Raw genomic sequence first — 139,093 nt, forward strand, 5'->3', positions numbered from 1 at the left:
GTATGTCTAAAGAAAACTGCACATTCTGATTTTTTTTGTTAAATAAATCTTTTAAGTTGCTTAGTTTGAGACACTTAGTTTGATTAGAAGGTGCTCAAGGACACTCAGAGCAGAGGTAAAGTAGCACACCGGAGGCTTTAGGTAAATGAAATAATAGTGTGTGCATATCAGGCAAATTCAGCCTCCTCTGGCTCAGTGACTGCATCGGGGCTCAGAGACTCAGGGACACACCACTAGTTTTGTAGAAGATTTATTAAGGCTTTAAATACATAAAGGGTAAATATTTGATAACAGCATACTGATGTCACTAAGTAGACATTGCTCTACATGAGGATACATGTAGCCTGTCTGTTAGAAACGATGTTTAGCATGACAAAGATGTGCGTTGTTTTTACTAACAGTAAACAAAACAAACAGCTGTTAGGACATACATTTATTTTACTTTCAAATAATGATTTTTATTCCTTGCAACATCCAATTCAGATTAATGTCATTTGTCAGACCTTAGCATAATACAAGAGATGAACACAGATCTTGACAAAACTCATTCGACAGTTTACTGTGATTACATATCTGAGCAGGTAAATACATACAACAGCTGAGGGCAACACTTGAACTCATTTCTGTAGTGTCATGAGTATGAATTATCACAGTCCACTGAGTCCACATTTATAAAAACATGGAGTGGTAACACAGAGCTAATTAAGCATTGAAGACATTTTCCTCAATGGAATAAAATAAATAGATATAAACTACAAATAAAAGGGAGTTTTATAACAGTTGACAGTTTTGACTGAGCTAGAAACTGGTTTCTTCTCTGATTTCACGCCTCTTTGAAACAGAGTGAGAGAACAATTTGATATTGCATGTATAAAAAAAGCATCAATCAGGGTTTTGAAATATACAATACAGCAAAGCACTGTGTCTTTGAGGAGGGAAGGACTGAGAAGAAGGAGGTAAGTTGTATGGCTTTTTTGTGAGGAGAAAAAAAGAGGAGGCCAGCTTTGCCATGGTCCTAAATGTCCGAGCCCATCTCAGCACACTGTTTGTCTGATATGTGTGTAGCTAGAGACTCAATGATGTCCAACAGCAGCAGCTGGCTGAGAGACCGCAGGTTGGGGAGCTTGGATACCTTTGGGAAGGGAGGAGAGCAAAAAAAAAAGAAAAACAATGAGCCTTAAATTAAGAGGACAGTGAGTCAGAGTCAAATGAGGAATAAGCAGCAGTTTATCGCTCATGCATGAAAACTGAGGATAAACAAAAAGAAGCTGAACTAAAATACTGACAGAGGGTGAGAATTGATATCTTAGCTGTTCCTTTGAATAACAAACAATAATCAGAGCGGCACTTTGACCCTCATCTCTACATGATGAAGTGCTTGTACAGCCGGCCTGGTTGTAAACACTCCTCTTTACTAAGAAGATGGAGGATGATCCTCCTGGAGGCCAAAAGGTGTCAGTGTCCCGCAAAGAAGATGGTTCTATAAGGTTAGCTCAGCTGCAGTGAGTGGGCAGCAGAACCCCAGAGCTCCGGATACAAGCCCACCCACCTTGATAAACTGGTGGACAATAATGTGTAGGCAGTGCTTCTTCATGTCCAGAGCCTGAGTCTTATCAGCTGCCTCCAGGATCTGAAGAAGGGAAACATTGACAATAAGAAGTGAGTGTTGAGATGATTCACTGAAACTTCAAGTACAGGACAGCATAATCAAATTAGGTCACCGCTCCCCCCTGAGCAAAAATATAAATACCTGCAAGACATTCTCCACAGTGACATTCATCTCCAGATTCTGCTTACAGTAAGCTTGCAGCCTGTTGTTTGAAAAGCCGTAGTAGTATGGTGCAGCAAACAGATAGCTGTGTGTCATAGGTCAAGGAAGCGAAAAGTTTTCTCTGAGAAAGTCCTTTAAAAACTTGGAGATCTTCATCCTAATGAAAGGTAGGACTCATAAGTGTTTCACCAACAACATGTCAAGTTTTGACTTGCACAGGAGATATAAGACACAGCAGAGCATTTACTCATTTTATAGAAACAACAGGAAACTTGGCAAACTAAATGAAAGCTACATTTTGTTCTTTGCACAGTATCTTATATGCATAGTATCCACAAAAACGTGGTCCTGTTTTATTATGCAGGAGTATTTCTAAATTATCAGTTATTTCAAACATTTATTAGACCTCCAGCATCTATCAATGCAGAACTGCAGTTGGCAAGTAGTCACCGATATTAAAGTGCAGCTTATGGCGTATACTCAAATATAACTTGTCACTATTCACACATACAGTAGAAACTTTCTCATCCCACCACGAACCTTAGCACAGCTCATCTGCTACTTGTATTTACAGGCCCCATGCTTAAAAACGGAGGCTGCATCGCATGCTATTATCTGCCTTCATGGAAGGATCTGATTTCTTTTTATTTTCTTCCATGAATGGATCCATTTTAAGATGTTTTGGATGTTCTCTGCTTGTGAAAGACTATCTGTTAAATGAATAAAAAGCAGTCTGACTTTGAGAAGGATACAGAGAATCCTCTGGAGGCATGTTGACATCACCGTAGTAGATGTAACGCAGCATGGACTCAAAGGCCTGCTTACTTGGAACCATCTCACCGATGGAGATATTAACCTGACCATCCTCGGGCATGAAGGAGCGAAACATTGCCTCGAAGTAACTGGGGGGAAAAAAAGGAGATATCACAAAGAGCAACGCATATTCATTTGAAATAATCCATGGCGTCTTGAAGCACCTTTATTTTACTGCTTTCTTTAAATGTCAGCACCTTTTTTTTTTGACTGGACATGGAATGTTTTTTTTTTTATCGTCAGAGGTTGACTTGTAAATCGAGGAGAACATACTTCTGCTATACTCAAATATAAAAAAGATCAGAAAATTCACACTAAAAACAATATACCACTTATAAACCATTGATGACATAACTCACATAAGTAGGAGCTAATGACAAAGTTAAACATTTTGGAAAGTGCTTCAAGTTTTGTAATCAAAGCCAAAAGATGGCACAATTATGTGGAACCAGCCCATTCAATTTATATGAACGAAAATCCTAATTATAAAAGGAAATTTGAGCTTACTACAAAAACTTAAATATGTACTTAAGAGCTAAGTTAAAGGGGTTGATCTGGCTAAAGCACATGACTACACCTCTGTTGTCTGTACCTAGATCGTGCTGCCAATATGGCTTTGTGAGCAGGTCGTGGGTGTCCGTCTAACAGCAGGATAATGTCACAGAACTCTAGGCCGCCCCCCTCCAGGTAAGCCTTCATGTCCTGGACCAGTGAGGTCCCGATGTCCACAGGCTGGTCTGAGTACAGCCTGGGAGGAGGCTGCTGCTTCCGTCGCACAATCTCCACTATAAGTGGAGTGGAAAGGTGCTCAAACTCTTTGGTCATTATCACCTGGTTGAAGTGGGACTCCTTCACCACAAAGTTAAGGCAATGTTCCTGCAGAGAAAAGCAATTTGTTGCATGAATGTTGGAATAAACTGTTTTTACGCATCTACATTTTAAAAAGTAAGAAATCATTTGCATTGTATTTTTACAGACCTCAAAGTATAAATGTGTTCTGATAACTTCAACCACTGGGGGGCAGTAAAAGTTAGAAATTGGACCAGTTAGTCAGTCATCGAGATTTACCTTTAGCTGGTCCAGTTGCAGCTTGTTTGCATTTTCACAAACACTGAGGACGTTCTGCAGGTCCACAGATGCCTCGATGTACTGCACACACAGCTGCTCCAAGCGGGACAGCTTAAAACTAAGTGCCAGCTTGTAAACATCCATGATAAGAAGAACATCCTGCACATGACCTACAGAGACATCAATAAAAGAATGCATGATCAACATATTTAGTCCCTCAGTGGTGACAACTTAAACAAAAATAATCTTTGCCACTTCTGCTTTAATCTAATATATTAAAGAATCTTATCACCACAAAATGAGTCAAAGGAGGCCCATAGACTTCAATTTCCCTAAGGCTCTGACACCCAACTTGGTTTTAGAAGACTGAAACAGAAAAGTACCTCTGCGTGGATACTGGATATGGTCTGTGTAGAGGAACTGCATTAGGACTTCAAAAGGCTGGGCCTCTGCTTCCCTGATGGCTACCTCTAGCATCAGCTGAGTGCCTGATGGCCTATGGCCTGCTGGGATATCCCTCTGGCCTCCAGCCGCTCCATCATCACTTTCCTCACCGCTCTCTTGTTTCGTCTTCTGCACACAGAGACAGAGGATTGTGTAACACCAACATGTTACACTTTACTTTGCATTCCAACTGAGGCTCCTACACAGCAGTCACCTCGCACTGTTACACCGTGTTCCAAATTGTTATGCAAGTTGCATTTTTGTAAATATTTAAAAAACTATGTCAATAGTCGTTTTCAAATTTGTCAAGAAGTCAGATAGTGAATATATTTCTTCAACTGTGTGGTTAAAATTATAATTTTCAAAGTACGTTGGTTGTATTTTTTAATAAATGCAGAATCTGCAGAAATGAGCGTGACAAATTATTATGCAAGTTGGTGATAAGAGCATATAACTTAAAAAATTAAAAACTAGGCAACATTTTAAACGTTCTATTGATTGAAAATAATAATATTTACTACAACTGTATTCAAACTTCAACAAAAACAACAGTTTCTTTACATTTGTATACAAAATAGAACTGTTAATGTCTTTAAAACATTTCAAATCTAAAGTGTTTCTCAAATGTCAAATAAAACCTCCTTTTCTTTCAGTGAGGGTCAGAGGTCACTGGTAAACTGATTTAGTATCTGATGACTTCTCTGCTGACTCTATGTGCTGCACCTTGTATGGCTTTCCAAAGATGCTCTTTTGAGCTGTATTTCTTGCCATTACTGTAAATTATCTTCTTTATTATTGACCACAAGTTCTCAGTAGGGTTGAGACCGGGGGAGCAGGCAGGCCAGTTCATGAGGTGAATCTGAAAACGACTATTAACATAGTTTTTAAAATATTCACAAAAAATGCAACTTGCATAATAATTTGGAATGCTATGTATATCCATCATATAGGTATTTGTACTGTATGTATAGTATACAAACTGAGGATATTAGTAAATACAGGCAATAAGGGCAACATTCCCAGTGTTCACATATTCTAAGTGTCAATCTGAGTGTCAATACTGTGTGGCACTTTGCAGTAAATGGAGTGTCCTTGCACGCCTCTTACCTGCCGCTGCCTATCCCAAGCCTGCAGGATTTTCTTACGCAGCCACTGACATCTTGCAGTCACTATGGCGATATGCCCCATGACTTTCTCCTCCCTCTGTAAACAAAACAACATAGATTGAAAAGGGATCTAAGCTGATTGAAGTGTAAGTCACCTTGGAGTTTTTATCAACATCTTTAAAGGCTTAGCCTCCCAGTATCACATACGGAGCTTATGTACTCACTTCTCCCAGAATAAACTCCACATCACAGAACTGACGGTTCTCAAATAGTTTGCCATAGTCCTCATGGAGAGTACACTTTGGGTAGCATGAAAACTGCAAAAAGAAAATGATAATTTTAAGAGGCACATAATAACAAACAAAGCGTGACCGCTTAAGTACTATGAGTCTATAATCCTATTTATGCAGAGAAGGTTTAGAGCAGTGCCCAGATGATGCAAACAGCAGATTGATTGGACGTTTACCTGAAACCTGTACATCTCCCCACTGCGCACATTGTTGTCTACAGTCCCTCCAAAGATGTACATGGCATCCTGAATAACAGCAGCAGCATGGAAGAGTCTCCCACTTGGCATCTGACATAGGACGGTCATCTTTTAGAATCAAGGACGTTCAAATTCTTGTAAGAAATTATGTAAATCAGCCAGGCGATGACATACATTTGGGATCTGTGACGTTAAAGACCACTTGCATTGTCCACTGACACAGTTTTTGTGAATACGTGATGTTTCTACCTCGCTATCCATGCTGGGGTGGATCACCTCCCAGGTCTGAGAGTCCACATCGTAGCAATGCAGCTCGTTAGGCAGAGTGTTGTCTGCAGCACCTCCAACTACATACAGGTGGCGGTCAAATGCAACCATTGTGTGGCCGTAGCGTCTCTGAGGAGGTGGGGGTGAGCCCCGCAGGAGGTGTTCCGTTGGGATGCGTGTCCACCTGAGAAAATAGAGTTATGAATCATTAAATCAAATTTTACTGAACACGGGCAATTAAAAGATGACACAGGGGTGACCTGATTCCTAGACAAAAACAGAGAATGTTCTCACATGTGGCCCTTGAACTCAAACTGGAAGAGGTTGTTGGTGATCTTGGCTCCACTCTGACCAGAAAACACGAACATCTTGTCCCTGCATACAGCTACAGGAAAGTTACAGCAAGATGGAGGAATCTCGCCACTCTGGTCGATCTGTTTGAAACAAAGGCAGAGATGGAGATGTAAACTCTTAGAGTACGGTGTAAGTGTGATTTCAGTACTACATGTTATTATAATTATTGTACATGGAAATAAGTTATTATACTTGCCTCCTCCCAACACGCATGTTCTCTGTCCTGCAGACTGATGGTCCACATGTCATTCAGCCTACGCATGGAGTACAGATCTGTCAGTAATTATTTGCAGGTAGATAGATAGATAGATAGATAGATAGATAGATAGATAGATAGATAGATAGATAGATAGATAGATAGATAGATAGATAGATAGATACCTGGCATTGCCATCATAACCAGCAAATATCCACAGTTTATCACTGTAGACTGTGGCCCCATGTGCAGACCTGGCCACTGGCAAGCTGAAACAGAGAGAATGACAGCAGGGCAACATTTTATTATATTACTGCCTTTTTATATATATATATATATATATATATATATATATATATATATATTCTAAACAGAAATTCCACAAACTTTGGAAAAAGATACAAATTGGTCTAAATTTATTTTTTTTAAGGCATGTGTCCCAAGGCATTAAAAACAACTTTTTTTTATCTATTGCAAAAGTCTACCCAGGATTTTGCTATGAAGAATCCTCAGCATAAGCAATATTACTTAACTTCCTGTAAGCAGTGAAACTTTCCTAAATCAGTGCTTGTGGGAATAATTCATTTTTTATCAATTCAAAAACATGATGCAAAATAAAAACCATTAAATTCAAATTTTCAATTATTTCAATCATTGGCTTTACACAGGAGGTATGAAAATCCATTGATTCAAGCATCTTAAATACACACATTACCTCCCTTCCACTTTCCATTCAGTCCACTGTCCCGTTGCAAACTTGTACTCAAACAGATCATTTTTATTTTTCAGGTTAGAGTTTGAGTAGATGTCTCCAGTGTAGCCACCTATGGAAAAGTCAAGACAAACATTGCAGACTCAATCTGGCCAAAGTACGTGGCACGAATGACATTTGATTATGAAAATTAAATGTTTAAAACACTTACCAAAAACAAACATGCTGCTGCCGTACACAACAGCTGAATGATGATATCTGGGAGCAGGTGGAGTTCCGGTGGTGAAGGCCCTGGAGTGAATATGACACTCAAAGTCAATCATACTGTTCGATCAATATTTCTCTCCTTTCTGTTTCATCATTTATGGTGCACTGCTGCAGTCTTACCGACACCACGAGCAGTCCTTCACATCAAATCGTAGCAGGTCGTTCAACATGTTCTTCCTAAAAGGAAACTTCAAAATTAACTGAATGTGATGTAATGGTTTAAAATGAATACAGGAAATTGACCCAATCAATACTACTCCTTAAACTACCAAGATGGACCAGTGCAAGTTTTGTGTTTATATCAAACAATGTCCCTACATTTCATGCTGTCCTGAGAAATTTGATGTATAAATTTATGTGTCGCTTAGCTCAGTGGTGTCCAAACTTTTTTCAAAGAGGGCCACATTTGATGTTGTCAGAACACCACAGGGCCAGTGACTCCTACTGAGACTTAGGAATCATAAAAGTTATATATGAAATCTCTATTTAATAACAATTATTTTACTTTTTTTTCCTTAATAAATCAGTAACTAGGTAGTCCTCAGTTCTCCACAAGCCATGTAAACATTAGAAAACTATCTTCTTCTGGAGGAAAATATTTTTTAATAGGGTCGGGCAATGTGGGAAAAATATTGTTTCTTTATTTTCCCGTGGCAGGATCATGATCTGGATTTCATCACACTTCTTTTTCATGATGTTTTTTTAGACTTTTCTGACCAGCAGACAACAGTTTTAGAACAAAATAATTACTTTCCTGCATTCCTAACATTTTTTATGCACCAAATGTTTGCCTTTTCTGCACAATTTCAGAATTTTGATCTCGTCTTGTGTTCTCTTTTGTGTGTTCTGAACTTTCAGTGTTCATCAAGAACATTTTCACATCATGATAAAAACATTCATTTGAAAACCTGTCAACTTTAAGAGTTCTTGTGTTTCTTCTTTATTGTCATCCTGCAGAATTCCCATTGCTTTGGCTTATATACAAGTAGTCCATATGAAGCTTTTTGAGACGTTTCTGGATTGACTTTAGTTTTGTTTGTGCGCTTGAAAGAAACTGAAAATGTACAGATGATTCAGAAGGTGATTAGTTTCTGTGCTATAAGTAACACGTTTTAAAGATGGAAGCTTGGGTCCATAAATAAATGGACCTTTGGCTGCGATTGCCCCCCCTGGCTGTACTTTGGACATGCCTGGCTTAGCTGATTCAGAAAATGAACTTTTAAGGGAGCTCACTCAGCCATTAAGTGACACAAGGTATTTTTCTTGCTTATGGAAACATTGGAACAAATGCCTTTTTATGCTTTAATCAAAATGAATGTGTAAACTGTTGTCATATGATATTTTTGTGTATTGCTGGACATGTATTTTACTTATTCTTAGTCTTTTATATTACTCTTATGCTGATATGGACCTGTGGGTCTGAAATTAAATCTATCTATCTATCTATCTATCTATCTATCTATCTATCTATCTATCTATCTATCTATCTACTCACCCATTGTCTCCACCAAACACGTAAATGGCATCCCTGTACGCCACAACAGTATGCTTGCTGCGCCTAAACACATCAAATGAAGTTCAGTATGAATAAAAGGCAGTGATTGTACTCAGATAAATCTGCATGTTGTATAATTTATTCATGTTACCTTGCACCAACAAACTCGTCACACGGAGGGAGTCTTCTCCATCGATGAACTGTCTCAAAGGGGCCAAAGTTAAGCGTCAGATATTCCACGCTGTCGGAGCAACTGTGGTCGAAATCAACACTAGGGGCTACTTTGGTTGATTTACAGGACATTGTTGCAAACTCATCCAGCTGAATCACTCATGAGGACCACTCTCAATCTGAAGCAACATCCACACTTCACGCCATCGTACATGCAAGTCCTCTGACGCAGGAGCTGTTTCTGATCCCCTGCTAATTCAAGTGTCTTTTCCTGGTATCTGAATAAAACTAAAATCCTCTTTGATTCCTTTAGAGGATTATGTTCTTCCGATAACAGTTAGCTAAAAACACTAGCTTCATAGCTCGCACTGACCAGCTAGCTATTTAGCTTCGGACCACGAAACAAACAACAGTACAAATAAACAGAAGTTATAGTTAACGAGTAGTAAGGTTACACCACAGTGTATGCTTCATCCGGTAAACACCACTACAACCATTATAATAAAAACTGTTTGGCAGCAAGCTATTAGCCTCAAACTAAACTAGCAAAACAAGAAAACAAGAGCGCTGTCATTAGAAACATCAGGCCAACCACGCCCCCGACTCAGAGGACCAGAACTACTTCCTGATTCTTCTTCTTCTTTGTGGTTAATTGCGGATCGCAAACAGCTTTTAGGTGCATACCGCCACCTACTGTATAGGAGTGTGTATCACCATATAAACTCCTCATTAAATTCTTCCTATCAGTCTTGTGTCCGATAGGAAAATACAGAGCGCCCTCCTGACTGCTCTTATACCTTCTACCTCTCCCTCTGTATCTAGCAGTCCTGTGAGACTCCACTCGTGTCCTGCTGCTCTAACCCAGGGGTCCCCAAACTTTTCAGCACGCGACCCCCAAAAAATAGGTGCCAAAGACCCGCGACCCCCATTGTCCCTCAAAGTGATTTAATGTGGCTTCATTTAGCTGGTCTGCAGAAAATTAGCCTACCTACATGAGCATGTGGCTGTGTTTCCTGTGCTGTTATGAATTAACCTACTGCTACTGATGCTTTTGATAATCAGCTGTTCAATAACGCTGAACTTAGGAGTCATCTGGCAACAAAGAAAGTCAGAAAACTCACAGCATTTTTTTTTTTTTCGAGGTTTTATTTCAAGCTTAGCTACTATTTTTGTCGATATTTTTTTACTACAATGGGTAAAATGTACTATTTTTAGATAACTTAAAAAATATATCATTCTGGAAGACATCTCACGACCCCCCATTTGTGTGTCGTGACCCCCCAGGGGATCCCGGCCCACACTTTGGGCACCCCTGCTTCAACCCTCTCCTAGAACTGCTCTCGCTCAGCTGCACACCTGCTACAGTTCAAAATCACATGCTCAACATTCTCACTCACTTCACACCTCTCACACCAATCATTACACATTTTTCCTAATGTATACAAAAATATGCTAAATATGCTAAATAAATATGCAATAATCCTTCCTTATAATACAATATGTCCCTACTCTTAATTTCATCCTCCACTAAGGCTGGCCTCTGCATCTATTCTCTACTCTACAATAGGCCTATACAAAATCTTCCGTTTTTTGCAGATCGTTCTGCCACACATTTCATCTCCCCTTTCCACATGTCCCCAAATAATGTCTTCAAACAATCAAGCTGTGACCAAATGTCCTAACACTGTGTCCATTGATAAAGGAAAGAAAAGCCCTACTGTGTAACGGCCATGATCTAAGAATACTTTGTCAGGCAATACTTCTGGATCAAAATGTAACATAACCGATGTTGGACATCTCTCTCTGTGCTTACTCAAAACATGGCATAAGGAAAGATCATAGGAGATGATACTAGTGATTAAATATTATTCAAACAAAATGTGTCTCTACCAGGATTTGTTTTTTATATAGGCTACTAATCAAAATCAAAATGTTAGGTCCATTGCTATATAGCTGTATATGAACTAGCTTGAAGTATTTTATATAAACACAAATGTAGTTAATTACATTCATTCAAAAAGTGGGAACGATGTATTTAATCCAAGCTCATGTCAGCGAAATGACTGAAAAACTGGAACTATATTTTCCTAAAATGTCTTCCTTCAGTTTAACTGTCACCTCTCTATTTTTTTGGACACAAGCCTGAAAACCACTGACTGGACTGTATACAGCACATTCACAGCTGGCATTTTGACACAGTGTAATGGCCAGAAACACACAGATGTAACTAAATACATTAAAAATAATCCTTGACAACACTGGAACAGGAGGTTTATTGTGGTAAATGGACTTGTACTTATACAGTGCTTTTCTAGTCTTTCTGACCACTCAAAGCACTTTTGCACTACTTGGCACATTCATCCATTCACTCACTGATGGCAGAGGTTGCTATATAGTTAGGGACCATCAGTATTAGCTAATCTCATCCATTCACATTCACACACTGCTGAACAACACGGGGAGCAATTTGGGGTTCAGTGTCTTGCTCAAGGACACTTCGACATGTTACTGCTGGAGGTGGGATCGAACCGCCAACCTTCCCATTGATGGGCGACCGACTCTTTCCACTGAGCCACAGCCACCCCCCATATTATGATACGTTTGTCAAATTTTCCAAGATGCTGAGATGTTATGTTGTCTTACCTCTTGTTACACAAATACTTAATTGAATGAAACACACAGTCACACATAGAGAGGAAGCTTTTGATTTTATGAATCAGACAAAACATTTAAGAACATAAAATATTCCACATAATTGTAACAGGGTTGAAAATACAATATTATTATTGTTTTTTTTATTATTACACAAATTGTACCTCTGTGTGTTGTAGAGCCTCTTTGTGATTTTTAAGTATCTTTTATGTGCAGCCTCTTCTTCCGGTCAGTTTCTTCTTCCTTGGTTTCTTGACCTTTATATGTGATTTGCCCCCTTCTCTCTCCCCTTTTGTATGTTATCCCTGGGGGAGAGGCAGGTGTTCGTGGCTTACCTTTTCTTTTTCCATCTATTAAACAAGTATGATTACTGTGTTTTATATATATTATGTGTATGTAATGTTTATACTTGATACAACCCCTTTTGTATGTTATCCCTAGGGGAGAGGAGCGGAGGAGGGCTGTATACAACATAAAAGCTAAGGTTCTTTTCTATCTGTTAAACAGAATAAATGCAGAGAAAGCGAGATCCTGGTGTCGGTCATCTGTCGGTTAACAAAAAAAACACAACGCAGACTCCCACCAGTTACATAATCTTTGCTTTATTTTGAGGTGCATGAGATAATCACATGCCAGGAAAAATGGGGGAGGTGTGATAAGGACAAAACCACTATGTTACAGACCGAAAAAACACTTAAATACATCAAGAAATACAGAATCAAAAAGTATTAAATGCAAAGAAATACAGAGTAAATAAATATACAGTAGTTGGACGAAAGAAATAACTAAGTTTGCTTTATCAGGAAAACCCCTGATGTAACATTAAATATACTGGTAACTATCTGTGTTTCTGCAGGCTAAGACTACAGATCTGTGCAAACAGACATTGCGTTGTTTAACACTATAGTTCATTGTCTCAGTGTTTTTTTTTTACTTCAACTGTCTGACTTTTTAAGGCTCGCTATCTTACCACTTCATCAATGTGCTGCCAAAAACACCTGGCACAAGCGAATGATATTAGGATTAACATTGTGGTTTTAAGGGTAAGAGGGGAAATGGCTACAGCTGCATAATGTCCAAGAGTAGTGAAAGTGTTACATCATATAACATTTAATGAACAGTATGCCATTTATTGTATAAAAGGAGAAAAAGAAAAAGAAAATAGATTAATGAGAAATGATTCTTTCAAAATTGATTGCATAGTGCTGAACTTAAATTTGTATCCACTGACTTCTTTGCATAGAAGTCATCAGATATATTTTATGACAGACTCCTTGACGTGTCACTGCAGATACTGAGAGCTACGGTACATTTGATTACGATGTAGTAGTTTTGGACCATTGAATAAACAGTCATTATTGCTATTAGTTGTACTTACAACTCCTCTGCCATGACAAGTGAAAATGTCTGTCATTGGAAAAGTAGGTATTCTAAACTTTTTTCTAAATTATTGCGGATTTTGTACTCCAGAAAACATTGAGATGGGATCTAGAAATATTCAATACCTTCAAATCTGTGTTTAAATTTTTCAACTTTCAAAGAAAAACATCACAGAGTTTCCATTCTTTCATGTCTTCAAACAACTTTAAAATTTTGGCAAAGGTGGCAACACGTTTGTCTTTATTCCCTAGAATTAGTCTTAAACTCCATTATTCACTTAAGAAAGTATTTCAGAGTAAGAATTTAAAATTAATATTTTGAAAATAGTTTTATAAAAACAATGCTGGGCCTTGTCTGTATGGTTGCCTCAAGTGGACATGCATTCACCAATTATATTAACTCAATTTTTCTGTGATAATGAGCCTTTTAAAGTTCTTTTTCTTGAGATCTCAACTTCTTTATTGCCTTAATCTAGTATTAAAAACAAGTTAATTTAGCTTGTGTTCTTGTTATCTCAGGATGACAAAGCTGGTCTTCCAATGGTAAAGGAGCAGTTTTACTCGTTATCAAGAGACAATAAGGGTTGAACTAAACAAAATGCTATAGTGATAAGCTAGACCACAGATACTATACTGCTGGTGCCTGCACTATAAACTTGAGTTTGTTCTCTGCTATTGCAACTCTAGAGATACGACTTATGATCCTTGATCTTTAAGGTTATATCAAGAGAAAACAACTGAAATTGACTCATGATCACAGTAAAACAGAGTAAATAGCATGTATGGTGGTATGTCAGCTTAGGTCTTCCATGCAACTGCCTGTTGTAAACATGTCCAGTATTTGTAGATTGTGAGGTCTGGGTTTTTTTTTTCTCAAGCACCCTTCAGAACGGTATAAGATTGAAATGTGACTTAAACCATAAACCTTTCACTTCATCAGCCACACAGTCAGATTCTTCTTCTTCAAATACAGTTTTTCAAAGTCTAATTGGCCCCTCATGCTCACAGGTCTAGTCACCAGTTAATGATGTCTCGTACGTGGCCCCACAGTTTGGTGATCCACAGGTTGACCCCGAGCTCTGTTAAATACTGAAGCTCTGGTGTTAACATCTTGCGGCACAGCTTCCGATGTGCCTTGTCCACATTCTTCTTCAGGTTGTATCCCATGATGGACTTCTCTCCAATGGGCTGCCACGGTTGCATGGCTGTCTCCTGGATGCTGCCAGCTTCCACAGCCTGACCCCCCTCAATGCAGACAGATGCCATCTCTGTGTTCCTTCTCCTGAGCTCTGCAACATCCTCAGCCATCCTTTGGCGTCCATATGCATCTACTTTCTCCCAAAATGTCTGGTTGAAATGCTGGTAGAGCTTCCAGTCGATGGCGTTCCACTGCAGAGCCCTGGCCCTCAGCTCAGGGGTGAGTTTGGACACAGTTGAGCCTTTACGGGCGTTGAGCTTGAAGAAGAGCAGGTCATCCATCTCCCAGCAGAGGGCATCCTTAAGCAGGATCAGAGATTCCTCAAAGTGTTCCACCAACATGACCAGCTGAAAACGCCCAGTGATTAACTTGATTCCCTTTTCTACATGTGGGTCATCCAGCTCCAAAGTGTTGTCCTGTCCAAAATCGAAGAACAGCAGATTCTTGAGGTAGAAAGAGTTGAAGCCCTCTTTATCGAAGTAATGATTTGGGTCTCTTAAAAACTCAGTCAGTTTGTCATCACCTGGTATCTTCCAGGTAAATGGCACCAGCCGGCCAAAGTAGTGAAAGGACGACTCAAAGAGCTCAGCAGGGTCTCTGAGGATGGTGATGTAGGAAGTGTCCAGAGGTAGCAGCTTGGCCACTTCACTTGCATTAAATCGCATGTGATTACAAATAACATTGAAGCACATTCCAGGTCTGTAGTCTTTAACCTGAGAGCGCTGGAACACAGACGGATAGAAGAAGTCATTTCTGCTGTTGGGGAAGGCAAATTTCAGTCGGTGCTTCTCTCCAAAGCGGAAAAGAATGTTGAGGAAGGTGCTGCTGGCTGTTTTGTGGGTCTTCATGAACATGATGTCCACTTTGGGTGTGCATCTCTGACCAGAGGTTTGTTGGGACATGTTGGTGGTTGATTTGGGGTGGAGCTGGGATGGACGGTGGGCACAGGAATAAGGCACTGGAACACTATAAAGACAAAAACAAAGAAATAATGAAGAAAAGCTAAAAATGTGGCATTCCTTTTTTTTCATTTTTCAACTCTTAACAAAATAAATTCACTGTGCACATGTAAACTAGTGTGATGTGTCTTACTCAGGCAGGTTGAGGTGCATCTGCGGGGTGGAAAAGCAGTAAAGCAGGATCATGCAGCTGGTCAGGAGGGTACCCAGGACCAGGCCTTTGCACATGGACCTCCACTGCCTCCCTTTCTTACCAGCCATGGTCTTGCAGGATCAAGGATTACCTTCAAAACACATCATCACCAAGTGAGCATTTTCCACCCTAATTGTGCGTTTAAGCAAAAAACAAGAAGACAAAACATGCTCTAGGTGATTCTGTTTATACCACTTGATTGATGATACTTTGATAATTTTTCTACACTGTTACTTGATAAAATTGCAGTATAAAGTGATTCTATAGAAAATAATCTCTGTTCTGTTTCTGTTAGAATTAATACGCTGACATGAACACCTAAACACTATATTACTTTGTGTGTAGTGCTGCATGAGCCAAATTATTCTTGAAAAACAACTTACTGGCAGCTCTAAAATTCATGGCAGAGAACATTACATCTATCTTGTAGACCATAATTTAGGATGCTCATTTCTTTTGGCTGTCCACTTCATGAACCTCATAAACACAGGCTGTAGTTAAAATTGCATGGTGAGCTACACAATGACTCACTCGAGACTTCAAATGACCTCCTGTGTGTTTCTCAGATGCCCCAAGAAATAAATAATGCATCCCTGTGGAAAGTGATCTTGTGTTCCCCCCTGCAGACGAGCCACCTGCTGACTCAGCTACACAGGTAATAAAGTGACACTCACCACCTGGAATTTAAAGCAGTGTAACCCCAATATGGCAAAAGAGATAGAGACAGATATATAGGACAATGTTTTTCAGCTTTATTGTGTTTATTTTAGATCAATTAGTTTTAAATTGGTTATGTTTTTTCTTGTTTTGTAAAAAACGACCAAATAATCAATTTATTTTACTTTTTCTTACTTAGGACATGTTGTGTTTTTGAAGAGCTCCAAGTGGACAACAGGTGCTTTACATAAAAAAGAGCCAAACAAAAGTATGCACAAATGGGAGAAGTAGGCCTGATGTTAAAGCCCTGCTTTCAAAGGTATCTAAAAAATAAACCTCTTGTTCTGTTGTAAATAGCCAGTTGGCCAGTGTACTATAACACTGCTGGTGCTTGAGCTAGTTTTAAATACACAAGATAAATCAGTGGTCATGAGAACAAAAGACAACATGAGGAAATAAAATAGTCCTGATACAAAACAAAAATTTCCATTTATTTTTCAGCTTTTTCTCTGGTGTTTGCTGTCGTCAATATAATTTTTTTTTAACCCCTAAGGTCTTAAAGAAGTTGGTAGATTAAGAAAATAAATCAGAATATTTTACTGATAAAATGTTTATCCTTGGATCTGCTAACTGACAGTTGATTGTATTGTGATCAGTCAAAAGCAAGAGATGTTAACATCAGATTTAAGCTTTTACCATGCAATCGTATTTTAGCGTGTGTGTGTGTGTGTGTGTGTGTGTATGTAGTCTCCCATGCCATTGGTACCTCGAAGTAGCACTCAATGAAAGTTAAGTTTCTGAAGTGCTTAGTAACTTTCCACCTGGGTGCAGTGGTGGATAAAGTACATGACTTCATCACTTTAATCCAAGTGTAGATACTCCAGGTTAAATATTACTTCAGTACAAGTGAAAACTGGTCAGTCAAAATATTACTTGAGTTAAAAGTAGTTGCTTTTAAAATACTTCTGTATTCAAAGTCTTTTAAGAAAAAAAAGAAGTATTTTCACAGTGCAAAACATTATTTCAAATCTATACAAAGTATACCATTGAATAAAAACGGTAACTAAGTTATTATAGGCAACTCTGCAGTAGCCATCATTACGACCTCTACATGAACTGCCTAATCTGCATCTGCTCTACGTTTAACCATGGAGACGCGCATTGTACAGGTACGACTTTACCACTTCCTGAGAAACTTCCTGAAACAGTATCCTACATGAGAATAAAGCTGTTGGTTTTAGATATAAAGGCTCCTGTGAATGTTTCAGGCTGTCTACAAAGCAGGTTTACTTTGAACTACATGCCTTTGTATTATAGATTTGCATTTTTCCTAAGACAACATAATAGAAAACCTTTGCGGGGAGATCTGAAACACGATGGAGATAGATAACCATCACTGTAGGCCCAATGTGAGCTTTTATTCTGTTTTAATCTCTGGATTTGTCAAATATCAACCATATGACTTGTTGGGATAATGATTTTGATGAACATTATATCTGCGAGACTTTTATAGGCACAAAAAGGAGCCGGATAGAATAAATTACACCTGGTTGTTGCCCATATGGTACAGGGTTCAACTCTTTATTTTTTTGGGGGGGGGTCCATATTCAATTATGCTTTACCACTTTACTGCAATATCTTTAGTATCTTCCCCCTTGTTGTCCAGTGTGTCATTTATTATTGATATTTGGATTTAGTCCAGCTTCAGGTAATGGCATGAGAGAGGTATTTTAAGCATGTAGGCTTGAGTTACTCTATGTGTGCCTGACACATATGAACTGCAGTACAGTACATTCTAGTACATGACTCTTATCATTGCAGCATTGCTCAAACGTTCCTCTCCAAACACAGCTAAGAGGGCTGTTTTTGCTCTTTGTCCGAACCCATGAAGGGGCTATTATGGAGGCATGAGAGGGGGCTTTCTCTCTACTATCAGAAGCCGCTCTGTTGGGAGACATTTGAGGACGCAGCTAGTTCAGGTGGATCAGTTCAGCCTGCAAACACAAATGGACAAATAAAAGGGAGGGATTTTTTGGGCTGTTTTTATCATTTGTTGCTTATGTTTCCAGCAAAAAGTGCCAAACACCCTAAATGTGATATATATTAGAGTTTGTCCAACTTCATCCATTAATCTCTATTGTTGTCTCACATGTATAATTTGAAAAGAAAATGTTACAGTCAGATGTAAGCCAACTGTGGCTGCACATCACACCAAAGACAGGATGGCTCACAGCTCTGGTATGGTAGAAATAGAGTATGATATTAATGTATTAGGAAACTAACTCTCAAGAGTAAACACAAGTACATTTAGGATTATGTTCATCTGAATTAATTGTATTTCATGTAAATGAGGATTTTAAGCATGTTTTAAAGTGTAGTTTTCTGCTATGGTAGACAAATATTTCAGAGCAACAGTTCAAATGATGTCATTCAGGAGAAAGGTTGGTTCTATCTGCAGAACGAAGAATGTGTTCTTACCCTCATGCACAAATCCAAACTAGTGGGAGCAATTCTTGTCCAGCAGCATCTGTCTCTTTTGCATCCAGCTCTTGATGACTAAAACAAGTCGATCTCCCTCCTGCACCTTTAATGTCTGATCTTATCATGAACATTCTGTCATAGACCGTCTCACTCTCCCCTTGTCACATGTCCGGTGCCACTGAGCTCAGTCATCTGGTTGCTGCTGCTCTTCTCCTCTTTCCCTCTGCACGCACACCTGGTGCCTCGCGCTACCTGTCTACTCCCCTCTCTGTTCCAAAACTGATCGCGCTGTAGAAGCACTGCTGGGAGGCTTATCCAGCCACCTGTGACATCAGGAACTCTCTCAGGGGACGTGCATTTGTCATAGAGTGCTTAGAGGAGGGGAGAGGGACTGTATAGTCACTACTCTGTCTCCATACAGAGGGCTATTGAGTGTGGACACTGGAGTCAGAGCTGCAAGCTGACCGGAGGGGTGGAAAACAGCATAAAAAGAACAAATACAGAAAGCCTGAGCACAAAGGCTCGAATTGTACCACTTGATCAAGACTGCTGTGTCTGTATTGTTTGGAATGCTTAATACTTTAGGAGGAATGTGCACATAGGACATCTGCTATATTGAACATGGACTAGACAGTTATGTAAACACAATGAGCTACTTAGACAGCCCAGACTCAGAGCAATAAGACTGTATTATGTATACAAGTTTATTCTATAACTTTTTTTTTTTCAACTATTTTTTAGTGATTTTCTCATTGAAAGTGCTCAATATTTAAACTGACTCCACTTGATTTCAAGTAAATATGGTGTTTTTCGTTTGTAAAACTTGCATCCTCCATACAATACAAGCTCATGTGCAGCACATCATACATTTCAATTGAGAACCAAATGAACATTCAACAAAGTGTGAGTCAATTTGGCTCTGCAATCCAGGATGCAGCAATATGTAGTGCTAACAGCTCACACATTACAGTACGTGTGATTTCACTCTCCTCACTGCGGCCCCAACTCTTGGATCTGTGCTGCTCATCCCACACGTAATGCCACTGCACGACACTGCTGCTTTTGTTGAGCAGGGCGTGCCTTTGCCCTCAGGCACCCAGAGTGCCAGGCTTAGACACGGACTGGGCGGGCATGCGTGGAATGCAGATCAGGATGAGGGGGGGTGCAGCGAGTGCCACAAACTGAATGAGGAGATTTAGAGAGAAAGCGGCATGACTAGCCTGGCCTTCAGCCCACCACCATCGCTGTAGGGCCTAAAGAGGGCAGAAGGTCTTCTGCTTGTTCGTCATCATCACCCACTTCCCATGTGTGGTCAAATCAACAAAGACAATCCATGAACAGCAAGGTCACAGGGTCACACCCACTGCACAGCTGTTGACTGTAGGGTCATGTGGGACATTTAGTACTGTATTTACATGTATTGTAAACATTTTTTTTCTGATGCACACATTGCTTTCAGACAACACAAAGGCTTTCATTTCTCTATTGGTAGACTAGTCACTGGATGACTTCTGGAAGAAACGATCTTCAATCTTTAACTTTTTATTTTAAAATACAGATCATTTCAAGTACACATTTGAACATGAAATGGAAGACATATTTTAATGTAGATAGATTCAAAGAGAAAACATCAAATAACACAGTCACTTTTACAGGAATAATTACAGTTGGCATAAAGCACATCCTGCATTTAAGCTTGACATTATGCAGAGGTCAATGCACCCATGTCACGATGCATGTAGCTCACTCACAGAACTCTCTAATGCACTAACAGGCTTTGTGACATGTCAACCTGTGATGCGCATTAAATACATGGTCAGTCTGATGAATACACAATCAGATGAGTCATTTCCTGGTCTTCTTCTTCTTTGATTTTTCCGCATCATCATGGGCCTTCCTCTTGGCAGTAAGCTTGTTAGCCTGTAAGAATGAATGCATTCATTTATTCTAGAGATTTGTGAACTCATGGTTCATGGATGGATGTGGCTGTGCTGCACTAACAGGTTTTATACATGTCAACTGGTTGCCAGCTTTAAAAAACTGTTGAACATTCTCAGCCCAAGATAAGATTCCAGACAGTGAAAACATAGGAGCCAATGTGAAGAATGTTATCTGTACACATGACTGCACAAACAGACTTATCTACATGTGAATCCATAATCAATCAATAACTAAATGGAACCAACCTCTCGGACTTTTCTCTTCTTTCCGAACATGATCTTGTCGTAAAGGTACTTCTCCTTTTTCTTCATCATCATGATAGCCAGACGCTTCTCCTCCGCTTTCTCTTCCTCCTCCAGGCGTGCAGGGTTTTCTACCTTTACTTTGCCGGGTGTTACTTTAACCTGGAGGGTGTAAAAAAGAGGGACAGTAAGTAATGATTTCACTTCTTTGTGAAAACATAAAACAGAAGTGGCTCGTTAGTCTCTTACCTTGCCCTGGGATCTTTGTTCTTCCATCTTTTTGAGATTCTTCTCATCTTCTTCTTCGTCTTCTTCATCATTGTCTTCATCTCCCTCATCTTCATCCTCCTCATCTTCCTCTTCTTCCTCGTCCTCTTCTTCTTCCTGTTCATTGGCTGTGTTGGAGGTAAAACAAATAATTATACTCAAAGCCTCTAAAATGTCCACTTCCTCCCAGGTTTTATATTTGACTCTTGATGAATTAAATTAGAATTCTTGGTAATAATCAATGCAGAACATATTCTTTGGCTGCAAGTCTTCATCAATGAATCTAAAAGTACTACAAACATAACATGATGATGCACCTTATTTAATACTAATGCAGCCAAATGTTTCTAGGGGTCACTCAATGAACTGAAAAGCAACTACATGTGTGAAATCAAACTATGGTGACTGATTGCAGACTTGCATGCGTACATAAATACATCCTATCTATATGAAAAGGTTCAATCATATAAATTGCTTAAAAGACATTGAAAAGGGAATGTTTGGTTTTGTACCAGGTTTTTCTCCTCGCTGTAAGGCCATGATCTTGAGTTTTTCGGGGGGCACGTAGTCTCCGTCTTTCTCCTCTACGAAAGGAGAGAGGTGAGGGGGCAGGGTCACTCCCAGGAAATAGTCCTCCACAGGCAGGACCATTTTGGCATTGACACAGTCATACACCCACTGTGGCTGGATGTAGTACCTAAAACAAATAGTTTAAAGGACAACTATGAAGAACAATCTCTTTATGAATGTTATAACATAATGAGCATAGAATGTTTTTATCAAAGAAGAGGATTCTTTCCGTTCTGTGTTTGAGAAACAGAAAATCTGATGGTAAAGATGTGTTTCTTTGAAAGTAAAGAGTTACATTAAGAAAAAGGGCAGGGTCTGTCAATCAGGATGAAGACCAGGGTAGCTTTGAGACCAGAAACGGTTTTAAAAGGAGGCATTGTAGGGGACATGTTAATGCACAAAGAGAGAGGAGAACAAGTACATGGTTCTGTATTTAGGACTGAACACTATGAACGAGTGTATTAGATAGAAAGTGATTGCTCCACTTGTTTTAAAAGAAAAAACTTTTATGTTGAAATCCTTTCTTTACCTGTTGATGTACTGTTTCTCCATGTTAGGTCTGTCAACAATATGATGTGTGATGGTCTCGTCTGTCACATCATATGTGCTACCAATGCAAAGAGACTTGTCCCAGGATGCCTCACCACCAAAACACCTGGAAGATAGCAGAAGATAAAAGCTTTAGAGCAATGCTTGATTTTAATGTTTCAAAGGCTTGTTTCTTTTTAGACATTATAGAGCTGTTCTGTGAACTTCACTGAGGCAGATTACACTCACCGGATGACAAAAGCCAGCGACTCTCTGGGTGTTTCTCTGTTGAGGAAGAACTTTAGTCCCACAAAAAGCTTTTTCTCAGTCTCCTGCTGTTGCTGTTCCTTTTCCCTGGCTTCCATCTGTTCAATATCCTCCTGGACAAAAAAACAAAACATTCATTGAAGGCTTTGTAACAGTGTTTGTATGTACATTTCTGGTGGTTAAGGCTTCATCTGGTTAAAACAAACATTTACATATTTTACAATGAAGGCTTTCTTTATGAAGACATCATGCTGTAAATGTGCCAACAACTACTGGATTTTAGGAGTCTCTCTTTTAGATGGCATAAAGTGCAAAGATAAGTGCAAGTCCATTTACTATGATAATAAAAAAATCAAATCTTTCTGTAATGTTTAAAACATCAGGCCCAACATCTGTACACAAGTATTTATTGTCTTCATAAATTAAGTCTAGCCCCTATGATTGTGTCTTTGAGAGTTCAGGGACTTTATGGACTTACTGCCTCAGAACTTAAAACAGAACAATATCATCTTGTTGAAATGCAGGTAAGGTAATGGAAAGTCCCCATGTTTAGACAGATCTAACAGCAGAGAACCATATGGTAGTTAGGCAAATTAAGCTTGGAGGCACCTTGTCCTTAGTAACCAAACATGAAACTGTAGTCCCCAGTCTCACACCTCAAAAAGCTCTGAATCCTCCGACAAAGATCCTGACCTCTCACTTCTCCCCTCAGAGACCAATTAGTTTATGTACCGTTGTTTGTCTGCATGTTTTGATATCAGTCATGACAATGGAGTTATTTTCTCATTGTATTCAGAACAGATCAGATGTATTACCCCTTCAACGGGAAACTGGTCGAGTTGAGCTTCCTCTTCCTCTGTAGAAGAAACCACCCGTGCCAGGCTGGCACTCAGAGCTGATAGTTTCTGTACAGGAAACAAACAGAGGTTTAGAACAATGATCCAAACTATTATTATACAAGGGTTGCAGTTACATGAAGTGTGATACTATCATTTTAGTATAATGTTTGTTACACAATATTACAGTATTTGGAATTCTCTAGAATGGTTTATTGTTCCCTACGTACAAATATTATAACCTCTTGAAGTCCAGACTTGAGGTGTCTACTCTCTAAGCTAGTGATTTTTTCCAAGTACTTAAATCTACTCAATAAGGACACCTAAAGTTTTCCTTACAGTCTATAACACAGTAGCAAAGAACCGAGTTTATTCATGTGCACCAGAAAAACAAAACAATGAACAACTAGAGTCTTCCATTTATTGTCCATTTGATACATTTGCTTCTGCAGTTTCTTGAATTCATCTTAATAAGATGGACATAAATGGGATTGTTTGTGCTGCTCACAACATTGAAGTAATGATATTGTAAGAATCAAGAACATGTCCTGATCACTCTTGATGATCTACAGAAGTTGATGTACAGTAAGCCTCACCTCCAAGTAGCTTTCTGAGTTCATGGCGTAGTCGTCCTCATCCTCTTCCTTCAGGTCTGACGCTGCTTTGCTGTCCAGCTGCGAAAGTAGAGAGGACATTAACAGGGTACAGGTGTGCTAAGAGGGGACAAGATAATCTTGAATACCTGCTATGTCCATGAAGTATAATAGTTGATATTTAAAAATCAAATCTCATAACTGTTGATAATTAGATATTATAAAAATGGTTGAAAATGCATCATTACATTATAAAACAGACCCTCTTTTATAAAACTATACAACATTCATATATTTCCATTAAACACATTTAAGTGAGATGTAGTGATTTGTACCTTTGGAGGATAGATCAGGTTCAGGGAATGATAGAGTCTGAAGTTGACAAACCCGAAGAGGGTGGTGTACAGCTCTGTGAAAGTTGCCATTACTCTGTAGTCCACATCAGTTGGATGCTGAAGGGGCAAAAAAAAAAAGTTTCAGTAAGTTGCACAGATAAAAACAATTATGACTGGGGCAGTGTGTGAACTGCTGCTCAAGCTGCTTACACAAAAAGATTAACTCCAAACAAACAAACACACTTTGCCTCATGTTTTCTTATGTAGGACAGAAACACTGTTGATTTATGATGGGTCCAAATGCTGACAGAGCTATGTCAATAGGGATGGGTACCGAATTCGGTAGTTTTATAGGTACCAACCGAATTCCGTCGGTACTACCGAGTACCAATTCACGTAAAATCAAACGGTACCATGTTTCGGTACCTGAACGCATCATTGTGACTGTGAGAGAGTTGAATAGGCGATTTTCCATACTTTCGCCCTGTAATAAAGTCAGAGACTGATCGGGTGGACGACTCTGCTCTCTGCATCTGTGTGAGAGCGCGCCAAACGGAGCCTGCAGCTGACGGGCGCGCGCACTCAACTGCAGGAGGATTAAGTTTATTTTCTACAGTCTATGGTTGAGACGGACCCTCTCGCCCCGACTACCTGCCCTGTTTATAACTGATCCTGTGTGCGTGAATGCCCAACAAGTTGTGTGTCCTGTTATTATAAAGAGACGGAGAACTGACTTTTTCTTGTCCGCAGACATTCACGTGTGTTCATTGATAAAGTCCCGAAAGTGCAATTAGACGCCACGAGCACGTGTCTACTTATACATCTAATCACCTATATAATCTTGTTTCTGTTCATTTCATGTTAAATTAAATAAATATGTTAAATTAAACAAATCTTAGATATTTTTTTTAAATTAAGATTTATTACCACATAAACACACAAAAGTACCGAAAATTGGTACCGTTGAGTACTGCTACAGATTCCCAGGTACCAGCTATCGGTACCGTATCGGTTCAAATGTGAAAGGTACCCATCCCTATATGTCAACCTCCAGTGTAATCCCATAATAGTATAAAAGTGGCTTCATATAATAAGCATATTCACTGTGGACTGCATTTCATCATTCACTTACATCATGGGAGAACTGATACGGCACCAGCCATGTAATGAGCTGTCCCATCACCTCAGCCTGGTAATATATTCCCTTGATGGAGATGAACACCTATCATATGAAGACAAGTGTTTACTTCATTACAGAACAAAGGACATTAAACAATCACACACCAATTACAGCCCCATCTGTCCTTCTTGTATGCATGTCAAACAAACAATGACTGCTGCACCTTTTTGAGAGCACGAGATGTGATCACGTAATTCATCCACTCCACAGTGAGACGCCTGCAGAGCTGGATTGTCTGAACGTGACATTTTCCTGTACGGGCGAAGGTGGAGAAGAGGAAGCACATGCACAGGGCATCTTCAATATCACGGAGGGCATCGATGAAAGAGGGATACCTGCCAAAATAAATACATCACCAGTCAGCCAAATTTTCATTTTTAACTAACAAATCATAAAAGGTGAAATCAGAAACCTATTGTGTAATGGCTAATTTAACCTTCTTCTTTCAGCCACCTGAGGTTAGGTGAGGAATAACCAACACACTTTTCATGAAGCATTTTTTGGAAATTCTATTTCTACTATTCAGATTGTAAATCAATCACTAAAGATCTCTGCCAACTTGGTTACTTCAATGTTGGGAGTGGTCACCGAAGAAATTCTGTAATTTAGCAATTATGGTCTCAAAAAATGTTTTACTGCCAACTTGAAAACCCTTTCAACTACACACTAACTGTCTCGGTAGATAGTGGAGGTATCAATTGTGTCATTAGTTTCACATTGGAAAGCCAGTTCAGCTCAACAATACCCCCTATGCTGTGTCACACAATCTCTCACCTCTCTTTGATGATGTGGTCCAATTTGTAGGTTGGCTTGTTCTCCCTCAGTCTCTCCACAGCAGACCATTCTGTTTTTCCGTATGCCTTCTTAAGTTTGCGAACAAAAACCTGTTGAGATTAAACATAAGAACAGAATGTTTAGATTTAATATTAATCATTCAGAAAATTTCATTAGAAAAATCATAATTTTAATATATCAAGGACCAAATGGAATCAACAAAAGCTTCATAAAGATCATTTTAATTTATTTCTAGAAACAGACTATTTTCCCCACAAGCTGCAAAGTCAGTTGTCATAAATGAACATGTTTTCACAGCAGTGTTAGCCATGACATTTACAAATAGCACAAAATATGCCTGTGGTACCTTGTAGTCCCTGAACTTTCCAACGATTGGCTCATGAAGAAGAAAGCGGATGTCTTTGAGCAGGTAGAAGGTCCTTGCAGCTGTGGAGCCTTTGTTCACCTTCTTCTTGTGCTTGGGCTCATGAGGGTAGATGCCTTTAAGGATGCACAGCCGCCTAAACGACAAGAGAAAGATCAGGAATTATTGATCAGGGGCAAAGCTGCAGTTTGCTGTGATCTTTTTTTGTTGGGCAGCCTGATAAAAATAAGTGCGAGGTGTTGATGATAAACAATCTGAAACAGAAATGATTGGTGTAAGACAGAAAACTAAAAGGTTCATAATTTGCATGTGTATGCGCTATCCTTCCCTTGTTTATCTATCAAAGGGCCAAGAAACTTTTTCATTTGTTTTAACACAAGCAAATGATTTAAAATAAAGAACTCCAATTCACTGCATTCACATTAGTTCAAAATCCATATATTCCATATCTACCCATATGAAATAAATATGGCCGTTTTACCCTTTCAAATCCTTTTCCTGCATCCAGCAATAACATGAGCGCTGGATGCTGAAGGAAAGCAGCTTTGTGCAGAAGGAATCGCCTTCTCGTGTTGCTTGACACAAGTCAAACTTTTACAATACCTACGCGATGTAAATTGACTTGTGAGGGAACCACTTTTTCCAAATGCATTATGAGTGTTTTACCAAATGTCTTATAGTCATCTTAAGCAGGCTAAGGTTGTTATGGCCTGTAGTTATATATTTTAGTGGGTTTTTTGCCTCTTTTTGGTATTGCTGAATTTCAGCTGTTCGCATTCTGGCAGGCATCGCTTCACAGTGTAGAATCATTATATGACATTACAAGTAAAGGTGTCGGTACATCCTGAAGGGTTTTATGAAATTAAATACTAGAGTAGTGTGGCAGTGCAATTTTTTTAAAATGTACTTATGTGCTTTTTGTTTGATATAAATAGAATAAAAAATGTTGTCAACATCTTCAAGTTGTTGAGTTGTGCTATTTATTTTGACATGTGCTGCTGACCTCTTGGCCAGGTCGCCCTTTAAATGAGGTCTTGATCTCAATGGGTCTCATCTAGTTAAATAATAAAAAAATATATATAAAAATAAAGTGCAATATTATTAAGTTAATCGGTATCAAGGCCTCAATAATGACCAAATTATGAAATCAACACATCCCGAAAGCTGTTTCAGCCAGAACTATTCATTATTAGCTGTACCTCAGTAGGATATTTTACACATGCTGTATGTTCCACACATTTGGGCAACCAAGTATAGATAAATATATATCAAGGTCAATGTGAGACGAGACAAACGTAAAAGGTCATATTACCTGAAGTCTGGGAGACTCAGCTGCAACTTCTTGCGAGCTTTGTTTCTTGTGATGTAGTTGGTGGCAGAGCCCCTTTCAAACTGAAACACATGAACAGATAGATCACACCAAGCTACCTCAACAATGATATTCCGTGTCAGAATACATGGATGTGTTGAACTCAAATGTTCATCTGCAGACAAAATATGTCACTGCTTTAGAAAGAAAAACAAACCTCAGCTAACTTAGCTTGGTTAGCTAACTAGCTAGGCGTGCTTTCTGTGGCCAAGCTTGACATTCATCCTAAGTGAACTCTTACCTTTTTCTTTTGAAGACCTCCCATTTACAAATGATAGGTGACCCTCCACGCAAGTTAAGAAGAATTAATTATCTTCAGAAAAGGCTCATAACATGAGCACGACACAGGCCACTTACTACAGTCGTTGCACGTGTCGCTTGACATGCGCAGAGGCGGTGCGTGCGCTGAGCAGGACCCACATGAGAGGTCGGCCGTTCTCCGCCTGAATAAAATGGAATCAATAAACAGGGCCCAGTGTTACCGAGTCCTGTTTTTGTTTACACATTTTCTCAAAAGAAATATCACTGTATTTCGTCAATTTTTAGGTGCCGTGCACCATTATGTAATGTTACCTTTATTTATTATTATTATTATTATTATTATTATTATTATTATTATTATTATTATTATTTTATTTATTTTATTTATTTTATTTATTTTATTTATTTATTTATTTTTATTTTTATTTTTAAATAAAATACCTAAAAGTAGATTAAAACTTACAACCACACTGGAAGAAATGCCTAAGAGACCTTGTTAACCTACTTAGAAAGAAAGAGGAGATTATAGAGATTTAATTAAATACCAACAAAACAGGTTCCTGTGATGGGCTTTTGAAGCACTTTGTTCAGATTTTGAGTCTTATCAATTAGAAATATGAAGATGTTAAAACTTCAGAATAAAATCACATGAAATAAAATGCATGATTCAACCTCCTCTGAGCCCCACCCCCTTTACTTCTCCCTCTTTTCAGTTGGGGCAAGGGATGCTTGAGAGAGATGCTGACTGGAGCTGAACAGGAACGGAGAGTGAGAAAGAAAACTATTAATGAGAAAATAAACTTAAACAGAGAGATAGATTTATTGAGAATTTATTCCTAAAGCTTTGAAAATGTCTGAAGTATTCCATCAGTTCACCATGGGTCTACGTGAATTTATAAAGGATTATTTTCTTGGCTTCTGGGACTATGAGACACCAAAGGTGATGGTAGTAAAAAACAGAACTCTTGGAGTTATATACAGGGGTGTCCAGTTATTTGTGATCACCTATTTTATCTGGTAAGCTTCATGATTGTGTTTTCTGCATGCCAGCTGTATGTGCTAAAAGGGACGATGTGAATTTGAAAGGTGTCTGTAACCTCAATATCATGTGTTAGTGATTCTTTATAGGAACTATAATAGATGTGAATAATAGTAATGGGTTTCTCTGTGTAAAAGGGGTGTGTTAGGAAAACTGTTCTGCTACTTTAAATTCTCGTACCCATTAATAGCAGTTAAATGGAACTAAAGTGCTCCTTTAGTGTAATTGGAGACTGATGAAAATATATCTTATGTTGTTGTGGTTTACTCTGGGTATCTATTATGAGATAAGATATGTAGTTTGAACTGAGGAGCTCATGACATTTTTTAAATTCATCTCACGGTCTTAATTCTGAAAGTACTTCTTGGATTAGACATCCTGAACATTATAAATGATGTGCGTCATGTTTTCTTCCATCTTGGTTTCAGCAAAGAGGGCTGAACAGATCTTGAGTAATGCGATACCTCTGATTTTACTTGATGTCATTGCAGAAAATGTGATATTTGGTCTGTCTGTTCTATCAAACTGAAGGTATGTCTTCATAAGTCAGAAAGCCTACCAAGAGAGTGAAACCCGTCCAGAGAGCTCAGTTTACACGGCCATGAAAGGCTCAGCAATTCAGGGAGAAAATGTCTTTGACACAGTGGAGTATGCTCGACCCCCTGAGGTGAGTCCATAACAAATGCAGCAGTGCAATCAAAGAAGTCTCAGTTCAGTTATAGTTTTGTATAAGGTTTTATCATGTTTAAACACCTGAGATACTTAAGGACTGTTTTCTCTCTCTCTAAGGGTGGTGATGTGATTAGCACAATATTGAGACGAGAAGTCACATATGACCAAAAGCAAGGAACCTGTGCAGAGGTGAGAAGTCAATCAAAGTTTTCATGACTATAACAGAAACTAAACCCATAAAATATTAAAGTATCAGTTACCGAAGCACATTTGTTCTCCAATGACTCTATCATCTGTCCTCCTTCACTTCAGCATTTCAATGTTGAGAAAGCCAACTGTACGACAGACTCCGACTGCATCAGTGGAGAGCTTGACTTTGACGGCCATGGTAAAAAAAATTTAATGCTCACAAATTCTTTTTTCAAATTTGCTTTGGCAGTAATTAACACAGAGCTTTTTGGATTTTGAACACTTTTTTTGCAGGCAGAAGGACCGGCAGATGTGTCCAGTACTACAACTACACGTTCAAAACCTGTGAGATCCAAGCCTGGTGTCCAATTGAGGAGCATGCTGTAGTAAGGTAAGGATTTCTTTATTTCTTACTTTCTTTTTTGTGTCATGTTTAAGTAAGATTTATTTGGATTAATTATGGGAAAATAAAGGAAGAAACAAGCGTCTAAAACGTCAGAGTGGTAGGGAAACCATTTCCTGCAGTAACCATAATAGATCCTGCTGACATATGAAGAGATACAGGCAGCCACCTGTGTTTGGACCTAGTTTTAAGGTGTGTGTGTCAAGCCCAAATCAATGATTGGACCAGATTTGTCCAAACAAATTAATTTTTGGAACTGTTACAAGAGAACTGGATTCACAAAAAAAGCTAGCTGTCAGAGTGGTTTGATAGCCTCTCATACTAGCAAGAAACATGCAAGTATTATGTGTTTTGATCAGCATTTAGTCCCCATAAGAGATGCAAAACATTTACTGGTGTGGAAAGTAGTGGCGATAGTGGAAAAAGCTAAATTCAGAAATCCCAGTAAAAAAGTGTCAGTATCAGAATATTTGCTTACTTATTCACAAAAAGGTGCCAGTTTCAAATTGTACTGAAAATGATTTCTTTTTGCAAAAAAACATACTGAAAAGAACAAATGAGCACAGTATATTTTGTGTCTTCAACAGAGAATCAGCGTTAGAGGAGGCCATCAATTTCACCGTTTTCATCAGGAACTCTATCCACTTCCCCAAATTCAAAGTGCTCAGGTAGAGTACCTTCACATCCACACATGCACACATATACGGGGGCTGACACTTCTGGGCACTTAGAGCTGCAGAAATTCTGAACAACTCCTGTCTTTATCTTTGGCAGGGGAAACATTAAAGATGCTCAAAACAAACGCTACAGGCGTCAATACCTCAATAAGTGTCATTACCATGAGGAGAGGGAGCCCTACTGTCCAAACTTTCGTCTTGGCTACATTGCAAATCAGGCGAGGGAGAATTTCAGTGAGCTCTGCAGGACTGTAAGTATAAAATCTGCACAGGTAAAATATATAACCAGTAGAACAAGATGACATTTAGACACACACCCAAGAACTGCACAAACTGTACGATTTATTGCAAGGATGGCACACAGATGTGTTAAATTGCATCATTGCTGCTTTATTTTTTGCTCAGGGTGGAGTGATAGGGGTTTTCATCAACTGGAAGTGTAACCTGGACTTGGATCCTTCAAACTGTAAACCTACTTATTCCTTCCGTCGTCTTGATCTCCGAAAAGATCAGGCCAATTCTGGTTACTATTACAGGTGAACCTAACTACTGACGTTTTTGTTGAATACTTGAAACTAGATTTGTCTCTTTGTTTTGTAATAAGTTCCAGCCTTATCCTTGTGATATCTGTGTGGTTTTTCAGGTTTGCAAAATATTACAGTAAGGATGGGGTAGAGTCTCGGACACTTATCAAGGCTTATGGTATGCGTCTGGATGTCATAGTTCATGGACATGTGAGTAGATAATCATCACTACTGTTTATAATAAGTTCACTGTGAGTATTAATGTATTGTTTCTTGTATAGGCTGGTAAATTCAGCCCCATCCCAACAATTATCAGCACAGTGACTGCTATGACTTCAGTTGGAATTGTGAGTTATTACTGAATCTCATCATAAGGTTATAAAAACCAGCAGCTATGCTCTTTGCACCACAAACAGTTTTTTCCCTTTTTATTTCACCCTCCAGTGTACCATTATCTGTGACTGGATCATGCTGACATTTATTGACAAGAACGAGGTCTACAGTGACAGAAAATTCGATGAGGTTAGTGAAAGGCATTATATACGCAACCTCAACAATAATACATTTGTCAATGTTCAGGATGGCCACTGTTATCATTTTACAGTATGATATACAAATTTTGAGGAAGGAATTCAACTATTAATTCACGTTTTTCTGACTGGTTGTTTCTGGATAATTCTCTATGTGTTTTTTTACAACCCCTAAATAACTTGTGATTCAATATATATCAGATACATTTTAATGGCTGCTTATCCAGTGCATTATACTGACCAATTACAAGTCATCACAACAACATTTATCCTTCTTCCACAGATTGTCAAGGTGCCCACGGTGTCCCTTCAAACAGAGCTAAGCTTCATCAATAGCTATGGCTCAAACCATTCAGACCTGTCAGAGGGTGTACCGCTTTAATGTCGTCACCGTTGCCTCAGTCTCTGCTGGTCAAGAGTTTGGACTGTCCTCAACCAGCTAACTGTGGCAACAACTCTGAGAGGTTTGTTAGATCGGTTATGGACTGCAAGCAGCTTCTATAATGTGGTTAGTGAGAATAAACTGTCAGAGAAGCAAAGAGACAAGAGGACATCTCCTGAAAACAGCTGGTTCGCAGTTAATTCACTTCATATATTATCTCTAAATTTGATGGACTCTAACTTTATAGTGCATCTATTTGCCTTCTTTTCACTTTACAGTGTTTTGGAGGATGTCTTTATTTTCTCAGTGTGCAAGGACAATAATTCCTTGCAAAAAAAACTGTTTCAGTACACAACCATACAATCTATACGTGTTTATATCGCTGTATTGCGGACATTGAATACATTGTCTGTATCTATCAACTCAGTTTTTTGAAATAAGCATTCAAATTAAAAGGAATTTCTCTGCTCTTGTAAACCTGTATTATTAGAAACATAAAAGTGTGCACCTTGTTCTAAAAATCTACATATTTTCATTCATTTCCATCCATCTTTCAACCTGATGTCTGGCAGGAGGAAACAGCCAGGAGATGCACGAGAAAGGCAATGAGCAGTAATCTAATAACACTGACATTTCCCATAAAACGGTTTCTTTAACAAGATTGGGGGAAGTGTGAATCCATCTGAACCAGTGAGAGCAATACAAATGTCAGTGGTGAAAAAATGACTTAAGATTAAGTCTAATGGATCGATGTCTTACCATGATGGACGAAGAGAGACAATAGACAGTGACATGTCGGTTTGGAAACCGCATTTATGGCATGTAAAAAAAGCTAAAAATGAAGAATGATAACTCCAAGTTTTGGTGCTATGTTGTTTTTTCACTACTTTGCTCAAAGTGTGTGATCTATGACGGCTAAACATTGAAAATGTAAAGAGTTTAGTCAAAGGCCCTCTAAGTGCTTCATTTGTCAGCCTACATGTTCAGTAAGTGTCAGTAAGAAGCTCCAAGAAGCCAATCTAATTGTACCTCAAATCAGAGTCTACAATGTGATTACTCGTCTGGGAGAGACCCATCAGCAGGCAAAGTGAGTCATCTGTGGGCCAATGAGGTTAAAGTGATGGAGATGCACGGGTTAAGATCATTGTGATGCAGACTTGCTCACAGTAAATCAGCAGCTACAAAAAAGACCCTCCCTCAGTCTCTTACTGTAGATAAGGTATTCCAAACTGGATCTGTTCATATTCTCACTGTGCAAAAATTCTATACTCTAAGAGTTTAAAAACATGGAGGTTGAGATTCACACAATAATTCCTCAAAAATAAAAATCTAAATCAGACAAAACTGGAATTACAGCTTCAAGCAGCATGTCAGTGTGTTGCTGCGCATTAGGTACAGTCCAAGGAGAAATGTCATAAAAATCAAATGATGTTTATCACTAAAGGCTAAATTCTGCTACCAGGCTATTCTCTGACTAAGACAGGATGTTTCCTGGAAATATGTGAAGGCGGGTGCTTATGTGAAGTTTGGGACAGGTTAGAGACCTGAAGGTTTCAACTTGGTGTTGTGTAGCAACGTGCAATATTTGTGAACTACCAGGCAGGAGATCATGCAAGCCCAAAAATGTAGGGGGGGGGGCCTGGCACAGTGAGAGTGGGGTCCTTCCTAGACAAAAAAAAGGATGATGCAATTTTAGTATTTTTATACATAGATAATAAAAGACACAATGGGTATAATTTTATTCTAAGTCAAGAAAAATCTATTAAATTCTTTACATTATCATAACCTCTGTTATCATAACATTTCTACAACCATGGCTAACTGACTACATTTTACATAGTACTCTAACATATTATTATTAAAGAACTATTAACTATTTCTTCACGATCATAATCTTGTCGTTCATCATTAGGCTTTTAATGTTTACCTGCCTTATCAGCATCTTTACCTGCCTGATGAAAATCACCATCACTGCTCCCATGGCACGCCTGAAATGGTAATTTAAAAAGGGAACAAAGCTTTAATAAAATGATCAGAGATGAAGCTAAAATTGTACATTCAAAAAGAGTTTATTAAGGACAGTGCAGAAGCACGTTCAACACGTGACATGTCATTCAAAAAAGTAGATTACATGGCATTTAAAAAAGCGCTGCTGCACCAAGAAACACATCAGCAACAGTTACACGCGGTTACCAGTCGTTTGCATGTGTCTTTTGGATGAAACCAACTGCAGAGAGAGGGGGTGTTTGTTTTTTTCATGTATGATGACATTAGCACAACTTGCGTTTACTTTTAGTACTATTATTGATAACACATCCTTTTAAAATTATGGCATTAAAATAAAACAGTATAGTATTTAAAAACTGTCAAATTTATTGAGACGCCTGATGAAATTCGACGAGTAAACAACAATTGAACAACTTTCGTGACTTTTCTGTAAACTGACAAAATTCAGGCTGAATTGAAAACAATTCTGGGGGGGTTAACAAAGAAGCCAGTACATGACTGAAAAACAAACTTTGGAAAAAACAACATAATGTCTGACTCCTTGCTGCATCCGTAACCTGAAACCAGTGTTGGATTTCAAACTAAGGCAAGCCAGTCTTAATTTGAATAATTAAAAATGTTAGGGAACTTGACAGTGTGGGTTTGGCTATGGAATGAAACAAGCATGCCAAGTTTCATGTATGGAGGCTGGGGATAATTTATATGGGAAAAATAGTGTTTGAACTGTTAACACTGTTAAAAGTAAACTAAAAACGTATTTATTCAGTCTGGCTTTTATGTAGGATTTAACAATTGTATTAGCCTACTTACTTTTACTGTAATATTGATTTAAATGTTGCTTTATTACTTTAGTAATTTTAACTGTTATCTTATCCTATTTTTAATTATTTATTCATTAATTTAATTTATCTACTTAGTTTTATTGATATTTTTAGCCTTAGTCTTGTCTTAAACTCTTATCCTTACCTATGATCCTTACCCATTTAAAATCTATTTATTTCAACTATTTGTATTCTTAATTTTGATGCATTAACTTATTTTAATTAAACATATTTTAATGTTGGTGTGCATTAGTCTCTATTTTATTTTAATTTGTATTATTCTTATTATTCCGCCTAATATGTCTTGCCTTTGTTTTATATCTGCTTCTTTCTTGTTTTTCCAACCGCTGTAAAGCACTTACGGTTGCATTTGATTTGTATGAAAGTTGCTTTATAAATATAGCTTGATTGATTGACTGAACGATCTGCCACACCCTTGCACAAGACATGTAATATTACATATCTTGAGGAATTGAACATCTTAAGCAACTCAATAGTGTGATTAATTTGTTTAGAGAAAGGTAAGGTAAGGTAGGTAAGACTATCTTTAGACCCTTATAATAGTTAACATAAAAAATAGGTTTACCTACTCATCCTAGTTATCTTTACGTTTTGCCCTCAAATGATAAAAAGCTTGCCATTGAGTTTTGATTGTTAGGTCTAATGCATTTCAGTCAAATTTGACTGAATAAATGCTAGTGTTGGAGAGGTTGGAGCAGTTTAGGTTACACATTGGCAGCAAAGCAAGGTACAGATTCATATACATGCAGCTGCTGCTTGATAGGGAGGGTGGTTTCAATAAGTGTCACTGGATGTGGCTAAATTTACTACAGTACTGAGTTACTGAGCAGCAAAATAATTAGGTTAAAACACTTGGAAAAATATTTATTAACAGCCAAAAATACAAAATTCATACACAAACATAATGCGATTACAACATACTTCTGAATTTAAAATATATACACTCCTGCAGCCTGCCTCTACAGTGTCCTGAATACACATCGGCTAACAGACATAATTAAGGCTGATGAACAAGTGCACAAAACAGGAACGTTTCCAACATTTAGAAGTATTTGCCACAGATGTAGCTGAGGGACTGATGTGGTTTTTCTGGTGGATGTCACATTTAGTGAGTGTTCTGGCTGATGTGTGGACTCATGACAAGCAACCAGTCAATGGTTTCCTCCAGGAAGCTCATGTTGTAATGGGATGCTATGCTCCGAAACACGGCAACCTGTTCTGAGAAGCTCTTTGAAAAGAAGAAGGAAGGAGGAAAAAACACAAATTTCACATGGGAACAATAACACAGTAATCACTGAATTTAATGATGTAACATTTTAAATATTAGATGTAATGTATTTAAGTGAAAAAAAAACCTTTGCTGAGAAAGTGAGGTCAAAGGTCCCAGCACATTTGCAGTACAGGGGCATGTTTGCTTCCTTCACTCCTTTGCATTTTGTACAAACCTACAATCACAAGAAGAGTGTTTCACGGTGATAATGCTTCACGAGAAAATGTGTGAGAATGTTGCACAGTGTTAAGCTGCAATATTGTCTTACCACGTCCTGCAATGTGTAGCTCATCAGTTTTTTCTGCAGAGCTTCAACCAGAGCCATCTCAATAGACTCTGTCTCATACTGCGCCTGGCAGTTCGAGCAGAACCACTGAGGCAACACGGATCCATCCTGAGGAAAAACAGCCACAATTGATTTAAATGAGATTTGGATCATTCTAATGGACATGTTCAAAGCCTGCAGTATTAGTGGTGTTGTGATGATGCCCATCTATGCTCCTCTTACTTGGGCCACAGCCGGGTCCTTGCAGAGGTCGAGGTCCCGACAGAAGTTGCAGTGATGGCAGATGACCTCTGGCAGGATGTAGGAGTTGCAGGGGTCCCGGAACTGGGCATTTTCAGAAAACTCTCCAACATCGACAAGACGCAGCAAGTCTCTTTTCAGCTTGTTCACCTGGTTCACAATGTTGGCGTCCAGTGAAAGGACCTGAAGAGACATATGGTGAAGATGATGAGATGGAGAGCAAAAACAGGTAGAATTAAGTACCTTCAAACATCTCTGATCTATTATCAATGTCTTTACACATATATGCAAGCAGATGCAGCCAACAATCTTTTCTAGATCCAAAATCACAACTTTAGCTTCTTTTTTTGGTCTCATCCCGCTGAAGGAGGCCAGTGTGAGGCCTCTGACCACTTTTAAGTCCAGACTAAAAACATTCCTCTTTCATGCTGCTTACAATGCTCAATAATGGATGCAGGGTTGTCAAGAGGTCTGAGCCAGCTTCGGGCTGCGACTCGACACAGAAAAGATTAAATGTGTGAGTCTTAATCCTTGGGAAGAATTTCTGAGATGAATCGAATAATTAATTAATTAATTAATTAGTTCATTTCGGTTAAGACAAGACCAGTTGTGATTCTGTGTCCAGCGAGACAGTAAGACTCTGTAAGTTAAGGACTTCAGAGCAGCAAATGGGGCGGATTATTTAGAATAATCTCTCCTAATTTAAATAAATAACAAGACCAAACACTATTTACTATGTACGTTAAGTTACATAAGTACAGAGAGAGAGAGAGTAGATCAAAGATAACTGGCTGCATATAAAATATTAATGTTTGAAGTGTTTGCTGTGTGTTTTTGTTGATTGTTACTGTTCTGTTTTTTGTTTTCAACTTAGCACTTTGAATTGCTCTTTTTGTGAATGGTGCTTTATAAATAAACTTGCCTTGCCTCTGTGTAACCTACTATGCACAGTGAAACTGAGACTTACCAGAAACAGATGAATAGTAAATCAACGGGAGATGTGATGAACCAAGAAATGATGGCAGACACATCTAAAGAGGGGAATCTCTTCGTTTTTGATCTGAAAACAGTTGCTTCTTAAGTTGCTAATTGGACTTAAGAAGGAAGTTGTTTATTACTACTAACCGCTGGCTACACCACAATGCCAGGTAAGTTCAATGCGACTTCTGGCAGAGGCTATATCACTGTCAGATGAGGGATGATGGGTTTTTAGATTAATTATTAAGAAGTATTACCTGGCAGACATATTTAATAAACTCCAGGGCAGGGTTGTTGAGGGGCAGATGGGATCCAGGTAGGGCAGGGAACATTTCTGAGGGCTGGGTCACGCTCCTGGTACCCGTCACCTTCTTCTGGATTTTTTGAGTGATGGTGAAAAAGTTTTGAGTCAGCTCACTGGACACATATTCCTGGGAGAAGGAGATCATTCCTGTGGGAGGGATTTTAAATGAATAAAACACCATACTACAGAGACTTTAATGAATCTAATGTGAAGTTCCTAAAAGAATGCCAGGAAAGTCTTCAGCATCTTACCAGGAAGAGCACTTAAGTCCCCCACTGCCTGCTGGGAAGCCTGGCTATCCCCACGTCTCTTGACTGGCGTTGCTCCGGGAGCGTTGCGTCTTAGCTCCTCTTTCATGCTGTGGTAGACCGCTGCAATGTAAGCTGGTGTGGAAAAGTGTTTGTCAGGAAGAGTTGTTGTGTCGAAGTGAGAAAATAAAATCAAATGTGTCGATTACTTCTTACCGGAGACGATCATGAGGAAGTATTTCTGACAGGATGCAGTTTGGGGCAAATACTGCATGATGTTCCAGTTGCTCTCGATCAGCTCCTCCACCTCATCTGTCTCCCCATCCCGGTCATCTTCCTCCACCTCATTTTCCTCTTCATCTTCACTCCCCTCATCATCTCCCTCCACTTGTCTCTTTTTCTTCTCTTTGGCTGCATCCTTAAAAGAACCACGGAGGAGACATGAGTTCTGTTTTGTTCTGCTGCTTTAATTAAAATCTGATGGGAAGCAGAAGTTTGAGTTACCTCTCCGAACTGGAAGCTTGAGGGCAGTTTGCCCTTCACGCCGCCACAGTTAGCTGGATCCATCCAGAGCAGGAACTCCCAGCAGCGGGAGAAGGTGATTGACAGGGAGTGAAAGATTTCTCTGGAGTGGATACTAGAGGAGAAACGGTTTGGTAGGATGGCGTGTCAGATTTGGGGTTATGTGAGGAGAGAAAGAATCAATCAAAACAAAAGTTGTGGGGTAAGAGAAACTGTTATACTCAGACAGATGGATAGAGATGATTATTTGTAATATCGATCTAACGGTTAAAAGCATCATTGTTTTCTCGTGAGATTGATTCCGAGCTGCTGTAATGCTACCTCAGGGGTGGGATAAATATTTGGTGCTAACCAGAAAGACATCATTATGACCAAAATCTGTAAAATATTAGGCCCCAAGTTACAACATCAATCTACTGGCCTGACGTCACTCTCTTTTTTCCTGTCATTAGTCTAATGGGCAGTTTTCCTCCTCTGTGTTTGCTTTACGAGTTCACTTTTGATGATGGAGACCACAAAACCATCTCTCTGCTCTAATGGGGTTTTGTTCCCCATATGGCACTTTATAAACATTAATAAGTATGTTTATATGAATGAATGTTTGTCCATTTATTTATCAATAACTTTAAAAATTAAGTCTCTCTCTCTCTCTCTCTCTCTCTCTCTCTCTCTCTCTCTCTCTCTCTCTCTCTCTCTCTCTCTCTCTCTCTCTCTCTCTCTCTCTCTCTCTCTCTCTCTCTCTCTCTCTCTCTCTCTCTCTCTCTCTCTCTCTCTCTCTCTCTCTCTCTCTCTCTCTCTCTCTCTCTCTCTCTCTCTCTCTCTCTCTCTCTCTCTCTCTCTCTCTCTCTCTCTCTCTCTCTCTCTCTCTCTCTCTGCTCTCTCCTCTCTCTCTCTCTCTGTGTCTGTGTCTGTGTCTGTGTGTCTGTGTGATCTGCAGAGACTAGCCATCTGACCTGTTGGTGATGTATTCCACATAGCCAATGGCGTCATCAATCCTCCGTTTTTTGGTACACAGGATGATCCTGTTGAAGTTTCCGTACACTACGGTTGAGCCCAGACGTTTAAACTCTGCGACCAACCTGACAGCAGAATGAGAGAATGATAATTTATTAAAGTTAAATCAGCGTTGACAGCAATCAAACCTTCTTGAATGAAGAATGAAGAAGGGACTGAGAACAAAATAATGATGTAGTTCTTGAGCATAAGAAAAGATGGAAATATATAAAGACATGACACTTACACCATCCTGTTAAATTCCCAACAGGGATCACAAGTCTATTCAGAACTAGCTTTCACATTGATCCAATAACAGCATAGCAGGGGTGCCGTTGGCCTAGCGGTCTAAGCGCGCCCAATATACAGAAGCAATAGCCTTCATCACAGAGGACGCAAGTTAGATTCCAGCCTAGACCATTTACTGTATGTCCTCCTCTGCTCACTACTCCATAATTCCCTGTCTCTTCAGCTGTCCTATCCGATAATGGCGAAAAATGCCCCCAAAAAACATATCTAAGAACAGCATAGCAAATTTCAGTCCAGTAGATCTCCTAAATGCTCTTTGATATCTAAAAGGTATCTTATAGACCCATGTTAATCTGATGAGCATGATATTTTTTAACAGTCAATGGGATATAAAGAAGTAGAAGAAAAATGTGACAGGTGTTCAAGTTCAAATCGTCACTTAAGCCATATGTTCTTTCTCTGCCCACGCTTAAGAAACTTTTGGTCTGGGTACTTTAACACTGTGTCAGTCATCTTGGGTTTACAATTACAACCTTGCCCACTAATAGCTATTTTTGGGACTCCAGATGCATCAAGTAATTTCTATTCTATTCAAAAGGAAACTATGAACTTTGCCTCACTGCTGGCTAGAGGCCGTCCCAACCCTCCATCTGTTGCACAGTGGTTGCAGGATACAGTCTCCTTTTTAAAACTTGAAAAGATCAAATACACTCTAAGAGGAAACAATGACAAGTTATTTCACAAATGGCAACCCTTTCTTTCACATGTTAGAGATCTGCAGACTCTGCCGGATTAAGAGGCGTCTTATTTCTTTCATCATCGCTGTATTCCCACATTTGTGTGCGTTAATTTCTCCTGCTGAGCTGGGCTGGGGAGAAAGGGGTTATTTTTCTTTTTGAGTTCTGGGACTGGTATATGTACATTGTAAATGTGCAGGTGATTCTTTGATTTATGGACCTCTACAGGTATAGAATTATGCACATGTATGCACCTTGTTTCTCTTGTTAGGAGTGTCGTTTTCCCAGTCTCGTTGTGTTTTTTCTTTTCTCCGTTTAAATGAAAAATTTAAAAAAGTAAACTTGTACGCATATTACAATGTCATTGAATTTTGCTCAATAAACAGAACGGGCAACAGTCAATGGGATGATGTGGCACTCACTGTAGAAACACCTTCTTCATCATGTTGTGAAGTGTGCGGTGCAGCGCTGGGTCGTAGAGCAGAGAGCTGGGCGAGTGCAGCCAGCGGTAGAAGTGCATCACCTGGTTGTCTGCATACACGTTGTGGTATTGTGTGATCTCCCTGACCCATCCAACCACCATGCTCTTCAGGATCCTGCTCACACAACACAATGCAGAGCAAACACTGAGGTTGAGTGAAACAATGAGGAACAAGAAGCATGGAGCAATCAAGAACTCACAGCGAGATTTCAGAGTTTACCCTCAGGCTACACCAGTACAGTTAGACAATACACATAAAGGGTTTAATATTTACAGCACATGTTTACATACCTGAAAGTGTTGGAGCAGAGAGCAGTCTCATCATAGCTAGCCAGACTGCTGGCTCCCTGGTTCCCAGACATCATGTCTTCCAACGAGGCCTGCTGGATCACATCAAAGCTGACACCCAGACTGGCTCCGCCCTCCATGTCGTTGACATGCTGTGACTGGAGAATGGTGTTCACTGCCAGGCTCTGCAGGTCCAGCTCCACACACACTGAAAGAAAAATAAACAGGATTTTTTTAATATAAATACATAGAGAAACTCCAAGAATGAGCAGTTACTTAATGATCTACCTCAGACACACACATAATTCAGAAGTTTTTCATAAATGATCACATGTCCAAGGTCACTTCTAATACAGGTTCTCCTCCACGTTGTGTTCTTTCCCCCTTTCTCTTTATCATGCACACAGACAGCTGCAAGTCTTCATAGGAGGGAGGATATCTTGTCAAATTTTTGGAATAAAGTGCTTTGCTGTTACATCTCCAGGGTCAGAATCAGGCCACGGCTGTGCCTTATCATCCTCTGTACAAGGGTGTATTGATAACTATCTGGATGACAGAGACAAAGGAATCTGTGTCGCTGCTGGGTGTACCTGTAGAGTAGCATCCTTGAGCATTGATCTCCACTGAGCCCCTGTCATCGCTTTCCATCACAAGACGGCTGTCATCGGCCTCTTTTCCTCCGAGGTCAGGCCTCGCTGTGGGTGACATCCACAGCAGGTGGTTGTGTTTCCGTAGATGTCTCGCCAGGAACAAGTCTGAGCCAAAGATGGACACGTCCAGAGGCAAGTTCCCCACAGGTAAGTGATAATATCTGAAAGCAAGAGACATATCATTGGTTATTGCTTGCATCAAAATCTTAAAATGATCTTTATCAAAAAATTAACTTAATAACAAAACATATCATAACACCAGTAACACCTGACTTCTCTGTAGGAATATAAATTTGTCAGACAGCAGTGGGTGGTCCATACCTGGCCATGTCAAAGGCCTGTGACAGGCAGCTGTCCAGGTTGAGGTAGTGGCGAATCATCCGTCGGGCACCGTGGCGTTGCCAGTCCAGCACATTGTAGCTGATCTCATCCACTACATGTACGGGAACAACTGGAAACTCCTCGAGCACAGGCATTCCTGCTGCCAACCGCCGCAGCTCCCAGTTTGACTGCAACGCAATGAGAGTGGGTCCACGACGTTCCTCCTGTGTAGTGACAGACAAAGCAGAGCCTTAATCGTTATACATCTAGAGCTTAAGCACATAACCTTAAAATAGCAATATGTGTGAGGTGATAATTCTGTGTCTACTGCTGAAGTTGTGTTTACCTTGTAGTTCAGCAGTATGCGTTGCAGAGCGCGGTAAATAGCCTTCACGTCATTTTCAGCTCTGACCTCAAAGTTGTGTTTCTCTGGAGGCAGGAGATCCTCCGTCGTCTTCTCCAGTAGAGCGGTGCGCTCGGCTGTGTAGAGGTTTCCCAGGTTGGGCATCTGGTTGCTTCTCACCTGAGGGGAAGAAATGCAGGCAGATCATAAGGGTTGTTTACTCCCAGCTGAAGGGATCAGGCCAGCATTGATACCAGCACTATGGTAAAAAATGTTCAGAACAGAATTATATTATATTTGGGATTGATCAAATATTTTTGTTTGTAAGAAAAAGATTAGGTCTTTGCAGGGTCTTTTTCTTAAAAACAAAAGGTATTATAATCAAGGTCATTTGATTCAATGCTGTTTGTCACTGTTAGCCTTGCTTTACAGTGTTTCTCAATCGTTTACACACATATACTGGTACTTGAGACACAATGACCACAACATGTAACCCATGCACCAACCCCCTGAACCAATTCTGCTTAACTACAAGCACAATTCCTGCTTTACACTCAAATTGCAGTTCTAAAACACACTTTTTTCAAAACACTACACAATTCTCTGCATTTGGCACAATTTTCATGAAGAAAATCTCCTGTTTTCACAAGGAACACACTGTCATTCAAAATCTAAAGTAAATTGCCCTACTATGCACACTGACTCATCACATGGGCAAACACCTGTCACACAGTTTTACAATTAGCAGTCAGAGCTTTATTTCCCCCGCTGCTTGGCCAGGGAAAACATTGCTTGTGATGTGGATGAGGTGCTGTGGCCAGACCGATACAGAAGAGAGGATGCAGCATAGTTTTTACATTTTTTAATTTACTGTAACTGTATACAGTAAATTCTTCTGTTGTCTTGTATGTAGACCACTGTATGTGCAACTTTGTGTTGGTTGGGATGTACACTGTGTACACTGTTTTTTTTGGTGGGGGGGAATAAAATATATTTTTTATTGTGTATTTGTGTGTTTTGCATGTAAAAACAATATTCTAAAATATTTTAAAACACACTTATGTATGTACTGTCTGTAGTAAGTGTAACACTGAAGAAAAAAAAGGCCTAAGTCATGATGAATGGAGAAGAAGTGTTTTCCATTCATTATAGTGTTTTACATTTAGCACATCAGTGTTCAACTGGTTCTTTGAATGTATATTCATATGGTGGTTTGTGTGTCATTTGAAAACAAAATACCATTTTGAGAAGAAATAACATTGTTTTGAATGTAAAGTTTTACAAAGTTGTGTGTGTGTGTTTTTTGATTTGTGTGTAGAGTTCTGAAGGTATGAGGCATGCTTTCAGAAAATGTGTGTAAACAATCAAGAAAAACTATAAGAGACATCAGTAGAAACACAATGGCACAGAAAGGGATATCCAGTTGTATTTTACTTACTGTGTCCAGGACGAAGATGCTGGCTTTGCGTTGCGAGGGGATGAAGAGGCCAAACAGAGCCTTGTGACCCTGGCTGTGATGATACAAGTACATGTGGCGAACACTCCCTTAGAAGAGAGAAACATAGAACTAATGTTAAAGCTATTACTCGTGAGGGGACCCATAATATACAACTTATTGAAACAACACGTGGACCTAAACAAGAAAAATGGCAAATAAAACAAACAAAAAGGGTCTTACCAGGTTCCAGGTAGCTGAACTGGGCCAGAGACCTCATCTCCAGCTGTTCAAGGTCAAATGTGTCGGCCTCCCTGCCGGCCAGATCCCTCACAACATGTTTGTTGACCATACACACACATCCAAGCCGCACCAGTGCTCGAAACAGCAACGGGACCTGAGAGGAGATGAAATAAATGCCTCAGTTTGCTTATGAGCGCATACAACTTGGACTCAGAGACATGTAAGAGCATCATGGGGAGGTATCACAATCACTGGAGGGATATACTGTATATAGCTGTATCTCAAGAAATTTGAATATCATGAAAAAGTTAAATACTTTCAATCAGTTATTTAAGAAAGTGAAACTTGAATATACTCTGGACTCATTACATGCAAACGGAAATGTCTGAAGATAATTATGGCCAACAGCTCGTCCAAGACGATCATCAACACCCTCAACGAGGAGGGTAAGCCACAGAAGGTCTTGTTGTAGATGCTGACTGTTTGCAGAGAGCTGTATCAAGGCATTTTAATGGGTTATTGACTGGAAGTGAAAAGTGTGGTAGGAAATGGATCACAAGCATCAAGGTTGACCACAGCAATGAGAGGATTCTAAAGAGAAGTCAAATCAAGAGCTTGGAAGAGCTTCATAAGGAGTGGACTGAGGCTGATGTCAGTGCATCAAGAGCCACCAAACATCAGGAGCAGCTTGCCTGGGCTAAGGAGATAAAAAAAAAACTGGACTGTTGCTTAGTGGTCCAAAGTCCCCTTTTCAGATGAGAGTAAATTTTACATTTCAATTGAAAATGAGGGCCGGTGAGTCTGGAGGAAGAGTGGAGAGGCACAGAATGCAAGATATTTGTAGTCCTGTGTTAGGTTTGCACAGTCTGTGATGATTTGGAGCACTACTTCATCTACTGGTGTTAGTCCACTGTGCTTTATCAGGTGCAAAGTCAACGCCGTCATCTACTAGGAGACTTAAGAGCACTTCATGCTCCTATCTGCTGACAAGCTTCAAGGAGGTGCTGACTTCCTTTTTTCAGCAGGATTAAGCAGCTGCCCAAAGCGCCAAAACTACTAGCAAATGGTTTGCTGACAATGATATTACTGGGCTTGATTGGCCAGCTAACTGGTCTGACCTGTAGTGTGGTTAATTTGTTAAGAGGAACATGAGAAACACCCGACCCAAAAATACAATATGAGCTGAAGGCTGCTATCAGAGCCACCTGGGCACCTTAGCTGTGCCACGTGCTGATCGCCTCCATGGCTCTCCACAATGATGCAGGAATACGTGGTTAAGGAACCAAAACCAAGTAGGGGAGAACGGGGTTGGCTGTCACACGGGTTGGTTGGCACACTCGTTATATCTCGCCACCAGAGGGCACTGTCTCTCAAATTGGAGTATGGACATTTCCAGAATTAGGATCAGAGCTCACCTACATAGTCTTCTCTGGAGTAAGACAGCTGAACTTGAGGTGAAAGGACTTTTTGTGGTTTTCATGTCAAATTGTAAGAGGACTTTTTGTGGTTTTCATGTCAAATTGTAAATATTCAGCTCCTCAGTATTTTTCTTCTAGGCTTTTAAATGATGGGTTTATAACAAAACAAGTGTTACCCTTACAAAGTGTGAGGGGAAAGCTATAGTTTAGATTTTTATTAGCTAGCTAACTAGTTGTTAGATGGATGTTAGCCTTGATGCTAGAAAAAATTCCAGTTGGGGTTGGTCGTCACATTCTCCAACCCCTATATTGTCAAAATCATGCATGGTGAAATGAGTTGGAGTGTGCAGACCCTACATTTGCCATCACTGTAACTCAGACAGCGACTGCATGTAGCCTAGTTGAGTAGGCCATTATTGTTAGGTCTATTTGATTTGTTCTTTATGTTGTTATATAGGCTGGCCTAAAGATGTGTTTCGTGTTTATGTTCCTTGCTCATTTTATGTTAAAATGCATTAAGTTATGTAGGCCTATCACTTGTCAGTGCAATCAAACTTTCAAATTTAGTTCTGCCTTCTTTAAATGATTTTTCCCATTGAAATACCATTGTGACAACCAACCCCATAGTGTGTGACAACCATCCCCAGGATGGAAAATCAAAACAAAAAAGATTTTAACTGTTTAATTTGACATTGAAGAATAGAGGATAACTGAGAGTTTCCCATTTTCAATTTAATTACTGGAATGAAAAAGGACTTTTTCCACAATATTCAAATTTTTTGAGAAGCACCTGTAAAATAAATATTACCTGTGTTTCATAAACTCCTTCGATGTCTGGAGCCGACAGGTCAGCGTTGATCTCGTTGATGTGCTCCTGGTACATGTCCTCTGGCACACAGTACTCATACAGGTAGTAGACAATGTTGGAGCGAGGCAGCATGCGGTTTACCTGAAGCCAGACAGTCAGATAAAATAAATGTTATTATTTTGACCAATCATTGATCACAGCTCCAATAGATTAATTTCATCTTCTTATTGCATGCCTTTTTGTATGTGGCTCCCTCCTCTTGTTTTGGGACTTTCTGGTTGACGTAGAAGACTCGGGGGATGTTGAGCTTCATGCAGTGGAGGTCATTTCCTATAACAGCCCACAGCTTGTACAGACCAGGGTGACTTGTTTCTGCGATCTGAGAGGAAACACAACCTCCCGTGAGACAAGATCAGACAAGTTTCTCTGTCAGCTATCTATTAACTGACTTGTGATAACAACTAAGGCAACATCACCCCACCTGCACTATTTGCCATGGCATGTCAAGGATGCTGCGTGCTGTTCTGCGGAGGAAGCTCCCCAGGCCTGTTGTGGGGCCGTCTCTGATCACTCCTCCCCCTACAGACTGAGCTTCACCATCCAGCAGCCTCCTCCTCTTCTTCCTCTCCTTTCTTTGCCTCAGTTGCAGCTCCCACTTCTTCTTATGGTAGCGAAGCCACACAAGACGTGCCTCCTGTACACATACTGAGTCAATATAACTGTTTTCTGGAAATTTAAAATCCTCCAAATATCTGAGTCCAATCAAACAAAGAGACTCAAGGAGGTGCAACAAGAAACACTCTGTTCTTGTTGCTGTGATCTTACCCGTGTGTTTCCCGATGGTGGGGGTGGCCCCAGGATCTCTCTCCAGGACTGGGTGAGCTCCACATCCTGAGACTCCACCTGGCTGTCGTCTCCTTGAGATATCCGCTTCCTCTTGGTGCTGATGAGAATGGCTGGCTGCAGAGGCTTGGCTGGCATTCCAAAGTCCTCTATGTCTGCGGTTTGGCCTGCTGGAAGAGGCTGATGGGCTACCTGTGAGGAAGAAGATAGTTTGGAAAAGAATAAAACAGAAGGCCTCTAAACTCCATGATGAACATGATCTGTGTTGATCACACGTCATTTTGTTTGTATGGTGAACAAACCTGTCTCTTGCCCTCGCTGGTGAAGAGCTCACTGATTTTCTTCTGCTTGTAAATGTCGTTCTTCTCCAGGAGTTTCTTGTGAAGCCAGTCAGGATGTCTCACTCTGGGTACTGGGTTCTTTACCTAATAATGAACAGATTTAAAATGTCATCTGTACATCCATCAAAGATAGACTGAGAGACAGATTCAACATGTTTGAAAGTTTTACCTGTTGAAGAGCTGCAGGAATGGTGATGATTTTCTGGATGGCACTGCCCAACCGCTCAATGTAATAACTCCAGTCTAGGATCTGAAAGAGCCCACAGCGATGTCACAGGGTGCACCCAAATTAATTGACATACATGAGACCGAAGACTTGAATTAGGTGGATAAAACAAAGTTAAAAACTCACGGAGCGGATGTCTAAGTCGTGCAGGCTGGGCATCTTCAACCACTTACGGAGGAAATGTTTCTTCACACTGGACTCAGCCTGAAAAATGGCCAGAGGAATGGCTCTAATGGAGAGAGAGACACATCAGTCAGTGTCACTCTCATGGCTTTTACTCTACTTATATTACAAAGTGCATCTTCTCAATGACATTTGACATTGGGCAAGCAACACTGGCATCATTTTATTTGATGCTGCAAACAGCAGAAAATTGATTTACCATCTTGGCAGTGCTTCTTTATATGTTTGGATAAAGTGAGGAATAGGAAGTAACAAAGGTCTCTGAGCAGAAATTACATTACAATTGCAGTTACACCATTTCTTTCTTTCTTTCTTTCTTTCTTTCTTTCTTTCTTTCTTTCTTTCTTTCTTTCTTTCTTTCTTTCTTTCTTTCTTTCTTTCTTTCTTTCTTTCTTTCTTTCTTTCTTTCTTTCTTTCTTTCTTTCTTTAACCAGATAAAAGACTCATTGAGATTTAAAACTTGTTTATCAAGAGTGACCTGGCATCCTCTCATCCACTGGACTCTTGGATAAATCCTCGGAAAAACTCTGCTGGATTGGTGTCTATTATTTATAAAGACATAATATCTAAGAGTGCAAAAACATTGAAGGTGACTACATCCTGGACCCGTGATCTAGAAGGACAAAACCCAAACTCCATGGGGACATTATTTGGACCAATATATTTATCTCATCAAGGAATCCTGCCCACCAACTCATTCATTATAAGTTTGTCCATAAATACTATGCAACACCTTACAGACGTTTCCAATGAAGCTCGTAGATAGTCCAAACTGTACTAAATGTAACCAAGGTACTGTTGACACATATGTCCATGTTTTCTGGGAATGTCCCGTGGTATTTAATCTTTGGTCTAAGGTGGTTAAGTTCCTTGAAAATATCTTAAAATTTCCAATCCCTATACAACCATCATTACTTTTATTTAATGATGACCCCACTCTCAGAGATACAACCAGATTGACCTTAAGGAAAATCATATTTGCAAGTTCAACTGCTGCTAAGAAGACCATAATACATTCCTGGTTCTCTACTGAACCTCATCTTAAAACAATGGCTTAATTACTTCAGAGGTATCGCTCTCATAGAAAGGTCACTGGCTGTAATTCATAAGGCACAAGCATCCACTGTTGAGTCGTGGGATCTCCTTATTACTTCTCTTTTAAATGTAAAGCTATGACTGATGGGTTTTTTAGTTTTTATTATTATTAATATATAGAATATGAAACCTACACACATGAGCTATCTTATTGATGGATATTTGTTATTTGTATTATTATTTTTTTATTCCAAATGTATGGATGATGGTGTGGCCATGTGTCACTTCTCTTTAATTTACCTACTTGTTCTCTGTCATTATTTTTGATTTATATTATCTTATAACACGGCATTGGTGATGTGTAAATAGTTTGTTTGACAGCGATGTCATCTGCTGTGAAACAATTCAATAAAATTTTGATCACAAAAAAAAAAGAGTGACCTGGTCAAGACGGCCCGCACAAAACAGGTTACAACACACAACAAGCACAGAAAACAACAAAAATAAAATACGGTCACATTTTCACATGGTTACATGATTACACAGTGCAATCAGAAGACCGATTGAGCTTGTTTCTCTGTCTTTTATGATTGACTGAATTCCTCCAGAGTTACAAGATGTGTCAGTTAAGTCCTTCTGCACATCATTCCAGGTAAACAGGACTGAAAGTTTAAAGCCTTTTTGCCCACTTCAGTTCTGACTCTCAGGACCTGCAACTGCAGTCTGATTGTCAATAAAGCCACAAAGTGGAGTTGTACTATTTGTTAGACAATAATCTTTATCTTCCATGTTTAAAATACAACAGTGTTATAAAATGTCTACTTTAACTGTTTTAGGAGTTAAAAGCCAAAGCTCTTTGAGGCCAGTGTAATGATCAAACACAGGGTCTGTGTGGAAAGTGGCCGCAAGTTCAGTGCAGCTTCTCTATTAACCCAGACTTTTAAAATATGCTGTCTGATTATTATTAATATTATCATTATTATTACTGTTTTATTATCATTAATAACCATTGTATTATATCATTAATCATTTTATTTAGTTTTTAGTTAGTTTATTTATTTATTATACAACGTGTCATGCACCGAAAAGGTGCCCAGCCCATATGGACTTACAAGACCCTATAAGAACAAGCAAAATAGGAACAACAACATAAGAAGAAAAAGAAAAAGAAAGAGAGCAGTTACAATACTGCACATGTCCTGCAATGACCTAAAGTAATTAAAAAGCACAGTGGTACACTTCAGACATTTGACGGTGACAACAACTAAATCAGACATAAAGTGTGCTCCTTCGCTGCTGAACAGCATTAAACACAAACTGAGCAAACTGGAACAATTTGTGTTGTAAACAGGTACTGAAGTCTATCTTCATCAGACATGGAAAACAAATAATAATAATGATAATGATAATGATAATGGTAATGGTAATAATAATAATAATAATAATAATAATAATAATAATAATAATAATAATAATAATAATAATAATAATACATTATTTGTATAATCAGAACAGTTTTCTGATGTTTTGTTGAATTATCATTATTATGATTTTTTTTTAATTATTATTATTGTTTTTTCTGTGTTTGGAGAAGGGGGTGACAGTACAGCTCTGTGTCTGAAAATCTGCTTTGTACTCACAGTGAGCCTGCATTTACTCTGTTTTGTTCTGAAATAATACAATAATAAATGTAAAAAATATATATATGTTGTCCAACCTCTCTGTGACAGGAGAACCCTCAGGTTTCCTGGAGATGACGTAACGGCAGCTCAGACCTGCGTCTTTCACCATCTGGTCTCCCAGAAACTCAGCCAGTCTCTTTGCTGTGCTGATGGAAGTCGATTTTGCTCTCCGTAGTCCTCCAGCTTCCTGGACATCGAACGGTTTCTCTGAAATCAGTTCAAACAGCTCTGCATCTGGCATGTTGGCAGCCTGGAAACAAGTGAAATAAGTCAGTTATATTTTCATGAAGATGCATGACAATAAATAAACAGCTTTCTGATATTGTACTTACAGCTTTACACAAATAACTTCTACCTAACTCAACACATGTAAATTATTTTGATCAGATGTGTACCTGCTGTACAAAACATCCAGCCAGTAGTCGGCCACTTTGGCCACAGAGGCGTAAACCTCCTCCAAAGTGGTCCTTTGAGGAAAGCCTCAAACACTGACGACTGAAAAATCTTAATGAGCTGGAGCTCTCCTCTTCTCTTCACTTCGAAACCCTTCAGCTCAGCCAGAGAGCCATCCTCATTAAACACAGCATACCTGAAATAAACAGTGGACTTCTATCATAACTGTAAAATGTTAAAGTGACCCCTGGGGGGTTGATGTTAGAAACAAATCCATCAAGTGCATCCTTTGGTAACCCAATAAAAAGAATACATCGCTGCTCTACCTTTTCTTCAGCTTTTTCCCCTCTTCTTTGGACGCAGGCAGGATCATGGCAGGTACGGTCCATCTACTTCAAAGAAGATGCTGTTCTCTGACCTGGTGTTGTAGGTGAGGGAGGCAGGGGTCAACCAGCTCGTCGGTACTGATCGTTGGTGAACCCCTCCTTTACCAAGATGTTCAGCATGGCCCCGGGGTAAGAGATGGTCACTTTGGGCTTCTTCTCGTTGCTGGTTTTCACCACAAAGTTCTCAGGAAAGGTGTTGGGGAGGACACACCAGATACCATCTGTGTCCAACTCAAGGGGTCGCCTGAGGAGAAGAAACATTAAATGTTGCAATTTTTAATCCACGGTTTAGGAAATGCATTGTACTTAATTAATGTTAGAGCTATAAAATAATATGGGAAACAAATGAGGTAGTTGTAAATGTAACAAGATTAAACACTATTGCAGAAGCTGGATATCAGCCCATAAACATGTGCAATGATTCACTGATGATGAAACAAGTGTAATCTGAGTTGGAGCTGCCATCTCTCTGTGTAATCCCTAAAACAAGGCCTTGCAATCTCAGTATCACACCCACCCTATTTGTTCAATGAGCTCTCTGGCCTGAGTGATGATGTTGGCTCCAGTGAAGCACACAATGCCAGCCATCTCCATGGAGTACCAGCGCGCCCTTATGGAAGCAGAGACAGCACACACAGCATCAGCACCAGCAGCAGAGGCTACAGAGCTCATGCTGTAGAGCAGGTAATTTGTTGATTTGAAAGATGAAAACTTTAGCTGGCTCGTACCCTTTCCTCATGACGTAGCCGTAGAAAGAGTTGAGGATACACTTGTGAGCCAGCTGCAGAGACTCATAGAGGATCTCCATGTTTTTGCAGCGCTTAACCTCAGCAGCGTCTCCGTTGTCCTGAGCTGTTGATAGCTTCTTCTTCCACACCTGAAGCAAAGATAGCATGCATTAATAAAATAACTAGTGCTTAGCTAATCATGGGGATGAATATTATTGCAACTTTGATGAAGAAAAAGAACCAAAAAAAAAGGTACCTTGTGGAGTCCTTTGAATTCATATCGTCGATCTCTGAAAGCTCTTACAGTGTCGACGTAGAAGGAGTTCTCTCTCTGGCAGATGGTGGTGACTCGCTCTTCCAGCTTGGTGACGTGAGTCTTCTTATAAGCCCTCTTACAGTAGTCTAAAACAAAGACAAGAAGACAGACGGGTCAGACACAGTTTTTGGAAAAGAGTCATTTAGACTGCTAGAATCAAAATTCAAAGAGGAAGACCTGCAAGTCGTTTCTTCTCATGTTTGGCCTGCTCCTCTCTGTTGAGGTTGGTGGAAGGCCGAGGTGGACCGTTGGGGAAAAATGGCGGGAACTTCTCAGACTCAAGCTGCTGCTGGATTCGATGGAACTCACTGCGGCTGGCGGGCACTGAAGAGAAACAAACAAAAAATTCAGAACGTGTAGAAGCAATGCAGGCAGCAGGTACAAGTGTTTAGTCAGTGGTTCACTCACTGATTTCTCCTCTCCATTGCCAGGCCATCTTCCTCTGACAGGTAGCACCAGGTTTGTTAAAGTCACAAGCAGCACACGTGGCTTCATCAACCATAGCAGATGGCTGTAAAAGAATAAAAGCATTCAGTTCCATTCTTTTCTATTTGTTTTATTCCATGAGTTCTTCTCTTGTTTTTGTTTTACCTGCAGGCGGTTGGTGAGAATGATATTGGGGTACATGGCCCCAACGTCCAGATGGTAGATAAGGGGGCACTCGATCCTGTTTGGAACCTCCTTCAAGGAAGTCAGCTTCTTTTTGATCTCATCACAAACCTGAGAAGAAATACCAGAGATATTTCATAACTTTAAGCTGAGAAGATATTAAAAAATGATAACAGATATGGGTAAAGGAATAAACTAGGTAAACACACCTCATTAAAGTTGGTGACTTGCTCTAAAGGGATGCTCTCCTCTTCCTCGATGGCATGTCGCATCGTTCTCTCAACTCTTTGCATCAGGAAGTCAAAAGCAGCGGGGTTCTGTGAGCACATCAGGACACAATGTCATGCTTAACACAGACAGTAAGACAAGGTAACAAATAAGCAGCTCTAAGTTCAGCTGTACATTTTGAAGCGGCAGGGGATGTCACTGCGGAACACGCCTGACTCCAGCGCCTCCACGTGGCCGCCCACGTAGGTCTCGGAGTCCAAAACGTGGCCGTTATCTGTCATCTTGTTGAAGACTGCTCCTGTTTGTTGGGGAAGATGATTGTTTGCATGGAAAGCCTGCACCATGAGCAAGGCCCTCACACAGAGTGCCGGAACCTTTACGCAGCACCTGATGACACAGACACAATGCAAGAAAGAAATTAATAGTCATCAAAATTGATGTTTTTTTTTTAACGGATTGTAGTCAATGAATACTATTTACATGTACAAACATCATCGGGCCCCTGGGGATGATTGTGCACAGAGCAAGATGAAGGGGTGAACGTATTTCATGTACATGTAATAAGTGGCCACGGCGTCTGACACAGAGTAGGTAGCTAAAGTCTGACAGAAGAGCAAAGGAAAGTCAGAAAAAAGCCAAACAAATTACTCAAAGCAAAGTTCTTTAGTTCCTCACAAATGTCTCTGTACCTGCGGCTCCTCAGTTGCCATGCGGCACATCTCCTCTGGATCCAGCTCCACTGGATCGTAGCCTAATTTAGCCTTAGCTGCTGCCTTCAGTTGTGACTTCCTACAGGCAGGTAGCTGTCTCTCTTAACCCACCCTGACAAACAGAGGAGAATCAGAGGATGATGTTAGAAAATGCTATAAAATTAACCTGAAGTTTGTAAACAACACACACTCAACAGTAACAGGCGGGAGCTTAACCTCAGGCAGTCCCTGGGATGGCTGGCTGGACTTGTACTCCCCTGATTGTCCTTCTGGAAACCGATCTCTCTGTGCATGCTCAGTCCATGGAGGGCAGCCCGAGTCTCAACAAAAGGCCTAGAAAGGGCCAGAATTAAAATTAGGAAATGAAAGACAAATGTCATGTTTTGAGTATTAATGGACTTATTTTATAGAAGCAGCTCACCAGTCAAAGAAGTCTCCATTGTAGGTGACAAAGATGTTTGGTTTGGTTTCTTGAACATGGTCAAAAAAACCTCTGGATGAGGGCCGCCTGCACACAAAGTCAGATTACAGAATGTTATTACATTCAGGGAAAACAAAGAAAATCATGTTTGTATGCTAAAACATGATCTTTATGCACTTTATTTTAGAATACACTACATTATAGCATACATGTACCTCATCATCCTCGTTAAACACGGTGAAAGGTCCTTCATACTCAGGTTTGGGAGTGAACTCAAAATCTTCAATATTCTCAGAGACAATCTCTCTGTTTGTGATTAGGTACCCCTTTAAAACAAAAAAAAGTTAATAAATGAAACTACAAGATTAACGTATAACAGAATACATAAATGTGTGAAGAGGGAAAACAGCTCACCTGTCCATCAACCATGTAGGAGATCATCATGATCTGATCGCTCTCCGCGTCTGGGAATTTCAGCGGGAGTTTGGTGGTCTCAATGTCATAAGCCAAAACGACAGGGTCCTGAAAGGAACAAGAAATTATGCTTTAGTTGAAGTTATACACAAACCTGAAAAAATGAATGTTTCATGTTTGCAACATTATATGTAAAATCCTCATACTGGGCGCTCCACAAGATCATCTCTTCGTACAATCTCAGGTAGGTAAGCGCTGCCCCTGTATCGAACGTTATACCAGTGAGCCTGAGAAACAGCAGCAGTAAGATTAGAAGACCGAGCATGTTCATCTTCTTTCTAAAAACATTCAGAGCAGGGGGACAATCTCTCCTTACCACGTGGATCTTGAGGTCGATGGACAACCGCACATGGTAGGGCACATCATATTCCCTCATGTCTACTATGTTGTCCAACTGGTCTGAAATGCTCTTCATCGCCACCTCATCATCTGCTGAAGTCACATTGCCACCTGATAAGGCACTGTAAAGAAAACAGTTCACAGATCAGTAATGAACCGGAAATAAAAAGGGTGAATTATGGGAAGCATTTAGGTTTATTGTATGGATGTACCTTGATAACATGGCAGTGTAGGCATCATTTGACTGCTCTCTCTCTCTGTTCTTGCGTACAGCTGGGGAGATCTCACGCTTGACTTTAATGAGATCATCCACGGTGTTGAACAACAGTTTGATGTAGGTTCTCTTCAGCCCGACTAGATGATTTGGCTGAGGAGAAATAAGCAGAAGAGTCCAGTTTGGTACAAAAAATGATCAAGAAATAAAAAGGGTGTCTCTTTTGTTGTGCTTTATGTGCTGTTGCACTAGTGTTTTCAAAGGATATACAGAACAAAGCTCTCACCAGGTCAGGTCCTCCTTAGGCAAATTACAAGCTTTCCACCTTTCCTTGAACTTCTTTGACAAGTATAGAGATGACCGCTCTCTCACAGTTCTGGAAATAAAATTATTATTATTTAGTGGCAGAGTTTGAACACGTTGAGACGAATAAGAACCAAACAAAGACATGCACCTACCTTTTTAGTGGCAATGTAGAAATATGGCTTGAATGGGAGAGCCCATACAGACAGAATAAATCAGACGAGGATAAGAGCAGGGGCGTCAAACATGCGGCCCGCCAGAGTTCCAATCTGGCCCGCGGAACGACTTTGCAAAGTGAAAAGATGACTTGCTGTTTTCATAAATCCGGTTGAGATTCCTGAGACTTCTTAGATCACTATAAGATGATCCACTAACTACTAACACTAGCACTACACCCCTGCATACAATACTGTCCAACAAGCAAACTGTTCATGCTGGAGCTGAGGGGTTCAAAATAGTCAAGTTACCTTCTTCATTATTATAATCTCTGTTATTTTACAGTAAACATACACTGTGTATCAGATGAATGGGTAACCTGTGTGTTTGGTGTGTTCGCAGCAGGTTTCAGGGCTTAAAGAGTAAATATTCAGCCCCACTATGAGACTCATCATGGCAAAAAAATACAACAGCTGTTTTTGTAGAAAGATAGTTCATTAAATGTGAACATTTTCAGAATGTACTTGTACTTTTTTTGCACTAAAACCTATTTATAGGTTATTATGTTATGATTTTACAGGTCCCACTTCAGATCAACTTGGGCTGTATGTGGCCCCTGAACTGACGACCCTGAGTTAGAGCAATTGTGTTATTATGCAATAACAATTTTCAGGGAGCCAGTCTATTGTGCAGATGTTAAGTTACAACTCACCTTAAATCTTCTTCCGTCCTCCTGTATGAAATAATAATCCACAGCACTGATCATTCTCTTGTCATCATCCAGGATCTCTGTCTGGAAGCACAATAGACCAAAGCACCACATTTATTTTCATCTTCGATCCATTCGGCATCAATAAAGCTCAAAGCATTACACTGTGTCAGGCTTACGGATGCTGGTGATCAGCCAACCCGTCTTCTCCCCCGGCTCTTTTATCTGTCGAACCCGAAGCGGGCGGTCCATCTCGTCGGTGAACTGCTGCGCTCCAGCCGCTTGAGGGCTGACATCGCGGATCCATCGTCCCTGGTTCAAAATAACAACTCAATTAACGACTCCGTCACCATAACCATCTGTTTGAGCAACCCACAGTATATTGTGAATGTCTCTTGTATACGATGATACTGTGTAGGTTGTGCGTGGGGTTCAACAACTCACTGGTTTTCCTGATCTCCTACCATTTGTCCTCGGTCCGATCTGTACATTCCACTGTTTTGGTCAGAAACCATCTTATCGGGCGGTCTGCCGGCTTCACCGCGAGGAAAACACTTCACCTTCCGCTCAGCTTGTTGGAGTCTGTTGGGGGATACACATTAGGAAAGCTTTTAGAGGTTTTATCTGAAAGTTGTCCGTCCCCGTTTTCCTCTTCTACTGTCACAGAGGCGGCTTGTGTTTTCTTACTTTGGCGCGCTCCTGCAGTTCCCGCGAGAACAGCGCTGACAGGAGGAAGAGCAAAGATCGTTTATTAATGGTGAGATGATTCCAGATTCCAGATTCAAGAAAGCTTTATTACCAAGTGAGCTCGCACACACAAGGAATTTGACGTGGGTGAATGGAACACTGGTGCTTAATCACAAGACAGTAGGGAGCACAACAAGACAGCAGTGGCGGTTCTGGGGAGGGGCCAACAGGGCCAGTGCCCCTGTAAAACTGAACCTGTATGTGCAACTTTGTTGGTTGGTTTGGGATGTACACTGTGTACATTGTTTGTTTTTTAGGGGGTGGAAAAATAAATATATTTTTACCGTGTATTTGTGTGTTTTGAATATAAAAAACATATTCTAAAATATTTTACAACACACTTATGTATGTACTGTCTGTAGTAGGTGTGACATTGAACGTAAATAAGGCCTGTGTCATTACGATGAATGGGAAGAAGTGTTTCCATTCATCATAATGTTTTACATTGAGCACATCAGTGTTCAACTGTTCTTATAAATGTCTATTCATATTTTGGTTGTGTGTGTCATTTGAAAACAAAATACCATTTTGAGAATAAATTACATTGTTTTGAATGTTTCATTTGCAGGAGAACTGAGGGGTTTTCCTATTGTGTGTGTGTTTTTTTATTTTGTGTAGAGTTCTGAGAATATGAGGCATGCTTTCAGAAAATGTGTGTAAACAATCGAGAAAAACTGTAATAATGTTTTGAAAAAAAAAACTTGAAACATCTTTTAATACACGATCTTTGTGGGGGGTCCCCCTGTCCTGGGAGGACCTGAAATCTCCCCCCCTGCACATGTTTACTATCGGAGCGAAGAGGAGGAGTGGACTGCAGTGGGGGGCTCAGCGAGAAACAAGTGGTGGTAGGTCTGCCTTTGACATTAGCTGCTGTCATGGACATTTCTACACATAACAGTTCATTTGGCCGACTTTAATGTGTCCGACGAGACAAAGAAGCAGTCAGAATGAAGTTTAATTCAAAATAACTTTGATCGAAGTAACAAAAAACCATCAGGGGGTTTGCTGTCAGCTAGCTCGCTAGCCTGGTTTGAGCTGCAGCTTCTACAACAAGGGCTGAACTGAGCTGGTGAGTGTAAACGACATGTTCACTAATGCACTTAAAGCTTTAAAAAAACATACTAAGTTTATTTTAGAAGTAGGATGGTCGTTCATTTGGTGGTAAAGGGTTGAAACTACTTTGTATGTCAGGCTCGCTTGAATGACCTGCTGTGCCTTAACCTCTGAAAGCATTTCCTGTATGTTGATCACTCTTTAATAGATAACAGTACATTGAAATGTGTGTAGTTCAGTCACATTAGCAGTCTGGGACATTCTGTGTCCATGAGGTCAGCACGGAGCCTCAGACAGCGTATTTGATCCCACTTTTATTGCACCGTGGAGTGTCTTTCAATACAAAGCATGTGCACCAAACATGTACATGTGATGGTAAGTAATATTTTCAGAGAAGAGAATCATGTAAAAGTAATGTGCCTTGTTGAAAAGTGATGGCTCAGCCTCTGTTTGTTTGTGTCAAAGGACAATCCGGCTCTAGAGGACAAACGTATCCTTGTCTCTAATCTGAAAGCCTCTTACATGGATGAGATAAATGTACTCAGTTTGATTTGAAAGCAAGACTTTGACTGGTAGGAAAAAAAGTGGCGTCTTCATTTCACTTTATGCTTCTTTATTTGAGTGTCTTTCATTCAGGTGTCCTCAGATGCCCTGAGTGCTGTTTGTGAGGATGGTTGTACCTCCTCCTCCTCCTCCTCCTCACTCTTCATTCCTTCTGTGTTGACCTTTACTCCATTTGAAGCTTCCAACACTTGGCATTCATGTCAGCTGTCACAGACTGGCTGCTCACTGGACCCTTGCTGGGAAACGTAGCCAACGACCACCTGCGGCACAGAAACTACATAAACATCTTGAGTAATGAGCTATAGAGCTCAAAGTTGATGAAGATTGAACATGTATTAGTATATTTGATTAATGTATCATACATTTTCATCTCAAACTAAACAATATTTTCATTAACGTTTGTTATAGTCAGTGGTTGAAGAGGTATAAACTCTAGCCTCTCTAACTCTTTTAATAATATATAAGAATAATAATATAATAATCAATAAGAATTTTATTTGTAGAGCACTTTTTCAAGTGCTTTACATGGGCAGAAAAGAAAACAGGCAGATCATAAAAAACACACAAGTCAAAATACAGAAATAAACATATTTTAAAGACAAAATTCCCCCTAAAGAACTCTAAAGGAATAAATTAAAATATATTTCTTAAGATGGTGAAAATAAATAAAGTCAAATAAAATTCAGATAAAATCCGGGAAGGCTCTGCAATAAAAGTATGTTTAAGAAGGGATTTAAAGAGCTCACTGACTCAGCAGACCTGATCTCCTCGACAGATGGTTCCAGAGTGTTGGTTGGACCCCTCACTGCGAACACTCTGTCCCCTTTTGTTTTCATTTTAGTATTTGGAATGCACAGTAAACCTCTGCCCGAGGATCTCAATGCATGCATCGGCTCGTAGGGTATTAAAAGGTCTGCTACATAGCTTGGAGCAAGTCCATGTAGAGCTTGAAAAGTAATCAGTAAAATTTTTAAATCAATTCGAAAACATACACATACCATTTTTTTTTTCAGGGTCACTAGTCCAAAAGGTCTCATATCAAATTACCCAGCATGCCCCTGTCCTTGGGGGTCTTCTGACCTTTTTATCTGCTGAAAAGAAATGTCTCCAGACTGGAATAGTGCAGGCAGTGATGCTAAATTTGTATAAAGTATTTTAACTAATTTTCTGTTTTTGTGGCCTGTACTTGAGGTTTCTAAAAAGCTGATGTATTTATGCATAAAAAATCAATTACACTTTTTAATGCAGGTTTTTATTTTAATACTTTGAAAGAGGTAAGAAGAAAGTGAGACATTTTCCAGTTGAGTAAAACACACAGTAGTGTTCTATCAAGGATGATGTGTTTGATGTAGCCACTGAGATATAAAGAGATACATAATGTATGTATGAAGCTGTACAATATTTCAAATTGAATTGTTATCCTAATATGAGCATACAACAATATAGGAATCCATTGCAATGAATCAGAGACATTATTTTGTATTACAAGCAAAGCTTTCTCACTTCATTAAGAATAGAGGCCAGGGCCTGATGTTTGTGCTCTCACACCACATTGAAGCAGACAGATGGGGCTCAAGCTATCGTTCAGCATCCCTGACATAAATTGTTGACGCTAAATAGTGTAAAAAAAGATTCTTTTTTTTTAAACAGATTTTGTAAAATACATAAAAGTAGCACATAGATATAAAACAGGGAGTGATAGCTATATTGGACTCTTTAATATTTGTTTGTTTAGCACTTTTATGTTGTCATCACAGTGAATCAGTGAATTGCACCTCTCATATTTTCCTGGTATTGTGCAGGCTGAGTCTGTCAGATTGATCAGTGAATGGTTATCCATTTCTATGTCTTCAAAGTGTTTTATTTATGATGTAAGATGAAAGACGTGTATATTGTGCATAGCAGTTGCAGTCATCTCTTATATTATAACAATAATGTCCCCTTGCTCTTGTTGCAGTCTTAGGAGGATGCCTGTGAATGCTCCTATTTGCACTTTGGGATTAATCCTGTGGATATTGTTGCAATTGTGGGATTAATACTCAGACAGAAGCGATGCCCGTGAAAGGAGAAGAATCTCCTCCTGCAGCAGAGGAGGACGTACCTGCTACACAGTCCTCTCAACCAGGCGAACATTCCCTGTCAGCAGTGTCTAATACTTTGAAACACAATGAGGAGAACAGTCTCCAGGCTGACAGCGCCTCTGCAAGTCCTGAAGTCAAAACAAAAGAGCGTGAGGCTGAGCAGGCGTCCTCTGAGGTAAATTCAGGAAAGCCATCAACAGGGGCGACCACCCAGAGACCTTCCAGAGCTGCCGCGCCGATGCTCTGCTCAGGGCCCGAGGCGAGGGACCGCCTCAAGTTCATTCTGGGAGCATCAGAGGACAACTCCTCAGACGAGGAACCTCTGGTCACCAAACCTCCAAGCGGCACATCTCAGCCACCGAACTCCAACTCCAGACCTTCATCTCGGCGGTCTTCCTCTGCAGGGATGCAGTCCAACTCCTCAGGCATCAAGTAAGACCTCATCTTATTTAAGCTAATTTAATATCCGCTGTCCTGAGTGTGCACGTTCGTCACTTCATCACGTGACCTGTACATCTGTCTAGTGACACAATCAAGGAACTATTCAACTCACACAACACCTTTAGTCTGAGGGACTCGCATGAACTGTCTCACTCTGTGTACCCGTGTTGGCGACGTGCTGTTATGCTCCCACTCACTGTCTGTTATCACCTGACTGCAATCGAGCTGACCTGTACTGTTGTCGCATGCCAAACAGAACGACTCTATTATTGGAACAAGAGTCAGAACCAAGTGACATTGAAAACCTTGGTGTGAGTCTAGGTCACAACACAGAAAACAAAAAGAGGTTTAAATCTTACACTCATTTTATTCTAAAGTTGTTTTTTGGCCTGGGCATTGGTACATGATAAGATAATGGGTCAGTGGGTTTGTTTGATGCAAACAGCGACTTTCTCAGTGAGAAACATTAGGTTAGAGTAGTTGTTTTGCAGGAAGTGAAGATGCACTTTTGTACATGTTTTGATAGAAAACACATATTTGTATGTTAGCTTTGAGGTTTCCTTTTCCAACAACTGTGGCTGCGCATTTCCCTGAATACAAGTTTCTTTCTTTTATTGTACACAAAACAGAATGAACACTTTGTTCTGCGGCTGTGCCTGCCTCTGTTTATATTTGTATCAAGCAGCCTGTGATCTGTCACACGGGATCTCTAGATTATTTTGCTCCACTTGTGGGTGGGGAGATTTAAGGGGGAGCGCCTGAGAGGAAGCATTTAGTAGAAGACTCTTTGTTTTGGTCTCAGTTTTTAAAACGTTATTTCATTTCTAATGCACTTGGGGCAATAAAAAAGTATGAACAATGGAGGGACCTGGCTTGTTCCCATATCTTGGAAGGTAAGTGCCATAAAAGCTTGGTTGTAATTTGATACTTTAGCTGCAGTGTTTGGTATGTGGACAGTTATCACAGGCTCTATGTCGTGACTGCAGAAAGTGATAGAACTGTGCATGATTGCTTTGTACGATGGTAAAAAAAGATACTGTTGCAACTCCTGCAGACATGTTAGAGAACAGGAAGGATTGCTCGTGTGTTCTTACTAGTGCTGTTATGTAACTGAACAGAACGTGCCTTGGCACATAAAAGTTTGAGGAAATAAAAAAACACTCCCAACATTAGTATCCTCCAGACAAGAACACCGTTTTGCTTATAAAGCAGTAGAGTAGTTAGATACAAGATTTCTGGTACAAGTTGTACTCCTCTTAGTCCTTCAGTGCTGTATATGAATAGATGTTCCTTGTTTTTCTGTAAGGTATGTATCTGGTTATATTAAACCGTGCCCCGTCATGCCTCACATCCTGGAACAAGATCGGAAAGTGGAGCGTGCATGACAGCAAGCTGGAAGAGACTATCAAAATGTTCTCAATGACAGAGTACAATCTGCATTTCCTGAGCAAACAGAACAATACAGGAGTTCAGTTTAAAGTTCATATCTGCTCAGACCGAATTGCACTCCAGCTTCACAATAAAACCTGTGCACTGATGCAACACAGGTGTTAGTCAGTCATATCTTACCATGGGACAGAAATACTGTGAAGTGGCTTGTGGAGCAATAGCAACGAGACTTTGGAATGAACAAGGTTTGAGCGGGCTGATAATCATGGTATGTAAAAACATGGAAACTGTTTCTGTTCTCTTCATGTTTGCATGGTTCCTGTTTTATCTCACTCTCTATGTTGTTACACTGGAGTTGTTTCAACTGTTAAGGATTTCAAAAGGTAAAATCTGCAGGTCAGTGAAGTTCAGTTTTACTACTTGTGCATTTAAGATATTACAAAAACCTGCAGTCAAACAGTGATCCAGATACAATTTTCTGCTTTTGCATCATAAAAAGGGACGATGTGGTTCTAAACTCTGCTGCTTTAGCTGTTTGTGTGATAAGATAACTGTTATCAGGTTTTCAAAGTAAATGTAGAGTTGCAGACCTAAATCAGTATGCAGCACACACAAATGTCAGTGTAAGGAGATGAAGGTCGACCTCAATGAACTCTATTAACAAGTGTTATCAGTGACTGCTATGTGAAATAACCTGCAGCATTTTCTCAGTAAGATGTAGAAATCTGTCGAAGTCACAGTGGACAGTGCTGAAGAGCTAAAGGTAATGCTAGAAATAATTTTGAATATCACATTATTTTTGATGAATACTGTGTAGTCTGAGCTGTACCTGTAGGAGACAGTGCTGTGCACCTGATGCCTTTTCATGCAATCTGCGGACAAAACATTTACTTTTTTATCGTCTCTCCTGGTTGCACATCTGATAAGAAGAGAAACCCAGACTGATAGTGCACGTTAAACTTCTGCAGTTGATGGTCTTTTGAGAATGTACTGTACCATAAATGGCCGTCTGTGCACATCAGTGCTTCAGCAGAGTTGGTCTGCAGATAAGGTCAGAAATAAATGGGCTGGTCCACAATCGGTCTTTTCCTGTTGAGGAAAGAGAATGAACTTTGACTTTGGTTTTGATTACACTGCTGTTGTTGTGCTGTAGCTTTGTAGATTGTAGCTCACACTGTTTTGTAGCTGTAATGACTGAAGAGGAGCGCTGTAGCTTTCCCACCTGCTGCCTGGATTGCAGTAAATAATATACTGTACACTTCAGCTAATACATGAAGCAGATTACACCGGGTAAGTTTGTTTTTGCTTATGTTAATGCCTTGTTGTGAAGATGGCTAACTGTGAGCTTTTCCCTGCAGGCCTAGCATGTCTGGTCTTCACTTGGTGAAAAAAGGACGTGAGCAGAGAAAGATGGACCTGCAGAGGGACTTCACTGTGGCCTCTCCTGCTGAGTTTGTCACCAGGTTTGGTGGAAACCGTGTCATTGAAAAAGTAAGTATGAAAGTCCTTCCTGTGTTCATGAATCTAATTTGATAATTTAATGAGCATGCAGCATTTTCTTCACATGTGGTTTCTGCTTGTGCTACAGGTGCTGATAGCCAACAATGGTATAGCTGCAGTGAAATGTATGCGTTCTATTCGTCGCTGGTCCTATGAAATGTTTCGTAATGAGAGGACCATCCGATTTGTGGTGATGGTGACCCCTGAAGACCTGAAAGCTAATGCAGGTCACTTTGAACTGGATTCTTATCATTGTATTATTACCTGGCAGTTCGTACCATGCAGTTATCTGTGTTGGAGGAAAACAGTCTGCTGTTTGTTTAGAAAACTGTTCACTGTTGATCACAGTTAATAACCAGTTTTCATATGTTGTGCTTTCATCTTATAGAATACATAAAAATGGCAGACCATTATGTGCCCGTCCCTGGTGGGCCCAACAATAACAACTACGCCAACGTAGAGCTGATAGTGGACATTGCTAAAAGGATCCCAGTGCAGGTGCTTTCCAATATTTATCTTAACTGAAGTTTTTTTCTGGCCTCCGGCCTCAGCTCAACCTTTTGCTCTTTGACCTTGTTTTCCACTGATGAATGATAACATGTCTGTGTTTATCATATTTACAGGCGGTTTGGGCCGGTTGGGGTCATGCCTCAGAAAACCCCAAACTGCCCGAGCTGTTGAGCAAAGCAGGAATATCGTTTTTAGGTAAGACCCAGTTTAAAACCACTCAACGTTTACATGTCATTCTCTATGCATGAACCCGTCTCAGATCCCATTGTCACTCGTCTATTTTTGTCTCAGGGCCGTCCAGTAAGGCCATGTGGGCTCTTGGGGATAAGGTGGCTTCTTCCATTGTGGCTCAGAGTGCTGACATTCCCACGCTACCATGGAGCGGATCAGGTGATGCTTTGCCTCCCATGCTGTCTCAAATCACATACTGTATAGAAACACAAACACAAACCGTGAATCTATGATGGGATTATTTAACCTTCAAAGTGCACAAAGTTTATTTGTTATAGCCTTGTTGGTTCCAGGTCTGAGAGTGGACTGGGAAGAGGAGGACCAAATACTGGGGAATGTAATCAGTGTTCCTCCAGAGATCTACGTAAAAGGCTGTGTTCAGGATGTAGATGATGGGCTTGAAGTAAGCATATTTAGCAGAGTCCCTATTAAGTAATACCCATGCATATACTCCTTAGCAGCCCTTCAGGCAAACACCTTTTGTTATGAGTTACATTTGACATTGTGTTTGTTGGCAGGGGGCTGAGAGGATCGGTTATCCGATTGTCATCAAGGCTTCTGAGGGCGGAGGTGGAAAGGGGATCCGGAAGGTTGAAAGCTCTGACGATTTTACAAGTGCTTTTAGACAGGTTTGTGTTTACATTTTATAGCCTAATTACTGATTCATCTGTGACTATGACCTACATTCATGTATTTGCATACTACAATTACAGTAGCATTTAATTCTTCATTTATTTTTGTCTAAATGCAGGTTCAGACAGAGGTACCAGGCTCGCCTATCTTCGTCATGCAGCTGGCTCAGCATGCTCGACACCTTGAGGTTCAGATCCTTGCAGATGAGTATGGAAACGCCATCTCTCTGTTTGGACGAGATTGCTCCATCCAGAGGAGACACCAGAAGATCATCGAAGAGGCCCCTGCAACCATAGCAGCTCCCTCAACCTTTGAGCAAATGGAACGGGTCAGTTCATTTAATTGCATGCATCTATTTCTAATCCTTACCAACTCCCTTTTCTGTGGAAACTTGATGTTCTACCTTCTTTTTTTGGCTCAGTTTGCTGTGAGACTGGCCAAGATGGTGGGCTACGTGAGTGCAGGTACTGTGGAGTATCTCTTCTCTGAGGACGGAAGTTTCCACTTCCTGGAGCTGAATCCTCGCCTGCAGGTTGAACATCCCTGCACTGAGATGATTGGAGATGTGAACCTGCCAGCTGCTCAGCTACAGGTAAACCTTGTAGCTGTAAATGAACAGAGGAATAACTAAACCTCAGGAATCAAATGAGCTATTCTTCTGCAAATAAGAGAGATTAAGAGCATAGCTAGAGTGTTAACTTATCCAGTTCAACTCTCATCTTTGATAGATTGCGATGGGGATCCCCCTGCACAGAATAAAAGACATCCGCTTGCTTTATGGAGAGACTCCATGGGGTGACACTTTCATTACCTTTGAGACCCCAGAGTGCATACCAAGTCCAAGAGGGCACGTTATAGCTGCTCGGATTACCAGTGAGAACCCTGATGAGGTAAAGCACAACTCAGAACACACAATTTTCTTACGTTCTTTTAATCTGCACTACTGACCTCTTTTCCTCCTTCACAGGGGTTTAAGCCCAGCTCTGGTACTGTTCAGGAGCTGAACTTCCGCAGCAGTAAAAATGTTTGGGGCTATTTCAGTGTAGGGGCAACTGGTGGCCTGCATGAATTTGCAGACTCACAGTTCGGACACTGTTTCTCTTGGGGGGAGAACCGTGAAGAAGCTATCTCGTAAGCTTTTGGTTCCTTTCTTCCTTTTTTTCTTTAAATTATATTGTGATGTAAGATTATAAGCAATAACAGCTTTCAGTTGTCTAATCCAGTCACACATCTCTGCCCCAGTGTTCTAACAACCTATGATGAAATAGACAATGTACAAATGCTTCATGCTTCAGGAACATGGTGGTGGCTATGAAGGAGCTCTCCATCAGAGGCGACTTCAGGACCACGGTGGAATACCTCATTAAGTTGCTGGAGACAGAAAGCTTCAGAAACAATGACATCGACACTGGCTGGCTGGATCATCTAATTGCAGAGAAAGTGCAGGTAGGACTGAGGATCAATATGAAGTTTTACATTAACGAAAAAATAGTCTAGGTCTTTGTGTCATGACATAATAAAAATGGGCTTCTTGCAGGCGGAGAGACCAGATACCATGCTGGGGATTGTTTGCGGGGCCTTGCATGTTGCTGATGCAAGCTTCAGAAAGAGCATGTCCGACTACCTACATTCACTTGAAAGGTCAGTTAACGCCGACCCTTCTCATGAATGTCTCCCTTCACTTCTTACTGTTCGTTCATATAAGTGTCAACATCTTCTGCTGAATCCATAGAGGCCAAGTACTTCCTGCAGCCAGCCTCCTCAACTCTGTCAGTGTTGACCTGATATACGAGGGAGTCAAGTTCTATCTCAAGGTGCTTGCTTTGTTTCCTCGACATCCTCCTTTTTTGATTCAAACTCTTACTTTTTCTAATCAATAAATGATCAATTTTGCATTGATAAGGTGGCTCGCCAATCTCCAACTACCTATGTCATCATAATGAACGGCTCCAACATCGAAATAGATGTCCACCGGATGAGTGATGGTGGCCTCCTGCTGTCTTATGACGGCAGCAGCCACACCACCTACATGAAGGAGGAAGTGGACAGGTAGGGCTCTTAAATCAGAAGGTCTGGATTCATCTGTAGTTTTTGTTTTACTTATCTTGTCCGACATACTTCATCTCCACAGCTACCGCATCACTGTCGGCAACAAGACTTGTGTCTTTGAGAAAGAGAAGGACCCCACGGTGCTGAGGTCGCCATCCGCTGGGAAACTGCTGCAGTACATTGTGGAGGATGGGGGTCATATTTTTGGAGGAGAGACGTATGCAGAGATCGAGGTACATGTGAGACATGCAGATACGATCAGCTGAGACTACTTTTTTTTTTTGACTGGCTGTTTTTGTTTCAGGTGATGAAGATGGTTATGACGCTGACTGTCCATCAGTCTGGTTGTATCCACTTTGTCAAGAGGCCTGGAGCAGTTCTGGAGCCGGGTTGTGTGGTGGCACGGATAGACCTGGATGACCCCAGCAGTATACATCCTGTAAGTGAATGAAAATTCACAACTCACTGGGGGAAAACTGTTTCCCAATTTATTTTACAACTTAAGAACTTTGTGATAATATTCATGGGTTGGCCAAAAAGCGGAACCTTTTCGTCTGAGTTTGAGCAAACTTACATCTTTGCTTGGTACAACAAATAATGGTATTTTGTGTCCCACATTTCAATAGCTTTGTTGCTTTGATTTTGTTCTGACCTGACCTGTTTTTCCTCCTGTTATAGGTGGAGCTTAACACAGCCATATTACCACCCCAACAACCACTGCCCATTGTGGGAGAAAAGCTTCACCAGGTGTTCCACAGCGTGCTGGAAAACTTGTTCAAAGTAATGGATGGTTACTGCCTGGAGGAGCCCTATTTTAGCAGCAAGGTAGCTACTCAACAGTCTTTATGCAAATACAGAGTCTTATGGGACATGGCCAGTTTTATTTATTATGTGTTTGTGTTCCTGTCTGCAGCTGAAACAGTGGGTGGCTACCCTGATGAAGACCTTGAGGGACCCCTCACTGCCACTGTTAGAACTTCAGGAGATCATGACGAGTGTGGCCAGTCGCGTTCCTCCTGGTGTGGAGAAAAGCATCCGCAAAGTCATGGCCCAGTACGCCAGCAACATCACATCTGTCCTCTGCCAGTTCCCCAGCCAAAGAGTAAGCGATGCAAAATTCTCTTGAACAAATTACCAATAATAAATGTTGTCAAGATAATATGATGATGTTTATTATGTTTATTCCAGATAGCAAATATCCTGGATAGTCATGCAGCAACTCTACAGCGAAAGGCTGACCGAGAGGTTTTCTTCATGAATACTCAGAGTATTGTTCAGTTGGTACAGAGGTTAGTCACATGCAGATTATCCAGCAGTTGTATATCACATGATGATTTTGATATTGAATTGTCCAACTCGCATTTTATTTTGTATCATCCAGGTACCGAAGTGGAATTCGGGGTTATATGAAGTCTGTGGTTCTCGATCTGCTGAAGCGATACCTGCAAGTGGAGATGCAGTTTCAGCAAGGTGACATTTACTCCCTTTACTTGAAATGGAAAGTCAAGATTATGAATTAAAATCTTCATTTTGGTTTATTTGTCACAGCTAATATAATTCTAACCTTGTTCTTGTTAACAGCTCACTACGACAAGTGTGTAATCAACCTAAGAGAGCAGCACAAACCTGACATGAGTCCTGTGCTGGAGTATATCTTCTCTCATGCACAGGTCTCCAAAAAGAACATCCTTGTCACAATGCTCATTGTAAGACGTTCATTAATCTTAAAAACTAGCATGCATAAATGAGATAATCCTCCAGAACTTTGTTTGTAGTGAAAAACTGTTTGTGCACTGTGCAGGACCAACTATGTGGACGGGATCCCACGCTGGCAGATGAGCTGATGGCCATTCTGAACGAGCTCACGCAGCTCAGCAAGATGGAGAACTCTAAGGTGGCATTAAGAGCCAGACAGGTAACATCAAAGTCTATAGTGTCTCAGTTAAAAACTAGTCTTTGTTTAATAACAGATTTGATGTAATATACAAAAATGTGTCATAGGTTTTGATTGCATCCCATTTACCGTCATACGAGCTGAGGCACAACCAGGTGGAGTCCATCTTTCTCTCAGCCATCGATATGTACGGACACCAGTTTTGTCCAGAAAACTTGAAGGTCAGCCATGTTTGGAGAAATGTCCTTGTAACCATCACTTATTTGCTACTGGATTATACATTTTGTTTTCTTTTACACAGAAACTCATCCTCTCTGAAACCTCCATCTTTGACGTCTTACCAAATTTCTTCTATCACTCCAATCAAGTGGTTTGCATGGCTGCTTTGGAGGTACAGTCAGTTCACTCACACTGAAAAGTTCTATCTTGTGTTTTTATTTCTTAACTACTTCTGATTCCTTTCTTGACTTTTAGGTGTATGTGCGCAGAGCTTACATCGCCTATGAGCTAAACAGCATCCAGCATCACCAGCTGCAAGATGGAACGTGCGCTGTAGACTTCCAGTTCATGCTGCCATCCTCACATCCCAACAGGTTCAAACATCTCTACCCTAAACTCTGAAAATTGATATGAAGAAAACTCTTCTACAAAGCTTCAGAGGCTTTGGTTGTTACATTGTTGAGATATTTCACCTGTGTTGATAGCAGGGTGAGCCTCTAATGATGGATTAGAATATCATTAAGCCAAGTTAGACAAAACACTATGTTCAGCCCCCATCTGATCAGTGAAGACGAACTCAAAAACAAATTACCCTGCATAAATGCAAAGCTTGTCTTTCAGGCCTTTGTGTGTGTAACTGTAAATAATAGAGTGAACTAACTGAAATCCTTCTAAAGACATTAATAAAGTTCTTTTTCTGTACCCAGTGGTACAGTTTGTGTCCTGCTGCTGTTACTGCTTATGGCTAACTTTTGATTGGAGAATGTATTTTCCTCAAGGACATTTATTTGATCTTGCTCAGCATCTTGTAAAGTGCTTTTTATCTAATCATTATGCCTCGAAGTAGAGGTGCACGCTGATCATTCACTGCTGATATTCACTGCTGATATTCACCTGTCAATCATCTTATTTCAGAGGGAGCAGCCCTACTCTGAACAGGTAGAGTAAAGCTCCTCCCAACGAGCAAAAAAACCACCTGATCGTGTGTATGTCTCACGGCAAAGCATGCCCAATGCACTGTGTTGCTTTTCTCTTTCTGTCCTGTGAAACCAGAAACCTTTGCTCAAGGAGTCTTCTAACAAGTCCTACTTAATTCACTTTTTTTAAGCCAAGCTTCTCCATATGTTTTTTATTGCTTCTTTCTACTTTTTTAATGAATCTAAGCTTTTTGAGAGGTACTTCTCTTTTAATTCTGCGTTCCTCTGAAAAACTTCAAGCCTGCAGTTCTGTTGAATGAATCGGAATGAGGAGCCTGTGATTCTCAACTCTGCATCAGACAGGATAATCAATGTTCTTATAACAGCGATTCGTTATACCTTTCATTCAGGATATGAGGTGTACCCATCAATTGTATGTAGTTATAATTGGATATATTGGTAGTTGTACGTGGATGCTTTAAATAGATAAAAACATCCGGACATGCTTTAATTGCTCTGTAAAAATACATGTACTTCTGGCTGTTCTGTTTTATTGTCAAAGTGAACCTCAGCATCTGATCATTCATTGGTCTCTTCTTGCTGTTATTGCCCCTATTTGTCTCTTTTCAGGGTTCCTGTGCCAGTCAGTGGATCAGGCCAGTTTCAGATGAGGCGGCAGAGCAGTGAGCTCTACCTGGAGGGAGCTTTCTCTCCACCCTGCCAGCGCATGGGCGCCATGGTGGCCTTCCAGTGTTTTGATGACTTCAGAAGGTCTTTTTTAGCTTGATGAGAGTTTCTCTATTTCTTTTCTTTATCATGAAAGGCATGTAGATCAAGTATATCTATTTTTTCGTCTGCAGGAATTTTGATGAAGTGCTCTCCAGTTTTGCTGAACCACTATTAGAGACTGCTCCGTTCTCAGAGTCCTGCTCTAGTCTCTATGAGGAGGAGAACTCGAAGGTGGGAATGATGTGTATTATCCGTAAAGAGCTTATTATAAATAGAAAGGCATTTTCATCAACAGTTTCCCTTCCATCCCCTGCAGAATACAAGAGAGAATCCAATCCACATCATTAATGTGTCCATTAAAACAGCAGACACAGAAGATGACGACGCATTGGTGACAGCCTTCACTTCCTTTGCTCAGACAAAGGTCAGCTAGACCCCTAACACATAACTGATTCTCATGGATGAATATCTGGTTTTTAAAATGAGTTATTTATATCAAAATTGTGTGTGTGTATTTTCACAGAAAACTGCCCTGTTCGAGTATGGAATCAGGAGAATCACATTTCTGGTTGCACAAAAGGTAATTAACAACATGTGAAACAAACAATAATTCATCATATAACTTTTCTATTGTATTCCATAACTCATATTCCTTAACTGTGTATTTTTGAATAGCAGTAGAGGCATCAAATGGCTCTTGTCTGATGTTCAGTTTCATAATTTTCATTAGTATCTAACAGCAGACGTCATAAGTAGATTGTATTTATGTGCCTGATATTGATAAAAATTGGCCGCTGAGTAATCAGTGAAAAGATTGAGAAAAATATAAGTGGCAAATATTTGAATAACATATAAAAATAAAAAATGATGTGTTTTTTCCTCTGATATTTTGTATTGTAACCTGTTTATTTTTTCAGTTGTTTTCAAAAAACATTTTAAGTTATATTTTGGGGGCTTTTACACCTTTATTTAGATAGGAGAGGACAGTGGTTAGAGCAGGAAACTAGGTGAGAGAGTGGGGGAATGACATGCCGGAAAGGGTCCGCAGGCTCGAATCGAACCCAGGCCAACTTAACCATTCGGCCAAGCCTGCGACCGGTTGTCTTCTCTTTTAACGAAACTAGAGCTTATAAGATTGGAGATCTCACAGCTGCTCTCTGATAACTTTTTTTTAACATTATTTTCCAAACCTCAGTTAAATAATTGTGTTGTCTTTATGTTAAAAGTATAAACAGCATCTTTGTACTAAAATGTTATTTAAATTCTGCCCCTATATTCCAAAGCTGCAGAGATTTTGTTCTGTAATGCTGCCGTTGTAAATACTTCACTGGCAAACACACATTAACTCTGAAAATGCCTCAGCCTGGTTTGTGATCATGATTATTTTAATGTTTCTTTTCTACAGAGAGAATTCCCAAAGTTCTTCACCTTCAGAGCAAGAGATGGTGTAAGTTTCTCTCTCCACACAACTTAAGATGATGCTTTTATTGTAGTATTGCTAATCTGATCTCAGCTGTTATCAGAGGATGATGATGACCCCTTCAATGTGTGCCTCCCACAGTTCCAGGAGGATCGTATTTACCGTAATCTGGAGCCAGCGTTAGCTTTTCAGCTGGAGCTCAACCGCATGAGGAACTTTGGCCTGACAGCTGTTCCCTGTGCCAACCACAAGATGCACCTCTACCTCGGTGCTGCTCGAGTGCAGGAGGGGACTGAAGTCACAGACTACCGCTTCTTCATACGAGCTATTATTCGCCACTCAGATCTCATCACAAAGGTAAGCAGAGCAGCAGTTACAGATTTCTTAGACAGACACATTTACTTCTTGATAAGTTTAAGATTAGCTTTTTTACCAAGGAATACTGTCTATTCATTTAAGTGATCAAAATCTCGGTATTTTTAACACAACCAGGAAGCTTCCTTTGAATACCTTCAAAATGAGGGAGAGCGTCTCCTGTTGGAAGCCATGGATGAACTGGAGGTGGCCTTTAGTAACACAAGTGTCCGCACTGACTGCAACCACATCTTCCTCAACTTTGTTCCCACTGTTATCATGGACCCCTCCAAAGTCAGTGTCTAACACATTCTTTCTGTTGTCAGTATTCATTTTTATTGTCTTTACTTTTTTTTTATCTTACATCCTTTTTTTTGGTACCCTCAGATAGAGGAGTCAGTTCGCTCCATGGTGATGCGATATGGCAGCCGTCTCTGGAAGCTGCGAGTCCTGCAGGCTGAGTTGAAGATCAATATCCGCCTGACACCGACAGGGAATGCCATCCCTGTCCGCCTGTTTCTCACTAATGAGTCAGGCTATTACTTAGACATCAGCCTGTACAAGGAGGTCACTGACCTGAGTTCTAGACAGGTGAGGACAGCAGATTGGGGTAGCCTCCTCTAACGTGATGTGAATTTTGGAACAGGAGATGTGGCGTATATATAAGGACTTTTCTGTGTGGTTGTTTGTAGGTTTCATATTCACTGACAGATAAATCACTCAGCATTTCTCTTTTCCAGATCATGTTCCAGTCGTATGGAGACAAGCCAGGCCCTCTTCATGGCATGCTGATCAACACTCCGTACGTGACCAAAGATCTGCTGCAGGCCAAGCGCTTCCAGGCTCAGACTCTGGGGACTACATATGTCTATGACTTTCCTGAGATGTTCAGACAGGTACTGCAAACTCACTGACATTCAAGTTAGATTTTGTTTTAATTTATTGTTTAAATTGTATGACTCAACCTAAAAATCTTTCTGTAGGCACTATTCAAGCTGTGGGGTCCAGGGGACAAATACCCCAAAGATGTACTGATTTGCACTGAGCTGGTTCTGGACCCTCAAGGTCGACTTGTGAATATGAACCGCCTTCCTGGAGACAATGATGTAGGACTCTATTTAGAGTATTCTGATCATACGATTTCCGTGTGTAGATGATGCCGAACATAAGTGTAACCCTTCTCCACCAGGTGGGAATGGTTGCCTTCAGGATGAAGATGAAGACTCCAGAGTACCCAGAGGGCAGAGACATCATTGTCATCTGCAACGACATCACTCACATGATCGGCTCGTTCGGCCCACAGGAGGATGAGTTGTTCCTGAAGGCGTCTGAGCTGGCTCGGGCTGAGGGAATCCCACGCATTTACATTGCAGCAAACAGCGGAGCGCGCATCGGCCTCGCTGAGGAGATCAAACACATGTTTCAGGTGGCCTGGATTGACCCCAAAGACCCCTACAAGGTGAGATCTGAAGTGTTATTCTGCCAATATTTGTATTTACATCACTGGAGGAAAAACATCTACAAGAAGTGCAATAAGATGTGAGTTTTTTTCATTTTCATTATACCCACTTTCCATTTCTCTGTAGGGGTTTAAGTACCTTTACCTGACACCACAGGACTACACACGAATCAGCTCCACCAACGCTGTTCACTGTCATCATGTAGAGGAGAATGGAGAGTCCAGGTAAATAATCAGTTGTGTATTATAATGAAGCAGATAATCAAAATGTTTGACACTCTTGACTTGTCTCTCTAAGATCACAGTGTTTAGCTTACTTGTTTTTCGTCACTGTTGCAGGTACATCATCACTGACATCATCGGGAAGGACGATGGTCTTGGGGTTGAGAACCTGCGAGGTTCTGGCACCATTGCTGGGGAATCCTCATATGCTTATGAGGAGATAATAACAATCAGTATGGTGAGAAAAGTGCAGCTGATCTCTTAGATAAAGAGGAGCCCTTGTGATCCTCTTAGATGTTTTTTCCAGAGTCTCCTTTTAATGATTTGCAGGTGACGTGTCGTGCCATCGGAATTGGAGCCTATTTGGTCCGTCTGGGACAGAGGGTGATTCAGGTAGAGAACTCTCACATCATCCTGACCGGAGCAGGCGCCCTAAATAAGGTTTGTTGTTTTAATGAGTGCAACTAGTTTTAATAAATGCACAAAAGTGATAAAACAAAAAAAACGTTAAATTGTTTTAATAAAAGCTTTAATTATACTGGACCTGGGGTCTCATTTATAAAGGTTGCTCACACACAAAACGGGGCCTGAAATTGGCGTACGCCAGTTTTCAAGCCAAGTTTGTGATTTATAAAAACAAACTTGACGTGAAAATGTAACTACCGGTAAGCAAACTCTGATCCAGGCGTACGTACATTGTAGAGGCAGGGGGGAATGGGCAACGCAGTTAGGGAGAGGGAGAACTGAAATCAGATTATATTTAAATGCCTTTTACACTTTTCATTCATTGAATAAAAACATTAACAGACTCGCGTCGATCATCACTAAAATCTACATATTCTATTTGTTTGTGTGTCTGTGGTGAGTCGTTTCCAATAAGCTGTCATTAAAGATAAAAGCGTGTCTTAAAGTTCATCAAATATTTGATCAGCTTTGTCTCACCTTCACATTTCTCCAAACTGTAGAGGAACAAAACGGGCCGTATCTTAACATGTTCGTCTGGAGGTAAAAAACAAAGTAACATCAGAGGACGTAAATAAGCTCCGGAGCAAAGTGACAGTCATGTTTTCAATGATTCTAACACTGTGCAGAGTCCCTGAGTGTAGTTATACTTTTGATATAGACTGCTGTACGACACACACAGAGCGCAGAGACACGGCCCCGGCTGCCTCACACACTGATCACATCTTCCTCACCTGCTCGTGTCTCCTGTGTTAATGAGAAAACTGTGCAAGTAAAGCCATGACTGGTTCTCAGTTATTATCTTACATATCATCATAATCAGTCAAAGCGCAGGCCAAGCTGCCCGTGATGAAACCAACACATTAAAACTTATATCCATGGATCAAACTTCTGTCAGATAACATCAGAGAGGAGATATCTGAAGGATGTGAGCTCTCTGTAGTGTGAAATAAAAGTGTGTGTCCTGTAAACATGAAACACTGCAGTGAGACCAGTGCGTAATTATGAATGATGGATGCTCTGGCACTGGTGACGGATACATGAATGCTGCAGCAACGTGGGGTCACTCGATATTTTTATTTGTATTTGTATTTCTTTTGTGGCCCTCCTGCTGTAAGAAACAAACAATAAGTGCTCTGTGACCTCCGCTTCATTCACGAGGACCACGGTTTTTGTGTCAGAAACTTTATTTTCTCCGTCTTCCTCTCCGTTGTTGCCGTGATTCATCGTGAGAACCTTTGATCCTCCGGCTCATTTGTATGCATGTTCATTCATAAAGTGCTTTGCATTGACCGTATATGGTTGAATGTGGCCGTGAAAAGGGCGGAATACGAGGCTGAGCTATGTGTGCATATCTCAAGGTGGTTTGTGATTTATAAACGGAACATTGCGTAAAGTTTGCGTGCGAACGGTTTTATAAATCAGAATTATTTTTGGTGCACGCCCTTTACGGGTTTTCGGAGCACGTACTCTTTTAGTAGGGATTCTACGCACTCTTTTATAAATGAGACCCCTGGTCAGCTGGAGATATCTCATGAAAATGCTTGTTTGCTAGAAATATTTTGTTCTGCATCCCATCTGCTGTAAATGTTGTCAGTTTGGAGATATTTTGGAGGAACTGTATAGAATAAAGACAAACAAAGCAAAAAAAAAAGATGGAATTGTTGGGATAAGAAGCTAAAGTGTGCTTGAGACCTAGCCAATCAAAAAAGGGCTTACTGTTTTATCTACGTCAACTTAAACACATGCAGTGGGCTATTTAATAGACACTGGTTACATCAGGTTACGGATTATTGGAAGATCAGGAAATGGTTAGGATCAACTTAAGGTACAGACGGTGGTGTGCACCTGCAAGAGTGAGAGGAAGACCTGTTAAATATATATAGGTTATAAAGTGAATGTTGTCCATGTCTGTTCAGGTTTTAGGCAGGGAGGTCTATACGTCCAACAACCAGCTGGGAGGAATCCAGATCATGCACAACAATGGAGTCACACACACCACTGTGCCAGATGACTTTGAAGGCGTCTTCACCATCCTCCAGTGGCTCTCCTATATGCCAAAGGTTTGGATGAATGTCTAAAAGATTGCACTTTTATATCTATGAAAGTAACTGAACCAGACTGAATTCTAACTCCGGCTCTTCTGCTCCTCACAGAACAAACACGCCCCTGTGCCTGTCATTGCGACTACAGATTCAGTAGACAGGGAGATAGAGTACACACCTACGAAAGCACCGTATGACCCCCGCTGGATGCTGGCTGGGAGACCTCATCCCAGTGAGTGTCAAGTTTTAAATTCTGAGTGTGTTCTATTTGTATATTCAGCCTTACTGATTTCCCTTTTTGTGTCATTAGCTGTGAAAGGAGCCTGGCAAAGCGGGTTCTTTGACCAAGGCTCCTTCATGGAGATTATGGAGTCATGGGCTAAAACCGTGGTGGTGGGCAGAGCACGGTAACATTTTTTCCACTCTACACACACATTTAGAATATGACTTTTTTTTCTAGTATATAAATAATTAAAATCTGTGTTGACTTGTAACAGGTTAGGAGGAATTCCCCTCGGTGTCATCGCTGTTGAGACACGTACAGTTGAGTTAACGGTCCCAGCAGATCCAGCAAACCTGGATTCAGAGTCAAAGGTGCGTGTCAGGTAATATGTTTAAATAAGGAAAGTGTGGGAAGAACCAGTTCTTCACCTGTATCCATGTTATTTTGTGTTGTCAGGTCCTACAGCAGGCTGGCCAGGTGTGGTTTCCAGACTCTGCGTTTAAAACAGCTCAGGCCATCAGTGACTTCAGTCGTGAACATCTGCCTCTCATGGTGTTTGCAAACTGGAGGGGCTTCTCTGGCGGGATGAAAGGTGAAGAATGAATAGTTAACAGTGCAGAGAGAGTTACCGCATTGATTTGTTAAAAATGTAATCAAATAGTAATACTTTTGCCCTTTTCCCCTCTCAGATATGTATGACCAGATACTGAAATTTGGGGCTTACATCGTGGACGCCCTGCGGGGTTTCCGTCAGCCAGTGTTGGTGTACATCCCACCACATGCTGAGCTGAGAGGAGGCTCTTGGGTGGTTATTGACCCCACCATCAACCCACTGTGTATGGAGCTCTATGCAGACAGAGAGAGCAGGTACACAAAACTATGTGGAGTTCTCAACTTCAGTAACATGAGTGGGTATAAGAAAACCAGTTCCTTCCTTTTTTTTCTAGCTGTTTCTGTTTTGTTTCTTCATCCAGAGGTGGTGTGCTTGAGGCTGAGGGCACAGTGGAGATCAAATTCAGAAGGAAGGACCTGCTGAAGACCATGAAAAGACTAGATTCAGTCTATGCTAGTCTAGCTGAACAGCTTGGTAAAGGGTTTTTCTTTCTTAAAAAAAGAAAACACCAGTATTTATTTTCCTTTGAACTGATGTATTGCTGTTATTTTCCTTTTTTACCCTTGTGTCTTCTGTTTTCACCAGCTTCCCCTCAGTTGTCTGACAAACAAATCAAAGAGTTGGAGTCAAAACTGAAAGCAAGGGAGGAATTCTTGTGTCCCATCTACCACCAGGTGGCAGTGCAGTTTGTAGATCTCCATGACACCCCAGGCAGAATGCAGGAGAAGGGTGTCATCAATGTGAGTTATATGGAGTACACTTTACTGGGAATATAAGTTTAACTCTGTGTGTAGTAAACAGGCTTGTATGTAGAGGAAGGTCATACTCCTTTAACTTGGTCTATTTTGCCCTTTCAAACACTTGACAGGATGTTTTGGACTGGAAGAATGTGCGGACGTTCTTCTACTGGCGTCTGCGTCGCCTCCTGTTGGAGCAGGTGGTGAAGTGTGATATTCTGCAAGCCAACCAGGACCTCAGTGATGGTCACATGCAGTCCATGCTGCGACGCTGGTTTGTTGAAACGGAGGGAACAGTCAAGGTGTGTTACAAAAAACGCAGACTGCTGTGTCTGCTCCTGTGCTAAATAGAATGCAACAATGGGTCAAAAGAGTGCAGATTATAGTTTAATTTGAATACTGTAGTGTAAGACTAAGGGGATTTAAAAGTGCTAATGTCTGCCATTCTTCCAGGCCTACCTCTGGGATACCAACAAAGTAGTGGTTGAATGGCTTGAGAAGCATTTGTGTGAGGAAGACGGCACACGGTCAGCAATCCGAGAGAACATCAAGTACCTCAAGAGAGAAAACACCCTGAAACATATCCGCAGGTACGTAGACATGATTTTACAATCTCAGTGATCTATTACTGTGGGATTATGTTCATTGTCTTTATCTTATCAATGTGAAAGAAAGAAATGTGTCAAATCTATGAACAATTGTAGTTGTGGAATGTTGGAACTGATTTTAACAAAGTAATTTAACACTGATAGATTCATGTTGGTGGAATTGAACTACGAGAGACTTTGTGAGGGCAAGCAACTTATAGTATGTTGCTCCCGTCATAGTGTACACCAGCTTAAGCCAATGTCATTATATGTACATTTTCAGAAATTAAAGTGATACATTTAAGCACGTATAATACCGTGGTTGTAATTTTCCTCTTGTGTTGTAGCCTGGTGGAGGCCAACCCTGATGTAGCCATGGACTGCATCATCCACATGAGCCAGAACATCACTCCCTCCCAAAGGGCCAAGCTCTCACATCTGCTCGCAACTATAGACGGCACCAGCACCAGTTAAGCAGAGGAGTTTATCAGGTTGAATTTTTAAGAAGAACAAAAGTTGGGTTAGCAATGATTGCTCTCTAGAAATAAGAAGGGGGAAAAATATTTTTTAGGATTATAGTTGGGGCAATTTTTCGCAATAATGCACGCCAGCACAAAGTGACTTATTCCTCAGTGATCACTGATCCACTACAGTTTCCTTTCTGTTGGAAACATTACCGTTAAGTGGCGTCTCTGCAGGGATGTCATAGCTCGTCCACTCTTGACTGATAAGCAGAGAATTTTTCTTTAGATTTTTGAGGTAAACAGTAATTTCAGCTGCTCATTCAGGTTCACTATCTGTGACTGTAACGCACATTTCAATGGCACACTTGTAAATAATGCTGTATCAGTATTAAAAATGCCTTAAGAGGCTCTATGCAGCCTCCAGGGGTATAAACGTTTCATGAAGTGGTACATTTCATGTTCAGGTACTGGTGCTCATGCTCAGTTACGTACATATATTAAATGGAGAATTTGGTTTCAAGTTTGAATGTAGCTCAGAAGACTGATCAGTTTTGAAACATTTGTGGATAAAATAAAGAAAATATGGCTGATCATTCTGGAGACAGAAAACCACAAATCCTATAAATTCTGTTAAATTTCTTTGAGAATATTTAGTTTTTTCTTACAAGAAGTAAAATGCAGAAAAGTAACTTAAAAAGAGATGTGTTTTTCTTCTAATAAGAACTATCAGTATCAGGTGTTAATTTGTCATTTCACTGTTGCATGGGCTCAGTCGTCCCTTTGTTGGTCACCTGAAGTTTGTTTATGTGTATCTATGCAGCAATGTTTTATGTGCTCAGACAATGCTATGAATGTTAAGAGGGACCGTAGCACTGTATATCAAACTGTAGAGATTTTCTCGTTGTCATGATAATATATCAGTGATATAATGCAGTTATTCTTAACACTCAGGTTTTGCATTAAAACATTGTCAAAGTGGATTTCGAAAAAGATTAATTTGCCTTACCAGTGATTAAAATATCAGCCATGAAATGAGATTTGAATGTATATAAAGTCTTTCCTGCGTCTTGTATTCTTACAATACTAAGGACTGTTTGTTAATAAATGTCGTTGAGATATTTTGGCAAAGGAATGTTTTTATTTACCCATTTGAGTTTTATTATGATCAAGTTAATGAGCATAACATACATCTGACTGAGAGACACGTTAATCAGAGTGTGTAAAAAGAATAATGTATCAAATCTGTATCATTCAATGTGGTGGGACACATTGGAGTTTTGGGCTGAAGTGGGTAAAATCCAGTCAAAAGAAAGCTTTCTGTGGCAATAGCAGTTTGAAACATTCAAATATATACAGCAAAAGATTGATGGAGTCATCAACTTCTCCAGCTGCCTTTTATAAATATAAATAAAACATCACAGCAATAATGCCTAGCACAATACAACAGACAAGAGACGGGGAGCTACAGAATGATAGAGTGGACAGTAGAAAAAAACTGGGGGATGCTATCTCACATAAACATCTCCACACAGAGTCTTTGTACTCATACAGGCTTTCAGTCTGTGCTTGGCAAAGCTAGATATTTAAAGTCTTACATACTTTTTCTTACAGCCACGTCTGTATTTATCAGATTTTAAGTTTTTAATGAGTGTTCTTGTGGGCTGTAATTTAAATGATTCACAGACATCCTGCTCCATGTAGTTCCCAGCTGACTGCTAAAGGAAGTGGGATTTTTTCCTTTAGCACAAAAATTTCAGATTTTCATCTCAAACGTCTTCAGTTGGCATCCACAGGTATCCGCAGGGGGTCGAATAAAAGTTTATAACAGAGCGATGGGCTTGCTGTTGGTTGGTGCGCCCATGTACTGAGAAGACAGGGTGTCTTGGGAGGTGTAGGAGGTGTAGAGGCCTGTGACTTGCACATCTGACAGTGGCAGATTTGCCCCAGTGGACACAGGAGGGAGGTTGGCTGTTCCCAAATCACAGTCTGATAGTCGGAGGGGGGAGTTACTGAAAGTGCCCAAAGCATCCAGGTTAAAGCTGTCGTCCTTCATTTCCTCCCACAGATTACCTAAGTAGATAGATGAAAAGTTAGGGTACTTAAAAACACTTGAATTTTCTAGCAAACAAAATCCCAATTTAGACTGTTTATTTACCCTGAAGGGCAAAGTCCATGATGCTCGGATCCAGTGCGTCCACCTCTGTGTGTGTGTCACCATGCACACTGTAGAAATCATCGGGCGCCTTGCTGGATTGCTGGGTCATGGGACTGTGGGAAAGGTCAGGGACTGTGTGGAGGGGAGGTGTCTGGGCCGGGGCAGGGGACATGGGGCCAAGGCGAGCCTGAGCTTGGAGCTGAGCCTGGAGCTGGTGGTGCTGGTGTAGGGGCAAACAGGGCAGGGACAGGGTGACTATCGGCTGAGGCTGCATCTGGGGCGGGACGGACAGAGGGAGGCCTGTTGGACAGCTGGGCAGCCGGGTCATGCCAGCCTCTAAAACCTTACGTCTGCAATTTTCAGGGCGGTCTGTGATCAGTTTGTCCAGCTCATCTAAAGAGGAAAAGACACATTATCAGACCAAGAGAATAATTTACTCACTTTTGGGCAGTAACCCTTATACATTTAATAAAAAAATATCTGACCAGGGTTAGCCATGCTGCGGCGGATGGCTGGGAGGTCCTTGCGTTTCCATTTCTGCATCTCTTCCTCCATCTTGTCAATCTTGGCAGGGTTCAGCGCCCACAGACAGCCCTTACGGGAGGAGCTGCTCGTCTTGTTCTCCACTTTCTCAAAGCATTTGTTTAGGGACAGATTGTGTCTGACTGAGTTCTTCCATCCATCAGGGGCAGTCTGCAGGAAGAGGAGTAGTTTATAATCAACCATGTCATCACCTTATCTTTGCTTTTTTTCTCTACGATATTGAGAGAGAATCATACCTTGAAATAGGGAAAGTGTTCCTTCATAAAGCTATAGATTTCACTGACAGGAAGGCTGCCAGTTTTGCTGTTCTTTAAAGCCATGGCAATCAAACAGCTGAAAAAAATCACCAGAAACAAATTATTTGAAGGTACTTTAAAGGACATTCAGGTGTTTTATACTTTGTTAAGCAGGTGAGGTCTGACCTGTAGGAATAGATGGGTTTGGGGAAAGACTTGGGCTGTAGCTCCTGGTCTTGAGGAGCCAGGCGAGGTTGTGTGAATAGACTTTGGTTGTTGAAAGAGACGTTGCTATAAAGTCCACCAGTTGAACACTTAAAAAGAAATAGAAAAACAGTTTGTTTGAGGTTTCACAGTTTTTATCAAGTAGCACTAATTAACATGGTTATATTCAGGGGGTTTACACAAGAAGCAAAGGAAAACAAAAAAATTAGCAACAAATTATAAGAGGACAAGCGAAGGACTGAGCTGAGCTGAGCTTCATCATAAAAGTCTCTTAGGATTAAAATAAAGAGCAAATTTAGTCCAAGGAATACTTTTTCCTTGTTGTTCTGACCAGATTCTGCATTGAGTAAAACAAGGTACCTGTTGTCCAGTTTGTGTTAGAGAGAACACCTGCTGGGGCGTCGGCTGGTAGACTGAGGTAGGGCACTGGTACCCTGGAGAGGGCAGCCCATTCATGGAGAATGGAGACATCTGTGGAATACAAACAGTCCTGTTTTATAATCAACCAATGCATGCATCATAAACCTTTAAAAGTAGGTTGCCACTGCGTTGAAAACACTTACACTTCCGCTGTGGGTGTTGATGATGCTGACTCCCAGAGGGCTGTGCTGCATGTTGCTCTGGAAGTGGAGCATGGAGCCTTGACCCGCTGTCATTGTCATGTTGCTCAGCTGAGCTGTGGGAAGGAACGCACAGACAGGTGTTGGAGTATGGCTGAACCCAGAATCGTTCCACAGCTTGCTTGCTTTCTTATGATCATACAGTTAGCTTCAGTGCTATTTCTAAGGTCTGGTGGTATTGTCTCGGATGTACAACAGCTGATTAAGACTTAATGGCTTTTGTTTGAGTTGATATAACCATTAACAGATTTTAAGTTTATTTTTTCTGCAGTTAAGCAGTTCAGTTACTTTTGGTGTGGTCTTGTAAGTAAACACTTCGTTGTGTCTGGGAATATAATCTTATGGTATTTTTTTTTATGTATAGTATGTATGTATCAGAATACAAAGGGGCCCATCTCATGGCTAAGACCTCAAGAAATGCCACCAGAGCTAAGTGGATTAATTTACTTCAGATTTACTCACTATGTTTTAGGGAAAAACAATACCCAAGGGCAAAAAAAAAACTAATCTTGTAGTCTCTTATATCTGTAGGGACTAGAAGTCTGGAAGAATCCAGCTGTCCTGATTCATCCAATCAGAGAGATGCTGCAGTTTTTGAATGTTGCACTGTCCCCTCCCTGTCACCTCACCTGTTTGTTGCTCCAGAAGGCTGCCCTGGGAGGGCCCGTTACTGTGGCCTCGACTATCAGCCATCTGCTGTAGTCGTGGCACATCCACAGAGGTGAGCCATGACAGAGACTGCAGGTCCCCAGGGAGGTCCTCCTCCCTCAGCTGGGAGGGGTCCGTGGTCAGGAGCCTTCAGGGGAGAAGGGGGGGTAGGGGGGTTACACAATTGCCGGTTTAGACACATGCAGAGCTCAAGTAGAATTTAAATGTAAACACTTGACAGAATTTTTTTTGCTTCAAAAAGTCAAAACCACTGCAATGAGTATGAAAATTGGGATAGGACAGCTGCTCAGTCAAACCATGTTAGCCATGCTGCCCAGGATTTAGAGTAAGAAGATTAACTACAAGTGTTATTTAGCAGTGACAGTTTTAATCAACAATGAGGGAGTTAAACAAGCTTTGCATTAAGAGGGCATCATCTGTCAATATTGTTTACTTTTTTAAGGGATCTTTGTTTTGGTGTATTTCACACTTGACTGATACAAATTTGAAAAAAAAATTAAATGACATTTGTAGGGAAAGAAAAGAGGTCTGAAGAGTTTTTAAACCAATAATTTGGTTTATTTTGAGACATAAAATGTAGGATTTCTGCCTCAGCCAGACAGTTTTTAGTCACTACGTCTTTTATTTGGCAAGCCATGACAAGAAAGAAAGAAAAGAGAGGAATCCTCTTCAAACCTCTCCAGTTTTCTGTACGCACACACTTACTGTGCAAGGGTTTAGTAATTGGGGTCGCTATGACAACACATACTGTTCAGTTACTTTTCAAGTCTGTGGACAGTGTTTGAGAGGACCCCCCCCCCCCATACACACACACCAAATCTCCTATTAAAAAATCAACCATGTGTCAGGTGACCAAGATCTGGCCCTAACCATTGGCTGAATCATAAGTAAACAACGCATGAGATCGTTTGAAACATGGGACAGCAGCACATGTTGCCTGCAACAGTTGGCCTTGTCTATTGAAAAATGATCACCTATTGTGTCCCAAACGACAAATCTGCCCAGTGGCACGTGGCTCTATTGTCTTCCCCAGACCCTTCCTTGATTGTCTCTGTCGTTTCTTTTCTTTAGCCGGCCCTTGCATTAATCTGTTGGAATGACAGGCCTCACATAAGAGGCACAAATAGGATGCCATCTGCTTCCCTGTCCCTTTCCAGCCTCTGTCCTCCCTGCCGCCCCCAACAACCCCCAACATCAACCCCCCCCCCCAACCACCATCACCCACACCCCCAGTCCTCTCTAACTGGGGAGCCAACGGAGCCTCAGGCCAAAGGGAGTGCAAATGTAGTTTGAGGTCAGGGCTGTGTGTCTGCCATCTGAGGTGGTGACATCATCACAGTTAGGATCAGCAGCACACATCCTCAGTGTCTTGAATGTTCCACTAAACGATTTGGAGTAATGATTCTTTTCAGGCAGGTGGCTTTATGAAGTCTTGATTGTTCAGAATCTAAGCTTGCTAGTTCCAGTTCAATTTACCTCTGACAAAAAGGAGATAATTTTTAACATGCTGAGAGTCTTCGACTAACTGAATGCTAAATGAAAGTACTACAAAAGTAAAAATACTTTTCCTTCATGTTTTTGTTCTGTTTTGTTAAACAAAAGTACTCTGGAACTTTTATTTACACTTTTAATTCATAAATCTACCCAAGATTACAACTATCCATGATAAAGTTGGATGAAGACTGATGTAAATTATAGACGAGACAACACCCTGGGCAAGTCTCTCACCTCCCCTCCTCTCTACCAGTAGCTTAGAAATTGTTCACTGATGCAAAACATGTCGAGCTGGTGTCTCCATGTATCATTCCAGTCTTACCAGAGGTTCAACAACACAAAATATTGCGCCTCCTCCTTCCTCCTTTACTCCCTCCCACCCTCCTCTTCTAATTGGGAGCCACTTGTGCATACTGGTGACCCAGAGCACCCCATCTCCCCCTGAGCCGGCAGGCCAAGAGGCTCAGGCTCTCCGTGTGCCGACAGCGGGAGTGTAAACAGAGCTGATGGTTTCTGACAGATCCATTCAGACTGAAAATCATTTATTCTTCAGGATTTTTTTCATGAAACCCCCATGCACAAAAAGAGCTGTCCATCTACCTTTAGATGAAACGTAGTGGGGTTAGGCAATTTGTTCCATGACCACTTTGGAAACACCTTAAAAGGCTTGGTTTATAATGTGCATTTTATCTATTGAAGTGTTTTTGACAATGTGCAACAGAAAAAAAAACATGTGTAGTTCTAGAAGGTTATGTAACTGCTTCTATATAAATATTAAATAAGAAATATTACCTGTAGTCCTGTGGAGATGGATGATGCCCAGCATTCTCTATTATTCCCGACATCCTGGATGTTATTCCACCTTCTATCATTTCCTGGGATGTGTGATACCGCTGTAACAAAACAAAACAATGCTCAAATATAATGTTTTGCCTGAGAGGCTGAAACACACAAGCAGGAAGAACTACATCTTAAATTAACATCACATCTTCCTCTGCAAGTAAACATGGAAGAGCAGCATGTGCTATCAAATATAGCAAAAAAAACACAAAAATTAAACCTTTTTAAAGCCAATTTTAATTTTGACACTAAAAGAAGAAAATGTAAAACAAACTGAATATAGTACATAACATTCATATCAGGATTCATTATTTCTGTGTTATAGCTGCAGCACATTTATCATTTTGAATCATTTTGGTTCCCCTTAACTTTTAAAGAATCATATGAACAAATGCAAAAATTAAATAGTAAAGTGTGTTATATTAGCATTACGTTCAAATGTTTACATAACAGTTCGGTCCCAACTTTTAAGTCACCTGAAGTTTAAATGGAGTATTGCTCAGCAAGCCTACAGATAAATCATTGAGTCTTAAAATTATTTAAATATAATTATCCTGAAAAAAGACGTAATACCCAACAAAGAGGATGATGCATGATGAAAGAATTAATTCAAAATTACCTGTTTTGATGGTATTGAAAGATGTGTGAGCCGGTCGAGAGCCCCTGTACTGTATTTCTCTGTTGTTGCACTTGATTCTCCAAAAACCGTTTTTAAATTTCCCTCTCTGGAGCGCTCCGGTTCTCTGTCATGCGCAATAGGGACCTCATCAGAGCTCCCAGTCGCCCGGGGGGCAGGAGGGTCCCATGAGTTTGACAGCTGCTGTTAACGCACTGCCTGTTCACAGTCCCGACAGCATCCACACTTCACACAGCAAGTGCAATCTAGTGATGTTGAGATTTGATTTTTCTCACAGTTTTAGGGGGAACTTTCTGTCACAGTGTGTCAGTGATAAGCCCCTCTACTGCTTCAAACAGCAGCCAAAAACAAGTTATTGCATTAAAACCAGGCTATACTCCAGTCACACATTGTAGTCCTCTTGTTGGAAGGTCAATAAAGAGATAAGGTGATGAAGTTATTTCAAGGAAGTTCCCTCTTTGTCTCATACAGTCCTCGTCCTTCCAGTGGCTTACAGGTGCGTCTTGATAAAACACAAAATACACGTGTCCAGGCCTAATATCTGCTGCTATTTAGACTTATAAATACAAAATAGGCTTAGTAATATAAAACAGTTGAGTTATAGCCTACTAAGTTCAAAGTAGCAAAAGAAAACATCTGACGGACACAGAAAAGAAGAATTAACTTTAAATATCCATTTGGCTGCACTACATCCTCCTGTCCTGTCAGGTTATTCCCGGTAAGCTTCCTCGATCAGGTCTAAGACGGTGTGAGTCGCTACTTGTGGTGGCATCTGTGTAAGTGAGTGTGAACTTTTTTTTTTAGGGAAGTGCTTGTAGATAATTTGCTTCCCGCCGCTGGGGCCGCGTCCTGCTCCTCTTAGCGGTGGGAAAAGGAGCCGGGGAGGCGCGGAGGGAGGGAAGGCAGGCAGACAGGGGGCCGGAGGGGCTGCTGCTGCTGCTGCGCGAGGCGGCAAAGGCGCCCACCGTACAAAGTGCAGGGACATAAAAACAATTAATTACAATGAAATTACTTATCTAAAAAACATAGCTGCGTAACCACCCACTAACTTGAAAAACAACTGGAAAAATGTCTGATACAATATTGTGCACATAAGCTTTAAGGGAGACACTTGTCCTCTTTCCATAGAAGCATTAGGTTGCATTTTTTGTTACAGCCTATCCATTAAATCCCAAGATTTTTCATTTTTTTCTAAAAGTATTTGAGAAAGCATTCAATATGTAAACGGACGAATATTATAGAGAAGCAACCGTTGACATCCTTATTCATGCTTATTTATTTTCCTTATTTTTCGTTTTTTTTTTCAAACTTAAATAGAATTTTTAAAAATTAGGAATCTATTGTTTTCTATCAGATCACAGTTCTAGGGTAAAATAAGGTCCTCAAGCAATTTTGATTTTAACATTAGGACTAGGCTACTTGACAAATTGATTTAATAAATAAGTGAGTAAGTAAATACATATATATACAGTATATATTGATATGAGACAGCAGCCCCCCACCCCCCTCTCAACAAAGCTTCATCCTTGCGTTGATGATAAGAGGGGAAAACGTCTGTGCTGAGTGAGATAACACAGGCAGGTGTGATGCTTTAATCGCAGGCTTACATGTGAAACCTGTTGGAGATTAAAATTTGCTGCCGGAAATTAAAGGGGCATTCCTTAAAGTCTGCCGGGAGACTGCAGTGACAGCAGTATCAGCCCCATGGGAGCCTACAGATGGTAAATCGGCCTGTCACAATAGGCACAATCAATGATTACATGCATGAACGTAACGGACAAAAACAAGAGCATCCTCACAGAGACATCCTGAGGGTCCTAAAGCCTGCTGGGTTACAATCTGGAAACATCAGAGAACCTTTGTGACATGGGCTGGTGGTGGTGGTGATGATGATGGTGATGTTGAAGATGATGAAGATGGTGGTGGTGATGGTAGTTGGTCAGACACAGATCCACATAAGCACAAAGGTTCAACAAGCAGTTAATTAATAGGCTGTGTAATTGAAAATGAAGTGTCAGCTGCCGAGGTTGGACAAAAAACAGACATGTCTTACTCAAACTGAAACAATAAGCTTAGTTAAGTGACTAAAAAAATAATCTGCCATGGTTTAAATGATTGATTATTGATTATAGTCATTCAAACATGTCCTCCAGTCTCATCATGTCATCTGTGAAGTTTTTGGTAACTTTGCCTCAACTGAGTATATGCTATACATATTTTACCAATGCACTTCAGAGGGACTAGGTTTTTATATACAACATTATGATCTGTTGTACACATTCAAATATCAAAAGACTATAAACGAAATGTAGCTAAACATAAACGTAACTGACTTTGACTAGCTACAATTTCCATATTAATACATCCAGAAGGTGCACTTACTACCAGTATTAGTTCTGCTCTGCATCATGAGTTAAACTATTTTTTGTTACTGTAGTTATGTTAATACTACTACTTATGATTTATTTCTTTATAATTTATCATTAATAACAAACATATCTTAAACATTTTACTTGATCTTACTAACATTTAAATATAAGGCTGTTGACACAATGTTATTGCTGCTTTTTAATTATTTTAAAATATCTGAGTATTTCTTTCACCACTGACTAAGAATTTCCTGCTGAAAAATATAAATCTTAGACTTTAGTTAACTATACACACTACCCCCAATCATAAAATTTGGTCACAGTTGTTCAAAGTTCTTGACAGGAAGTTTCAAACATCATATCTGAATTTGCAAAACACAGGAACACTACTCATGCAAAGAAAAATTGTGGTCATGAACTGAGCAACATGAAATGAAATACCGGTCACTTTTTACCCTATTTTAAAATACTAAACCTGATCATATAATGTTTATTTTATGTGTTATTGTTCTGTTAAAATTATTCTTTTTTAGAGCTCTGTAATGACCTAATTTTCCTCCCCGGGATAAGTGAAGTATTTCTGATTCTGATTCTGCAGGTGTTACGTAATCAGAGACACACAACTTAAAATCAAATGCACTGCAGTTCTGCTCCTCCTGTTGCTTTTTTTTTTAAAGGTATAAGTGCATCATCATTAGTTTCTGAAATTGTTGAAGATGCAGTTATGTTATTTTTCTATCTCTGCAATTGTTAATGCCTTTGGTAAATATGAGCATAGGCATGATGTATAAAATAAAGGAAATCAAAGTTCTGCCCAATTTTTCCTCTCATTTATACATTCAATCACAAGCTCACACACAGATGGCAGTGCGTTATCATGTGAAGAACAGGTATGGACATCAGGGCTCACATTGGGCACAGTGTTTTGCCCAGGGACTCTTCAACAGGTGGATGAGAATAGCTGCAGATTAGTGGAGTACCTGCTCTACCACAGCCACTTCAAACGTCAAGTATCTATACTAAAACATTTATTTTATGTCCAGGAAGTGACACCTTTAACACAGTGAAGTTAATGGCAGTGACCTGTGTGCAGCTCTGAGGCTTGACCTGGTCTTGTGTGCTCCCTGGGACTCCCTGCAGCTCGGGGACACTCAGAGACGTCTCTCCTCTCTCATGCCTGTTCAAAAGTAATGGGGAAACAATGGGATCACTGCCTTGGGGTTAGCTGGTGTTTGTTGCCTGTGTTTTTGTCTTACACCAAGTGTTTACTCAAAACACATTGGCCTCTCTGAGAACGAGGTCAGCTCACCCCTCTAATCTCCTCTACAGGGAGAGACTCAGTGTCCCCCAGAACAACATGTCACCCAGAGTGACCCTCCGGCCACACAGAGGAAGCTGCTTTCAGCCGTGCTTAGTTGGGGAAAGCATCAGTGTCCTGCCAAAACTTTTGTTTCCTCTCTGAGGTTCAACCTGAAGCAGCAGAGTGCCCAGACTGCAGGCCTCAGGTCGCCCTGTCAAAGGTCAGACAAGGAGAGACGACCAAAGACAGGCTTTATTAATGTTACACCTTTATAGAGAGAAGGCATGACAAACATACAGTAATATGGAGTTGAATTAATGTTATCCTCCCTTCCTGGCATATCCATCAAATCTTTGTACTCAGTGGTCAGTTGTTTGCAATTGGAGCTCAACTGAATACTTTGATACTGATAAATGTACAACATATTAGAATGGCTGCATTTTTCCCTTAACAGATTAAAGAGGGGGTGCCATTTTTTCTGCATTGTATTGTCCCTCTGAGAGCACTGTTGGTAGCTTTATATGATTTAAAGCTTAAATATTATTTCCTTAACTCAGGCTGGTGTCTTTGAAACCACTTATTGTTGCTCTCCTAGCATTCCAGAACCCAGAATCAGGAAGCCTCCTTCACTGTTGCCATTCGACAAAGTTGAGTTTCTCTTTTTAAAATGACACATTTGCCCTTTTCAGGAGATTCACCTAGTGATGATGAATAGTTTCTCAGCATTTCTTCTCCACTTCTAGAATAGCTAGCATCAGCCATCAAATTGTATCAGGCTGAACAATAGAGAGGCTGAGCTGTGCAGGACATAACTGGGATAGAGTGTTGGGCAGTTTTGCCCCTGCAGATAACTCCTCCGGACCCACTGCTGGACCTTACAATCCTTTTGTCCTGAAGGATCACAGAAAAAACATCTCTTAAAGTTTACAGAGGTCAATGGTGTTGACCTTTGCATGACCTATGTCAACACCACAGCCTCTGGTCTGAGGCCGGGTCAGTCCTATTCAGTGCCATGAAGGGTAAAGATGGTGCAAAAGTCCTCCTCTTTTTCACGGCTTATTGAGTGGAGCAGAGCCTCATTTCCAAAAGAGCTCTCACTCACTTTTTTGTGTCACAGCAGGCACACAAAGTCTCCAAAGGATGGTACTCAGACAGCTCGAAGTCAAGTTGTCTGAATTACTGTGCATTTAGTTGTTGCATTGACCTTATCAAGGTTAGCCACGTTAAAAAATACTTTATTCCTGATGTTTAAGCAGATATTGTGTAAAAAATGTGATGAATTAAATATATTGAAGATACTGTTCTAAAGAAATAGACAAAATGAGAAATCACATTCACTTGAAGGGTAATGGTGTTATCTTCCTTCTCCTCTTAAGGAAGACATAAGTTAAATCCAAAAAACGCCCAGTGCTTGGTATGAAGTACCCTCAGTGACCCAGCACTTTGGTACTGAAATGATGACGGGGCCCAGGCTTTGTTACGCTGCTCTGAAAAATTAGAATAATGGACTATGAAAGAAGAGATCCAAAGAAAAGGACAGGGAGAAGAAAGACAGTCTTTTGGGAAAGAGGAATTAGATAGGAAGAGAGGGAGAAATAAAGGGAGGGAAACAGTAAAATGGAGACAAAATAAAAAGGAGAAGGGGCAGCAGTGGTGTGATGTGAGTGTTATCATCAGCTCTCATTCTCAGCATGGAATCTATAATGGGAAAATCAACCTCTCTGACTCCTGTGTAATTGGATTTGCCGGGTCTCGTGCTGAATCAGAGCCCAGTGGGTAGCACAAAGCTTGTTAAGATTGGACAAGCATTGCTGGGTTGCTGGGCCGGGGGAGAGGTGGGGCCGTGGCAAAGGTAACCTTGACAACTTTTCTGAGGTGGAGAGTGAATAATTAAAAAATGTTCAACACTCAACTGGTCACCCGTCAAAGGCAATTTACTGAAAGCTTCCCAACATTAATCGATCCTTTAATTGTGTGAAACCTGATCTTTTTTCACATTTAGGTCACCAGAGCAGAGAAAATGGACACCTGTGTGTCTGTACAGGGTGTGTTTTCTCATGATGGTTACTAGGATACTCACGTAAACACATTTGAACTCTGACACAGTCTCTCCACTCATAAGGCGGATCTTTTAACAGCAAGGTTAGTTTTGTACACGAAAGAAAGGTTTTGCATTTGTTTTTTGATTTTTTGGGGGGGGAGTGATACACACGTTTTTTCTAACGTGACGGCTCAGAAGATATTAAGATTCCAAGTTTTTGCCCAAATGAGGACATGTCGACATGACTCCCGGTCGGGAACACATAGCTGTTGGCTAAGAGGCTCACCACTACGTCACACTCTGCCTGGTTGAGTTCCGCATTTCCAATATGGCCGCCGCCGTCGATAGGCTTAAAAACAGCTCTCAGGAACAGATGGGTGACATCACGGATACTTTATATTTTATACAGTCTATGGTACTTTCCTTACTGATAGCCATGCCAGCTACAATACTCAAGGGTATTCACCAAGATCAGCTGAGTCACCACTTTGGTTCACATCAAAATATCTATAACTATAGTCAAAAGTTTTGTTTGTCAGAGGATTAACCCTTTAAAGTTTGGTAATCCTCTGACTTTCCCTCCAGCCCCACCAACAAGTTGAAATGTATAATTACGACTCAACAACTTGAGAAGGATTACTGTAATTCTTTCATGCTAACAGGTCTTCCTAAGATATAAGTCTTATTAGTTATTAAATAATAAATACACAAATAAGTAAATAAACAGAAAGAATGTTTATAGTTAACTGTTGACCAGAGATGCATGTTATGCAATACATTTAGTAAACAGTTGTATTTGTTTGATGTAAGGTAGATGTAAGAGATCAAACATCACAAACCACACAGACATTACCTCACTTCACCTCTGTATACAACCACTGGTGTCATGAAAATGTGTTTCTTTAACTTCTTGAACAGTATCAGAGTCATTGCCATGAGTTTTGGGCCCCATGAAAAATATAGAATTCGGCCCCCACTCTGCACCATGTTCCAAAAAATGTTGTGGGCCTCTTTCATTCACTTTCCCTTAGAACCATCCTAACTTTTCTTCTCCACATGGCACTCCTGAGAAATATATACTTAAGAAACATCAGAATTAAGCACTGTCCTTCTGACCATATTGACCGTGTGTACAAGAAGTCTAACTTGGAGTAGAAGGCTGATAATAGACTTTATGGTCATCCTGGTTATCTATGGGTTCATGTACTGACTACGAACCTCCCTGTCCCTCCAAGTTTTCCCTGACAATTTTGTTGCCATTTTCCATCATTTTTTCCTCTTATTTCTTGTAATCACTGCACTTTCAGCCCCATAACAGTTACCCCTCAAACACTTAAACTTCTCACATTTGGATGCTATCCCAGGAACAGTTAAGTCGCCATTATCTGATAACTGTTTCTACCAAAGTAAATAAATAGGTAATGGCTTTTAAGCATGGACATGTTAGAATCAAAGCACAAAGCATGACAGCTCAGGCTGCTGCTGAAAAAGAATGTTGCTCCAGACCAGCATTGTTACACTGAGTCACAAAGCAATCAGTGATTAGCCTGTAATGCATCTATCCAATCAAAGATCAGTAACCAGACCTACACTGTTTAAGCACTGGGGACTTTTTGAAGTTGGTAATGAAGTAATTGAGTTCAAAGAAAGAGAAAGACGTTGGAGAGGAGAAGGAGAAGGTGAGAGGGAGAGGGGGATGGTTGGAATTAGTGCTATTTGGATCTTGTTTCTGTGTCTTTATGTTACACTCAGTGGAGCAGTAGATACCCAGGTAAGCACTGAATAAGATCTCTCTGTCCCTCCACCTCCCATGGCATGAATGATTCAGCACCCGGCCCACAGTGCTCTAAGTCTGGGTCAGGAAAATGTGGAGGAGCTTACAGGTGCACGCAGGCCTCCACCCAGCATCACTAACACCGCAACTACAGCACACACTGAATGAATGAGCTGATAGACAAACCAGGATAGTCAATGTCATTTTTATTAGGATTCAGTAGTGCATTCAGCTGGATTTTTGCCTCCTAACTGTCAACATACCAGTGTTTACAGGTTACCCAATTGCCTTCATGCAAGCAGACACAGGAGGACACACTGCACCTATCTAACTTCTCTGGAGAGAAAGGATTTTTTTCCAGAATTGGATCCTTGATAAGATCATACAACAGAGAGCAGAACCATAAAACTTCAGAAATGCAGGTTTGGGTTTGCTTCAGTGTTGTAGAAATGTGTAACCTATCCATTTTGTCAGAAACTTTATTTTGTAGCTTTCAAAGTTCTTGTTCAGTTTTGATGTCTGCTAAATATGGACGAGTTTGTCAAGGTTTCGGAGTTAAACGGTTGAAAGTTAATTTACATTCTGTTGATGTTAAGACCTTGGCCTTTATTATTTCTTAAGGGCATTTTAAGGCTCCCACTGCCTTTGGTAGCACCTTGAAATAATAGCTTGATGTTTGGGAAAAGAGCTTTCTGCTTAGCAGCTAGCTTAGTTTAGCACAAACACTTGAAAAGGAGGAGGAAACCGCTTGCCTCATTTGAATGCAGCTTAATCCTTCTAAGAGCAGCAAAAGTGCTTGCTAATTATCACGATTGATTGCTAGCTTTCTGCTAGCTTATCTTCAAATTTCAATGGATAGATTCAAGACATGAATGTTTCTTCTCATGAAATTTCTGCTAGAAAATGAACAGTTCAGTTCCTCCAAAATGTCAAGCTATTAAAATGCTTGAGGTGAACAAGGTTATGGTCAGTGAAAAAAACAGTCTTGAAGTCATTGGAGTCTATTAGTTTAGGTGATTGTATTATCCTTTGGTTTTTAGTGGTGATATAACTAACTCGTGAGATAATCAGACAGAATCATCTTCTAGACAGACTTTCCTGTTTCTTGAATGGCGATTGCTGATGCTCCCCCTCCCTCTCTCTGTAAAGCTTCTCTTCTCTCGGATGAGGTCACTCTGTCTCAGGGAACAGTGACACTCTAGACCAAGAAGAGGGACCATCTCTTAATTAAAATACAATTGGTTGTGCTCTGAGGTAGCAGGGTAATCCACCTGATCTGACAATGACTTAGTTGGCTCATTTTAGAAACATTCTTTCTGCTGTGCATCAGATTGGACTGTTAGTGGTTTAATTATAAAAACCCAATCCCTTTTTCATTGTATAAGTTATAAACCAACACATGCACGAGGAGAACTTTCTTTCTGTCTACATCCTAAACTTACTTGTCCTCCTGCACTGAGAACGCCCATTCAGTGTTCAGCCTTTCTAACTGAATGTCTTTAGAAACACTTGTGCATGCTGCAGACAGCTTTCTTAAAAAGAAATACCTGCAGGACACCAAAGGGAACCTGAATGGAGAACAACAAAGCTTTAGATTTTGTCAGTGCATTGAAAGAAATCCTAAAACATTAGCATTTTTATCACCCCTGAATTCATTAATCCTCCTCTTGACAGGAGCTTATCTGTCCATGTTATTACTTGTAATACTGTATGGCAGATCCCTAAGTCACGCTGTCCCAGCACATTGTCTGCCTGCACTGCCCTGAGAGAAGTTTGTTCCCATGAAGAAAAGGGGGTGTCACAGATACCCTGCACCAGTACCACTACCATCACACTGCCAGATTGATTCTGACGTCCAAAAAAGGGCTCCTTCAATGATATTGTTCACCTGTCTCATTGGCTTAAAGTGGGTGGCTGGGAGGGTTGGGAGATGGGAAGGGGGTCGGGTGGGGGTTATTGCTGGGGACACAGGGTGAGGGGTATTGTTGAGGAGAGAGGGGTGAGAGCATTGACAGGTGGAAAAAAACACTCTCATCTGACTAGCCTCCTCTATCCTTAAATGGGGCCCCGTGTGAGCAGAGTAATGAAGTCCAAATTACAGCACAGGATTGCTAAGAACAAGCCTCTATGTTCGCCCTCGGGGCACACTAAATGAGTGTCACAGCAAGCAGCGGGGCATAGACCGTTACTGCACTATTTAGTCTGTCCCGTTGTCTCAAGACGGCCCCGTTTCAGAGGTTCTCAGATCAGACAAATACTGCTCCCCTCCTCCTCCTCCTCCATCGCCTTCACCCTTCCTCTGTACAGCCACCCCTCCCAACTCCTCACCCCAAAATAGGCCAAATCTCCTCTATTGTGTTTCGACTGCCTAGTGTGAAATTCACTGTGACGTTAAATGTTTTCTATGAATAATTACTGAATGGATATGCTGGGGAATTTGTGTAATGGATTGTAGACTGCATTTTAAAGACGTCTTTTTTGTCTCTGCTCCGTGGTATTTACAGGACAAAAACACTCGGCCTTTCTCAGAAGAAGAAATGAGGGCCATAGGCGGAGGATGGAGGTGGGGGAGTGGGGGTGGGGGGGTTGGAGGGCTTTGTGTCAATTAGATCCAATGGATTATCTTTTTAAATGTTTTTACGGAGAGAGTGGAGAATCAAAGGACTTCTGCTTCCAAAGGAGAGAGAAGAAAATACAAAACCAACAAAAGCTGTGAAAACCTTTGGTCTAACTGTTGGTGCTGAGAATGCAAAACAGATTGGTGGAATTTTTCCCACTATGCCTCTTAAATGTGCCGCTGTTTAGGGCTCCCTGAGTCCATTTGCACACTGCGTTGTGTTTGGTTGGTGCGTCAGCTCGAGTGAACTATGGGCTGCCAGCCAAGGTCCCAGTGTGCTGTGTAGCGATCATTAGCTTCTGGTCTGTTCTTCTGCACAATCACAGAGCTCTGCATCAAAGACAGATAGGACCTCTAGACCTCTTGTTTCAATAGAACTAACAGGGACCATGTTTGTGCTTTTCTGGTGCTTTTTTCAGCCCCGTCCTCCCCTGTGGAGCCATTTACTCAACAACCAGTCATCCAGCCGCATTTGTCAAAATACATGACTGAGAATTGTCATTGCTATGCATGCAAAATGTGTTGCAGCGTTGTTACCTAATTATAGTTTGCTTCCAGTAGAGTTTAGAGTTAATCTTTTGAAGTTATTCTGCCAAAAACAATGTATTGATTGTCAGTGTTGTGACATATTGATGGGTCATATGTTTAGATATTTTAGAATCTTTAGATTACACCAGAAATATGGACTTTTGTTTTTGCCCATTTAGCTGCCTTATTGTTGACTCAACTCATTGCACAGGGTCAGCTGGATATGGAAGGCGCCCTGACTGCCAGGGACCGGGTTGGAATCCAGGACTTTGTCCTCTTGGATGAACCACAGACACTGCCTTCCTCAGCAACCTCAAGAAACGCTTCAGCAGGATCTCATCTATGTGAGTCTGGGACCTGTTGAGCCATGCTGTCATCAGATGTGTTTTACAATTAGTTTCATTATTTCAAATCATTCTTCTAGACTTACATTGGCACATTATTGGTGTCTGTAAACCCCTACAAAGAGCTGGACATCTACAACAAGAAACAGATGGATCTCTACATGGGTGTCACTTTTTTGAGCTTCCACCTCACATGTGAGTGAAGAGTTAGATAGATTCAGACTGTCAATATTTATCTGTGAGCATTTCTTGGAAAGCTCTTATTAGTGACTTGAAATGAGTGTTTGAAAACCCAAAGTTCACCTGTGAAATGTTCTGTCCCTGTATCCTTACAGCTATGCCTGGCAGATAACGCTTACCAACCATGCTGACAGAGTTCAACAATCACTTCATCCTGATCTCTGGTGAGAGCGGGGCAGGGAAGACCGAAGCCTCCAAGAAAATCCTGCAGTATATGCTGTCAGCTGTCCTAGTACCACTCTGCTCAACTCTGTCAGGGACAAAAATGCTCATGTCTAACCCTGTCCTGGAGGTCTGATACTAATTTAAGTGTAACACTATAAAGAAAGCAGTCATTGTACCATTACGTAGTCTGAATTTTTGGTGTTTCCTCACAGGCTTTCGGCAATGCCCAAAACACTGAAAATGACAATTCAAGTCGTTTTGCCGGAAGTATATGGACATTCAGTTTGACACGCCAGGTAAGAATCAAGAGACAAATTCACACTAAATACTTTCAATAAATATATATGATGTTAGGATCCTTAAACCAGTCTCATTTTACAGGAATGTCATAAAGCCTGTTGAAATCCGATAACATTAACAACCTACGGGCATAATTAAACTGTGTAAGGGTTTATTATAGCCTCATAATTAGCTATATGGACAAACTATATATAAGGAATTAACAAACACTTCTGCAAAAACTCTGGCAAACAGTTTACAGAGTGTTCAGTTATTCATATGAACTGAAAACCAGTTTGTTTAACAAAAAACTGTATTGATTGAAAAAAAAAAAACATGAAATAAAAAGAGGAGAGATTTACCAGAGCTATTTATCATAGAAAACATTTTAAATGTGTTCTCTGGACCAGAGGCCATGTTTCTTCTGCAAGTTGTAGAGCTGCTATCTTTAGGATCATGATGTCCATAGGGGGACGCTGTAGGCGGCCACATCCTGAACTACCTGCTGGAGAAGTCGAGGGTGGTGCATCAGAATCATGGAGAGAGAAACTTCCACATCTTCTACCAGCTCGTGGAAGGAGGAGAGGACGACCTCCTGCGCAAGCTGGGCTTGGAGAGAGACTGCCAGCATTACAACTATTTAACCCAAGTATGTCCAACTTTGTAACAGTGCTTTTGTGAACGTAATTAAAAAGCAATAAAACTGTGACAGCCTGCTGCTGTGTTTGCTGTTTCTGACAGGGGGAGTGTGCCATCATGCCATCAATTAATGACAGAACGACTGGAAAACGGTCAAAAATGCTCTTCAGATCATCAACATTGATGAGATTAACACTAGTGTAAGTTGTATGCTGATGCAGATGCACTGATAAACATCACCAACTCTCCCTCTAACCTAGTGTTTGCCTTTTTTTTGCATTGTTTGCAGCACCTTTTTGGGATCATTGCTAGCGTTCTCCATTTAGGGAACATTCAGTTTGACTCAGACAGCAAAGGCCATGCCCTCATGACCAACAACGGAGAGTTACGATGGTTTCTAGATGTAAGAAAATATACATGAATACTCAATGATTATTCAAAATAATGTCAAAGAATGACCTCACTGAGTTGTTCTACTGCAGCTACTCGGGGTGGATGCTCATAGTCTCCAGGAGGGTTCTCACATACAGGAAGATTTGAAGCCCAGAAAGATCAGGTGTTATGCTCGTTAAAATGTCATGTGGTTTCAATATAAACCTCTGATGTAGAGTTTTTAATTCAGCTAGGATTTTCTTTTGTAAATGTGAAGGTCTTCAGCCCATTCACTATCGATCATGCCATCTATGCCAGAGATGCTCTGGCCAAAGCCATTTATGGACAGACCTTCACCTGGCTGGTCAGTAGGATCAATGAGTCCATGGAGAACAAGGTGAGGGAGGAGAAGAGTGTGTGACAAAGGAAAAATCCCAGAAAGTGAGTTACTTCCTAACTTACTATAAACCTGTCCTCTGTGCCAGGATCCTTCGAGGAAGACTGTCATTGGTCTTTTGGACATCTATGGATTTGAAGTTTTTCTATGTAAACAGGTAGGCAGAAATAATAGCTAAAGTTTGTAGATTGAATTTTTCAGCTATTCTCTGATGGTTATTTCAGCTGAGCTTGTTTGTCATGTCCTTAGTTTTGAGCAGTTCTGTATAAACTACTGCAATGAGAAGCTTGCAGCAGCTTTTTCATCCAGCTCACACTCAAATCTGAGCAGGAGGAATATGAAGCAGAAGATATTGAGGTACACTCTTAGTCATGAATTACAAAAATCTGTGAATGAGTCGGTTAACTCTGGTGTTATTGTACAGTTTCACTCTTCCTGTTTTCCTCAGTGGGAGCCAGTACAGTTCTTCAACAACAGGATCATCTGTGATCTGATTGAAGAGATACCCCGAGGACTCATATCCATACTGGTTTGTGATTCCTGGAACTGAACTGAAAATTAGAATATAATGCATTGAACAGTGTAAATATTTTGTATTCATGATCATCTTGCAGGCTGAAGAGTGTCTCAGGCCAGGAGACGCCACAGATCTTACCTTTCTGGGAGAGATGGAGGAGACCAAAATGGGAATCCATCCTCACTTCGTCACGTGAGTTAAATCCTTAACTTCAACATGAAACACGTCATGCAGAACTATTTCTCACGTCAAGAAGAGTACACAGAATGTGTCTTAGCCTTAAAAGTAAAGCTGATTTTGAATATTTGACACATATAACATCTGCTTCTTCAGTAAAGATGAAGGATTGGACTTTAAAACCTCTCACTTTAAATCTCGATGTCTCTCTCCACCCTTTTTGACTGCAGGCACAAACTGGCAGACAAAATGACACGCAAGACTCTGGACGAGGGAGAGATTTTCGTCTCTTACATTATGCCTGGGGAGGTCACCTACTGCGTTGTGTGGGTAAAAGAAACCACAAAGTCAGACACTGTCACTCAAACATAAAAACTTTTTAAAATTGTTCAAGTGACTCAGACTTTTATCTTGTTACCATTTCAGGTTCTCCTTGACAAAAATAATGACCTTTTACTATAGAAACATTAAAGATGTAAGTAAGGAAAATTAACTTTATTTTCTATATGAGGCTAATAATGACACTATTTGTTTCAACCCAGCTTTCTTGGTAGTTTAACAAACATCAATTCACTTTCGTATACCTCTTTTTTTCCCCTCATGAATCTTTGTTGTCTGATCTTTTCATGAAATTGGTTCATAGCAGAAACTTCATAACTGTGCTGTTACTGTAGCCCATCACTGTTTATAATGCAGTAGAAGGGTGCAGGATATTAAGTGTTGCACATCATGGTGAATTGGTGTGTTATAATCTGTACCTGTCTTGTTGTAGTGATTTGTCAGTCTAAAAATGCCCATAGTCCGAGAGTGCTTCTCCACAGTGGATCCAGACAGCAGGCGAAAAGACCAGAAACAGTGAGTACTGAGTTTGACCCCCCCCATATATTCGTCTGTAACTCTCTCTCTCTCTCTCTCTCTCTCTCTCTCTCTCTCCTCTCTCTCTCTCTCTCCTCTCTCCAAAAAAAAGTGTACGTTATCTGCAGAACAATTCAGAAGAATAGCATCATTTTAATCCTGCTGGTATGTGTTTAGCAGAACATTTAGAGGTTTAATGCAACCATTTTGACCTACAAGAATACATGTGATCAAAGCAGGCCACACCATTCTGAAGGGGAAAAGACAGCCTGTCGTTTATTAAGTAGGGGTTCACATATATAAATTAGCATCATGATTAGCACCCCAAAACCCCCCCCCCCCCCCCCCCCCCCCCCCCCCTCCCCCCCCCCCCCCCCCCCCCCCCCCCCACCCCCCCCCCCCCCCCCCCCCCCCCCCCCCCCCCCCCCCCCCCCCCCCCCCCCCCCCCCCCCCCCCCCCCCCCCCCCCCCCCCCCCCCCCCCCCCCCCCCCCCCCCCCCCCCCCCCCCCCCCCCCCCCCCCCACCCCCCCCCCCCCCCCCCCCACCCCCCACCCCCCCCCCCCCCCCCCCCCACACAACACACAAAAAAAAGTTAATGATGCCACATGATGCTAACACATGATTCTCTAAAGAGACGGACCCCAGCTATGAGTAAAAATAACTTTTTTCTTGATTTTTGGTGCATTTCTTTAAGGAGGAAAAACAGCAGATGAAACAGAGAGGATGAATGAGAAGAAACAAATCAGTGGTTGTCTAAGTAGATTGATCCCTGAGACTGTCAGCAGCAGTCTGACTGTGTCATCTTCTAAGTCATGTGTATGTGACAGTTGAACTGTTGGGGATTATGACCCTCATGTTTGTCTCTATAGGTGGCGGACCCAGTTTAAGAGCAGCTGCTGAAACTGACAGAGATCCTCATGGCTAAGAGGCCTGGTACATCCGCTGTCTTAAATCCATGAGTCAAAGCAGCCAGGTGATTCAACTGACAGAGGGTACTAGAGGTTATTTTAATACAAGGATAGAGATGTGATCCTTGTATCTTTCACACAAACACAGGTCAATTTGATGAAGCTCTGATCAGGCACCAGGTTGAAGTATCTGGGCCTGATGGAGCACCTCCGGGTCAGACGAGCTGGTTTGCTTACAGACGCAAATATGAGGACTTCCTAAGAGGTATGAGGGAGCATGGAGCTTGTACTTGATTTTTTGATTAAAGCCTCAGATCAAGTGCATGCTGAGTGGGTTGTTTGCTGTGTCTTACAGATATAAAACCCTTGTGCCCTGCCACCTGGCCTCACTGGAGAGGAATGCCTGCTGATGGGGTGGAAGTGCTGGCACAACATCTGGGCTACTTTCCAAATGAATACAAATGGGCGGTGAGGATAGTGCCTCCTAAATACAAGGAAAGCAAACACTTCGCCAGGAGAAAACCTAAACTTTTTAAAATTCTTGTTGTTTTAGCACCAAAATATTCATACGTCACCCGAGGACACTTTACGCCCCAGAGGATGCTTATGAGGAGATGTAAACATGAACTGGGTGAGTACAAATCCCACTGTTTGCATTGTCAGTCTTTGTGGCTTCCCACTGTTTCTTAGTATGCTTTGAATTTGCAGCAACAAGGCTCCAGGCCAAATACAAAGGTTACAGAGCAAAAGAGAGAGTTCAAGAAACAAAAAGAAGCAGGTAACTGCCGCCCACACATGATGCTGACATGGTTAGTTATGCTGTTTCATTGTGTGAGTAAAGGAGAATCATGTGTGTTTACATCCTCAGCTACTAAGATTGAAACTTGTTGGAGAGGAGTGCAGGCAAGAAAGGAGAGAGAGAAAAGAGCCTGGGCAGTGAAAGTCATCAAGAAGTAAGAATGTCTTTACATGGCTCCCTTCACAGTCACTGTGTCAATGTCAATAATATCACACTGTTATTATTCTGATCAATTTTAGATTTATCAAAGGTACATGACAAGAGGAGAGGCAAAAACCCACAGACAACTCAGAGTACCTGGCCTTTGTGAGACAAAATTACCTGAACAGATCAAAGAAAAATCTGCCCAAAACAGTTTTGGACAAAACAACCTGGAAAACTCCTCCTGCTGTGCTCCAAGAGGTATGACCTAAATACAAAAACAAACAAACAATGAAACAAAAAACAATTGAAACAAAAGCAAATATTCATTTTAACACATTTGTTCTTGTCAGACGTCAGAGATACTGCGCAAGCTTCACTACCGTCTCATGGTGCGGAAGTATGTGAAAGGAATAACGCCCCAGAGAAAAGCACAGGTAGAGCACATGAAATAAAGTATGGCAGTTTATTCTTTTAGAAGTGATACACTTGATATTTGTCTGCCTTTCAGCTGCAACTGAAGCTTGTAGCCAGCTCCATCTTCAAGGGCAAAAAGGGGAGGTACCCACCGAGTGTCGCCAACCTTTTTTGGACACCAGAATCAGTAGGTATCAGATAAGTAAGAATTTTAATTCAAACAAAGAAGAAAAAAACATTTTTTATATCACGGAATATCTACAGGTGAACCAGAAATTAACATGAGGGTACTCCAGATGATTCGCAATGAGCAGATTAAGGTACCTAAAAATATTCATAGTTCCAAAATGAACAGCATCATCATACATCCTTAAGTGTCACTGAATTCGATCTTGTGTTTTTGTAGTACAGTGTCCCGGTCATTAAATATGATAGGAATGGTTTCAAACCAAGGCCACGACAGCTCATCTCACTAAGACGGCTGCTTATGTGATAGAGGAGACTAAAATAAACAGAGAGTGCTGTACACCTCCCTCAAAGGTCAGGATTATGTGATGAAATACATCTTTCATTCTACGTAGGAATGCTTCCACATTTAGTTAAATGTGTTTAATTTTTTCATTGCAGGTATTTCAGTGAGTAGCCTGACTGATGGCATCATTGTTTTCCACATAACGTGTGAAGACCCTAAAGAAAAGGTACGTGGAGTATGTCAGAGCTCCGTTTTTTATATTTAGGTGTTTAGGATGGCCCTGGAAAATGTATAAGATGTGGTGGAACAAGTCTGTTTATGTGTTGAAATTCAGAGGTAAAACAGCACTCTTCACGGTTGAGGTTGCTTTAAGGATGATATTGAACTTACAAAAAATTGTTGAACACAGTGAAATCTTTAGTAGAAGGTTCTTTAATACCTTTCGGAGTGACACTTTTGTATTCTCTTCTGTTTTTTGGTCGTTTCAGGGGGACCTTGTAATGCAGTGTGACCACTTGTTTGAGTTTCTGACCAAACTCAGCGTCATTGCAAACAAACAGAATGCAATCACAGTGGCTCAGGGCAGGTATGTTTGTGTTTACTGAAGAACAGAAGATGACTGATTTGATATATTGTCATCTTATATATTTGTTCTCACTGATTTTCAGCATCAAGATTGATATCCAGGCAGGTAAAGAGAGTGCGGTGGACTTCAGCACTGGGCAGGAGCACATGGTGTACAAGGCCAAGAACGGACACCTCATGGTGGTGAGATGTGTGTTATGATAATGAAGTGTGTGTTCCCTGTATGTAGAAGGGGCAGCATGATTGAAGCTTTTTGTCCCGGCAGGTTGCCACCCGGACAAGGACACGGTAACATGTGTGGGGGTGAGAAGACACACAAGACTCCCCTGCATATTTCATCAGGAGACCCCTACAGGGAGATCACCAGGTCTACTTGAAACAGACCTGAGCAGAAAGAGCAGCACTTTAGAAACCCTGAATGAGCTTGTCTTGTACAACACTAAAACCAGACTAAATTTAGGTGTCACACAGGAATATTCAACACATTACATGTCTGTGTTAAATACTTGATACTGATTGGTCAGCATCTCATAGTAAGAGTCAGATTTTTTTATTGCACACTGCTATGGGTGCATCTTTAAAACAATGGGCTAGCAGTACAATTAGCAAATCCAGTAAGTTAGTTAAGTCAGGTGAATTTAATGTTTAACGGTGAAAGTTTAACTTAACATTGTTATATGTTAAAAAAAAAGCTTTGTCTGCAGTTTTTGCAAAAACAGATGTTCAAAGCAAAGGCTGATCTGAAGACAATCAAACTGTTCAACACTCAATCTAAACTTAAACTTCATAACCAGCTTTCCATGAATCAATGTGTAATTCTAACTTATGAAATGAAGCCATATGTTTCATAATTTTATAGTTAATGATGATGGGAATGTGTGAATAAAAATGGGAATAAAAAACAAGTGTTTCTATAAATTTATTTGTGATAAAGTATGTATAAATATAAAACATACATATATGTTCACTTCTGTACAACAGACCTACGAGTACTGTGATTGTTCGACATATTTCAACTCAAACCTATTGTGTGCAAACAGTTCATTCTGTGATGAATGCAGCGATGAAGGATAGGTCTAATTTCTCTCCCTGTTAAAGGCTTGTAGACAGGGTTCCCTTCCTGCCAGGGAGATCTCTAGTTACAGTCATTCACTTCAACCTCAGCACCCATCATTCAATCACCCCCAGTACATTTAACACCACACGTCACGGCTCAAGTTCCCTTCACCGAAAATAATGAACATTTAGTGAGGTGAAGGGAGAATATATAAATGCTAAAACTAAATAAGAAAGAAGCACTACAGTGAAATGCTGCATCCATCGGTGATAGCTGTATCAAAATCAGTTTTAAGATTTCTTTTTGCTATAATCTGTTGGCTTCCAAACAGCCTTGGTAACATCTTCTAAGAGTTAAACAGTGCCATCATGTGGCTTCATCGTGTACAACACTTAATCAATGCACTGATAACATTACAGTGGACCCGTCAGAGCCTTGGTAAGGAGAAACAAAAATACTCTACATGAATTTTTAGCTGCTTACACAATATAATTCTTGTTCTCCTCAATGTGATGTTGTTAGGACCTCAAATGACAAGACTCATAATGACAATACCTTGTTGTTTTTTACACACTCACACTCACACTCACACTCACTTAAAAAACTGTTTACTGCATTAATGAATGCAAACAGCCAGGTCCATAGAAATCTAGCATAGAACACTGATAAAAGCTTTCATGACAAACAAACAAAGGACAAGACCCCACAACACAATGACAACAAACAAACTCATAAAATCACTCAACCAGTACACACTGTTGTACACACATCTTTGGTAATCTCCTGGAGTAAAAGTTGGTCAAATAAGAGAGGAAGTGAAACAGAGGCGCTGGGTGATTTAAGGCACAAGCGTGGTGCAAAGACTGTCCGGGGTCACAGACACAGGCCGACGGGTCAAGGTTAAAAGGTCACTGGTGGTGGTGAGTGCGGTCATCAGGTCGTTTGATGTGAATCCTACGAACTCGTTCAATTCGCTCCTCATCTTCATCAAGGTGATGGGATCGTCCTGCAGCGCCCCCTGTAGCCTCCAGCAGGGCGTTGTCTGGACCCCTACCGTCGTGGGACTCGTACAGCAGAATGTTGAGGGTCTCTTCATAGATTCGTGCCTCAGGGAACTCCACCTGGGAGGGAAGAAGAGTTCAACAAGATATTTAGACAACATATTATCACTTTTCTCTTATAAGAAAAGGAAAACCTCTTCAGAGGCAGATTTTTAAAAATACATGCTTACCTTTGTCTGCTTCTTCTCTGTGGCATAGACAATGGAGGTGCAACACACTTCAGCAATCTTACGCCCTTGGCCATAAAATGACCAACAACAGATCTCATCCCCAATTACATCCTTGATGAAGAGCACCCGGCCATTGAACCGCAATGACAGCTTGTCAAACAGCTCAATATTTTTCAGCATGTTATCATCTGAGTTGCTAGGAGAAAAAAGGTACAGCGATAAATTTATCAGCAAACTTTATTTAGTTTCTTTGGTCCTGGCACGGGAATAAGTAGAAAAAAACTCACCTGGTATATGAATACTTATTGTTGCTCCTGTTATACAGCAGTTTGACAGTTGGCTGTGAGGACAACAAAGTTTGTATTTAAAAAAATATATGTTTATATAATTTGACAAATGTCTTGATATTGAAAACCAAACATTTTTCAAAATATGCCAAAGAAAATCACAGTACTGACCTTATTAGAGGTTGCAATAAGCTTCTGCTCCTCTTTAGAAGATGTCATCAGAGGCACTTTACAAAGGGGTTCATAGGTTTCTTTGTTCTGCAGGAAAAACACAATTTCTATTAAAAAAAGATGCAGCTGTAAAACTACTATATACATGTATATAACGCCAGGAAGGATGCCCCCTGGGTGAACAGTGGAAGCGATGTGGGATATAACCCCTATCCCAACTTCAACTCATGCTCTTTCCTATAACTACTGACTGTCGCCGGGAGATGCTTGAGACACTTTTAAAATAAGTTCACAAATGATTTTAGCACCAATTTAGTCACTTTTAGTATTTAAAAACTAAACAAAAAAAGACAGAATTTTAAGTTGTATTTTGTACATTTGACAGACAATTTTTGAAATTACTTTTTTTTAGGACCTTATGCCAGTGATATATGCAGTGTATTGTTGTACTTGATAACAATCCAAATTTTCAATAGTACAAGTATACTGTTCATTATTTGGATCGTTAAGTCTATTTTCAGTTTCATATCAAATCTCCCTCCTACTCTCACTTCACTGTCAGCAGCTCTGACACACACAGAAAAGTAGAGACAAAATACGAGAGTATAGAGGGAGTAAATTGTTACTAAACTTACGGAGATCTCATTCATAATATCTGACTATGTTTAATCTGCCTCATAAAGGCCTGTTGTAGTTATTTTTAATAAAATGAAAACTTTCCATATTTTTCTGTATGTCTTTCACAACCTTACACTTCACGGGCTACAGGTGTAGATACTAAAAGTAAGACTCCATGGTCCTGCTAATGGTCTGGATGTGAGTCGTTAATGAGCCCCAGGACAAGATAATGACAATATACTGTATTGAGATTTATCATGCTAAAGCATTTGCTGGGGTATCTGTGACAGCAGTGCACATGTTTACATTTTATAGATTTGTGACACAGACTCTGCATGCACAGTCAGTCCTCTGGGGCTGCATTAAAGTGATATCAGACAGACTTTTACTGTAGATTTTTCATGGGAAATGGGAAACTGGTGATAGCATGATGTGTTTCAAATCATCCAACTGATATTGCATGCGATGTGACAATTGCGCACATCGCTCTTGCAAACTACTTATTGTTAAGCCCAAGTATTAATGAAGTATTGATATCAATAAACTGCTCTATGTAAATGATGGCTGCCTGTAGTACCTGCAAGGCAGCTGTGCATTCATCAGCCAGGCCTTGGACAAGATAATACTTGGCCTCAGCGAGCAGTTCCTCTGTCTCCCGCCTGCTGTCAGGGAGCGGCACTGCTCCGTCTCTAAGGTAGTTGAGGATTGTTCCAAAATGTTTTCCACAGCGATCAATCAAGATCCATCCTGTTGATATGAAGTGGTGAAACATTAGTTAGAAATGCATCCCCGCTGATGAATAATCCTACATGTCATTGGATAACATTTTTGTAAAAGCTCACCTTCACTATCTGTGAGGACCTCCATCCTACCACTGAACATGGCTTTGAGCATTGTGTCCTGTTTGGTTAGTGTCTGCATTGTAGTGTAGTACAGTGCCCCACCAACATTTAACTTCACATATTTAGAGCTGGGGCTGGAACCCTTGAAGGATGTAGTCCGGGTTGTAGCTGCTGGCACTGCCGAGCTCACCACACTCTCTCCTGACATCTCTTCCTGTGACAGAGCGAGATAAAACAGAAAGGGACACCCTGATCAGGACTAGTATATCGCTCCATTTAGAGAGGAAAAAGTTCATTTGTAATGGAACAGAGGCACATTAAAGAGGATTTCTTCTTTATTGGGATAATCTTGATGTTATTTTGTACTTTGCCCAAATCCAACAATGCTTTAGTCCATCACCCAGTTTCTCCTGATCTGTTTACTGCACTCTGCCCCGAACCCCTTCATTGTTACTTGAGCTACTCTCCTTAAAATAAGGAAACAAAGACTACATTTAGTTTAAAAAAAAAAAAAAGGTTTAATTATTTGTGGCAGCACATGATTGTGAGTTTAAATGACTCAGGATCAATTGTCTGTGTTTCATGGAAAAACAGGGCGTTTCTGCCCAATTCAAGGGTGTGTCTCATATATAAGATTTAAATAGTTTCGGGTCTACAATAAAAAGTCTGGACAGATAAGTTAAAGCAAAATGTACTATTACACTTCTTTAAAGTAAAACAGAACAGAATGTTGCTATTACGATCCTTAAATCTGTCAAATAATGTACATTGAGAGCCAGCAGATTTTTGTTAACCGCTTAACCCTCCTGTTATGTTCGTTTCTTAGGAACAGCAATAATGTTCCTGGGTCAAGTTGACCCGGGGCATATTTAATGATCCAAAAGTGTCAGAACCCAAAAAATATCCCAACAAACATTTTTAAAATCTCATTATTAACTCCATTACTAACCATTTAAATCAATATTTGGTACAATGGTGTTCTTTAATTCTCACAGATCATGGTTCAATGAGGATAACTCACTTGTTTTTAATGAAAATTCACAATAAAACTTTTTTAAATATACATTGGAAAGACCTAAATATAATACAATAGTTTTACATGACATAGATTTTGTTTTATATTTTATTTTGAATTATTATTATTATCATTATTTTTAATGACGTGATGTTGATCTGTCACATGCTGCCCAGATTTTTTTAGCTGGTTTGGAAGGCATATTGCCTAAAATGTGTAATGAACCATTTTAATTGTATATGTTTATTTCATATATAAAGCCAAGCAAAGACGTTCCATACCTTAAATACTTTGCACATTTTTTTGGGGGGGGGGGATTTTTTAACTTTAAAAGGGGTCGATTTGACCCTCAAAATAACAGGAGGGTTAAACACGTTTTGTTTAAATCTAGGACTGACACATATCATTTTTCTCATTGTTTAAATATGTTAGCATGCAACATAAAATTTAAATCATACACCAATACAACAAAAAACTAAACCATAACTGTTTTATTCTCCTTTGCTCTGTGATATTTATCACGTTCAGTAAAATGTAGAGCTTTCTACTAACGACAAATCTCTGTTACTTTATGAAAGCTATGCAAAATGTTGACATAGGGCAGACACAATTCATAGACAGTGACACTGTTGTTAAAGACTCTTGTCATATCGTTTTATTTTTTATTCCGTCTGGACTGCTGAGTCTGTTGATAGCTTCAAAAAATGATTTAAAACACATTTGTATACTCAGGCGTTTATAGAAGCTCCGATCTAACCGTTACTGTTGTCTGTCTATTACTTCGTTTGTCTGATTATTTCTGCATATGTATTTTGTTTCTATCTTCTTTTTATTGTTTTGTGCCTGGGAATCACTTTGTAACCGAGCGTTTTAAAAGGGCTATATAAATACATTTTTACTTACTTACGTTGGACGTTTGTCCAACCATCCACTACTGTATTTTATCTCTGTGTATTATAAAACTCTGACTGTAACCTTTAATCCAATAAGTAGTCATTTTTTCAGATTAGAACGGCTGATTAGCTAACTCGGAAGCTAGTTAGCATCATTAAAAAAAACATTGTCAAAAAAATCTGGATAAAAACCAAATAAAATGTGAAACTTCCCACCACCGTAATCTTCTCTTAATTCGTATTCAATCATATCTGCAATTGTTCTTTAACAAACTAAAGGATATTTACCATAGAACCCGCAGCAGACTTGGGAATTGTGGCTCGCTAACGCCAGTCAGCTAACACCCACTTCCTTCCGGTCCAACGCTACGCAGTTATAAAAATTACGTCAGCGTCCCAGTACTGTGTTTAAAGGGACAGTTAATGTTTTTTAATTGTGTCACATAGTGTTAAAGTTGAATAGAATAGAGAGTATTATCAACAAAAAAAAATGCCCATTCGCCGTCTCGAATAATTAAGACAGTATGTTTGTAATACGAAGAACATTACTTTAATTGCATTAGCCTTAGCCTACACAGTTCCGCTCCTGAAGGAGTGTAACAGTCATAACAGTCCCCCGCCACCCACCCAGTATACTGGACGAAAGCTTTATCCAGCACTACAGGTGAAGTTACTGTTGTTACTTTTCGATCAAAGATAGTTTGCTATATCTTAGCCTGTCTTATATTGATTACTTTAATGTAGGGATTTAAACATTTGGACAAACCACCCGGAAACATTAAATGCGACACAGGGGATTAATGGCTGCAGTCAATGTACGGATCCCTTCTCATTGTTTACATTTCGAAACGGTATGTTCCCTGTGTTTTCGAGGCTGTCATTGAAAACAGACTCAACACAAGCCCGTAGTTACTAAAAACACCTCCAACTTAGTGTGAAGGGAATCTCCTTGAAACAGTACCACACCGACAAGCGGCAAACTAGCCCTGTGTGCTAACTATCCCAGCTCCATCTTTACTGTATCGCTCGCTGGTCCAGAGATGGCAAGTTAGTCTTGATCTTACGTTTGGCTTTCCTCCTGCTTGGACCTGAAGGACAACCAAATGACTGAGGTATAGCCCAAGGTGAGCCTTAAGGCCAGACATAAGCTTCGTTCCAGGAAGATCGCAGGTAAGTTCGTTATTATGTTAGCCCATAACAATGTGATAATGTGCAGTTGTATGTATTTATGTTTATTATAGTTAACAATATTTATATGGTGGAGACAACTGCTCTTAAGCCATTGTTAAAATGACATCCATTTCTGCATAGAGTTAAATAGAGTGTGTTGATCCTCCTTTTCTCCAGGGTGCACAATGTTTAGTGTACCTCAAAGCTCCAAGTCCGAGTTCCTGGACAAAGCCAGGCAGGCCAGGGAGGAAAGGAAAGGAGTGAAAGAGAAGGAGAGAGCAGCAATCATCATCCAAGCTCTCGTCAGGAGATTTCTCTGTCGTTGCAGACTCATGAAGCAGCTAAGGTAGTCTCTGATGTAATTTACCATGTTCTGTGATTTGAAGGGCCTTGTACTTCACAAAAAAATAAAACGCATTTGGTTGAAATAAAACCAACATCACTCACCCCCATGCTATAACCATGAGCTAAGTAATTTCCTTTTCTGTTTCTGACCAGACAAGAGGTAGATGACTACTTTCAAGCTTCTGAAGCTGGGGCAACAAAAAGAAATGCACTATCAATTTTCAAAATTGCCAGGAAATTACTCTTCATATATTCTCCAGAGGATAAGATGGTGAGTTGCAGGTTATGCTGTAAATACTTGCATATTAAAAGGATGTAAAAGGTTCAAGTTTACTTTCATTAAAATTACAGAAAAAAATCTCCTACCTGTCATTGCTTACCTTTTGGAGACATTTGAAACTGTTGTAGACAGTAGTGGTTTTTCAAACTAGTCTTGGGCTTAGTGAACTCAATGACTGACTGAAATGACTCTTATCTTTTCACTTACAGAGGTTTGAGAAGCTCTGTCGTGCAATACTTGCCAGCATGGAGGTCGACAATGAACCTAAAGTAAGTGAGACTATGTTGAAGCCCTACACAGACGATTTTTTTTCTTTTTAACGAAAGATCTGCCTTGTCTTTTAAGATCTTTCTCAATGACTGCTCTCACCTTTTACCCTCAGGTTTGGTATGTTTCCTTGGCGCTCTCCAAAGACCTCACCATTCCTTGGCTTAAACAGATAAAAGATGTGCTGTGGACCTGCTGTCAGAGAATTAAAACTTTGAAGGTTAGTCTTGATTTGAAGCGAGAAACTTTTTCAAATACTGAATTCACAACTTAAATTGTACATATCACTGTTTTTTTACTTTCAGCCGGACATACTCCAGGACATAAAATGATAACGCTGTACCTCACCATGCTGGTGACCTTCACAGACACTTCATCCTGGCGAATAGTCAGAGGGAAGGGTGGGTCTCAGAGAGGCTGAGGTTGTGTTGTATTATAGACACAACTGCTGTTATTGCAGAATATGCTTCCTGCAAAGAGAAACATAACATTTTCCCATATTTTTTTAGGAGAAGCCCTCAGACCTGCTTTGACAAGGATTTGTGAAAATATAATGGGCCATCTCAATCAAAAGGGATTCTATGCAGTACTCGAGGTTCAGTATTATTGCTTACATTTTCAAATTTATTGAGAAATCCGTTAAGAGGTGTGGACACCTTTTTTTTGTCATTCTAATTAAAATGCCCATCGTAACTTCTCCTGTTCAGATTTTGCTGACCAACGGATTGGCTCGTACTAAACCATCTTTCTCCAAAGGAACTCTGACAGCTATATTTACTTTGTCATTAAGGTGAGTTAGAGCTGGTAAATTGATGGTTTTCAATTCGATAAAAAAAAAGATGAAAATAAATAAAGGTAAATATTCAAGTTTTCACTCTATGAAGTGGAAGAGACAATTTGCTTGTGTTTTTATTCCAAAGGTATTTCTTTCACCTTGATCTTATGAATGTTTTTCAGGCCGGTTATTGCTGCTCACTTCTCCGACAACCTGCTAAGATCATTCCTCATCCACATCATGTCAGTTCCAGCTGTTGTATCCCACCTTAATGTGCTCACCCCAGAGGTAACAGTCAAATTATAAAACACATCACGTCATTGCATGGTGGTACTGTATTATTTAAAGTATAAGTTAGCATATTTTAATTGCCCCTCTGTCTCAACAGTGCATGGCGTCCATGCATACACACGACATGCTGCGGAAGTTTATTCTGTTTCTCAGCAGAGAAGAGCAGTGTCTGGACATCTGTGTGTGTCTCGAGGGGAGCCACACGCTCTGCCTGCTTGGTACTGAATTCTGAATAAATACGAGCATACTCTTTCATTGATGCATGTGATTGTGTACATGTCAGGGATCACTGTGTGTCCTGTGGATTGTTAATTAGCATTTTTCTCATGACAGGTAACCTGATTCACCTGGGCTTTCTGAGTGAGAAAGTCCTGGAAGAAGAAGCAAACCATTTTGTGAAGGACCTGACTGACATGTTGTCTTACTGCCAGAGATATGTGTCCCAAAAGAAGTCTAACCTCACTCACTGGCACCCTGTCTTAGGCTGGTTCTCCCAAACTGTAGACTATGGGTGAGTGAGTAAATGTGTATTGTCTCACAATGTAGCACAATTTCAGAACTGACTGTTGATCAGAAAAAAGTGCATGGATAAAATGGCCTCAGAAGACAAAAAACCTACTATGGAAGTCAAAGTTTACATTTTTAAGAAAGAAGAAAAACTGTAATTTTTTTTCCTTGAAAATATTTGATGTTTCATTTTTTTGACATAACATAAAGCCAGATCATTATACGTGACTGTGACCCACTTATCCTCCTCTGTCTCCTGTCTTTATTAGGCTGAATGAATCAATGCCGCTGGTCACTAAACAGCTACAGTACTTGTGGGGTGTTTCTGTCATTCGGACACTCTTCAGTGACGTCCTCTCTAAAAAGCTTGAGAGTCAGGAGCCCACACCCCCACCCTCGCTAGTACATCACAGAACAATCTACCAGTTAAAAGTAAGTTATAAGCCACATTTATTTTAGTGTTCAAAAAAAGTTCTACCCGTTGAGTTCTCTACTTCATGGTGTGTGGTTTCTGTGTGCTGACAGACCTCTTTAAGCGAGCGTTTCAAAAGTCAGCTTCTGTAAGAAACATCCTGAAACCAGTCGGAGGGAAACGAGTGGACTCAGCGGAAGTTCAGAAAGTTTGCAGTATTTGTGTGCTCTACCAGACAGCTCTGTCCACACTAACCCAAATACGACTGCAGATTCTCACTGGTCAGTACTAAAATATTATTATTTTTTAGATTTTTAGTTATGCAAACGTACAATGTTTTCAAACTACAGTGTTTGTAACTGTACGTAATTTATCAATAGGTCTGACACATCTTGATGACCTTCTGCCCAAACTTTGGGCCTTCATCTGTGAACTCGGCCCTCAGGGAGGCCTCAAACTCTTCATGGAGTGTCTGAACAATGACACTGAAGAGTCCAAGCAGCTCCTGGCTATGCTCATGCTCTTCTGCGACTGCTCACGCCACCTGATCACGTAACTTCACTCAATTAACCTTTGATGTACACAAGATGCCCAATACAGTGTTGACATTTCCTGACATACTGCTAATATGTTACAGAATTCTGGATGATATTGAAGTCTATGAAGAACAAACATCTTTCAAGATAGAAGAGCTCATCACCATTTCATCATTTCTGAACACATTTGTGTTCAAGATGGTCTGGGACGGCATCTTAGGTCAGTGTGTGACTTTGCTGATTCTTGAAACTTATGATGATATCAACTTATTGAGAAGGTACATTTTAATTCTAAAATCTGTTTATGTTTGGGGTTGTCACAGAAAATGCAAAGGGAGAGAAGCTGGAGTTGTTCCACAGTGTTCATGGCTGGTTGATGGTGCTTTACGAGCGGGACTGCAGGCGACGATTTACCCCTGATGAACACTGGCTGCGCAAGTAAATACAAACACTAAATAGCTGGTCATATCTGTATACTCATCAGCTTTCTTTTACACAAAAGCATGCTCTGTGAAATATTTAAAGGGTAACCTTTTAATTTGTGTGGTGTTGCATTCAGGGACCTAAAGCCCAGCCTGTTGTTCCAAGAGCTGGAGAAAGGCAAGAGGAGAGCCCAGCTTTTACTGCAGTACATTCCACATGTCATTCCACACAAAAATGTGAGTAAACAGGATCATTCAGTTTAAGATAGTGTCATCTTTTTTTATTCAGCTCTAAAGTTACTGTTCTTTCTCTCTTCAGAGAGTGCTGCTTTTCAGGAACATTGTCACAAAGGAAAAAGAAAGTTTAGGATTGATAGAAACGAGCTCTGCTTCACCACATGTCACACATATTACCATTCGTCGCTCACGGATGTTAGAGGTATGGGGTCCACAGATGAGAATGATTATTTTGAATGAAAATACATTTGTCAGTTTTTCCAAAATAACTTCTTCCCCCTTTTTTCTTAGGATGGGTATGACCAACTTCGCAGATTACCAGTGAATTCAATAAAGGGTGTCATTCGTGTGAAGTTCGTCAATGATCTGGGGGTGGACGAGGCTGGTATTGATCAGGACGGTGTGTTCAAAGAGTTTTTGGAAGAAATCATTAAAAAAGTGTTCAATCCCGCTCTCAACCTGTTCAAGGTAAGACCAAAAATTATTTCTAAGCCATCACACATCTGATGGTGACTTTGAGTGAGCTCTTTTTGTAAACTTTCCTGCAGACTACAAGTGGAAATGAGAGGTTGTATCCTTCACCTACATCGTACATCCATGAGAACCATTTACAGCTCTTTGAGTTCGTGGGGAAGATGCTCGGGAAAGCTGTCTATGAGGTATATTTATGCTCTCTGAGGAAATGCCCTCATTTGTTGTTCTCACCCTGAGCACATTGTTTTAGGTGATCTTGAGTGTAACAGCTATTCCTCTGTTTTCAGGGCATTGTTGTGGATGTCCCTTTCGCCTCCTTCTTCCTCAGTCAAGTCTTGGGTCATCATCACAGCACTTTCTACAGCTCCATCGATGAGCTGCCCTCACTGGACTCTGAGTTTTATAAGAATCTCACTTCAATAAAGGTAAATGCACTCAGATAATTTCCCTTTACCTAATCTGAGACATTTCCATCTCCACCTCACATCTTTGATTTTATTGCTTTGTTTTATTAGCGCTACGATGGAGATGTTGGGGATCTGGGGCTGACGTTGTCCTATGACGAGGATGTTATGGGGCAGTAGGAATGGAAAAAGATTCAACCACATAGTTGCATCCATGAAAATTATATGTATAAAGCGTCTTTGTGTCTTGTTTACAGCTTGTCTGCCAGAGTTGATACCAGGAGGGAAACAATGCCAGTCACCAATGAAAACAGTATGTTAATCCATTATCCGATTACAACAAAGAAAAAAGGTTTCCTGACCGATTTGAAGTCTAAACTGCTCTCATTTTGCTGATTGTGATGCAGTCAATGAAAACCTCTATCTGCCTCTATCGTTTTCTGCAGGATCAGTTACATCCACCTCATGGCTCACTTCCGAATGCACACGCAGATTAAGGAGCAGACTGCTGCTTTCATTCGAGGCTTTCGCAGCATCATTAACCCAGTGGCTGCACATGTTTTCCACACCTGAGGTTCAGCGCCTCGTCTCTGGAGACAACGCCGAGATAGATCTAGACGACCTCAAGTATGTTTTCAGACAACTTAACTGTCACTACTAAAGTCGTACTAATCAAATTTTCAAAATAGGATGATAATCATCTTCATGGACTTTCCTGTGTACAGAGATGATCATTCCTTCTTCTCTTGTTTTTCATTCAGGAAACACACTGTCTATTATGGAGGTTTTCACAGCAGCCATCGTGTCATCATCTGGCTGTGGGACATCCTGTCAAGTGACTTCACAGCTGAAGAGAGGGCTATGTTCCTTAAAGTAAACTAGTTTATTGTGACTGTCACAGCCAAAAGATTTTAATTTCTCTTCAATATGGTTATCATTATCTAATTTATTATCTTATGTTTCTTCATAGTTTGTCACCACTGCTCAAGGCCACCTCTTCTAGGTTTTGCCTACCTCAAACCACCTTTCTCCATTCGCTGTGTGGAGGTTTCAGATGATCAGGTGAGGATTAAAAGAAGAGTTTCAGACTGATATGCCGCTCACACAAGTTCACAATAAAACTAAAAGCACTTTCTCTGTTTAGGACACTGGAGATACCCTTGGTAGTGTCCTCAGGGCTTTTTCACCATCCGCAAGAAGGAGCCAGGTGGTCGACTTCCCACTTCATCAACGTGCTTCAACCTGCTCAAGCTGCCCAACTACAGCAAGAAGAGCATCTTACGGGACAAGCTGCGCTACGCTATTATATATGAACACTGGATTTGAGCTCTCATAACTCGGTCCTCAACTGGACAATCTTCACAACAGGAGGGTTGTGTTCAGCGGCCTGAATCATACCAGAAGCTCGTCTTACAGTCTTATTGGACCGGAGCTTGTGGAGTCAAAGGGCATCTCTTGAACAAAAGGGGAGCCACGAAGGATCTATAAACTCTCCTTTTGTCTCTTTCAAAACTGGATAAGATCCACTCTCTCTCAGAGGGATGCTGTTTCTGCAGCACAATCCAATTTAAGCATCTCCCTTTCCCACTCTGAAAACTCAATATGTTGTGTGTTTAAATTGATGAAATACAGACGTACAGTGGCTAGATCTCTGTTTCTCAGGCTTAACAGAATCACTCTTGGATCTATCACGCCCACTTAAAGCGAACTGGAAAGCAATACAGATGCAATGCAAGCCATTAGACACGTGGTCGACTCACTCGAGTGAAACCAAGCGATGCTTTGATAATATACTTACAAGCTTGGACTCCATTATCCAAGCAGATTTTAGCTGATATTGGATGAGTCTTAAAATGTTTTGCTGAACATAATGCATCTTTTATAAATGGAAGCAAATCAATGTCTTGTGTTCAACCTCCATGAAAGAGACTGACTCATAACACTGATCCCGTGTTGATTACATTATGTTCCATTTAGGAAAAATCGTCTTGACCTCACTCACTACTCTTCTCCCTATTAAAGACTGCAGCCACCCGAGAGAGACAACAGCCCTCTGGGTTTTATATTCTCAGTACATTTAATCAATCTTAACATCTGCCTCATTTTGGGTGAGTTAGCAGAATTTATTGACACGAAGAAAAAATCAGCCCCTGCTGGTTTAGAAAGATGTCCTTGCTGTAGTATTTTACTAAACTGGAAGTGTTTTGTTTCTATTTGTATCTGCCTGGGAAAGCAGACCTAAGTCTTCATACATCTGTGTTTGACATCCACTCCAAAGAAGAAGAAGAAGAAGAGAAGAAGAGAAGAAGAAAAGAAGAAGAAGAAGAAGAAAGAAGAGAGAGAAGAAGAAGAAGAAGAAAAGAAGAAGAAGAAGAAAAGAGTACTAAATCAGTGATGTTAGTCTTTATGTAATGCTGAAGTAAAACTGAAGATTCTCACTACACTTTTGAATAACGCTCAGTGCCTCATATAATACCAACCCCCTGTGCTCTCTCATGTCTGACTCTTATCTCAACTGTAACCAATAACCACATATTGGAAACAAGCCATAGAAAGCTGGGGTCACATACCTGGACTTATTCTGCTCCCACTAACAAAAAAAAAAGTTCAGAATCTCAACCCCTCTACCAATACTACAATACAACACACCAAAGAGGGTTTTTACCATGATACTCTCTGATCTCTGTGGACTTCTTAAGCCATGCAGAAAAAGAATTTGAGGTCTGAACACCTCACAACATGATGTCATGGACTGGTTCGTCAACCAAATGTGACTGCTTGATTTGATGTTTCATTGGATGAAAAAGTTGCACACTTGTCTGCTGCTTGGAAAATGGACATGAGGGTGAATGTCACCTTAAAAGCCTAATATTACTTTACACAGGGTTCAATTCCATCTCAAAGCTATGAAGAGACTTTAATTCATTTAGCAGAAAGTGGACTGCATCTTTTAAAGTCGGAGTTAAAAGTAATGTCAAATCTTTACCAAGTTCTTTATTATGCAAAAGACCTGTTTTCTGTCATGGATGAGTATTGACACTTTTGTTAATAAGTAACTCAACCCCTTGAACATGCAGTTCGTTATTGCCATGTTTATAAAGAAAATATAATAGCTAGTAACTTGTGTAAAAAACAAATTAATTAGAATGCAACCAACACACATCCATGTATAAATATTGGTTGCATTGACTTTACCTGCATTATTATACTGATGAGATTAAACTAACTTCAAATCGACAAATCAAGACAGGAGGATCTTGCTTTAGCTGAATTTGAACAACACACTACAGTAACGTGCAAGAGGGATGAAAGATACCTCACAAGCAAGTCTGTCTTGTCTGATGAGGTCACTCACCTGTTTAAAAATGATGTCATGAGTAGGCTGTAGAGGCTTTAGATGTAAAAGTGGACTGTTGATGATGCTGACTTTGGATATCCACTCTTTTAATACAACAAATAATAAAAATGGTCCTGGAAAATGTCTTTCCCCACCTTGTGAAAGTTGCCATCTCTTTTAAAGTGTCTTTGAAACTGGCTGTTCTTCAACTTGAAGGGTGTTCTTTTTTTCCTGCCTTCACTTCAGTCATGTACTCTAGTACTGTCAAAATCTGTAACCATAGATCATTTACAACACTACAGTGGCCCTGAAGGACAAAACAAATTGACAAAAGATGAAACACTTTTACAAAGTTGGAGACAAATTTACATTTCGGAAAACATTTTTGCATTTAATAACAAAAAATTACATCAGTAAAACCCTTTTACCATGGCCCAAACAAATTTACATTTAAGAAAACAAATTTACAAAAGATGAAACACTTTTACAAAGTTGAAGACAATTTTACAAACAACGGAACGCTTTTACCATTTCTGAAACAAATTAACATTTCATTTTTACGGAAAGGGAATGTACAAAATACAGGAAGGGATCAAGTGAGGGGTCATTTAGTTTGTTTTGATGGAGAGAAACCAAGAGGAGATGGGACAGGTTACATATTAGGACATCCTCGGGTCTCAGAGAGAGGTGTCTGAGGTGCCTCAGATGAAAAAGCATCATGTCTCCGGAAAAGCTCCGTCATATCTCCACAAAACCTTTATCATGTGTCAGAATTCAGATGAAACAGACTCAGACCACATAGCCTCAGGCCACAAGGAGTCAGACTTAACAGTGAAAGTGTTCCGTTGTTTGTAAAATTGTCTTCAACTTTGTAAAAGTGTTTCATCTTTTGTAAATTTGTGTCTTAAATGTAAATTGTTCTGGCCTTGGGTAAAAGTGTTTTGCTAATGTATTTTATTTTATAAAATGTAAAGATGATTTCCAAAATGTTAATTTGTCGCCAACTTTGGAAAAGTGTTTCATCTTTGTAAATTTGTTTTGTCATTCAGGGCCACCAACACCTTTCAGGTTAGTTTTTCAACTAATGGTGAGTCAGTGCTTTAATACCATTGTCAGTTATGACACCTGCTGAAATGATGACTAGCTACAGCACAGTGGAGCTAAGCATGATGGGAGTGCATGCAGGTCTCTGTAAAAGGCTAGTAATTTATAGCTAACACGAAAGACTATTACGTGCATGGAGGATCTTAGTGTGAAAAAAGCATACCATAGTTATTTACTCCGTTAAAACCTGAACCTGATCCAACAATGACTACGAACAGTCCTTCTCCATCCCAGTGGTTCAAAACGCTGCGAAGGTAAGACACGAGCAACACTGTGAGGACAGTAGAAGTCCAAACGTGGTCCCCTATTCACGTGTGAAAACAACAGAAATCCCTTGTCTTCTTCCAGTATCCCTAACGCGTTTTTTACATGTCAACACGATCAAGAAGCAGGAAATATTTGGCCCAAAGTTTTTTAAATGTATACCGAAGTGACTCGGACAGTGGAGGAGACATCTCTTTCCTCCACGTGATGCCTTGGAGTTACTGGGTTAAAGATTATTGAAGTCCACAGCTTTTGTTTGTTAGTTAGGATAGTGCATCACTGATTGGCTGGGGTTGTTTGGATTATCACTATTCTCCCAGCCCTCCAGTGGGGCTTTACTTGACGTGCATAATAACTCCATTAAGAAAGGCCAACAGTGAAGAATACTTAATTGGAAAAAACATGAGTTACAAAATAAGGGCGTGCTATGCTTGTCAGAGAAATGGACGTTTACCATGCAGAAGGTATGATGATGAGTTTTGGTTCAGGGTGTGTTTTTATTTCATTGCCCTGTGTTGTTAAAAAGCTAGGATGATGCTGCTGTTTTCAGAACAAGGCTCGGGGAGCAGTGTTTGAAGACTTACCCTTTGGAGTGTGTGGATCTGCTGAAGAGGTCTAGAGTCGCCTTTCAAGCTGGGCACACTCTGAAGGAGAGCTTCAGACTGGCTCAGCTGGAAGCTTTGGTGCGGATGCTGCAGGATAATGAATGTGACTTTGTGGATGCTCTTGCAAGAGACCTTCATAAGGTGAGAATGAGTATGAAAACCGATAGTAATTGTGCTTGAACACCAGACAATGAAGATTAATTAACACCATTGTCTAAGGTATCATTTTTAACATTTTTGTGTTTATTTTCTTGTATTTAATCAGCCTCGATTTGAAACAGTTTCATCTGAACTTATTTTCGTCAAGAATGAGGCATTTCATGCCATCAACAACCTCAAGAAGTGGATGCAACAGCAGCATGTGGAAAGAAACTTGGTGAGACTTCTGTTTTTTAAAGCCACCACCCTCTTTTTTAAAAAGTATCTTCTCTGTATTATCGGGATAGTTTTTGATTTGAACAATTTCCCTGAGAGCACATTCCATCTCACACAAAGACATGTATTGTTCTAGGCCCGTCAAGCAGATTAAAACTTTCTGTTTACTTGACCTATTTGTTAGAATTAAGTTTTTCTTCCTGTTATTTGACCTGAATACCGCTCTCTGTTTTCATGTAACCTCATTTTGAGCTTGACTGATTTAAAAAAAAAAAACAGACCACCACGATGGACGAGTGTGTGATGGTTAGTGAGCCTCTTGGAGTGGTGTTTATCAGGGGGGCCTGGTGTAGTCCGGTTCAAATGTGTCTGGTGCCACTGGTAGGGGCCATCGCAGCAGGTACATTACACTCCATGCACTCATTTAATCAGTCCAATTCAAGTGCTATTTTTCATCACAAAGGTCATTTGTGGTAATCAATGAATTTGTGTAGGAAACTGTGCAATCATCAGCCCCTCTGAGCTCACCGCTCACACAGCAGAGTGTCTCCATAGACTCTTCCCCTTCTACTTGGACAATGTGAGTAATGTCATAGCAGAGAGGACAAAGTATGTTCTCTGAGGGAAGATATTTAATCTTCCACTAAGACTAACTCGTTGAGGAGTTTTTCATTTAAGTTTGAGTATATAAAAAATAGCCTTTGTCCTATAAATTTGAGTCTTATTAACTTATCTGTGTTGATCTTTGTAGAGGAAGGTGTTTGATTATGTGCCATGAAAGAGTTAATTCGATCACAATAATGAACTTGGTATGATTTTGCAGTTATGTTTCACAGACAGTACAGAAAATGATCTGATCTGATTTGAAATGTTTCTTCTCTTCAAGGAATGCTTCCATGTGATTCTTGCAGGCATGAATGACTTGCCAGAAGTTATGGAACTTAAATTTGACCACATTTTCTTCACAGGTATAGATCAAATCTTAGCTGTGAAATGTTTTGTGATATTACAGTTGAATTGTTTTTGTTATTTTTAATTTCTTCTTATCTCAAGGAAACAGGGAGGAGGGCACCAAAATTGCTCAGGCTGCAGCTCGCTCACTCACACCTGTCACCCTGGTTTTGTCCGGGAAGAACCCGTGTTATATAGACCAAGACTGTGAGATTAAAACCGCCGCTCAGCGAATCGCCTGGGCACGTTTTCACAATGCTGGACAGAGTATGGTGGCTCCTGACTACATCCTGTGCCACGAAGATGTGAAAGCACAACTGTTGCAGGCCTTGAAGGGCTGCCTGATGCATTTCTACAATTCTGATCCCAGAGAGTCCAGCAGTTATGGCCGAATGGTCAATTCAGAGGTCTTCAACCGTACGAGAGACCTGCTGTTGAAATCTGGCAAAGTGGCTGTGGGCGGGCAAGTGAATGAAGCAGAGAAGTATATCGGTAACTGCACTATGTGTTGGGTGTCCTGTAACAGTAATGACCTAGTTGTAGTCTCCAAAATGAACCCGTTGTTAACCTACTTTTTTCTGTCTGAAGCTCCAACGGTTTTGACAGAGGTAGCAGAGAATGATCCCATCATGCAACAGGATTTTTACGGCCCAGTCCTTCCTGTTTTGACAGTAACGATATTGATGAGGCCATCAGTTTATAAATAAGCAGGAGAAACCTCTCTGTGTGTATGGATATTCCAACAATAAAAAGGTACAGAGCAGTTAAAACGGAGTTCTTGTTGATGGTTTGAGCTTGATGCGTTCTGATGACATTATGGTCTTTCTGGCAATGCAGGTAGTATCCAGGCTAATGACTGAGACCTCCAGTGGAAGCTTTTGCTCCAATGACAGCATCCTTCAGAGTCTCATGGTGGCTCTGCCTTTTGGTGGAGTTGGTAAGTCATTGGAAGCAGACTAGAAATGATACCAGGCTGGTGGAATAGTGTGACCTATAATCTATGTCCCCTATGATTTTTTTTTTTTTAAAAAGGTGCCAGTGGAACAGGTTCCTACCATGGCCGCCACAGTTTTAACACCTTCTCTCACAGGAAATCGTGCCTGCTGAGAAGCACGCGCTTTGAATGTGTTACTTGTCTGCGTTATCCGCCCTATGAGGACCGCAATCTGTCTCTGATGACATGGGCCAGCACCCTGTCCCAGAGGAGCCAGGGCTGGTGCCAGATCCTGTGACCATGTGGGAGGATAACAGAGCCATGATGGAGGAAAGCCATGTGTGCCCTTAAGAACCATGCTGACATGATGTTTTGTTGAAGGGATTTAAAAAATGTGAAAAAAATGTAACTGTGGTCCAGCCATACAGTAGAGATGAGAAGCAATATTCATATTAGTTCAGTCTCAGGTGATTGCAAACCTACCTGATAAATTATTGCCCTCCTGCTTTAAGTTTCTCTGTTGCTGTAAATTGACAGTACATCACCTATATTTTTGAAGCATTACTTGTGCTACAATGTTAAATAACCAAAAAGTGCATGTATTTGCAGAATAGTTTCTGATAACTAAATTTTATTATTGCTTAAAAATGTCACATAAGAAATAATAAAAATTGAAATAACATCTTTGAACTGTTGATTTATTTCATTTTCTACAGTGAAAATAAGACATGGTCCAGCAAATCATTCCCAAAACACAGGTCTTTTGTTTTATTCTTCATCACAATATGTTGTCATTGTGGTCTTATGTATATTTTCTCCTCGCTGCTTTCTTTCATGGCTGCATATCTGGCCACGGTGAAAAGGTAGTCGCTTAATCTGAATGAAAATACAGGGACATGTATTAGATATGTAATAGAGGAACAGTATTCTGCTGCTAAATTCAAAGGACTGGGCTCACCTGTTTAAAAAAACTTTGCAACATCTGGATCTGCCTCACCTGAGCGCACAATTGGAGCAACACTATGACCAGCACAAAGATCTGTCAGGACAAACTATCAGAGCAAGACTGAGGAGTCCTTTTAACATGATTTGCAGCAAGACGCATGCTGCAGCTCACCTGCGTTCTGCTCTCCGCACACTGTCCGGGCCAGGTGCAAGCTGCGCCGCTCTTTCCTCCAGACTGTGAAATACATAGAGCATGTATTAGTGAAGAAATAAAATCCTGTTCTCTCATAAGAACTCTGAATTTCAGACATTCAAACTGACTTACAGGTAAAATGAAGTTGGTCAGGGGAGGCAGCTCTTCTGTAAATTCATCAATCCAGGTTTCCAGATCTGCAATTGGCTGAGCAGTAATTTTGTTCTCTCTTACCATAAAAGGAAAATAAACAACAACAATCAGATCAAGCAAACAAGTCAATATTTTAGTGCATTAGGGAAGCCAGACAGTGCATACTTGTGTGACTTTCTCTTGCAGATGATCGTGGGGTTGCAATATTGGAGCCAACATCTTGTAAAATGCACTGTATCTGCAAAGAAAAGAGTAAACTACTGTTCAGATATCGTCTATCTGGTTGATGTTTAATGTCTGCAAGAGAATGAATTAGCAAAATTAAAATCAAACCTTGTCCAGCTGATAGGTGAATGTGTGACCTTTTTCCAAGCAAAATTCTCTAGCCAACCTGTAATGCACAATTAAAAATGTCAATTTTGCTGAGTAAGGTGATGGATGAAATGTGGTAGTGATGGTAATGATCTGAATGGTACAAATGTTACCCTAGTGCTGAGGACAGCTCATCTGTGTTTCCTAAGGCTTCAAAAATATGATCTTCTTTCGGCCTTCTTTCTCCTGTAAATGTGCTTGAGAAACCTTTAAAGGAGTACAATATTAGTAAAAAACAATAACTATATATTAATACGAAATGTTTATACTGTTTAGTTAAGTCATGAAACAACCTTTGTCGCCAGTTTTGGTGTATATTTTGGGTATCTTTTCTTGTCCTTCAGTGGCATAACTGTAGACAAAAAGGGAGGCAGGATTATACTTGAGAAGGACTTTGATAAGAGGATATTTGATATATTTAATACATACCAATTAATAAGACAACAGTTACAATACAGTACACCGTGTTCCAAATTATTATGCAAGTTGCATTTTTGTGAATATCTTAAAAACTATGTTAACAGTCGTTTCCAAATTTGTTAGGAAGAAGAAGAAGAAAGGTACTTTATTGATCCCCAGGGGGGAATTCAACTTTTTCACTCATGCTATTTTGGACATGCTACACATACAGTTTTTGGAATATACATACAAATGCACACACATGCAGTGAACATGCTTAGGGAGAGATGTCAGAGTGAGGATACTGTATTTTTAAATAAACGCAGAATCTGCAGAAGTGAGTGTGCGGATCGCCTCATGAACTGGCCTGCCTGCTTACCCAATCTCAACTCGAATGAGAACTTGTGGTCAATAATAAGAAGATAATTTACAATAATGGCAAGAAAAACAGCTCAAAGAGCATCTTTGGAAAGCCATACAAGGTGCAGCACACAGAGTCAGCAGAGAAGTCATCAGAAACCTCACTAAATCAGTTTACCAGAGACCTCTGACCCTCACTTAAAGAAAAGGAGGTTATATTGGACATTTGAGAAACACTTTAGATTTGAAATGTTTTAAAGACATTAACAGTTTTATTTTGTATAGAAATCTAAACAAACTGTTGTTTTTGTTGAAGTTTGAATACAGTTGTAGTAAATATTATTATTGTCAATCAATAGAACGTTTAAAATGGTTCATAGCTTTTAATTTGTATAAGTTATATGCTCTTATCACCAACTTGCATAATAATTTGGCATGCTCATTTCTGCAGATTTCTACTTTGAAAAGCATCATTTTTACCTTCACAGTTGAAGAAATATATTTACTATCTGACTTCTTGACAAATTTTTAAATTTTAAATATTCACAAAATGCAACTTGAATAATAATTTGGAACACGGTGTACAACAGCTATGATTTTCTGTGCATCTGGGTCTCAAATGTGCCAGTCAAACAAACTGAAACTTCATTAAATCATTCTTACTGCAATTCTAAAATAGCCTAACATTTTCCCATGTTACATACATACAGTTAGCATTTTGCTAATAAAGTCACACCTAAGTACATGAATGACACGATCAGGAAATCAACACTTTGCCCTTGTTTTCTAACTATGAACAGGGATATACATATACCTTCTGTCTGACCATAGTGTTATCCTGGTTCGATATGCGCTTATGAGCCTGCATGTTCTTGCAAAGCTGCGAAGGTGAGCAGCTTTTATGACAATCGATGCCATGTTAGGCTACAACAAGCTAGCAAAATAATAGTGGAAAGTCGTTGGTAAGCTTTTTGTCGCTCGGTGGCTTCGTTGATAGTGGGCGTTTCCTTTCTATGGCGCGATTGGTCAACACACCGTGTGGTTGGAAGCTGATTGGACAAAAAAATATATGTGCAACTAGCTGCTGATCTGATTGGATACTGTCGGTCAAACCTCTGTTCGCCCCTCCCTCCCTGTGTCAGCTGTTTTTTTTTACAGGACTCCCCAGGAGCACCACGCTGAAAAGGATGCCCACCTAGAGCAACCCGATGTACGATGACCGAAAAATGCAGATAACTTCTTCAGATTAATCGACTCTTCACGCAAAGTACACATCTGTGAGGAGAAGTCGCCGACTATTTGTGGCTGCTGCAGAGGATTAACAGGGGTGAACGGTGGCTAAGCTAGCTATTATTAACACCCTGTGACAAGTGTAACTAGGGGGGTGACCGAGGTGACCAGATCTGGACACAGTTTGGTACTTTGTAAACTGCTTCAGTAATGCAAGTCAAAGACCTATACGTGTCTGCTCCTGGGAAGGCGATCCTGCACGGAGAGCATGCAGTTGTGCACGGGAAGGTAAACTGCAAGCTGTCATCGTGATATTAAAGTTTTAGACATTGTATTATCGCCCATCAGAAAGGTTATGATATCCAACACAGAACTTAAACTTAGCACGTGTCGACACTTTTCCATTCTACATTTCGTAATTCAGTTTGAAATGCTATTTTCCTACCTTCAAAATGTACGGTGGCCCTGGAGGACATTGTAAATTTATAAAAGATGAAACACTTTCACAAAGTTGTAGACAAATTCACGTTTTGGAAAACATTTTTAAATTTTATAGAACAAAATGACATTAGCAAAACACTTTTACCAAGGCCAAAACAAATTTACATTTAAGGAAACAAATTTACAAAGTTGGAGACAATTTTACAAACGGAACACTCTGAGCCTGACTCCGTTTAGCCTGAGGCCATGTGGTCTGAGGCTGTTTCATCTGAATTCTGACACATGATGAAGGTTTTTACGGAGATATGACAACCTAAATGACCCCTCACTCGATCACTTCCAGATCACTTCCGGATCACTTCCGGTATTTGGTACATTCCCTTTCCGTAAAAATGAAATGTTAATTTGCTTCAGAAATGGTAAAAGTGTTCCGTCGTCTGTAAAATTGTCTTCAACTTTGTAAAAGTGTTTCATGTTTTATAAATGTTTTCTTAAATGTAAATTTGTTTTGGCCTTGGTAAAAGTGTTTTGCTGATGTAACCTTGTTTTGTAAAATGTAAAAATGTTTTCCAAAATGTAAATTTGGAATAGTGTTTCATCTTTTGTAAATTTGTTTTGTCCTCCAGGGCCACCGTACAAATGCTATCAGTACTTGCTGTTCATTATTACAATAACTACCCGTCCTATAAACAGACAAAAGTTTGGTTTTACAAGGAAAATTTCGTAAAGTGATTCAAAATATACATTCAATTTATGATGGTCAGATCCTCTGTGTAAGACCTTCATTACAATAATCCTGACTCAGACACTTGGGCATTTGAGGGGTTGTAATTTAAAGCAGTGTGACAATTAAGCTATCTTATGTTCTCTGCTCCTTTACAGGTGGCTCTTGCTGTAAGTCTGAATCTGAGAACATATTCGAGGGTTAAAGCTACAACCACAGGAACTGTTTGCATTAACCTCCCCAATATCAACACATTCCTCTGCTGGGATCTTTCTGAACTGAAGCAGCTCATTCCTTGTTCTGGTGGTAAGGGATGATACAACATTGAGGACCTACACCCACATACACTCTTGTTGCATCTGCACCATACATCCAGTAGTCAAGTGCTTTCATGTAATTCAAGTTTGGGTCACTAGTCAGTCATTTCTTAGAGTAGGCGCCACAGCTTGAATTAACATCTTTTTATTTTTTGGTTGTGCAAATGTCTGGACTTTCTGTGGGGTTTGTCCTTAAACAAGGTGCAACTATTTGGAAGGATGAAATTCTGGTGTGAATTTCTACATTAACAAATGAATGAATAATCTGTCATAGACATGTCTTTATGCACCTACATGTCAAAATAAGTGTGTTTGTTTTATTTATGCTAATGTTTCATCTGTCTTGCTGCTTGCGTCAACAGGTAAGAAGGAGGAGGGGAAACTTCTGGATGCTGAACTTGTGGGGAAACTGCGAGATTTTGTTGGTGCCACAAATGGAAACTCGGAAACTTCCACCATGGCCACATTATCCTTTCTCTATATCTACATCTCATTATTTCGGTCAAGGTGAGATGTTACTCCTGTTTTTAAAAATACTGTCCTTTCATTTTTTTTATCTTTAAATACACATTTTATGTGGCATATATGACCATGAAAATCACAGTTCATATGGCAGATGTTTTGAAACAATTTGATCAGGCCCAGGGAATGCCATCTGGTTGCAGAGCTGTAGTGTCAGTCATATAGTAAAAAAGTAAAAAGTAAAAAAACATGCACTTAAATTAACAGGTAGAAAATGGAGCTGCAGACATGTTGATGTGCTTCTGTACAGGCAAAAGAGAATAACCAAGTCTGATAACTACTGCAGTAATCAAGAGTTGCTGCATGCTCTTTATATTTTTTGTTTTGTTTTGGTAGTAGTGGGAAGTGTGTGTTTTGTTGAGATGAAGGTGCAGAAAGGTCCTAACTAGATCTGATACTAACACGTCCCATAAATATCTAGATATTTTAACTCAAAAAAGGTGTTTGCAAAATCTTTAAAAGCTTTCATATGTTAGTTTACAGCCAGAAACGTATAAGTGCATTTTACATCTTCTAAAGGATAGTGTGAAATCATTAGTATCATCGATATTAAACTTTTTATTTGAGTTTTAAATGGTGGTACAAGTGTTGAATAATATACTTAAGTCAAAACTAGTCTAAACATCCACCTTGTGGATTTACAACCTGTCAGAGCTGAACTGGTGAGTTCACAGGTCGTTCAGGTCAAATAAGACGTATATCAGCTGATCAGGGGTTTTTGTCATGTGTAACATAAGGTATTGTCATATGTACTATACATTTTCATAGAGTATAGGGCTGTGGGCAATAATTATTTTAATCATTGAATATTTACTGATTTATTTACAAAAGTACTTTGGCTACATTTCCAAAAAAGGGCTCATCAGAATGTCTCTTAACCCAAAAGACTTCATCAGATTGCTTTATTTGTACAACGAACAGTCAACAAATAAGAAAAAAAGGTGTTCAACATTAAAACATGTTTCAACCCCTGTTTAGAAATGGCTGAAACCGTAAGTATCCAGTGGGTTATCTTTGGTTGAATTTGTCCACTTTTCATTACAGGTGGTGAAGAATAAACCAGATTGAAATAGATAAGTGCCGGGACTTTCAGGCTGTTGTTGCTGTATCTATAAAAAACTCTTTCATGTTGAAACAAAGATAGCTAAGAGGGATGGACAGAGAGGCTGGATGTTCGTTTCTGTGGCTCCAGCAGCTGTGAACAGAAGAGATGCTCGGTAACATTAGAGCTGCAGGTTGCTGGTGGGGTTTAATCAGTGCTGACACAGTGCGGCCGTGTCTGAGAGAGGTGATGGGTTCTGACAGAATGGTCACTAATGAGAGTCTGGCACTGGGCCACAGCGCAGCCTTTAACAAGTCTGGATGTGTTTTTCCCTCGAGAGAAGAGCCGGACAATTAGTTTAGAGTATTCCCCTGTCTGCCCAACAGCGGCTTCCCTGACATACACTGAAAGTGATGTCAAGCAAGTTAATGTTGTTCATAGAAGTGAATGGATTACAGTTTATTACATAGTGCTCATAGTTTTACTGTTATCTATTACTGTTATTGTAAAGAAAGGGATATGACACATTTTTTGCATAAATATACTGTATATATATTTTTAAACAGTGACATAGAAATAAGAGAGAGAGTTTTAGGTTATATTTATGCCTTTATTAGGAGAGACAGAAAATGTGGGGAGTAGATAGTGGGGGAAAACACCACAGCAGCACATGGATGGAACGACCACTGTGACGAGGACCATAGACTCTGAATATGGGGCATGTTCTTAAACCACTAGGCCAACAGAGCCCCTGAAAAAGCAGTTTTTGACTTTAAATAATAACACTCTTCGGTTGTGTGTTTTTTGAGGTGCAGTTTAACATTACTCTGACATGTAAAGCACATGCTTTTATTGTAAAATAAGTCTTCAATACAGTATTTAATGTTAATGTATAAATGGAAGTTCAGTTTTAACATTTCTTTCCTCAGTGAACTGCCCAGCCTGACACTGACCGTGTGGTCGGAGCTACCTACTGGAGCTGGACTCGGCTCAAGTGCAGCATACTCAGTGTGTTTAGCTGCAGCTTTGCTCTGTGCCAGTGGAGCCATTCCCACTCCCCTCAAAGAATGGGATCCAACTGCCAGGTAAAGACATCGTATTAAATATTTTTAATTCTGGTAAAAATTATTCTGGTAAATAAATTTCATCAGTAAATTTACGACGAATGCTCTCTGAACTTGGACAGATTTTACATAATTCATATCCTATACAGTGAACGTCTTTCAAGAGTTATTTGGTTTAAAATTTAAGTGCAATAAGAGGCCTGAAGTCACAACACTGTACCTCTTTACACTGGCTAAACACTATAACATGGATGTCTGTACAGTATAATTCAAATTGTAAAATAGTCCAGCAGGCTGATTGGGGAGTCACAGCTTCATCCAGCATCCCTGTACACCCAACAGTTACAGGGGGTGACTGGTTCCATTTTAAACAATGACTCCCTCCCATTACATAATGAATCTCAACTTCTCCCATCTGGATGGAGGTATGAAGTACCAGCCTGTACTGGTTCTTCACTACTTCTCAACTATTTATGGATCTTTTTATCTTGTTTTTTACTGATGGCACTTTCTAACCTGTTTTTATTTATCATGTTTTCATTGACTAATGGTTGATTTAGTTTCTATCTTGTTTTTGTTGACTTTGCTCTTATTGACTGTTCATTTCTTGTTGTTATTGAGGGTTAACTTTTTGGTAACTTTAGTCACTTTGCCACTTTGTTTGTAGTGTCTTGTCATGTGTTGTTTGTTGATTGATGTAAAAAGGAGGTTGGCTCACTGCAAACAAAATCTACCAATGGGTACAAATCAAGTTACCTTGAACCTTGAACCTTGAGCTATAATACTACACAAAACAGTGAGCTATGATGCAAAAGCGTACCTCTTTGAGAAGCCTTTGATGTTACATATTTGTTGAATGTAACAACACTCTTTTAAAACTTCCTTTGATTCAGCTAGGTCTATTCTATAAGGGTTCTGCATATTTGCATCACGCAAAACAACCCCCCAACAACCCACAGTTTTTGTCTTTATTTTATCCTCATTACTCTATCATAATTTTAAAATGATATTTTTTAGCCCTTTATTAGATAGGAAAGCTGAAGAGAGACAGGAAACATGGGGAGTAGAGAGTGGGGAAAGACATGCAGGAAATGGTCGCGGTTGGGAGTCAAACCGGCGACCTCTGCGACGAGGACTGTAGCCTCTGTGACGAGGACTGTAGCCTCTGTATGTGGGGTGCTTAGACCGCTAGGCCACCAGCGCCCCAAAAGAACAGAATTTAGTGAAATAAAACCCTGCACTTTCCCATTTCAACCCTTGAACTCAGCAACATTTTAAGAAATACTTCAACATTAGTCACTCAAATTACTCGAAAAGCTTTGTTGGTTCTGATTTCAAGAATAGCCTTCGCACTCGACTGCTCCTCTACTTAGCTTGGAATAAACTGTTGAATGAGATGAAGGCGGAAAATCCTGTATGTGGGGTGCTTAGACCGCTAGGCCACCAGCGCCCCAAAAGAACAGAATTTAGTGAAATAAAACCCTGCACTTTCCCATTTCAACCCTTGAACTCAGCAACATTTTAAGAAATACTTCAACATTAGTCACTCAAATTACTCGAAAAGCTTTGTTGGTTCTGATTTCAAGAATAGCCTTCGCACTCGACTGCTCCTCTACTTAGCTTGGAATAAACTGTTGAATGAGATGAAGGCGGAAAATCCTGACAGTAGTTGTATTTAAAGTCTTTTAAAAGGAAGTTTGTCCTTGCCGCTGTAACTTGCTAAATACTGCAAAGTGCTCTGCTCATGGTGGATTAAGATGAGATAAGACTGGATCTTATCCTGTCTTGATGTTGGGTGTTTGTAGATAATATAGCATAGAGTACAGTATATCTAGACCTGCTCTGTTTGTAAAGCATCTTGGGATAACATTTATTGTGGTTTGGCACTATATAAATAAAGATTGATTGATTTTAAAATCCTACAGACATTTAAGCCACAACTTAAAAAATTCAACCAAACGTCTAATGAGGAAAATATGAACCCTTTTCTTACCAGGACAAGTGTATCTATTTTGACAAATAGAAAGGCAGATTAATTAACTGATATACAGGGTTGTCCACAGATTATAGCTATAATGAATCATGCTGTAAATCCTGTGATGACTGTAAATAGATGAAGAGATAGTTGAGTAATTTCTGAATGACTGTAGGTGGTGTCAGGAGGACCTGGAGCTGATCAACAGCCGGGCCTTCCAGGGGGAGATGATCATCCATGGTAATCCTTCAGGAGTGGACAACGCTGTAGGAACATGGGGTGAGGCCTGAGATTATGGTGTTTTACCACTTGTGGACAAAGAGCACTCTTTGATGAAATATTTTTTGCTACCTCTTCTACTTATCATGTGATGATTATGTTTTTAATGATTAAGAGTTCCCTGTGTGCAGGTGGCATGCTGAGATTCTTGGCTGGGAAGATAATACCACTAAGCAGGTATTGATACTGATTGTTTTAATGAAATAAAAAATAAAAAAAAAGCTTATACAGTACCTGGTGATTCAATGAAGGCAATATTTTTTTCTAGCAGCAAAACAAATATGATTAGGTAAATTAGTGTACCAGCAGAGCGGCAGAATTAACTCTCTGTTGTGTCTGCTTTACTTCCAGGGTGCCGTTATTAAGAATCCTCCTCACTAACACCAAAGTACCGCGCAGCACCAAGGTACTTGTTGCCCGGGTGAAGGACAAGATTAACAAGGTACTAAACGGTTTCCTCCTCCCCTGTGTGTTACCCGCCGACACTGTAATTAATATAATAGGCGGTGCTTTTGCATGGCAGATACTCCAGAGCCTGGTGTTGAGTGCCTTCATAAAATATTGAAATTAAACTCTTAGGCAGCACCCCTGTGTGCTGTTGCCGTGGTGACGCCAGCAGGTGTGCAGATTTCTGCCTCACACAGACAGGTCCGGACGGTGTTGTGGCAGTGTTGTGATCAGGCTGGAGCACAACCAAAGTCAACCCTGCAATTTAACTTTGTGTATTTGTAAACAGCTTATCTATCACAAACTGTTTCAGGTTTTTTAAAGCATATGACTAAAGACACACTTTGTTTCACAGATAGTCTTCAGTGATGATTTCATGTTGAAAAACAGGTGATGTTCGGAGATGTTGATTTCCTTTCTTTTTGTTTTCCTCTCTTGTAGTTTCCCTCCATCATGACCCCGGTGCTTGACTCTGTTGATGCCATTTCCTGCACTTGTGAGAAAGCCCTCTCAGAGATGACCTGCAAGCCGATCACAGGAGAGCACTACAACACTCTGGAGGTACACAAACACTTATTATGTTTAAAGAGGACCTATACAATTGGCAGCCTGGCAGCCAAATCTTGTCTTTTAACAACCTCTGTAAATCCTTTAATCTTTAAAAAGAAGTAAGCTTCATAGCCCAGTCATCAGTCATAACTTTTGTTAAAAAACTTTACAAAGTTTAAACTCAGACAGTGAAAGCAAATCGGACTTAAAATGGTGTAGTGTCTTCATTAAAACAGCAACAACCCAGTTTGCTTGATATTGTTGCAACATTTAGATTCCTAGATATACAGTTGGTAGCAGAAAATGAAAAATGTCTGCCCCCTTCTCTTTTAACTTGTTATCAAATTGAGGCTTTTAATTCAATAATAAAGGCCTTGTGTACAGATTCTTGCATTATAAGTGTCATTGAGACATCACAGTAGCAAATTGTAATTATGACACAAGAGGACATCAGAGGGCTCTCATGCAAATTAGCTTCTTCTCTGCCTACAGCAGATCTACACAACAGCTCTGTCATATTATTCACAGGAGCTCATTGACATTAACCAGCATCACCTGAATGTGATGGGGGTGGGACACCCTGCTCTGGACACCCTGTGCCGAGTTACATTGACCAAAGGGCTCCACAGCAAGCTGACCGGTGCAGGTGGAGGAGGCTGTGGCATCACTCTTCTCAGACCAGGTACTGTTATCCCACTGTGTGTTTGTCACAAGTCTGTGTTGTGAATGTTTTAAAGGGTAAAGTTAAATGTTTGTGTCATTTTTTTTCTTCAAAGCTAACATACTCTGCCTCAGTAGCAAGGCAAATGATCGTACATTATCACTCTACAAAGAGTGGCAACTTCAAAATATGTTTTCCAAAGATGTTTTGGAATCAACAGAGAACTCTTTGGTTAATACCAGCATTCATAGACGTCTTACCTTCAAACATTTCGTCCATGGTCCTATTTTGATGCTTGTAATAGCAGTTGAATTCCTGTTCTTTATATTAGCTCTCTGTTTCTTTCTTTGCTTGCCTCATGTGGCTATATGACATTGCTTCCTCTTAAAATAACAGTGTTTCAAGTAGCAAAAACCTACTTGTGTGCTACTGCACTGTGCAATTGCTTACAAGGAGAAATATGTCATCCTCTCTTTGAGGTAACAAACTAACAAAAAAGACATTCAGTCTTTGGTCATACATGTAGCCTGATGCATTCTTCTTTTAATTAGCTAAAGATCCTTTAACCCTCCTGTTATGTTGCAGGTCAAATTGACCCTTTTAAAAGTATATTTTAGATAATATATGCCTTCCAAACCAGCTAAATGCAGCATAAAAATCTGGGCAACATGTGACAGAAGAGGACTCTTAATTTTTTTAGTTAATTTAGCAACATCACTTCATAAAAATACAAAATAAAAAAATTAAAATAAACAAATAACTCAGTTATGTAAAATATTGTATTTATATTTAAGGCTCTCCAATGTACTTAAAAAAGTTTTATCATTAATTTGAATGAAAACCGAGTGAGTTTCTGATTTTGTGTCAGTTTTCTGTAACATTGTCAGATGATTTTAAATTTTTGTATGCAGACCCTTTCGTCAAAGCAGCCTACAAGTACAGGTTCATCCCTGAAAGCACCATCTTTACCTTTTACATCTGTCCTAGCAGATTGTTCCCTTTTTCCTTTTTTTCTTGTATCTATAGCCTCCCTGCTTAAACATTTGTGACATGACTTTCTTGTGACTTGTTTATTTTTTAGAGACAGACTCCTATGTTATCCAGACTACAGTGCAGGACTTGAGG

At 40.2% G+C, this 139,093-nt stretch overlaps 13 protein-coding genes and 1 long non-coding RNA gene across 24 annotated transcripts in view; 6 read left to right on the forward strand and 8 right to left on the reverse strand.

Moving 5' to 3' along the window:
- Positions 1-234: 234 nt before the first annotated feature.
- On the reverse strand, positions 235-9,789 carry lztr1 (leucine-zipper-like transcription regulator 1). Of its 4 annotated transcripts, none has more exons than XM_034692498.1 (19): positions 9,132-9,789; positions 8,981-9,043; positions 7,606-7,662; positions 7,430-7,509; positions 7,222-7,330; positions 6,692-6,775; positions 6,507-6,564; positions 6,251-6,390; positions 5,864-6,140; positions 5,669-5,779; positions 5,427-5,519; positions 5,204-5,299; positions 4,036-4,222; positions 3,653-3,822; positions 3,177-3,460; positions 2,524-2,673; positions 1,751-1,856; positions 1,550-1,630; positions 235-1,132 (listed from the first exon to the last, which is right to left on the reverse strand). In XM_034692498.1, the coding sequence occupies exons 1-19, from the start codon at positions 9,281-9,283 to the stop codon at positions 1,016-1,018; spliced, it is 2,415 nt and encodes an 804-aa protein (XP_034548389.1). In that variant the 5' UTR covers positions 9,284-9,789; the 3' UTR covers positions 235-1,015. The 4 variants fall into 4 exon arrangements, with proteins under 4 accessions (XP_034548389.1, XP_034548391.1, XP_034548390.1 ...); XM_034692500.1 differs by having other exon boundaries at positions 4,036-4,225; positions 5,939-6,140; positions 9,132-9,788; XM_034692499.1 differs by having other exon boundaries at positions 4,036-4,225; positions 5,669-5,797; positions 5,939-6,140; positions 9,132-9,788.
- A 2,596-nt stretch (positions 9,790-12,385) lies between these two features.
- gal3st1a (galactose-3-O-sulfotransferase 1a) lies at positions 12,386-18,925 on the reverse strand. Of its 2 annotated transcripts, XM_034691813.1 has the most exons (3): positions 18,668-18,925; positions 15,473-15,623; positions 12,386-15,346 (listed from the first exon to the last, which is right to left on the reverse strand). In XM_034691813.1, exons 2-3 carry the CDS (start codon positions 15,598-15,600, stop codon positions 14,197-14,199), a joined length of 1,278 nt encoding a protein of 425 aa, XP_034547704.1. In that variant the 5' UTR covers positions 15,601-15,623; positions 18,668-18,925; the 3' UTR covers positions 12,386-14,196. The 2 variants fall into 2 exon arrangements, with proteins under 2 accessions (XP_034547704.1, XP_034547705.1); XM_034691814.1 differs by lacking the exon at positions 18,668-18,925 and having other exon boundaries at positions 15,473-15,690.
- Positions 18,926-20,245: 1,320 nt separating this feature from the next.
- On the reverse strand, positions 20,246-28,401 carry pes (pescadillo). The gene is made up of 15 exons (XM_034691811.1): positions 28,199-28,401; positions 27,901-27,980; positions 26,571-26,724; positions 26,204-26,313; positions 25,593-25,764; positions 25,382-25,471; positions 24,250-24,366; positions 23,918-23,995; positions 23,301-23,390; positions 22,468-22,598; positions 22,220-22,345; positions 21,633-21,817; positions 21,103-21,248; positions 20,857-21,015; positions 20,246-20,590 (listed from the first exon to the last, which is right to left on the reverse strand). The coding sequence occupies exons 1-15, from the start codon at positions 28,220-28,222 to the stop codon at positions 20,516-20,518; spliced, it is 1,737 nt and encodes a 578-aa protein (XP_034547702.1). The 5' UTR covers positions 28,223-28,401; the 3' UTR covers positions 20,246-20,515.
- Positions 28,402-28,941: 540 nt separating this feature from the next.
- On the forward strand, positions 28,942-33,146 carry p2rx2 (purinergic receptor P2X, ligand-gated ion channel, 2). Its single transcript, XM_034691815.1, has 12 exons — positions 28,942-29,235; positions 29,789-29,924; positions 30,047-30,118; positions 30,242-30,317; positions 30,413-30,509; positions 31,109-31,189; positions 31,296-31,449; positions 31,604-31,734; positions 31,842-31,932; positions 32,004-32,069; positions 32,167-32,244; positions 32,536-33,146. The coding sequence occupies exons 1-12, from the start codon at positions 29,069-29,071 to the stop codon at positions 32,632-32,634; spliced, it is 1,248 nt and encodes a 415-aa protein (XP_034547706.1). The 5' UTR covers positions 28,942-29,068; the 3' UTR covers positions 32,635-33,146.
- Positions 33,147-36,330: 3,184 nt separating this feature from the next.
- pole (polymerase (DNA directed), epsilon) lies at positions 36,331-58,289 on the reverse strand. The gene is given in 58 exon segments (XM_034691521.1): positions 36,331-36,711; positions 36,839-36,928; positions 37,022-37,147; positions 37,262-37,462; positions 38,515-38,708; positions 38,813-38,944; positions 39,026-39,227; positions 39,314-39,446; positions 40,285-40,410; positions 41,733-41,906; positions 42,083-42,287; positions 42,670-42,890; positions 43,051-43,274; positions 43,397-43,573; positions 44,832-44,938; positions 45,072-45,225; positions 47,298-47,438; positions 47,533-47,676; positions 47,779-47,991; positions 48,123-48,332; positions 48,443-48,565; positions 48,651-48,731; positions 48,834-48,936; positions 51,643-51,772; positions 51,775-51,811; positions 51,813-51,859; positions 52,004-52,072; positions 52,075-52,196; positions 52,327-52,378; positions 52,381-52,450; positions 52,453-52,630; positions 52,904-52,996; positions 53,115-53,263; positions 53,371-53,516; positions 53,608-53,754; positions 53,839-53,941; positions 54,022-54,150; positions 54,249-54,357; positions 54,442-54,620; positions 54,622-54,654; positions 54,748-54,794; positions 54,797-54,869; positions 54,957-55,045; positions 55,048-55,089; positions 55,225-55,310; positions 55,399-55,466; positions 55,468-55,485; positions 55,614-55,724; positions 55,813-55,920; positions 56,019-56,099; positions 56,189-56,333; positions 56,424-56,578; positions 56,751-56,801; positions 56,884-56,926; positions 57,595-57,677; positions 57,759-57,817; positions 57,820-57,905; positions 58,038-58,289. Coding segments are annotated over 58 exon segments (6,813 nt in total). The 5' UTR covers positions 58,109-58,289; the 3' UTR covers positions 36,331-36,588.
- An 825-nt stretch (positions 58,290-59,114) lies between these two features.
- On the forward strand, positions 59,115-82,264 carry acacb (acetyl-CoA carboxylase beta). Of its 7 annotated transcripts, none has more exons than XM_034691428.1 (54): positions 59,124-59,185; positions 61,915-62,470; positions 65,227-65,359; positions 65,457-65,595; positions 65,757-65,866; positions 65,992-66,073; positions 66,170-66,268; positions 66,403-66,512; positions 66,628-66,738; positions 66,861-67,070; positions 67,164-67,334; positions 67,471-67,632; positions 67,710-67,873; positions 68,038-68,188; positions 68,280-68,383; positions 68,475-68,556; positions 68,646-68,791; positions 68,874-69,024; positions 69,096-69,230; positions 69,470-69,616; positions 69,705-69,893; positions 69,980-70,080; positions 70,173-70,261; positions 70,373-70,497; positions 70,593-70,706; positions 70,793-70,906; positions 70,987-71,076; positions 71,160-71,278; positions 71,820-71,843; positions 72,452-72,592; positions 72,682-72,781; positions 72,867-72,974; positions 73,074-73,130; positions 73,956-73,997; positions 74,112-74,327; positions 74,463-74,618; positions 74,712-74,915; positions 75,065-75,220; positions 75,308-75,430; positions 75,514-75,783; positions 75,911-76,008; positions 76,123-76,243; positions 76,336-76,446; positions 78,387-78,530; positions 78,624-78,744; positions 78,823-78,919; positions 79,010-79,106; positions 79,192-79,327; positions 79,425-79,602; positions 79,710-79,822; positions 79,934-80,088; positions 80,217-80,387; positions 80,539-80,675; positions 81,020-82,264. In XM_034691428.1, the coding sequence occupies exons 2-54, from the start codon at positions 62,010-62,012 to the stop codon at positions 81,144-81,146; spliced, it is 7,212 nt and encodes a 2,403-aa protein (XP_034547319.1). In that variant the 5' UTR covers positions 59,124-59,185; positions 61,915-62,009; the 3' UTR covers positions 81,147-82,264. The 7 variants fall into 7 exon arrangements, with proteins under 7 accessions (XP_034547323.1, XP_034547319.1, XP_034547318.1 ...); XM_034691427.1 differs by having other exon boundaries at positions 59,141-59,409; XM_034691432.1 differs by lacking the exon at positions 71,820-71,843 and having other exon boundaries at positions 59,115-59,185.
- LOC117818504 lies at positions 59,990-62,675 on the reverse strand. Its single transcript, XR_004632372.1, has 2 exons — positions 62,059-62,675; positions 59,990-60,217 (listed from the first exon to the last, which is right to left on the reverse strand). It is a non-coding gene; the product is annotated as an uncharacterized LOC117818504 (long non-coding RNA).
- On the reverse strand, positions 82,255-88,979 carry foxn4 (forkhead box N4). Its single transcript, XM_034691436.1, has 10 exons — positions 88,538-88,979; positions 87,871-87,971; positions 85,545-85,711; positions 84,859-84,971; positions 84,656-84,766; positions 84,257-84,384; positions 84,071-84,167; positions 83,777-83,984; positions 83,292-83,684; positions 82,255-83,206 (listed from the first exon to the last, which is right to left on the reverse strand). The coding sequence occupies exons 2-10, from the start codon at positions 87,948-87,950 to the stop codon at positions 82,956-82,958; spliced, it is 1,548 nt and encodes a 515-aa protein (XP_034547327.1). The 5' UTR covers positions 87,951-87,971; positions 88,538-88,979; the 3' UTR covers positions 82,255-82,955.
- A 10,428-nt stretch (positions 88,980-99,407) lies between these two features.
- On the forward strand, positions 99,408-106,871 carry myo1ha (myosin IHa). Its single transcript, XM_034691411.1, is given in 55 exon segments — positions 99,408-99,465; positions 99,468-99,512; positions 99,515-99,528; positions 99,609-99,696; positions 99,699-99,723; positions 99,877-99,977; positions 99,980-100,029; positions 100,031-100,060; positions 100,146-100,196; positions 100,199-100,226; positions 100,680-100,861; positions 100,954-100,984; positions 100,987-101,051; positions 101,141-101,254; positions 101,334-101,369; positions 101,371-101,388; positions 101,390-101,407; positions 101,501-101,620; positions 101,709-101,769; positions 101,845-101,909; positions 101,912-101,977; positions 102,069-102,149; positions 102,235-102,329; positions 102,545-102,638; positions 102,741-102,770; positions 102,772-102,793; positions 103,087-103,109; positions 103,111-103,155; positions 103,158-103,180; positions 103,905-103,914; positions 104,060-104,090; positions 104,093-104,122; positions 104,125-104,142; positions 104,226-104,260; positions 104,262-104,301; positions 104,304-104,342; positions 104,433-104,538; positions 104,540-104,545; positions 104,631-104,688; positions 104,690-104,708; positions 104,786-104,823; positions 104,825-104,855; positions 104,946-105,030; positions 105,116-105,278; positions 105,371-105,454; positions 105,529-105,592; positions 105,595-105,621; positions 105,699-105,754; positions 105,841-105,898; positions 105,901-105,939; positions 105,942-105,974; positions 106,062-106,132; positions 106,395-106,492; positions 106,575-106,674; positions 106,757-106,871. Coding segments are annotated over 55 exon segments (3,045 nt in total). The 3' UTR covers positions 106,784-106,871.
- A 526-nt stretch (positions 106,872-107,397) lies between these two features.
- kctd10 (potassium channel tetramerization domain containing 10) lies at positions 107,398-113,021 on the reverse strand. The gene is made up of 7 exons (XM_034691412.1): positions 112,894-113,021; positions 110,698-110,911; positions 110,433-110,602; positions 109,238-109,324; positions 109,067-109,119; positions 108,780-108,975; positions 107,398-108,669 (listed from the first exon to the last, which is right to left on the reverse strand). Exons 1-7 carry the CDS (start codon positions 112,894-112,896, stop codon positions 108,457-108,459), a joined length of 936 nt encoding a protein of 311 aa, XP_034547303.1. The 5' UTR covers positions 112,897-113,021; the 3' UTR covers positions 107,398-108,456.
- ube3b (ubiquitin protein ligase E3B) lies at positions 112,990-120,665 on the forward strand. Its single transcript, XM_034691413.1, is given in 34 exon segments — positions 112,990-113,775; positions 113,953-114,121; positions 114,274-114,391; positions 114,610-114,669; positions 114,783-114,887; positions 114,973-114,988; positions 114,991-115,068; positions 115,177-115,262; positions 115,375-115,457; positions 115,625-115,730; positions 115,831-115,951; positions 116,067-116,244; positions 116,510-116,637; positions 116,640-116,672; positions 116,766-116,933; positions 117,033-117,204; positions 117,290-117,408; positions 117,512-117,626; positions 117,748-117,847; positions 117,930-118,049; positions 118,139-118,315; positions 118,396-118,506; positions 118,609-118,746; positions 118,837-118,930; positions 118,995-119,009; positions 119,012-119,042; positions 119,172-119,270; positions 119,272-119,352; positions 119,487-119,598; positions 119,696-119,702; positions 119,705-119,787; positions 119,870-119,897; positions 119,900-120,030; positions 120,032-120,665. Coding segments are annotated over 33 exon segments (3,204 nt in total). The 5' UTR covers positions 112,990-113,775; positions 113,953-113,960; the 3' UTR covers positions 120,062-120,665.
- Positions 120,666-123,185: 2,520 nt separating this feature from the next.
- On the forward strand, positions 123,186-126,800 carry aldh3b2 (aldehyde dehydrogenase 3 family, member B2). Its single transcript, XM_034691440.1, is given in 12 exon segments — positions 123,186-123,420; positions 123,981-124,176; positions 124,301-124,411; positions 124,690-124,810; positions 124,905-124,990; positions 125,297-125,378; positions 125,464-125,853; positions 125,950-126,030; positions 126,033-126,056; positions 126,059-126,114; positions 126,199-126,298; positions 126,394-126,800. Coding segments are annotated over 12 exon segments (1,497 nt in total). The 5' UTR covers positions 123,186-123,370; the 3' UTR covers positions 126,594-126,800.
- Positions 126,801-126,975: 175 nt separating this feature from the next.
- On the reverse strand, positions 126,976-129,697 carry mmab (metabolism of cobalamin associated B). The gene is given in 10 exon segments (XM_034691442.1): positions 126,976-127,177; positions 127,262-127,315; positions 127,413-127,428; positions 127,431-127,468; positions 127,558-127,666; positions 127,755-127,824; positions 127,920-127,977; positions 128,072-128,165; positions 128,252-128,310; positions 129,532-129,697. Coding segments are annotated over 10 exon segments (693 nt in total). The 5' UTR covers positions 129,636-129,697; the 3' UTR covers positions 126,976-127,086.
- Positions 129,698-129,829: 132 nt separating this feature from the next.
- The window catches only part of mvk (mevalonate kinase), a 10,010-nt gene continuing 746 nt past the window's right edge, over positions 129,830-139,093 (forward strand). Inside the window, exons 1-10 of the mRNA XM_034691441.1 lie at positions 129,830-130,235; positions 131,271-131,418; positions 131,792-131,936; positions 133,923-134,078; positions 136,208-136,311; positions 136,443-136,488; positions 136,663-136,753; positions 137,200-137,319; positions 137,836-137,989; positions 139,050-139,093. The exon at positions 139,050-139,093 is cut by the window's right edge and continues 746 nt beyond it. Coding sequence (XP_034547332.1) covers positions 130,158-130,235; positions 131,271-131,418; positions 131,792-131,936; positions 133,923-134,078; positions 136,208-136,311; positions 136,443-136,488; positions 136,663-136,753; positions 137,200-137,319; positions 137,836-137,989; positions 139,050-139,093 — 1,086 coding nt within the window. The 5' untranslated portion in view covers positions 129,830-130,157. The remainder of the gene's footprint in view (positions 130,236-131,270; positions 131,419-131,791; positions 131,937-133,922; positions 134,079-136,207; positions 136,312-136,442; positions 136,489-136,662; positions 136,754-137,199; positions 137,320-137,835; positions 137,990-139,049) is intronic.

The sequence above is a fragment of the Notolabrus celidotus genome, chromosome 9 (genome assembly GCF_009762535.1).
Source record: "Notolabrus celidotus isolate fNotCel1 chromosome 9, fNotCel1.pri, whole genome shotgun sequence".
NCBI lineage: Eukaryota > Metazoa > Chordata > Actinopteri > Labriformes > Labridae > Notolabrus > Notolabrus celidotus.

Bases quoted from the DNA above. Each gene is read 5' to 3' on its own strand.
- gal3st1a (XM_034691813.1), bottom strand. From the start codon at position 15,600: ATGGCTGGTAAGAAAGGGAGGCAGTGGAGGTCCATGTGCAAAGGCCTG. The intron at 15,347-15,472 runs GTAAGACACATC...TTGTCTTTATAG, and splicing joins ATGCACCTCAACCTGCCTGA to TGTTCCAGTGCCTTATTCCT.
- kctd10 (XM_034691412.1), bottom strand. The intron at 109,325-110,432 runs GTACTACAGGCA...TTTTTCCTGCAG, and splicing joins AATGCACAGCTGCCTTGCAG to AACAAAGAAACCTATGAACC. The intron at 109,120-109,237 runs GTCAGTACTGTG...TTGTCCTCACAG, and splicing joins TTATTGCAACCTCTAATAAG to CCAACTGTCAAACTGCTGTA.
- acacb (XM_034691428.1), top strand. From the start codon at position 62,010: ATGCCCGTGAAAGGAGAAGAATCTCCTCCTGCAGCAGAGGAGGACGTA. The intron at 65,596-65,756 runs GTCACTTTGAAC...TTCATCTTATAG, and splicing joins AGACCTGAAAGCTAATGCAG to AATACATAAAAATGGCAGAC. The intron at 69,231-69,469 runs GTAAGTGAATGA...CTCCTGTTATAG, and splicing joins ACCCCAGCAGTATACATCCT to GTGGAGCTTAACACAGCCAT.
- p2rx2 (XM_034691815.1), top strand. From the start codon at position 29,069: ATGTCTGAAGTATTCCATCAGTTCACCATGGGTCTACGTGAATTTATA. The intron at 32,070-32,166 runs GTGAGTTATTAC...TTCACCCTCCAG, and splicing joins CTATGACTTCAGTTGGAATT to TGTACCATTATCTGTGACTG. The intron at 32,245-32,535 runs GTTAGTGAAAGG...CTTCTTCCACAG, and splicing joins GTGACAGAAAATTCGATGAG to ATTGTCAAGGTGCCCACGGT.
- pes (XM_034691811.1), bottom strand. From the start codon at position 28,222: ATGGGAGGTCTTCAAAAGAAAAAG. The intron at 25,765-26,203 runs GTGAGAGATTGT...TTATTTTGGCAG, and splicing joins GACCACATCATCAAAGAGAG to GTATCCCTCTTTCATCGATG. The intron at 21,249-21,632 runs GTACAAAACCAA...CCTCCAACACAG, and splicing joins ACAGCGAGGAGAAAAACCTG to CCAATGAACAGGAAGAAGAA.
- lztr1 (XM_034692497.1), bottom strand. From the start codon at position 9,283: ATGTCCTGTAAATCAACCAAAGTAGCCCCTAGTGTTGATTTCGACCAC. The intron at 7,663-8,980 runs GTGAGTAGATAG...GTTTCCTTTTAG, and splicing joins GTGTTTGGTGGAGACAATGG to GAAGAACATGTTGAACGACC. The intron at 7,331-7,429 runs GTAAGTGTTTTA...ACTTTTCCATAG, and splicing joins CAGCAGCATGTTTGTTTTTG to GTGGCTACACTGGAGACATC.
- foxn4 (XM_034691436.1), bottom strand. From the start codon at position 87,950: ATGATAGAAGGTGGAATAACATCCAGGATGTCGGGAATAATAGAGAAT. The intron at 84,767-84,858 runs GTAAGTGTTTTC...TGTATTCCACAG, and splicing joins TCAACACCCACAGCGGAAGT to ATGTCTCCATTCTCCATGAA. The intron at 84,168-84,256 runs GTCAGACCTCAC...GATTTTTTTCAG, and splicing joins AAACCCATCTATTCCTACAG to CTGTTTGATTGCCATGGCTT.